Consider the following 144,179-nt stretch of genomic DNA (forward strand, 5'->3'; position numbering starts at 1 on the left):
TAGCAAAGGACATGACCATGGGACAAATTAAGGCTCTGAGGGAGCACACCTAGGAGTGCTTTGTAGCACTCCTGAGGTGAGGCTTCTTGTTATGTCTGAAAGAGTCCGTCAGTGGCCAGTTCAAGGCAATTCGTTTTGGAAAAAGCTGGAAGCTTCAGAGAAGAGTCCTAGAGAGAATTATAGGAGAGTGAAGACATCTTCACAAGATGTGCCCATTGAGGCACAAACAAGACTTTCACAAGAGAGTAGCAGAAATCTTGAAGCTTTGGGGATAGGAATTAGTCATCTCTATCTGTTTCTCTCGTATGCACCCCTCATGCGCCATTTTGTATTTACTTATTACTTTTCTTGATAACGTACCCTAACTTGATTGGGGAAAAGGTACTACCCAGTAATTACTCTGAGTAGTCCATTCCCATAAATCCCTTTGCTTTTTACTAATTGTGTCCTCTGGCTGACTATTGGAAAGCAGACCCAAGGGTGGGGTGCATAAACTTTAATTTTAGAACTGTGGACTCATAGAGCAACTTGAACCTGGAGTATCCATCACTTAGAAAATGCACTAACATATTGGGAAACAACCCAAAGTGTGCCTTTGCAGGAGATTTGAACTCAAGTCTTCCCAATTTCACATCTAATGCTCTATTCTCTTGGCTATATTATCTTCAAGAAGGAATGCTATATTTTCTGGGTATGGGGTGCACTAAATCTCTTATCATTGCCCTGACACATTCAATTTCCTTGGTTTAGATCACTGGAACTTAGCAGGCAAATGTTCTCTTTTTAAGCATTTTCCCCCTAATTTAGTTGCCCATTTTACATTCACAAATTATGATGAAGATACAGAACACCAGGAAATCCTCCCACTGACACCTCCAGACTTCCTCTGCTCTCTCTTCCTTTCTTGTTCTCCTCCCAGCGGGGACATTCCACCAAAAGCAGCAGCAGAGTCTCTTTCCCTATGAAACAATGGGACTTTCTTTCCCAGAAAGCCCTTTTGGGGAGACTCACAGGGCAGGGGCCACTGATACTTTTCTATTTGGGAATTCCAGAGTTTGTCATTTTTTTAAACTCAGAGACAAAGGAGGAAGCAAAATAATTGGATCTTTTAAAAATAAAATTTCAAAAATGTAAGAACTGACAGCTCTGAAAATGGAAACCTCTATCTAGAAAATGAACAGGAAAGTTAGCTCAATGAGCTTTAAAGTATAGAGGGAGGAATCCCTTACAGACAATCTCTGTAAGACAGGTCAGGGTATTAGTTTATTGATTATTTGAGGTGAGCAGCTGCCCCTTCTGCTATGGAACCTTGAGAAATGTATTTTAACTCTGGGCCTCAGTTTCCTCATCTGTAAAAAGGAACAAATGAGATTAGATAACATCTGAAATCTCCTTTAGTTTTCCATCCATGAGCATAGTATGGCAGCCAGGGCTGACCCCCAGGGACCAGTCATCAGAGAAGGCACAGGTATCTCTCCTTATTGCCAATCCAGCTGGAAGACTTGAGGAGTCTGCTTCTAGAAGGACACAGCAATGCAATATGGAGAGATCCTGCCATCATTTCAGAGCTTTAGTGGGTGTTCTGTAACTGTTTCAAGCCCACTTGCTGTGGTAGTCAGGGAAAGTGTTTCCTTGGCTGCTAAGCTGGAGAAGAACTCACCTACAAAAGGCTCCAGTGGAAAAATTTGAACTGTTTCCTGATGGTGATCAAGGGAAGAAATGCCAAGAGCCTCTGGGTGGAGTGGGGGGGGGCAGGTGTCAGGTCCCAGTCTCCAGGCCTCTACGTCCATGGCACCTCTATGTCCTGGCCTCTTTCTATAGTCTTTCCAGCTCTTGGGTGAATTGGTGTCAGAAGAAAACAAAGCAGAACATCTCCTTGTGAGCTTCAAAAGGTCAGAAAAGCCACTGAGGCCCAGTGACCCAGCCGAGGGTCAAGTCAACATCAAGACAACATGTCTTCTGTCCTTCCTGCTCATCACTCAGAACCGAACTGGGCGGGGGGGGGGGAGGAAGATCTTTGAATTAACCACTTTTGGTTGGGGCTCACACTCCATGTGTCCTGGTCCTGGGGGACATTTTGATTATGTGGTTCTTGTTAATTTTTTCACCAACTATCTCTTGGCAAAAGCTGATTGATGTTAATCATTACCAAGGAGAAATCAAATGATTAAATTGACAGTGGGATGATAATCACCATTATTGATGGCATGAGAGAATGCAAACCGCCATTGGAGAGCAACAGCTATTGGGGAGAAATGCCTACTGCAATGGGAAGTTGAGCTTATGGACTTAGAAGACCCTAACTGCCCAACAAGGGTAGCCTAAGCTTCCTTAGGGGAAGACGTGCCCACATGTGTTTGTACACATACGTGTGTATAAGCATGCAAACATGTATACCTACATACATTATCTAGATATAACTGCATACATATATAAATATAAATAAATGTTACATAGAATATACATGTCCATCAGTATAGACCTTCCTTTTCCTTTTCATCATCATCAGCTCTGTCTCCATGGAGTATTTCAGTGAACTCATTTTTTCAGTGACCAAATATTAACTGGACACCCCCTAAGAGCAAGATCTGCCAGTGAGCCAGATACTATAAGAAATATAAAGGTGATGAGGACTGATAATAATCATATCCCACATTTCTATAAGGGCTTTTGTTTTACAAAATCCTGGCTTTATAGTCAATGCTATATAGAAGGCACTCTATGGGTTGTTGTCTTCCTTTTATAGATTATAGAAATGAGAACTTCAAAAAGAGAATTCAGTGTCCATGTAGTAAAGCCAATTTTCACATAATAGTTCTACCAAATATCGAATAGGTGGTCATTAAGCAAGCAGTCATCAAATAAGCAGTTATCAAGTACCTCCTGTGTACCAGGTATCGGACCAATGTGGGAGAAAACAAAAACACACTAAAATTTGCTGCCCTCAGTAGCTCAGTCTATTGGGGGAGATAAAAGGAAAACAATTATGTAGGAGTGTGATATAGACTCCATAAATTGGGGAAAATCTCAGAGGGAAGGCATCCGCATCAAGGAGGACTTAGTGAAGACTTCTTGCAGAACGTGGGGATTTAGCTGAGATTTGAAGGAAGTCAGAGTACCTAGGAGGAGAAGATGAGGAAGGAGAGAATTCCAGGTATGGGGACAAGATCCATTTTTCTCCCCCTCTGAATCTCATAATATATGAGGGGGGGATCAATTAAAAGTAGATTAGAAAGATATTGGATCTTGTACGTAACACTGAGACCCTCCCGGGCTTTATGGGATTGGAGGTGGGCATGTGTGTGACAGGGTCAGATCTGTGCTTAAGGAAGATCAGTTTGAGAGCCAAATGTAGTATGGGCTCGAGTGGAGACACTCCAGTGGGGAGACTGATTAGTAGGTTATTACAGTAGTTCAGGTGTGAGGTGATGAGGCTCTGTATCGGCATGGTAGCAGTGTCAGAGAGCTGTTATCAAGTTGAAATGCTAGAACTTGACAACTAATCAGATTGTGATGATGAGAGTGAGGAATTGAAGATAACACTTAGGTTCTGAGCTTGGGTGACTGGAAGACTGAAAAATCCAAAGCCAAAATCTCATCATTAAGAAGCCATTATGGGGGGCAGCTGGGTAGCTCAGTGGATTGAGAGCTAGGCCTAGAGACAGGAGGTCCTAGGTTCAAATCTAGCCTCAGACACTTCCTAGCTGTGTGACCCTGGGCAAGTCACTTAACCCCCATTACCTAGCCCTTACCACTCTCCTGCCTTGGAGCCAATACACAGTATTGACTCCAAGACAGAAGGTAAGGGTTTAAAAAAAAAAGAAGTCATTATGGTGACAAATATTCTCAGGACCTACAGACACAAGAAGAGAATAGCTTCAAAGCATCAGAAAAGCAAGGTCTTAAACACAACAACACACAAGACAACAAAACAAACAAACAGCCCTCTCCCCCAAACATGCAGATTGGGGATTTTCTCATCTAGAATCCCTAGAAAAGATGAAGTAAGAGTTTAAAAAAATATTTTTCATTAATAAAATGAGATGATTCAGGAAAATAATTGGAAAAGAAATGAGCGAACTTTGGAAGAAAGACATATAAAGGCATAAACAGGTTGGCACAAAAATACAAACAACAAACGTTTTGAAAAATTGAATGAATCAGTTAGAAGCCAATGACTCCATGGGACAACAAGAACTATTAAAAATGGCTTTGGCATTAAAAGATCCCTCTACTGAAAATGTGAACAATATAGAAATGTTTTGAACAATAATGCATGTATAACCCAGTGGAATTGCTTTGTCAGTTCCAGGAAGGGGGAAGGAAGACGTGAGGAAAAGAACACAAATCTTGTAACCATGGAAAAATATTCTAAATAAATGAATTAAAAAAAAAAACTATTAAAATAGCTGAGGGGACAGCTAGGTGACGTAGTGGGTCAAAAGCCAGATCGAGAGATGAGAGGTTCTTGGTTAAAATTTTACCTCAATTTGTGACCTAAATGTGTGACCCTGGGCAAGTCACTTAACTCCTATTGCCTAGCCCTAATCACTTTAATGCCTTAGAATTGATACTAATTCTAGGATGGAAGATAAAGTAACACACACACACACACACACACACACACACACACAGTTGAAGGATTGAAAAACATAAAATAAAAATATAAGGTTTCTGATATAAAACAAACAAAAAAACAACTGATGTAGAAAAAAATAAAGATGAAAAAATTAACAATCTTTGGACTAAGGAACCCATCAAGCCTATCATATTGCCTAAAATGACAGAAAAAGAAAATGACAGATATTGAAGGGAATGTGGAAAAATAGGATCACTAATGCACTTTTGATGGAGTTGTAAACCGATCCAACCATTTCAGAGAATAATTTGGAACTATGCCCAAACAGCTATAAAACTACATACTCTTTGACCCAGCTAGGTCTATACCTCAGAGATAAAAAACAAAAAGTAAAAGGACCTTTATGCACAAAAAATTTTATAGCAGCTCTTTTTTTTTTTTAATTTCATGGCAAAGAATTAAAAATGGAGGTCATGTCCATTGACTGGGAAATGACTGAACAAGTTGTGGTATATGATTGTGATGAAATGCTATTGTATTATAAGAAATAAGGAATAGGATGCTTTTAGAAAAAAAAAAACCTAGGAAGACTTGGATGAACTGACACAATAAATAAAACAAGGAAAACATACACAGTAACAGCAACATTATATGATGATACACTCTGACTGGGTTAGCTATACAATATCAATTCTAAGGGACTGATGGAAAATGTTATCCTACTCCAGGGAAAGAACTGATGGAGTGTGTATACAATTCAAAATATATATATATATATATATATATATATATATATATATGTGTGTGTGTGTGTGTGTGTGTATATATATATATATATACAAATATATTTAAATGTGTTGTTCTTGTTTTGCTTTGGTCTTTTCTTTTGAAACATGGCTTATATAGGGAAAGAAAGAATTGCTAGAATACTTTAATACTATAAAAGAAAGAAACAAACAAAAAACCTTGATATCATATTTTAAGAAATCTTAAAGGGAAACTGTGCAGATCGCTTAATACTTGAGGTTAAAGTGCAAATACAATCCATGAGGGACTACCTTAAAGAAACTTAAAAAAGTCAAAATTCTCATAAATACTCTAGCTAAAATCCAAGGTTCCAAATCAAAGGGGAAAATAAAATGCTATAAGCAGCCAGAAAGCATTTGCGAACAGAGCTATCACAGACAGGATGGCACAGTACTTAGCAGCTATCAACTTGAAAGAGGGAAGAATTTGAAATAGAATATTACCAAAGGAAAAGGATATAAATTTATAACCAAGCATAAAATACTGCACTAAACTGAATATGATTCTATAGGGGCAGGGGAAATGGAACAGAGAGGATTTCCAAGCATTCCTGGTGAAAAGGCCAGAGCTGTATAGAAATTTTGAAGTTCAAACACAGTAGCTAAGAAATACATTAAAAGGTAAACACTAACTTTGATAAGGAACTAAACAAAGATAAATGGTTTACCTTCAAATATGGAGAAGCTTTTTTTACATATCATCAAACTTTGGTACTCAGAATTCATCAAATTTGGTATTTAATGCATTTTGATGAGGAAAAAAAAAAGTGTTTTGGTATTTATTTAATGTTTGCTTGGCATTCAATGAACTTGCTAGAACTTGTTAGTGTTGATATTTCAGAAAGGCTATTCCAAATCCAGTCAAAACAAAGGATCATGTCTTAGTTCAGGAGCATAAAGAAGAGATCAAGACTAAGGAGCTATAGAAACTTCAAAGGGAGTAGCAACAGCTAGTGATGGAAGGTTTTCTTCAGGTGAGAAGGAGGCAAAAGAATGTTCCCACTTCATTAACAAGGAAATGTTTGAGAAATGGGTGGAAGAACAAAACTTTGTTGAAAAAATGTCACCCTAATAAAACAGTGACAAGCAGAATTGTCAATTTGTTTGATGATCAAACCATTTCCCACTTTAGAGGAAGTTTAAAATGCAAACAAAAATAAACATGATTGGATAGTTTTCTTGTGAAGCTTACATTGGTGAATCATTGGTGATAAGGGGCAGAAAAGAAAAAGATAAAGAACTCCAGAAGTAGAATTGCCTTCAGATATTATGGAAGGGGACTCCCTTCCAGACAATGATATTACTCCTCCCTATCATCTCCTTAGACCATGAAATCCTCTTAATTCAAATAAGTTTAAATTATTCTATTTAATCTATTTTTTAAAAATTTATGTCTATATGTTAATAATGTTTACTTAGAAAAATGTAACTCCATTAATGCACATAATACATAATAATGCTTCCAAAATCTTCCTTTTCTGAGTGTCTGGAACAGATTATTTAAATTTATATTATTCCTTATGACAAAAATGCATTTGGTACTCATTTTTTTTGTTTTTGACTTTTTTTCTGAAATAAATGAATGGTGGAGACAAAGATACCACTATACGTATGTGTGTATATCTATATCTCTACATATATAAATATGCATATATTGATATATCTATGTTTATATATGGATAGTATAAAAATAAAACTGTAAAAATAATAAGTTAATAAGTTGATTATGGATATAAACGTATTAGATACTCTGCTTGCTGTACTTACAAAGTATCTTCAGTTTATACAAGTGAAGTGAAGCTCATAAGTGAACTTCTCTTGAGGGCCAGACACAAGGATGCTAAGGAGACTCTTGTTATACAAAAATAAACTATTTATTGAGAATATAAGGATAAAAAAGGATTTCTAATTCTACGGATTTCTAATTCCACCCAAATAAAACTCCCTGAATCTGCAAGGAACTACTTCTCCTGTTTCCATAGGCTACACTGGTCCTTCCTTATCTGACTAACTCAAATTTTCCCTATTCTACTATAAACTAACACTATTATCCTTATATAATTTTTAACTTTATCTCCAAGTTATCAAAATAACAAAGGCCAGCTGGTTGAGCCTCAGCAAGAACCAAGTTAGGATTTTGAGCCTTAGCAGGCTCAGAATCCAAACCAAAGACCAGGTCTTTCTTTGTTCTTCTCAGAGATAAAACAATCTATGGAATAGCAATAGACAGTCACTATTGTTTCCCAAGTTGGAAAAGGAAATCACTTAACTCCTTCAGGCTTTTCCCCTCTTTTCCTTCAAACTTCAGACAGTGAAGAGAGAGAGAAAGAAAAAAAGATGTCACCTACTCTCAGCACTCAGAGGGAGACCAACTGCCCCTCCCAGAGTAACTGCCACAGAAAAACCATTACACTTCCCCCACACACTGTCAACATTTGAAACTGACACTTGTTAGATTTAAAATGGTTGAAGGACTTAAACTGTAACAGTTAAAAGAGTGATGTTGTAAACTTTGGTGAGTTAAAATGGTGGAAGATATAAATTGTGATAGATATAAGAGAGGGTGAGTAAATTTGACCTTAGAAAATATGTTTCACTACAGTGTCTTGGTTTTTTAAATCAAATATAAGGTGGTTGACAGGGAAATATTCCCAATTATTCAAATACCCAAGTCAACTGAGTTTTATAGAGATTTTAATTAATACAAATGTGAAATTAAAGAAAAGAGAGAAAGAGAGAAAAAGGAAATAAGTATGAAGGGCCTTAAGCCAACATGGCCTAGACCTGAGTCTTAAGAGAGAGAGATCAGTCAGTCAGTCTTTTAACACTCACCACAAGGTCTGTCTAAGCAAGGATTCTAGTGACACCAGGCCAGCTCCATCTCAGCTAACTTCACCAGATAGAGTTCCAGCCAGAGTCCTCCTTAAAGAGCCTTCCAGCCAGAGACTGTTCCAAAGGGCCTCTCTCCAGAGCCTCCAGAGGGACAGAGTCCCCTCAGAGGAGCTCCAGCAAGACCTCCTTACAGATTGTCCTCCAAGAGCTTCCCTTCTCCAGAATCTCTCTCAAGAGATTCTTCCCAACTGATCCTCATCAGAGATCCTCCAAAAGGATTTTTTTTAAGAGATTCTGCTTTTTCTTATATAGGGGTTTTTCTCCTATGTCACCTCCCCTAAGTCCTTACATCTACCAATCATTGTAGATGTTTTCCAAAGGACTGCCCATCTGAATTCCTGCTAAATCGAATAATCTCCTCAGTAAGTCTGAACCAGTGAAAACACAGCTGAGTCAACTAATCTCATTAAGAGAAAACTTGCCCGACCCTTTTAGGTACCTAGCATCCCATTGTATCAATTCTAAAAAACAGGCATGGCTCAAAGAACTCCTTGCCTTATTATAAGCATGGGCCTAAGTACTTTCATTGTTTAGCAAGGAGTTTTCTCCCCTAAAGCAGTCTTAAGTATGGGTGGAGCAGAGGTCCTCCCATAGCAAGGATTTTTCTCCCCTAAAGCAGTCTTAAGTACCCGTGGAGCAGAGGTCCTCCCATAGCAAGGGGTTTTCTCCCCTAAAGCAGTCTTAAGTACCGGTGGAGTAGAGGTCCTCCCATTTCTGATCCTGGCAAGTTCTCACATCAAAATGGGGAATGTTTCCCAGTAGGGAATTTGTTCCAATGGAGGATTTCTCAATGTGGAAATTTTTAACATTCACAAGTCTGAGAAATTTCAAGATTTATACACTGTCTCAGATCTGTTTCAAATTCCAATTCTTTCTCAAGCTAGCTTCTCCATTTCTTACCTCTAAACTAATGTAACAAGACTTAATTTCTAATATCATCCTTATAATAGCATTCTTTTTCATAAATCCTTGAATTATGGTGGATCACTATATTGCTGATAGTAGCTAAATCTATCACATTTTGTCATTCCACAATATTGTTGTTGCCACATGCAATGTTCTCCTGGTTCTGCTTATTTCACTCTACATCAGTTCATGTAGGTCTTTCTTATTCTTTCTGAAATTATTTGTTCATCATTCCTTACAGCCTAATAGCATATTATCACCATCATATACCCCAATTTGATAAGTCATTTCCCAATTAAAGAGCATCCCTTTAGTTTCCAATTTTTTGCCACCACAAAAAAAAAGACCTGCTATAAATATTTTTTTTTGTACAAGCAGGCCCTTTCTCTCTCTTTTTAAAATTTCTTTAGAATACAGGCCTAGTGTTATTAATGGATCAAAGGGTGTACATTGGTTTAGTGTACCAATTTTGCCACATCCCCTCCAACATTCATCATTTTATTTTATTTACAAATTGACCAATCTGATAGGTGTGAGGTGGTACCTCAGAGCAAGACAAACAACTATTAAAATAACTCAGAAATCTATTCAGGATTATGGCCAACCATGATTCCAGAAGACTAAAGACAAATGGTGTTACTCACCTCCTGAGAGTACAGACTGAGACATATAGTTTTGGATATGCCCAATGTGGAGATTTGTTTTGTTTGATACATATGTCTTCTTTAAACCCTATTATCATCAGGAATTATAAAGAGAGCTTAATTAGAGAGAAGATCTGAGAATGGTTTTGTTGTGTTTATCTTATATATTTGTAATGAGGGATCTATTTTTCTTTCATTCTCAGTTAAGGAGAAAGTGTCAGGGTGGGTGGGAGGAAGATTAATATTTACTGAATGAAAAAAATATTTATCATTAAAAACACACATATATGTATATATGGGACATTCCCCAGTTTGTCCAATAGGCCCTTGGAAATTTGAGACTGGAATTCAAGAGAGGAATTAGAATTGGAAAAATCAGAGAATAATTTATATAGAAATGACTATTGAACCCTTTGGAACTGATGAGATCACTGAATGTGATAATCCAGAAGGAGAAGATAAGATTGCCCAGAAAAGAGTGTAGGAAAAGGTAAGAGAATGGCTGGAATAAAGATTCAGGAAAGGAAATTGAGAAGAATCAGGCAAACAAGTTGGGGGAGAATAAGGTGAGAGCAATCATAAAAATCTAGACTGAAGAGATAATTAAGGAGATGGTCAGTGTCAAAGGCTATAAATAAGTCAAGAAGGATGGGGATTGAGAAAAGGCCATTAAATCTGTTAATTGAGGGAGCATTAATAGCATTGGAGAAAACAGTTTCACCTTAATGATGAGATCAGGTGCCATTGTTTAGAGTTAAAAAGAGAGTGAAAAGAACAAAGTGGATTTTCCTGTAGTAATGGCCTTCTCAAAGAGTGTAGTCATTAAGTGCAGAAGAAATATGGGATTAGAGTGGGGATAGGTAGATGAAAAGAGGATTTTTTGAGGATGAGGGAAACAAAGACAAGTTTGTAGGCAGTAGATAAGGGGCTAATAAATAGGGAGACATTTGGGATACATGAGAATGGGTATGGCTGAGGGGCAAGCTGCTAGAAGCCTTAACTTTAAGATCTCCAGGGAGGGGATCTGAGCACTGCTTTTAAAGTTAACTCACCATACCTTGGGGCAGCTGCTTTCATTTTTAGGAAGTTTTTCCTGACATCTAGCCAAATTCTGCCTCTTTTTTGGTTTCTAATTCTCTTTGCTTGTTCTGTCTCTCAGGGCTAGACAGAACAAGTCTGATCTCTCCTTCATTTGACAGCCCTTGAGAGAGTTGAATATAGCTATCACCCCCACACACACCCCGAATATTTTCTTCTCCAAACTGAACAGATATATTTTCCTCAACTGTTCCTCCACTGGTCATGTGCTTGAGATCCTCCACCATTTTAGTTGCTGCTCTTCTACTGATCAATAATCTTCCCAAAATGCAACAAATTAGAGCTGAACAGAGATCTAGAAATGTAGTATCTGAGCTCTAGATGAAGATCCTGAAGCCTGGAAAGTGTCCCGCACCCCGTCAGGCATCTTGTCACTCAACTTGTAGAATGTGCTGGAGCCACACTTTGAAGCCTAAACTCTTGAATTTGTGTCTGCCCCATAATGAGCTCCATTCTCTAGCATCTAAGCATCGTTGTTTTTGCATGGCTCCTCAGCCTTACACTGATTTCCACAGAGAGGATGGAGCCACTTGGGGAGCTAGAAAGATGGGAAGTTATTAAGAAAGGGCAAAGTGATTTCATTGGCCTCATAAATCTTGGGCAAAGAGATGATGGTCAGGGCAGAAGTAACCTCCCTTCACTTCTCTATGTTTATCCTGTTTGCTGAGAGTCTCTGGGATCGACAGACCAGATCATTCATTTCCTGCCACCCTTTGGCCTCCCAAGGGCCACTTAATTACTCAGCTCATGTGCTGTATCTTGAATGTGCTTTTCCTCTGTTGACTGGGGCATTTATCATTCACTCTCTCCACAGACGTCACCCCACCATTGTTTTCTCTAATTGCTTTCTCCTTTTCTTATCAAGGGCAAGTCACATAAATCTTCCCCCTTCCCCTTCCCCCTTTCTAAAAATAAATTAAAAATTTAAAAACCCTCTCAGCTGTGATTCTTCTCACTGAATTAAAAAAAAATAAAGAGCATTTTACATTTGCCCCCATTCTCCCCTCCAATTTTTGATCCCCTTCCCTATCCCAGAGACACTCAGATACCTGGCCATCTGTTACTTGGGAAGATAATAATGATATTAATTTCCCTCTACAAAAGGTGAAAGAGCCATTAAGAAGTGGTGGTGAGGATATTTGATTCTGAATCTAATTGTTAGAGAGAGGAATTGGTTGGTAAATGGTAATGATGGTAACCACCGGAGGAAGTGACCATGATCTCCTCTCCTATTACTGGTGTGATCTTGGACCAGTCACTTGACTTTAGTTTCCTCATCTATGAAGTAAGAGAATTGGGCTCAATCACCTCTACAGTTGCTTCTATCTCCATAGCTATGTTCCTATGATTTGTTGTCATGGTGATCTTTAAGTTTGTGTAACTTGGTAGGAGGAGGCAATGTTTGAACTCTCCTGGAATAGTCTTTGACAGCCCAGGGGTAATCCCCATACCTTGACTGAAGTATTAGGCTGTGATGTCAGTAGAGATCCATCAATCCAACTTCTAGTAGAATATAAACTTTTTGCTTTTTATTTTTGTCTTCATCACTGTAGCACTTATTGTAACTGTGACTTACTGTATGCACAGCAGGTACTTTTTAGAAAAGCTTCAAAAAAAACAAAAAGCCCTTACCTTCTATCTTAGAATCAATACTGGATATTGTATCTAAGGCAGAATAGTGGTAAGAGCTAGGCAATGGGGGTTAAGAGACTTGCCCAGGGTCACACAGCTAGGAAGTATCTGAAACTAGATTTGAACCCAGGACCTCCCATCTCTAGACCCGATTCTCAATCCACTGAGCCACCCAGTTGCCCCCTTAGCTTGTGGTTTCTAATTGAATTGAGTTGAACCTCATAACAAACCTATGAGGAAATTCCTAAAGGTATTATTATTATTATTCACATTTTTTAGATATGAAGTTGAGATTAGAGACATTCTCAGTACTCTGTTGAATGAATAAAGATGTTTTCCAGAATGAATACATGAATGAATGAATGAATGAATGAATGGCCAGCTTAGAGGATGAAGTAATGTTTTTAGATGTTCTGGGATGGGTGTAACTCATGGCAGTTCCCTGAAGTTTGTGTGAAGTATTGGAACCAAAAGAGATATTATAGGTCTTTCTAATGCTGAAATGAGATTACCTTATTCATGGCATTCTGTATACATTAAAGATATCTTGAATTGATTCAGCTGAATGAACTTTCTTCAAGTGAATTGTCCATGATTTTCAATCAGCCAAGCATTCAAGAGTGCCTGGAGCTCTTCATAGTTGCTTAGTACTCAGGTGATTAGGAAGTGATACCAAGAGTCCAGGTCTTTAGTGAGTGAACCAGACTAGTTTCAAGGATGGTTTCAACACTTTTGAAAGAAGAACTACCCTAATGTACCTGTGCTTCTACACTCCACTCCTTGGTAGTAAGGTCCTTTAGGTCTTACATTAACCTTTCACCACCCAAATGACTTTAGAATGGTTATTGGTCAACCCTATTCTCTAGTACTCAAGAAGACTGATATAGGAAGCACCAAATGAGGAAGTTAAAACAAACAACAAATAAACAAACAAAAACAGAATCAGAGCAAAACCCAAACCAAACTGAGAACAGAATCAGATCCCAGAATGAGTGATTGAATATGGAAGACCAAATCCTAGAAATTGCAGCATCCCTACCTTCTAAATATTTATTGCCAGAAAGCAACAATGCCTCCATTTGGCCCTCCAACCCCTCCTGGAGAGGATTTGGCTAATGGTCATTGGGTGTTATCTTGACAGAATATGGAAGGGTCAATCATCTTTACAGGACAGTAGGGATAAAAGCTATTCCTCTCCACAATTAGTAGCCAGTAAAAAGTTCCTAACTTTCCTTTAAATATAGAATATTAATTAGCTTTTTCAAAGGTATACTTTCCCTATAGATAACTGTATTAAGAAAGGGAATTTTTTTTTATACTTTGGGTACTTGCCAGTGAAGAGTTGGTAAATATTAAAAGTTGTAGAGTAGATATCTCTAAATTATATGTATGTATATTATTAAGATGTTCTCTATTAATATCTCAGGACTAGACAATCAACGACACATCAAATCAAGTCCAAATATGTAGAGATGTAAAGGATCACATTGAGATTTAATAATGTGCTCTAGATTTCCTTCCAGGACACCCCCAGTGTATGCTTTCTTTTACACTACCTTGGTTTCCTGGGGAGAATGAGTTCTCTCAGCATGGCTTCTCTCATTTTGTTTCCAAGAGGTTCACTTTCCGTTGCACTACGTCTGTGAGAAGGGTCTTTGTCTCAGTAGTAGCTGACCTGGGTCCTGAAGGTCATTCCTGAAGTTTACTCTAAACATTGATGTTAAGTTGGCTGCAAGATGCTAGGAAGCCAGAAACTTGACCTGACCTTTCACATCTTGAAGAGACTCTGGTCTCTTTATCTGAAAGGGAAAAAGAATGAACACAAAGGCCAAGGGGGAAAGCCCAGTTTATAGGCCAGTAAAGTCTTCTGGCAGAGACCTGGGTTACATTGGCTATGCTGTAGAGAGAATTCATTTTCAGTTATACTATACAGCCTCATATCCTTCCTCCTCCCACTCCATGATGTGTTCTTCACTTGGGGAATGTTTGTTGTTGTTGTGTTCAAGTGAACTGGTGTTATACCTAGAGGAGAGCAAAACCAACACAGATGCTTTCTGCATTCAATTCTATTCAGTCACCAGGGTGGTGAGACCTGGGATGGGATTAAATTCATTGCTAAAAGGGAAGAGCAATGGGATGTGGGAGGAGGGGAAGGGAGACTAGAAGATTTCAGCCTTAACAGGAAGCCAAAATAAAATTAAGACTGGCATTCAAGACCCTCTCTGATCTGCCTCTATTTGCCTTTCTGATAACACCACCTTTTATTTCCTGAGGTGACCATCTCTTCTGGTAAGATGATTCAAGTCACCATCCCAGAACTGGAGATAGAGTCCTACCTCTAATTCCCCCCCTCTTTTTTGCCTGGTGAAGTCCTTGGAGTTTCTCTATTTCTGTCTCTCCATCTCTGTCTCTCTCTGTTTCCTGTGGTCTTTATTTTCTATAGAGAGGAACCATCCTTTTTATCCAAGTCCTTCTTAAAATGAAAGACCTCCGATGTAATTCTATGTTGGAAATGCTGGCTGATAGGAACATGAAGGAGAAGGCTTTAGATTTAGTAAAAATGGAGATAAAATATTTGAGGAACCCCCCAGGACCACTTAACATCTTCATTTTCTGAGCTATTTGATAGACTATCAGAACTGGAAGGAATCTTTGGGATCTTCTAGGCTTAGAGAAACAATTTGCTCAATGAGACACAAACAGAAAGCCAAGAAACCAGGATTTCAGCCTCCAGTATTTGGCCTCCCAGGCCAGGGCTTGTTCTATTACACAATAGAAATCCAGGAAGAAGCCTCTCAGATCCCTCTTCTGTTTAGTTTCCTTCCTGAGAAGTTTTTAATTTAAAACTTTTAAACTAATCTTTTCAAAGAACAGGTGATAACTTCCCACTGTGGAAATAAGTGACCTGCTAGCATCAAAGCAGAGAAGGGCTTTGTAGATCAGAGGCACTCGGAGGCACTCCTGCTGCCTCTAGTCCCCCTGGGGCAGGGGTCTTGAATGACTGCTGTTCCCAATTAAGTAGGAGGAGCCCAGCCCCACCCCAATTCCAGCTGAAGCCTCTGGGTGGGCTGAGCTGGCCTCCAGCCCCCAAATTCAAGCATTTGGCAGGGAAGCTCAGGGTAAAGATCCTAGAGAGGTGTAGATAGCTGTGATCTGGCCCTTTTCGAGAGGGGAAGGTCACATTTTCTCGTGTGTGTGTGTGTGTGTGTGTGTGTGTGTGTGTGTGTGTGTGTGTGTGTGTGAAGATTCCAAACCTAAATGAGAAATTATTTCTTTCACTCTCTGGTTTAGAAAGTGTTAGAGATGAGGGCAGACTTTAGCAATCAGAATCTTTAAGGAGAAATACTTGGATCCCCTAGGTGACTTTCCATATCCAGAGCACCTTGGTTGTGGCAGAATTGGTCTTTTGCAAGGACTCTAGTATTAGTAAATCAACCAATCAACAAATATTTAGTAAGTGCCAGGGACTGGGCATACAAGCATAAAGAATTCATTGATCCCTAGGGTTAGGTGGTATCTGGTGCTCAGGACCCTAGGAGGTGGCAATGAACAAAAAAGGTCCACTTTGGTTTCAATCTTTTTTTTTTCATTATTGACTTAAAAACTCTATGATCATTCTCTATTCCTCTGAGCAAATTCTTTTGAAGTAAGAGAAAGAAAGATTACAAAGTAAAAGACAGATGAAAAAATAAGAAAGAACGATATGGAATAAAAATGTAAGAAGGAATAAAAGAAAGGAAAAAAAGAAATATGGAAGGAAAGGGGAAGAAAAGAGTAATCAATCAATAAACATTCATTAGGCACCTACTATGTGCCAATCTTGGAGGTAGGTGATGGAGCTACAAAAGAAAAAAATAACAGAAAGGAAGGAAGAAAGAAGAAAGGGGATAACAGAGGAAAAAGGGAAGTTACTTCACCAAACTTTTATTAAGCACCTACTTTATGCAGAGCACTGAATTCTGGGGGAGCTGTTCTAGAGTCCATAACTTTGGAATTGAGTTTTTAAGGATATATAGGAATTCACTGGGCAAAGAAAAGAACGAAAGATCTTCCAGGAATTCACTGGGCAAAAAAAGGAACGAAAGATCTTCCAGGGATGGGAAGAAGATAGAAAATAGAATGGAAGTGGGGGTGTGAATGACAGGGGTTTTGTGGGCTCTCCAGGCCTATAGAGCATAGTCCAGATTTCTTTAAATTCCAAATCCCTTCTTTCATCATTAAAAGCTGGCATTCTCTGGTTGTATGAATATAAAGAAGTATATGAAACTTTTCCTCCCCAACCAGTGAAGAAATATTTTTTTCCAAAATGAGTCACAAGATTAAGGGGGTAAGTTTCCCTGGTTGAATGGAATAAGACTCCTTCTGTCCAGAGATGTAGTCCCTGAAGGGTCATGAGGCCCACAATGGGGGAGGCATCTTCCTCTGCATTTAAGGGATGGTTAGCCTCCTCTCCCACCAAAATGAATGTTCTCACTGCCAGAAGCTACATTAAGAGGCATTGTTGCCCTGAGGGAAAGCTGTGGTAGACAGCCTTGGGTCTTAACAAGATTGCTCTGACCTGGTAATATGTGTATTCATTTAAACTGATCTAGTGCTGGAGATTTTAGCCACATTATTAAGAGTATTTATGCTTTGCTTTTATTGGTCTCTTGAGCAGCTGACTGAAGTGCCAATCAGTCATGCTTCTTCCTCTGCCTAGAGATGGATGCATGGGATGCTGAGAGGTTCTCAATTCCTCTGGAGCAGATGTAGCTAGAAGGCCACTCTTTAGGGCTCCCCCATGAGCTTAAATCTCTGGACCACTTCAGTTCAATTGTGTAAATATTCATCTCTTACTATATACAAAACACACTGCTGGATGCTGCTGACATAAGATCAGAAGAGAAGCAGTATGTGTGCCCTCAGAGAGTTTCTTTTTACTGGACTAGTTTGTAATTTGAAGTCTTAGACCAAAATCCAGGATACTTTGGGGTTAAGAGACTTCCTCATTGTCATTGTTTTGTGGAAGACTTTACATGGAAATACTGGGTGAACAAAGGCAGGAGCGCTAACTGAGATCTGAATTCTCTGGCAAAATTGTCAACTGTTGCTCAATCAGGAAGTGTGACCAGAGGAAACTCCATGGCCAACACTCTTATGGAGACCTGCCTGCCTGCCTTTGTAGGATGAACATTCTGATTTCAAGGGATTGCCTTGACTGACTCATTGGAGCTTCCATTCAGATCATCAGCAGTGATGAGGAAAGATTACCCTGCAGATCTCCAGGCCATCAGCTGTTTTATAGGGTCTCTACAGGCTTTCCAGATGTTAGAAATGTGAGCTTATTCCCAATCCATTACAGTTTTCTTCCCTATGCTATTGTAATTCTCCTTGTTTTGGTGTATCAAAGGTGGGAACTCAGGCCCTTCCTTGGCTATAGTTACTTGGCTACTATATAGGGGAAGATGGACTTAAATGCCAGGATTTTTTTTTTTTAAAACCCTCACCTTCCATCTTGGAATCAATACTGTGTGTTGGTTCTTAGGCAGAAGAGTGGTAAGGACTGGGCAATGAGGGTTAAGTGACTTGCCCAGGGTCACACAGCTGGGAAGTGTCTGAGGTCACATTTGAACCCAGGACCTCCTGTCTCTAGACCTGGCTCTCAATCCACTGAGCTACCCAGCTGCCCCCCAGGACTTTTCAAACTCCTTCTATTTGCCCTGAGCCTTCTCTATTCGGGATTTTTAGCTATCAATTATAAAATAAGGCAGGATTACCATGAAGAGTTCAGAACTATGTGAACACATAAAGAATAGAATAAGTAAAAGCCAGAGGGCAAAACATACACAGTGACTCTAATAATGTAAATAAAAAGAACAATCGAATGAAATGGAAAGTTGGGTAACTATAATCACTAAACTTGGACCCCAAAGAAGAGATTAAAAAATATACCTTTATTTCCTTCTTTCCTGAGGTGGGGGGCTATGGCTATGGAACATTGTATACCATTTCAGATTGGGTTCTCTTGTTCCTTACTTTGGCTGGGATCCCTTCCATCATCCCCTTTCCCAAATGAACAGAAAACTTTAACAATGGCACAAACATATCTTTTATAAGGCAGGGATCTCTGGGCAGGGAATGGTAGAGAACATATTTGTAAGTGCATATGATGTGAAAGTAAAGGGGATCATATAACATTTTTTAGGTTTTATCTGACTAATAAATCGATTTTCTTTTTTATCAAAAATGTTTTGATAGATTCATATTTTCGTTCCCATTTCTGACATTTACTGATTTCTGATAGTAGGTTTACAAACAGTTTAGGAATTCTTCATGAAACAAATATGTTGAACTGAATGATCTCATAGGCTTAGTTTTGTGGGTATGTCCTGGCCAAGATTTAAACAAAAAACCCAGGTGTTCTGGTGTCCCAGTGGATTTAGGGGTCTGTGAAGACTGGTGGAAGTTGAAGGCTGCCCCATCGAAGACACTGCTCTATAAGGTGGCAGGGCAGAGTCCAATTGTGCTGATGCATGAAGGACATGAATGAAGGTAGCATGAAATTAAGTTGAAATTCAGTGGCTAGACTGGGTGGCAGGAGAATTCAGAGGACCAGAACACAATCTCATGAATTCAGAATTTATTACTAAAGAGAAATACCCAACCACTGATGTCCTCATCAGAGTTGTGACTCAAAGGAAACTTGTGCTGGGGAAGACTTCCTCTGAAGAGGACAAACTCTGCTAAATGTGCCCTGCCAGCTTAGAAAGCCTTTGAGTTGGGTCCATGGATGATTGACTTTGTACCTGTCATTGAAAAATAATATTAACTATGTGTAAAAAAGCTCAAGATCAGAGGGCCAGATACCAATTAGTGATTCTTTTGGGGGTCTTAACACCTGACAAATATTGTCCAACAAATGGGGCAGCAATCAGTACTGGTGGAGAGACTCTCCACACTGATGAAATGATGGATTGCTTAAGTATTGAAGTGGTTGATACAACTTTGGCCAGAACTTTGCATTCCTCAGAATTAAACCTTTTAGGACTAGAAGAGACCTCAAAATCTTTTAGAAGAGTTTCCTGCCTTATTGTCAGTAAAGAAAGTATTTTTTTAAATTCTTTTTCCTAGTATATCTCTCTCTTTTTAATGATTGGGATCATTTGATCATTTGGGATCAAGTGATCAGTTAAGGGAAGTTTGTGGAAACAGACTAGAATGAAAGGAATGATGCTCCCAGAGGGAGTCAGATTAGGTGTGAATCTCATTGATTCTGCTTTCTCCCTGTGTGACCTTGGGGAAGTTGCTTAGAGGACTTCTAGGTCCTGATCTGGGAAAAAAGGGTGCGAGGGGAAGATTTGGTGCCCTGATGAGATGGTCTTTTAGGCCCATTCAAGATCAAAATCTACCCTACTCTGAATCTTGGAGCATAGATGTGATTTTTGTTTTAAAAAGAAATTCAGTTTTCCTTCTAGGCACATTGCTCTGTCATGGAATAAAGTCGGACATTCTTAAGAGTCACAAGAGCATAACAAGCCCCTCCTTTGTAGACAGAGTCCTGAGCCTGATGTTATGCCAGCTCCATTTCCTTGGGCATTTTCTCCCTTCACTCCCTTCACTTCACTCCCTTTACACTCATGGGTTCATCTGGGCCTTCCATTCAGTAGCCATCTCATTTCATCTGACCTGCCTCGTGAAAGAGCTGGTCACTCCCTTTCAGCTTTGGGGCTCAGCCCTAGCAGGCATCTGAGGCTGGAAATTTGTGCTTCAGACACTGAATGAAGGGGAGTCTGGGCAATTGTGGCTGTGGGGATACAGATGAAATGAACAAAAGGCAGATTTCAAGATGAATCCTGTTACATTGGCACACACCGTGCACACTGATAAGCCAGTTGGTTCCATGCTTTGGACAGGCTACCTGCCCTTCTGCCTGCAATGCTTCCTCCTCATCTCTACTGCTGTAGCATCCTTAGATTCCCTGGAAGAATAGCTTAGATGCCACCTCTGATTCTCAGGGCCTGATGCTCTTTTTCCTGGAAATTAATTTCCTTTTGATCACCTAGGAACATCTAGGTCAGGGAGAGAGAAGTTTCTTCTTCTTTTAAATTTAATTTAGGTTTAAAAATGTTATTTAAAATTTTTTCAGTTGTTGAAAGATATAATTTTTGACAATTGGTTTCTAGCATTTTATGATTGGGGATTTCTCCCTCTCTTCTTCTTCCACCCCCAGGCAATAAATAGTCTAATATAGGGTATACCAGTGGAACGCATATTTCTGTATTGCTCATGTCCTGACAGCAGGCACACATCATGCATAACAATAAAAAAACTCTAAGGAAGTAAAGTGGAAGATGGCCTGCTTTCATCTGCAATCAAACTCCCACAGTTCCTTCTTTGGCTGAGGAGAGCATTTTTCATCTTGGGTCCCTTGTGGATTTCTTGGGAATGGTGCTTTGCTGAAGGAGTGCAAGTTTCTGGAGAGCCTAGAAGCCCTTTACACTTTGTCTTTGTCTTCTCAGTGTTTGTACAGTACTTTGGTAATAGGAATACAAACAAAGCACTGATTAAGTGTTTACTGTATGCCAAATACTGTGCAAAGTGCTAAGAGAAGAGAGTAGACAGCTCCTGCTGTCTAGGAGCTCCCATTAATTGATGGAGGAAACAGATAAAAGAGAGGTCAGCTGCAGCTTAGATGGCAATGACCAGAAGGTCTTAGGGTACAGCTGTGGAGAAGATGGCAAGGCTCATTAATTCATTTATTTAAAGACACTTCAATTTGTTATTTTTTTTTCATTCTTCAAGGCTCACTGGCTAAACACATGAGAAGTGCTGAATAAATGATTGTTGAACTAAACTAGTTTGACTTCCTTTGGGAATTATGTTCTGTTTTTATTGTATTTATCTCATAGTTGCTCATTCTTTTTTTTCCCCCTGTGTTTCCACTCCATTTAGACTGAGAGATCCTTGAGGATTGGGATTATATTTTCACCTTTTTTATATCCACAGAATTTGGCACATAGTAGGTGCTTATGACATACTCATTGAATGACATTTAATAGATAGTGCATTCATACGATTCAGAAAGCACAGGAGAAAACCATTGAGCAATAAAGCCTTAGCCTGCTCCCTCTAAGGCTCCTCCCCTCCCCTTCACCTCTAGCACCCTGTATAGAGCCTTCCTTGTTGTAGAAGCCATCACTGAATAAACATCAGCTGATTAGCTGAATGGCTCTTTTCAAGAGAAGACCACATAATCTGTTAGAAGTCTTAAAGAAATGTCTTATGTGTAAACATGGGCAGTCAGAAGGAACTGAAGGAAGAGAGGAAGGTTTGTCCCAGCCTGTCCTTATCCCATAAGACAACTTCCTTCCCTTTACCCAAAAGCAAATTATCTTCAGTCCAAAGACAGCTAAGATTTCTCTAGACTCTTTACTCCTGACCATCCTCACTGACCTACCTGGGTCCCATGAAGGACATAAAGGGCAGATTTTTCTACATTTATGACCTTGACCAAGCCCTGTTCTCATGATGGATGAGGTAGGCACTACAAAGATCTACCTACTTTCATATGAGGGTGTATCCTGGGCTGAGGGAAGGAAAACCATTTACTAGAAGGGCACACAGAGGCAAGACTTCCAGGTGGCAGGTCTTCTGACTTCAATTCCAGGACTTCTCTGTCTATGTATTGTTCTCTCTCTCTCTCTCTCTCTCTCTCTCTCTCTCTCTCTCTCTCTCTCTCTCTCTCTCTCTCTCTCTCTCTCTCTCTCTCTCTCTCTCTCTCTCTCTTGTCTCTTTGTTTCTATCTTTCTGTCAGCTTGTTTTCTCTCTATTTCTCTCTATCTTTATCTCTTTCTCTGTCTTTGTTTCTGTCTCCCTCTGTTTCTGTCTCTCTATTTGTCTCCACCTCACCTTCTTCCACTTCTCTTGGATCATCTTGAATGCTTGTAGATGGTGATAAAGTCTTCCTTCTTGGACATGAGTGCCTTTTAGCAGAGGCCTTTGATGCCTCCATAGAAACAAATAACTAATGTGGGAGACAGCACAGTTTTGGGGAAAAGTTCTGAATTCAAACCCAGACGCTGTTTGGGTTCAAATTCCACCATAAATCCTTATTTTCTATGTGACCTTAGCAAGTCAAATCTCTTGTCAGAGCCTTAGTTTGCCAAATGTCAAATGTGGTTAATCATAGTTATAGCACATCACCATTCTATGTTTCAAGGTCCCTCCCTTTCTACACTAACATTTTTTACTTAAGGAGTCTCTTAGCGCGGTTGTTTCATGCTCCAATATCACTTTTGGCTATAAAATTCTATGCTGTAAGGGACTTTTAACAATTAAGAATCTTTGTTATAAGTATCCCCCCTGCCCTGCCATTTTATGTTGTAATGGCCCTTTAAACACTAAGCCTGTATGTTTAATGTTCTAACATCTCTTCCAGATCTGATATATATGTGTATATGTATATATATTTGTTTAAGATCCCTTTGCACTCTAACTTGATAGACTTTTAAAGAGAAATTTCCCTGCTGGGAGTTCCCTATGCAAATAAAATTTCATCTCAAAGGGATATTGTAAGGTTCAAATGAGATTATGGTGTGAAAAGGTTTTATAAACCTCCTAGAACCATGTAAATGTGAGCTAGAATATGGAAAGTTCTTGCCATTGACCAGCTAAAGGGGGCAATGGTTGAGATGCACATAGATGGTAGCATACGTGGCAGCAGTTAGCTCTATGTTCATGCATACGACCAAACTCAAAAGTCTTTAAAATGAACCCAGGACGATGTGGCAAAATTGGGATACTAATGCATTGCTGGTGGAGTTGTGAACTGATCTAATCATTCTCAAGGGCAATTTATAACTATACCCAAAGGGATATAAAGAATGTGCCCCCTTTGATCCAATAATAGTACTACTATGTTTGTGTCCCAAAGAAGTTTTTTTTTTTGAGGGAAAGGACCTGTTTGTACAAAAATATTTATAATTACTTTTTATGTATGTATTTATGCAAAGAATTGGAAACTAAAAGGATGTCCCTCAGTTGGGGAATGACTGACCAAATTGTGGTACGTGTTGGTGTGCTTTAAGGAATGACGAATAGGATGATTTCAGAAAGACCTGGAAAGATCTATATGAACTGATGTGTAGTGAAATGAGCAGAACCAGGAGAACATTGTACATAGTAACAGCAATATTGAGGGATGATCAAATGTGATAGACTGCTACTAGCAGGAATAAAGAGATCCAGGACAGTTCTGAGGTGAGGACTTATGAAGAAGAATGCTCTCCACCTCTAGAGTGACAAATATTGGCGTAGAAATGCAGATGGAAGCATATGATTTGTTACTTGTTTATTTGGGTATATGTTTTAGGGTTTTGGTTTTATAAGATTGTTCACTTACAAAAATAAGTAATATGGTAATGAGGTTTGTGTGATAATTCATGCCTAACCCAGACTGAATTGCTCGTCAGCTCTGGGAGATGGGGGGAATAAGAGGGAGACAATATGGACCATATAACTTTTGAAAACTTATGTAGAAATTTGTAACTAAAATTAAAAATTAAAAAAAAATGAACCCAGGAAGAGAATGTATCCTTCCAAACTTTCAGGTACAGTTGGTTGCATCCAATCTGAAGTGTTTGCATTATGTCTTCTAGAGCTTTGCTCCTGTTGTTCTTTCCATCAAGTATGCTTTTTCTCTCACATCTATACCTCATAATCTTGCCTATCTTTGAAGACCAAGTTCTACTGTCACTTTCATCATGCTGGCTTCCTTGAGCCCCTCACTCTCCTCCCCTTTGCCAGAAGAGAAGTCTATTCAAACTGAACTCATCAAACATTTTGATTTTATTTTCCTTAAGAGTCTTGACCATGGGGGGCAGGTGGGTAGCTCAGTGGATTGAGAGCCAGGCCTAGAGTGGGAATCCTGGGTTCAAATCTGACCTCAGACAATTCCAGCTGTGTGACCTGGGCAAGTCACTTGAACCCCATTGCCTAGCCCGTACCACTCTTCTGCCTTGGACCAATACACAGTACTGATTCCAAGATGGAATGTGAGGGTTTAAAAAGAAAAAAAAAAACATCATGAAAATGGAATCAGAAGTCCCAGGTTCAAATATCAAGTCTTCTTTATACCAGTATGGTTATGGGTCAATCACTTTTTTCTTTGGGGGCCTCTGTATCCTTATTTACAAAAGGTTGGTAAGTTGGCCTTGATCACTAAGCTCTGAATCCTAATTATATATTGATTCATTTTCACAATCTATGCGCCTTCACTGAATTATGAGAAATTAGAATTGAGATCAAGAAGGGACCTTAAAGTCACTTGTGCACACCTTTATTTCTCTATTTGCTTGCTTGCTTGCTCATCTATCTATCTATCTATCTATCTATCTATCTATCTATCTATCTATCTATCTATCTATCTATCCATCCATCCATTCATCTATCCATCTATCTATCCATCCATCTAGCTAGCTAGCTATTAAATCCATCCATCTATCTATCCATCCATCCATTCATCTATCTATCTATCTATCTATCTATCTATCTATCTATCTATCTATCTATCTATCCATCCACCCATATTTCTTTCTATCACTCTTTGCCTACTAAACCATCTGCCTCTGTCTCTGTCTCTCCTTATGTTTCATCTCTTCATCTCTCTATTTTACATTGTTTTACTTGTCTGAAAACCCCTCAAGGCCAGGAAAAACAGAAATTTATAGTTATATCCATCCAACAGGTAGAACTGGGGCAGACCCATGGAAAGTGATCAACAAATTCACCATGAATTGATTAAATTCCTTGAAATGATGCTGCATTAAAACAACAACAATAGCAATAACAACAAAAACAAACCACTTGTTAATCCTTTTTTATTATGTTGTAGTATCCTTGACACAGTTTATCATGGAGTTTTTCAATAAACCCACGTTCTATGACGGATCTCTTTATTAGGATAATTATGTCATAGATTTATGGTTGGATAAAACTTTACTGCTTTTCCTACATTTCATTTTGTGATGAGGAGAAAGGTAAGGAAATGAATACTCATAAACCACCTACTATATGCTAGGCACTAGGCTAAACCCTTTACAAATATCTTATTTGAGAATGATGAGGAAACTGAGGTCCAGAAGAATTGACTGAACTCTAAATCCTCTGATCTCAATGCAAATTGCATTATATTTCAAAGGATAATATGCTCAGAAATTTTTGCCAGGGTCAAGTCAAGTAGATGGGAATTGGAGTCCTGTACAACATAAGAAACAATGAAAAGGGCAGTTTGGCTCCCACAGGAAGTAAATGACAAAAAATGGAATGTTCTAAAGGGGAAGGAATGAATCTGCCAGTTTCAGACTCCATAGACAGAGAGGAATTCACTTATTCTATGTCTAAAATTCTACATTCTACAGTTTTTCCTGGTCCACTGTTCTCTGTCCTAGGTTCTGATTCCTGATAATTTGACATTGTAAAGTACGCTGCCTTCAGAACACACTCAACTCTAAAGTTCCTATCAGTTCAGATGTTCTACATTCTAAGGTTCTTCTCAGTTTAACATTATCTATTATACACTGTAAAGTCCCTTGAAATATTAATGTTCCATTTCCTAAACTGTTTCCTTCTAGTGCTAACATTCTAGGCTCTCTGGTCTAAGGTAGCTTCTAATGAAAACATTTTCTGCTCTAATGTTCCTTTTAAATTAACATTAATTAATTCATCAATCAATAAATAAGTATCATTGAGTGCCTGCTCTGTACTAGGATCTAGCATAACAAAAATAACAATGCAAAATTTCTGGCCTTCAAGAAACATGGTGAAGCCATTTACCCAGGGCCACACCGCTAGGAAGCACCTGAAACCATATTTAAAATCAGGAAGATCCATTTTTCTGGCTCTAAGCCTGGTACTCCTCCCACTGTGCTACGTAACTATTTCTTATATATGACTCTATTCCAGCATCTCAGCAACATCTGAGATGGGAGTCCTGAAAGCTTTTTGTATACATTGATTTCTCTTATTCAGGGCAAAGCCTGGATACTGCCTTCTTGGTCTTAGCCCTGCAAGTCCCTGATTTGCATTTGACTCTAGGCAATACTACTGTAGGCAAGAGCTTGGTTGGAGCTCCAGTAGACTATGACTGAATTCAGCTCCCATCAGTCAGCATGAAAGTGCTAGAGCTTCATAACAACAAAATTTCCAACTAAACCTTTGTTCTAGGCTTCCTGCCCTGGTTATTCTCCTGCAGGGTTCTGTCGGGGATGGAGTCTGTATCCAAGATCCCCCTTGGTGCCTAGGTGAAGAGCCACATAGCTGTTGATTGCTTCAGTACTATCTGGAAGCTTACAGGCTAGCTGGGAAAATAACACACACAAGTATAGTGAGGCTGAAAGTATTAAGAACAAGGGGGAGAAGGTGAAATCTGTGGCCTCAAAGATCATATGCTTAGGAATGTAAGATAGTTTAGAGGTATTGAGGTCCAAATCCCTCATTGTATAAATTGTAAATCAGAGGGGCTGTAGAGTTTCTATGGGTACATGGTTCATGGTGGTATCTGAACCCAAATTTCCTAGCTTTCAGACCAGAACCCTATGTACTGTGCCAAGGCTTTACCATGCAACTCAGGGGAAGATTCCATTCTTTGGGCAGCTTTAGATGAGGTAGAGGTAGGATTTGAATTCCTATATTCAGCACTCTATACACTGTCCCACATTGCCTCATAGAAAGAGATGAGTAGAGATTAGGAGCTAATCTTACAAGTATATGCACTGAACATTTTTGGGGAGAAGAGAATCAGCTGTCCACTCTCACCTACCAACTACTTCCCTGAGCCACATTCATATGCCTGGGGCTATATATCCATCCAACTTTTAAGGCATGGCAATTACTTAAGACTGAACCCACTATTCTGCCATAAGGAATGACAAACAAAATGCTCATAAAAAACTAGGAAGGCTTATACAAAGTGATGCAAAGTGAAGTGAGCAGAACCAGATCACTGTACACAGTAACAATAATGTATGATTATCAGTTGTGAATGGCTTAAATATTATCAATGAGGCAAGGATTCAGGAAGACTCCAAGAGACTCCTGACAATAAAAGGATATCCACCATCACAGAAGGAAGAGATGGAATCTGAAGCAAATTGAAACATAGCATTCTTTACTTTATTTCCTCCATGACATTTTCTCTGGTTTAAGCAATATGTGTCTTCCTTCACAACATGATGAACATTGAAATATGTATTATATAATAAGATAGTATAACCTATATATTATTACCTCCCTTCTTAGATACGGGGTATTGGGAGGGAAAAAGAGAGAGAGCAGAGATGGCAAAATATCAGAAAATAAATATTACAAAATTGTATAGATATTTAATTTGGAAAAATTAAAAAAAAAGCCTGAGTCTGGTTACTACCATCCTAATGCCTCCTATTTATATATTGATATAAAGTAGTTTCTAGAAATATTATTATTCCTATATTATTGATGAGAAAGTTGAGATCTATCTGGGAGCCATCTAACTTAGATTCAGAAATGCTAAATGACTTGGCAAGGGCTAATCAGCTAGTAAATGTCAGGTGCATGATTCTAAGTCTGATCACTCTGGTTTGCAAATTTCCATTCCTCCTTCTTGCAAAATGCAGTCTTGTCCAATGAGAACTGAATATCAAATCCACCCACATTTTTGGCAACCACCTTAACCTGAAAAGGTATATTCAAACATGATTAGCTTACTCTGCTCACTAAGGCAGGAAGTGGATGAATACTTACCAGTAGTGGTTATTACCAGAAAAAAAAAATTCTGAGTCAATTAACCAGAACATCTCATATTTCCCAGACATTCTGCTTAAATGAGCCACATTCTAACCACTAGATAGGAAGAGGTGCCATTTTTTGATTATTTTAACATGTTACAGAACATTGCTTTAGCAATAATGACAGGTTTCCCAAGGTCAATTTTTGAGAAACAAGGGAAGTAGAGGGGGCCATCCTCATTTTTAGATCACTAACATGTGTGCTTGGTGGCAGAACAAAACTAAAGGTTCTTACTGAGATAAACCTGACATAAAGGTATGGACAGTCACTTAGTTTTGAAAGAGACTTCCTTGATCCATTCTTCTCCTTACCATTCTGATCTAATCAAGTCCTAATTCATCAATTCATCCTTTACAACATTTCTCTCATCCATCCCTTTATCTTTTTTTACACCCATTTCAGGCATTGGTACCTCTCATCTTCATCATTTTTTTTACATAGTAGTTAGACTCTCCCTTCTCCAATTCATTCTTTACCTGGTTGTCAAATGGTTTTCCTACTGGTCAAAAGTCTTTAATGATTCCTTATTTTCTCTGGGATAAAACTCAGATTCTTTCTCCTGGTGTCAAAGAACTGCCACAATTTTTCTTGAACATATATTTTTTAATCTTGTTTTGTTTTAGTCTTTGATCTAGTCAATCTGAATAGTTTTCCTTGATCTGGTTTTTACTTGATTCCCCATCTCCAAACATCTCTCTCTCTCTCTCTCTCTCTCTCTCTCTCTCTCTCTCTCTCTCTCTCTCTCTCTCTCTCTCTCTCTAACCCTTTCTCTCTCCCTCCCTCCCCCTCTTCCTTTCTTTGTTTTCCCTTTTGTTCAGACATGGAAAATATCTAGAATATGCTTCTTGAATAAGATACAAACCGACAGATTGTCTTAGAGAGATTAGGAAAATAATTATTATTCAATTGTCCAGAAAACACCAAGAAAGCAGTGGGGGGTCTGCCTGTAAGAGAGACTGATCAAGTCTTTCTGCTATTCATCACAAAGATGAGTGGGGTGTACATCTGGCCTCCAGCTGGGAAAGGAAGCAGAGCTTAGGACTCTGAATGTGTTTCCCTCACAAGCAACTAGAACCTGTCTCCATTTGGACCAGCGGAGTAATTGTGTTCTCCTAGAACCTTGTAATTCTCAAGTCTCAGGACTCAGAGGAATGCACCTGTCTGCTACCTCCTTTCACCCCAAGTGAGAAGTGACATGGAGATGGGGAAAGAACCCAAGGGAATCAAGGGAACTGCAGCACTGTCTCAGTCTTCCCACTAGATACTTTTGTGACCCTGGATGAATCTGAAAGCCCTTCTATAAGTTCTGACTTTTTTTTTTTACAATAGCCTCAAGATCCTTCCCAGATATTAAAGTCCCTACGAGCCTTGATGTTCCTTACCAGTCCATGTTCAATGAAGCTCCTATTTCCTTAACACCCTTTTATCCCTGAAATTCTATATGAATGTCTAAAAGTGATGCTTTGCCATTCTGTGTTCTACGTTTGAAGGTGCCTCCCAGATCTGACATATATATTATTTATAGTATAATAATATTCATTATACTGTATACTGAACTGTGCCATCCAATACTGAAATGCTATTTTCTATGCTATCAGGCCAGTCTAATTCTGACAGTCTTCTCATCCTCTCTCTCTCTCTCTCTCTCTTTCTCTCTCTCTCTCTCTCTCTCTCTCTCTCTCTCTCTCTCTCTCTCTCTCTCTCTCTCTCTTTCTTTCTCTCTCTCTCTCCCCCCCTCTCTTTCTTTATCTCTCTCTCTCCCCCCCCTCTCTTTCTCTCTCTCTTTCTCCAATTTTCTTTCTATTTTCTCCTCTCATTTCTCCCTTCTCTTTCTATCTCTGTGTCTCTATCTCTGGCTTACCCCTCCATCTGCCTGTCTGTCTCTTGTTCCAGATCCCTACATATAAGACTGCTGCTGGAACAGTAACAGGCTACATGTGTGACTTAGGTGCTTTCTCTGAAGGTTCCTCTTAGTCTCCTGACCCCTGAGGAAAGCTCCTTAATTATTCCTCTTGAAATCCCATGTGTGGACTTGTGCATTGAAAAAACAAAGAAACTGTTCCAAATTGGGTGTGAACGTCCCCAAAGTAAAATTAAAATAAAATAAAAACTACAAAGAAACAGCATGAGTCATCTGGGCCGGAGAACACTGAAGGCCTCGCCAAGCTCCCTTTGTGAGGAGATGGCTTTTCAGAGAACAAGGAGGGAGAGGGAGGCAGCCAGGAAGCTAACCAGCCAAGGCTGGAGCAGGCCACCCCAGACATGTTGGAAGAGTGTCCAAGGCAGGACCTTTCCAGCCTTGGCTTTGGAATCTGTTGAGCCTAGTTTACATTAGACTCCTTGTTGTTGTTTTTGCTTTATTCCCATCATGTGGAGCCCTCTTTTTGCTGGTGATTGCTTTGCTCCCCACCACCTGAAGCCCACCTAGTTTACCTTTCAGCCCTTCCAAAAGATTCTGTGGTACCCTAAGAGGAGCTGTGCTGTGTCTGTTCTCTTCCATTTATTTAGTACCCCATCCATTATATTTCCTCAGTTTTAGGAGTCCAAACACCCCAGTTCCATTTTGCAGCTTAGATTAGTTTTTATAATGAAATATTTCCCTGAGATATATCAATTTAAAAAATTCTTCCCCCCAACACAGTGGAACATGATTTCCCCTTAACCCTCTTGGCCTCTGGGGAAGGGAAAGAGAATGGGATCATCATTGAGCTGAATGGCTATATTGTTTTAGGTTTATCACATTGTAAGCCCAGAGTACCCTGGCGCTTGTTTTCCTGAACCTTACTCCTCAATTCTTCCCTAAGGAGCTGGTTGCAATATCTGATTGGGATTGTGGACTTGAAAGTCACCTTGGCTCAAGCTACTGGGTCTGGAAAGTAACCCCCGTGCCTAAAAAAGAAAAGGAGAAATGAAACAGATGCAAAGGGGGTGTTCATAGGCCTTTCCACAATTACTGAATGATGACACTTAGGGAATGAATGAGATCATTGGTGGATGCCACTGGGAGAAGAGAGTAAGTCTGCTTCCATTAAGGAGATTTAAAGATAAAGCCAGTACTGAGGAAGTGGTCAATTAAAGGAAACTGCTCCCACCTATGCACCAGGAGAACACAGAATGTTTCTGTCCAGGCTCAAATCGCCTGGCATCTCTCTGGTGCATCCTTCTATCTTAGGTGATCTAGGTATGCATCACAGCCTCTTTATACTGGGAACACTCCTCCCCCCCACTTCCTACTCAATTAACAAGGATTGTCCAAGTGCTTAACATATGCCAGGTATGGTACTAAATGCTGGAGATAAGGTCCTTGTAGAGGAGGTGACCCCAGGGTCTCCAAGGTTGTGCCAGTGAAGCTCAAGGTCTAGCTGGACTAGAAAAATTGGAAGGACTTCAAGCAGAGATCAAGTAAAGAACTATGCAGTTGCCCTGAATGGCTCAGCCTGTCAAGTGATGAGTAGCTAACCCCAGAGTGTCAACTGAAATATAATGAATGACCTTTTGTTTACAGCAACTTATGAAGACCATTGGTTAAGGAGGAAACATGACCTACATTCATAAAATAATGACCTATGTATGTCTTTTTATTTTTTTTGGCTGACTTTCTTTTCAAATTAAAACTTATTTGTTACATTAATATACCCAGGTAGTTTGTACCCCAAAGAGATAATAAGGAAAAAGACTTGTTCAAAAATATTCATAGCCATAATTTTTGTGATGGCAAAAAATTGAAAAATGAGGGTGTGTCCATTGATTGGGGAATGGCTGAACACATTGTGGTATCTGATGATGATGGAATATTATTGTGCTAAAAGGAATGATGAAGTGGAGGAATTTCATGTGAACTGGAAAGAACTCCAGGAATTGATGCAGAGCAAAATGAGCAGAACCCAGAGAACATTGTACACAGAGCCTGATACAGTGGCACAATCAATGAATCAAATGTAAATGACTTTGCTACCAGCAGCAATGCAATGACCCAGGACAATTCTGAGGAACTTATGAGAAAGAAGCTCTCCACATTCAGAGAAAGAACTGTGGGAGCAGAAACATAGAAGAAAGATATACCACTTGTTTATATGGGCATAGGATTGGGGTTTTGGTGTTACATGATCATTCTACTGCAAATATGAATAATAAAGAAATAGGTTTTAAATGATGGTACATGTTTAATCCAGTGGAATGCCTTGTCCATTCTGGGATGGAGGAGGGAAAAATCATGAATCATATAACCATGAAAAAATATTATAAATAAAAAAAATATCCAGGTAATTCCTTCCCTCCCCTCCCCATTCCCCATTAGAGAGGCATCATTTGACTATATATATATGGAGCTAAATCTTTTTATTTTCCTTTCTATTTATCAGTTTGTTCTCTGGAGGTAAATACACACAAACATTCTTCAAATAATATTTCTGTTGCTCTATATGATATTCTCTTGGTTCTGCTGTTTTTATTCATAACTTCAGGTATCTCTTTCCACCTTAAAAAATTAACTTGTTTATTATTCCTTAGTATTCCATCACAATCCCATGCCATAAATTCTTTAGTCATTCCCCAAGTAATGAGCATCCCATAAATTTCCAGGTCATTGCTTCATATAATATAATCAGAAGAGCCTTGAAATTGGAATCAATCAGTCAATCTATCAACAAGCAGTTCCTAAATATTTATTGAGTATCAGGTACTATGGTAAACATTGAGGATATATAGAATGTCCCAAATAGTCATGCTCAAGGAGCTTACATGCTAATGACCATGACAACTTTCAAACAACTAGATAAATATAAGATATAAATACAGTGACAAGTAATCTCAGAGGGAAATGACTTCCTTTCATCTTTCCTTTCTTCTTTCTTCCATTCCTTCCTTTCTCACTTCTTCCCCTCCCCATTTCTTCTTCCTCTGATATATAAGAGAAGGTTTGAGATCTTGCAAAGACTTGGAAGAGCTGCAGAATTCTACTGCAGTGGGAGATGGGCAAAAAAGGAACCCAGAACTTTGGAGAGAGAGGGGGAGAGAGCTGATGCAGTAATTGAAAAACGGTTTTCTTTCTGGAAACACACAGTAGAGAGGTTGGCTCTGGCTAATTCCCTGATCCAGTGATCTCTTTCCCTGTGATTCCTGATCCCAGATCCTCACAGGAAGACAAGCCAATTGGAAAGGGCTTTGAAACATAAGATGTCCACTAAGAAATATTTCCATCAACCTCCTTGAATTTGAACTTGGGGACACTCACTGGGCAGCCAAGAACCAGAGGATCTTTACTCTGACTTCAAGGAGTCAGGTGAACCAAACCCTGATCTGCCTGACTTTGGGAGGAAGTTAGATAGGGATCCTTTCTACCTCCTTCCTTTCTTGAACCTAAATTTCTTACCCTCCATCTGCCCTGTTCCTTTTCTGTTTTTCTCAAATACATTTCAGTTAATAAGACTCAGGAATTGACTCAAACTGTTACTAGAGGGAAACTTGAGATTGAGGGGGAGAGAAGTGACATTTCTCTCCCCAGGAAGAAAAGAGGCTTATCCCAATGAGTCTCTTCAAGGAGATCCTTCAGAGAACCAAGCAGTTAAGAGTTGAAGGCAACCATAGTGTGTGTGTGTGTGTGTGTGTGGGGTTGTCAAAGAGTACTGAGGGGGAAAAGACATACCCATTTCCCTTTCCCTCCGTTGGTTTATCAACATCACCTCATCACTCTGTTCAGGCCTTAGAGGGGAAAGACTGCATTCCCTTTATCACTTTTCTCTGCTTTTCATAAATCTCTCCCATTTTATCCCTCTATTACAGATACTAACCTTTTGTATATGATGTCAAGTTGCCTCACTCTTAGCATGAAATAATACTGCATTATATTCGAATGGCGCAATATAGTCTACTCTTCCCCAAACAATGGACATCCACTTTGCATCCAATTCTTTGCTACTACAGAAAGTTCGATTATATGCTTGTCTAGTATAAAATTACATGTATATATATTTTTATATATGTATATTTTTCCCTCTGTTTTGGACATTCTTGGGCTCTGTCGGGATGTAGGATGCACAGGAAAAGTGGACAGTTTAGCTTGGTTGATTGTTGGGGGCTCTTGAGTTCCCTGAAAAGGTGCCTAGGAAGTCTTGATGTCAGGGTTATCAGAGGGGATATAGAAGCTTTTGAATGTCTCCAAGCACTCCTGGAGGCTGGTGGCACCCAACTCTGGCCTTGCCTTGGGATTAGTCATGGGGAGAAGGGAGAAATAATATGACCTAGCAGTTTAGTAGCCAGGTGGACAGAATATTGAAAATAAAAATCTGAGTTTAAATCCTTTCTCAGATATTTACTATCCCTGGGACTCTAGGCAAGTCACTCAACTCCCCCATTTCAGTTTTCTCCTTTGTAAAATAGGAATAATAATAGATAAATAGATAATGAATAGATGAATATAATGATATAGGAAATAGATATAATAATAAATACATTAAAATCATGTCATTTTGTTGTTCAAAGATCAAATTATATAATATTTTGCAAACTTTTAAAATATTATATAAATGCTAGATAGTCTCATCAAGACCAAGAAAAGAACAGAAACATCCTAGTCAACAAAAAGATGGCAGGTAAAGATAACCTTTTCCAAAATTCGTCTGGGGAAAAATGTGTACATCAGTTCATAACTGGTCATTCCAATGGTGTCTATGTATAAAGAGCTGATGAGTTGGAAGAAAGAGATGCAGCTGAAAGGGTGCTGACTTGGGATTCTTGAGGATGTCATGATTATGTCACTATTTGTATGTGTAACCTTGACTAAGTCATTCTGTTCAATATCCCCATTTTCTGGATCAGAAAATCAAGGTCTAGGGTCTGACTTGCCAAAGATCTCACAGGCATAAAGTCTGTGGGCCTAGGACAGAGTTGGACCTAGGTCCTCAGAATATAAAACCAGGGTTATTTCCATTAACAACAACAAAAACATTAGATCAAGACAATTGAGAGTTCTACACGTAAGTTAATTGTATAGTTAGGAGGAAGAAGAGTGTTGGCAACCAAGCTGACCAGAAAAGGGTGAAATGATTTTCAGAGGAGGCAATTGACCTCTCTGGGATTTGGAAATCTTTCACATACAACTATTCATAGTTATTCTTTCTCATCCATGAAAAAGGACCAGAACTAACCTTTCTCAATAACACCCTTCTTAGCTATAGATGCTAATGGCTTCCTTTTGGGAGTGGCTAAAAGCCAGAAGTTATATAAGTTTATACACTGGAATATTCTTTAGAATTCTAAAGATTTTAAATTCTAAAAATTTTAAAATTCTAAAGAATATTCTTTAGAAGAATGGAACCCCTTTGAGGGCAGAAGAATGGAACCCCTTTGAGGGCAGTAATCGCATCATTTCTATTTTTACACCCCTAGAGCTCAGTGTAGTTCCTGACACATAGTAGGTTTTTGATAAATGCTTGCTGGATTAACTTGTTTGAAATTCTCCCCTTTAGAAAGAGAGGGTGGATTTTGGAAGTTTTAAGACTCCCAGCTGTGTCCAACATCAAACACAAAGCAGATGTTGAGGCTGATGTGTTTCCTGGGGATATTGATAGATCAAAAAACCACAGAATGCAAGACCTTCTTTTTTTTTACTCTTGAGTATTTACTGATTGAAACTGGCAGTAGTTACAACTTGGAGAAACTTGAATAAAGATTATACATGTTTGTCTGTCTGTTTATATATGTATATAAGTGCATATATCTTCATATATAGTTAATCAAATCCATATAATATATGTATTCATATTTACATATTTATATAAATATATTCACATAGTATTTATATGTACAATTATTTTCTATACAGTGTGGTCCAACTCTCTAGAATTTTAAGTTGTGATAATTATGTGTTTCATATTTCTTTTGATGAAGTATACTAAACCTGAATGGTTTTTATTAACCCTTTCTGTAGTCAATAGAGAGAGTTAAGAAAGCCAATGTGAATTAGTTTATGTGATTTCTTTTTTAAAGCTGAGGGTGACATCTGTTTTTATTCTGGGGCATGGCATATTGCTATACCGTGATGTAGTCTTTGCATTATTGATTTAAAAATCTATTACAGTTCACCAAAGGATCTTCTTTTTTTCTCATCTTTGAGGTTAGGAACAAGCCTTTATGTATTAAATGCTCAGGCCCTGCTTTCAAGGGAATAGACTTGCTAATTGACAGTATCAAAGGAATCATCCTTACCTTTTCCATCAGGATAGCATTGATGTGGAAATAGCATGAGAGTGAGTCACTTGAGGAAAATGTGTTATCAGTCTCCCATTCAAACTGAAGGTTCAGTAATACAATGAAAAGAATGTCAGTCCTGGAGTCAGGGAGATCCAAGTTCTAAGATCCAGCCATAGATACTAGTTGTGTGACTCTGGATAACTCACTTTACCTCAGTTCACTTTAGTTTCCTCAACTGTTCAAAGGGGGTAACAACAATAAGTTCTGAGTATGGTGGTTGTGAGGATCAAATGAGATAATATTTGTAAAAAGTGCTTAGCACACAGTGCCTTGCACAAAGTAGGTATCTTATAAAAGCATATTCCCTTCTCTTCCCTTCCATTCTATTCCCTTCTCTAATATACTGAGTGCCAGAATCAGGATCCTAAAAGATCTTTCCAAGCTAGAATTGAACTGAATTGAGTCTGATGAAATTTAATGGAGATAAATGCAAACATTTATGTTTGGGTCCAAAAATTCAACTTCACAAATCAAGATAAGGGCTGGCTAAATAATAATTTATCTCTAAAATGATTAGGAGTTTTACTAGACTCTAATCTCAATATGAGTCAATAGGGTGATATTGCTGCCAAATAAGCTATTGAAAATTTGCTTCTAGACTTAAAGATGTAAGAGTTCTGTTTTTCTCTGTCCTCATCGGACTGCATTTAGAGTGTTGGATTCCATTCTGATCACTTCAGTTTAAGAAAGATTAGGAGGAACAAGAATAAATCCAGAGAAAGATAAACAGGTTGATGAAAGACCTTAAATATTTACCATACGAGTAGAGGGTGAAGAAACTGGGAATATTTTTGAGCTCCAATCCCATATTAGAAAATGCCTACTAGAAACTTCAAATTAGTTATCCTATAGGCATCATGAATTCAAAATGCTGCAACAGAGGTCATTCTTTTTCTTGCTAAATTATCTTATCTGTTGAATTTTCCTATTTCTATTTAGGGCATTGCTATTCTTCTACAGTCCCAGATTTGTAATCTCAGGATTATCCTGGATTCTTCACTTTCCCTTTTCATATATTCAATTAGTTGCCAAATATTGCCAGTTCTATAGCCACATTTTTTTTGCATCTCTCTCCTCTCTACTTCAATAGTCACCACCTTAGTTTATGCCCTCATCAACTCTTGTCTAAAGTAGTGCATGTAATAAAATTATCTCCCTGTCTCAATTTTATCCATGACCTAATATAATCTTCATGTAGCTGTCAAAGTGACTCTCCTTAAGGACAAATATTGAATGTAACAAGTATATTCAATAATCTCTGTCCATTTCCTATTGCCTCTAGAATAAAACTTTCAAAGCCCTTCACAACCTTTTCCTAGTCTACATTTCCAGCTCATTAGTTCTTCTTTTGCTTTTCCAAATTTACACATACAACACTCCATCCCCATGTCTTTGCTCTGATGGTACACCATGGCTGAAATCTATTCCTTCCTGCACTTGATATCAATGTACGCTTCTCTTCTTTTCAGATTCAGCCCCAAATGATTTTCTTCCCAATGCCTTTTCTACCATACACCTTATCTTATACTGGTCTTTCCCCCACTAATAACTTTTATCTAACTGCCTTGCATTTACTTAACATATATGTATTCTATATTTTTATATAATTCAATTTAAATAAATACATCTATTATTTCTATATGTACACTATGCAACTTGAGGGTAGATGATTTCATTCCTTATGTTTATGCCTGTGTTTGGAACATGGCAAACACTTTATAAATTGTTGTTGAGTGACGTTGCATCTAAAGAAGGCTCTTGTGAGCCTTGATAGCTCTCTTTCAGAACCAGAGAGGCTACCATGTCAAGTTGCAACCTAAGAGTAATGCATAATTGCTTGCTATTCTGTGGAGAAGGAATTCTGGAGATTCTTTTTGGCCCCAGGGGGCAGCTGCAGAAAAAGAAGTGGGGGTGGAGGAGTTGGGAAGAGGCAGATGTGGGCTTCCTGTCAGGAGATGCTTCCAGTTCCAAAGTTGACTAGGCTGCCTCAGGGAGGAGTGGGATTCCCTTCACAGGAGATCTTCAAGGAGTGGCTAGATGACCACTTGTCAAGGATTTCATATGGGATATTCCTTGGGGGTTTAGTGAGACTATGAAATTCCTAGCTCTGCTAATTCTGTGATGTTTCTTATCTCAGGATGAGTCCATCAGGAATGACTCAATGCTTCTTATTAAGTTCCCTCAGGCAGATAAACATTCTTCCTTGCTTGCTGACTTCTAAAACCAAGGGAATTGATACTTGGTTCAATGTTAGTAATAAGTGGGATTGTAGGTTGCTTTGGTCTTCTTTCTTTTTCACTAAAGGAAGAAAATAAGCATTTATTAAGTATATACTATATAAGAGACATTGGGTGAAATGCTTTACAAATATTATCCCACTTGATTTTCACAAAGAGGCAGCTGGTGGTGAAGTTGAGAGAGCACTGGACCTGAAGTTAGGAAAAACTGAGTTCAAATCCAGATTCAGATATTCCTTAGCTTTGTGACCTTAGGTAAGTAATTTAATCTTAGTTCTCCTCAATTTCTTCAACTGTAAAATGGGGGGGGGGGGAGGGGAGAATCTACCTGCCTTGTTGTACTGGGGATTAAATGAAATTATAATTGTAAAAATGCTTAGCCACAAGCCAGGCATGTGATATATGCTACATAGGCATATTCTCTTCCCAACCACCCCCTCCACCTCACAACAATCCTAGGAGGTAGGTGTTATTATTATTCTAATTTTACAGTTGAGAAAATTGAGGCAGACACACACAGGTTAAATTGTTTGTTCAAAGTCACACAGCTAGTAAGTGGCTATGTCTGAATTTGAACTCAGGTCTTTCTGACACCAGATCCAGTGTACTACCTGCTGTATCATCTATGTGCTTCAGGTGATATTAACTCAAGGCTCTTTACCATCCTTATCCCTATCCTTTGGTGTATCTCTACTTTATCAAAATCTATCTTAAAATGGAATACATAGAACATCATTGGATACTCTAGATGTGGTCTGATCCAAAGCAAATGCAGTGAAAATATCATTTCACTTGTTATTTTCAGGATCCCTCTTGTAACTCAGTCTAAGATGGCATTGGCTTTCTTGAATGTCAGAGCATATATTTGACTAATAGACATGCAGCCCACTAGGATTTTTAGATCTTTTTCAACCCAGCAATGTTCTAGTAATGCCCTTATTTAGTAATTCATTTCCATTCACCTCATCATGCACATCTTGAGTATCAACTATATGCCTGGTCTGTTAGGGTCTGGGGATATAAAGGGAATGATGAAAGCATCTCTGCCCTCAAGGAATTTCCATTCTACTGAGGAGATACAACATAAATACATATAAGTAAAAACAAATTAATTCCAAGTGATTCCAAAAGGAAGATGGGACTAATCAATTTGAGGATTAGTGATGGCTCATGTAGGAGATGCCCCTTCTGCTGTGCTAAAAAGGAAATTAGGAATTCTCTGAAGAAGTAAGAATGGAAACCTTTTAGACATGAGACTGTCACTGCAAAGCCAAGGAGGCAAGATAGGAATCATCAAATTGATTTTTTTTAAATATATTTTATTTGATCATTTCCAAGCATTATTCGTTAAAGACATAGATCATTTTCTTTTCCTCCCCCCCCCCACCCCCCATAGCCGACGTGTAAGTCCACTGGGCATTAGATGTTTTCTTGATTTGAACCCATTGCTTTGTTGATAGTATTTGCACTAGAGTGTTCATTTAAAGTCTATCCTCTGTCATGTCCCCTCAACCTCTATATTCAGGCAGTTGCTTTTTCTCGGTGTTTCCACTCCCATAGTTTATCCTTTCCTTATGAATGGTGTTTTTTTTTCTCCTGGATCCCTGCAAGTTGTTCAGGGACATTACACCGCCACTAATGGAGAAGTCCATTACGTTCGATTATACCACAGTGTATCAGTCTCTGTGTACAATGTTCTCCTGGTTCTGCTCCTCTCGCTCTGCATCACTTCCTGGAGGTTGTTCCAGTCTCCATGGAACTTCTCCACTTTATTATTCCTTTTAGCACAATAGTATTCCATCACCAACATATACCACAGTTTGCTCAGCCATTCCCCAATTGATGGGCATCCCCTCGTTTTCCAGTTTTGGGCCACCACAAAGAGCGCAGCTATGAATATTTTTGTACAAGTCTTTGTGTCCATTATCTCTTTGGGGTACAGACCCAGCAGTGCTATGGCTGGGTCAAAGGGTAGATATTCTTTTATCGCCCTTTGGGCATAGTTCCAAATTGCCCTCCAGAATGGTTGGATCAATTCACAACTCCACCAGCAATGAATTAATGTCCCTACTTTGCCACATCCCCTCCAGCATTCATTACTTTCCTTTGCTGTTATGTTAGCCAATCTGCTAGGTGTGAGGTGATACCTCAGAGTTGTTTTGATTTGCATCTCTCTGATTATAAGAGATGTAGAGCACTTCTTCATGTGCTTGTTAATAGTTTTGATTTCTTTATCTGAGAACTGCCTATCCATTTCCCTTGCCCATTTATCAATTGGAGAATGGCTTGATTTTTTGTACACTTGATTTAGCTCATTATAAATATGAGTAATTAAACCTTTGTCAGAGGTTTCTATGAAGATTTTTTCCCAATTTGTTGTTTCCCTTCTGATTTTAGTTATATTGGTTTTGTTTGTACAAAAGCTTTTTAGTTTGATGTAGTCAAAATTATTTATTTTACATTTTGTGATTCTTTCTATATCTTGCTTGGTTTTAAAGCCTTTCCCCTCCCAAAGGTCTGACATGTATACTATTCTGTGTTTACCCAATTTACTTATGGTTTCCTTCTTTATGTTTAAGTCACTCACCCATTTTGAATTTATCTTGGTGTAGGGTGTGAGGTGTTGATCTATTCCTAGTCTCTCCCACACTGTCTTCCAATTTTCCCAGCAGTTTTTATCGAATAGTGGATTTTTGTCCCAAAAGCTGGGATCTTTGGGTTTATCGTATACTGTCTTGCTGAGGTCGCTTTCCCCCAGTCTATTCCACTGATCTTCCTTTCTGTTTCTTAGCCAGTACCAAATTGTTTTGATGACTGCTGCTTTGTAATATAGTTTAAGGTCAGGGACTGCAAGGCCCCCATCATATGTGGTTTTTTTCATTATTTCCCTGGATATCCTTGATCTTTTGTTCTTCCAAATGAACTTTGTTATGGTTTTTTCTAAATCAGTGAAGAAGTATTTTGGTAGTTCAATGGGTATGGCACTAAATAGATAAATAAGTTTGGGTAGGATGGTCATTTTTATTATATTGGCTCGTCCTATCCATGAGCAGTTAATGTTTTTCCATTTGTTCAAGTCTAGTTTTAGTTGTGTGGCGAGTGTTTTGTAGTTGTGTTCATATAGTTCCTGTGTTTGTCTTGGGAGATAGATTCCTAGGTATTTTATTTTGTCTAAGGTGATTTTGAATGGTATTTCTCTTTCTAGTTCTTGCTGCTGAGCTGTGTTGGAGATATATAGAAAAGCTGATGATTTATGTGGGTTTATTTTGTATCCTGCAACTTTGCTAAAGTTGTTGATTATTTCAATTAGCTTTTTGGTTGAATCTCTAGGATTCTTTAAGTAGACCATCATGTCATCCGCAAAGAGTGATAACTTGGTCTCCTCCTTGCCTATTTTGATGCCTTCAATTCCTTTATCTTCTCTAATTGCTACTGCTAGTGTTTCTAGCACAATGTCAAATAGTAGAGGTGATAATGGGCATCCTTGTTTCACTCCTGATCTTATTGGGAATGCATCTAGTTTATCCCCATTGCAGATGATATTAGCTGTTGGTTTTAGATATATACTGTTTATTATTTTTAGGAATGACCCTTCTATTCCTATGCTTTCTAGTGTTTTTAATAGGAATGGGTGTTGTATTTTATCAAAGGCTTTTTCTGCATCTATTGAGATAATCATGTGGTTCTTGCTAGTTTGCTTGTTGATGTGGTCAATTATGTGGATGGTTTTCCTAATGTTGAACCAGCCCTGCATCCCTGGTATGAATCCTACTTGATCATGGTGAATGATCCTTCTGATCACTTGCTGGAGTCTTTTTGCTAGTATCCTATTTAAGATTTTTTGCATCTATATTCATTATCAAATTGATTTTTTAAAAAAAATTAGAACAAAAAACATGTTCCCTCTTAGAGCTCAGAGAAGAATTCATGAAAAAACAAGAGATTGAGTGCATTGTGAAATACAAAATAGACAATTTTGAATACATTAAATTGAAAAGATTTCCTATCAATAAAACTAATGTTGTAAAATTAGAAGAAAACTCATAAGTTGGGAAAACAATTATACAGTTTCTTAGATAGAGGTCTTCTATTTAATATATTGTCAATTATATAAATGTGAGCCTTTCCTCAATTGCTAAATGGCCAACGGGATATGTACAGTTTTTGAATGAAAAAAGCAAAGCTAATTATAACTATATGAAAAATTCTCTAAATCATTAATGAGATGAATGCAAATCAAAAAAAATTCTGAGATGTCATCTCACACCTATCAGATTGGACATTTAAAAATGATAAAAGGACAAAATGTCAAATGGTAAAGGGAATGTGGAAAAATGGGAACACATACATTGTTGGTGGTACTGTGAAGTGATCACAACTATTTGGGAGAGTAGTCCATAGTTCTCCTCAATGAGTTATAACTGTGCAGATCTTTTGACTCAGTAATATTACTATTAGGCTTATTTTCTAAGGTGATCAAGGAAAAAGGAAAATAAACTCAATGTTCTAAAATATTTATAATGGATCTTTTTTTGGTGGCAAAGAACTGAAAACTGGAGGGATGTCTAGCAATTGAGAAATGACTGAAGAAGATGTTGTATATAACTGTAATGGAATGAGCCATAACAAACAACAAACAAGATGATCACACACACACACGCACACACACACACACATGCACACACACACAAACCTGGAAAGATTTATATGGAGTGTTGCAATGTGAATTGTGCAGAAGTAGGAGAATTTTGTATATAATAAAAAGAATAATATATAATGATCAACTGTGAATCACAACTATTATAAAAGAAGCAAGGATCCAGGACAACTCCAAAAGTCCCTGGACCAAAAAGATATTCACCATTACAGAAGGAGCAGATAGTCTGAATGCAGGTTGAAACATGCTATATTTCCTCCATGAGTTTTTATCTAGTGAAAGCAATGTGTCTTATTTCATAACATGATGAACACGAATATTTTATATGTAAAACTTGTATCATATTTTCTGCCATTTGGAGGAGGGGAAAAGTATGGAAAGGAGGCAGAAAACATGGATTGCAAAATGTTAGAAAACAAATATTAAAAATATTATATTCTCATGTACTCTGGAAAAATGAAAATTAAAAAAAATTGTTTTTGAAGGACCTTCTATACTTAGCACAGATTCTATGCTAAGCTCTGATGATAGAGGCAGAAATTAAAGACATCCCCTCCCCTCAAGGAACTTACTACTCTAATGGAGAAAGGCAACAGACACACACAAAGTTGGAAAATTGAGGAGAGGTAGAAAAGTCAAAGAAATCCCAAAGTAGTACAGCCAGGGGAAATTAGCTGCCTAATCTAAGAGTTCTCCTTAAATGGAGGTTTGGGAGTTCATAACTACACTCTCCAATCAGAAGAGCTACAGGTAGCGATGAGGTGGGAGGTCCAAGACTCATGGAATGTAGTGGAATGATTACTCAATAATGACTATCCTGGAGCTGGGGGAGAATTCAGAGAAGTCCCAAAGTAGTACAGCCAGCTGACAAATGAGGAGATGTTTCTGATGCCATAGAAAGAACAGCTGGCAAGCCACTTTGAAATGGAGAGGGTGTGAAAGAAACAACATGAAGTAAGACTAGGATGGACATAAAAGCAAGCTTGTAGAGGATATTGCCTGCAAAATAGAAGATTTTGCCTTTTATGCTCAGGACAATAGGGAACCTTTGAAAAATTTGTGCCCCCACTTTATAGACTTTTGTTTTATTTAAGGTTCATTTTCTTTTCTTTTGGCCGGTCACTCTAGATTATTAAAGTGTTTCTGGATCCAAACTCTAACATTCAGTGTTAGTTTTATGTTAATCAGGAAGTGATCAATATAACATGGTGGTGGGTAGGATTGAAAGTCTATTGTATGTGTGGATTTTCCCCCCAAGTTTAGATATTCTAGGTTTGTTTTTTATTCCCCCCAGTATTTTCTAAGAAGCTGGTATTGACCAGTATTGTGATATATTGCAACACAGAATGATATTTCCTATGATCCTATGTCACATTAAGAAGGCTAAAGTCTAGTGCTTTAGCCATTACAGAAAAATATATATATATATATGCAGACAAAAGTACCTTTAAAATGGTTTTTCCATGTTTTAATCTACCTTCAATCAGAATGTTAAAAAAAAAAAAATCTTTGAATATGGTTCCAGCCAAGAATGCTAGTGGCAATGGTGGAACGTTCACAAAAGGAAGATGGAACCAATTGTAATTCAAAGTAATCAAGCACTTTGGAAGTATGATTTAAATTTACATCCTAAACTTAGGAAATTCCCCTTGTAACAAGGACATCATTTCTGAAAAGCCATTCCTTTCAAACTCCAGATAACTTCTTTGAATGAAAGATTCATAACATTTGGAATGAACAATCAAGCAAAAAATGCATAATACCTTTTTTAAATGAAATACCGACGACCCCTGGGCTCTGACTTTAAAATAATATTACTTTAAGGAATATGAATTTTTGATTTGATTAAATTATTTATTAGGGCAAAATACAACTATTTATATCCCATTTCATCTTTGACACCATGTACATAAGACAGTTATTATCATGGCTAAGTTTAGGGGGAAGCCCAAAAGGTAACTATGCAACATCTTTTGCATCTGTTCCCTCCTCTTCAATCCTGCTTTGACCTTAATATAATAATAAAATTAGCAAATTAACTGGCATTTATAGATTATTTACTATGGACACTTTACAATTATTACTTCACTTGATCCTTATGATAACCCTGGGAAGTAGTTGCTATTATTATCGTCTCCATTTTACAGATGAGCAAATTGAAGTAAACAGAAGTTAAGAGATATACCTTGGATCATATGGCCAGGAAGTATCTGAGGGCAGATTTGAATGTAGGTCTTTCTGACTCTGGTGCAGTATCCACCATGCCACTTGACTCACTTCAGCCTAGACCTCTGGAAAGGTTTCCCAATATGTTTATGCTTCATGAATTAAACTCTCAGAGTATTAAGTTTGACCACATTATTCTTGCTCAGAAACCATCAGTGGTTCTTTATTGACAATGGACTAAGTCTAGTACACCTACATGATGGAGTTGATACATTCATTGACACAGACAGCTCAGTGATGGGAAGGCTCCAAAGGAAAGTACAGATGAAATATTAGGCAGCTTACAAAAGGGAAGTTCTACAGAGCCATTGTGCTGACATCCCACAATGAACAGTTTGCCATTGCCATGCCAGGAAATTGAATGGCTTCCATTTAAATTGTTTTAGGATGATTCTGAAGATCCACTGGAAGAGAAGTTACTGGACGTTGAGGTCCTTTCTCCAGCTGAACCACCAAATATTCAAACTCTACTGTGGAGAGTATAGCTCTATTGAGTTTATCTCATGTTCAAATGCTGAAAAGATTATTATACAGAGATTTACAAAGACATTTTACACAAGGCAAGCCCTCACACAGAGGTCAGTAGAAGTGATACAAGGATATTCTCAAGGTCTCTCCGTAGAATTCTAATATTGATCGTGAGTCATGAGAGATTGGCACAGAACCATCCAGTTTGGTGTGTCCACATCAAAGAAGGAGCTATGCTCAATGAGCAAAGCAGAATGCAGTAGCTCTAAAGAAACAGGAGATACAGAAATTTAGATAGATGATATGATAGTATTCTTAGGGATCCAAGAGAATCAACAACAAAAACAACAACAACAAAAAAACTTTAGCGAAGTTGTAGGATATAAAATAAACCTACATAAAGCCTCAGTATTTCTTGATACTACCAATAAAGTCCAAAATCAAGACAGAAAGACAAATTCCATTTAAAATAGCTGTAGACAAGTAACAGTTGGGATGGGAAGATGGAAGAGTAGGGTCTGAAGTTTTCTCATCCTCTTAACCAATTCTCCTTCAAGCAACCAAAAATAACTCCATAGAATAAATACTTAAAAGATGCAAAAAAAAATTAAGTTAAAAAAAATTTAGTGAAGCAGAACAGCTAAGTAGTTAAGGGAAATGAGGAGAAAGGTTTGTAACTTTCTAACCTTGGGGGCAGGAAGAGAACAAACAGAGAGAATCCACATAAGCAGCACTAGAGCACAGGATTATCAACCTTTCTCTGTTTGATGAACTGGGGAGCTTTCTTCCCTGAGGATATTCCTGGAATCTGAATTAGCTGATGAGAAGCCCTGTTTACAGCTGTCTCAGATCCCAAGACCCAGGAATGGCCCAAGGATGGGGACTGAAGGAGTAGACACTTCAGAATTCAAGCCTCATTCTTAAAAAAATGTGATACTTAGGAGGCCTGAAGAGACATAGTCTGGTCATCTGCTCTGTCTGGAACTGCAGGGGTAGGAGAAGAGTGAGAGGAAGTTTACACCCATAACTGTGTTTGCTGAGTGTTACTTGGGGCAGAGTGGATTCCCTGACTAGCCACAGAAGGAACTCAAAGGGCTGCTTGCAGTAGCAGCACTGCCTGTGGGCTCTGGTTGCAGCACCTGAGGTCAATCATGGACCTTGAGCAAGGGACTGGGTGTACTGGAGCATAAAAACCACAATAACATAATAAAATCCAACAGAAAACAAAACAAAACAACCTCCCCCTCCCCCCGTCCTGATTTCAACAAAATAGGGACCCTGGGACTTGGGCAGGGTGGAAGGGGGGGGGGGAGAAGGGGGAATGTGAATCTTGAAATTTCTCTGACTTGTGAATGTTAAAAGATTCTCAGACTCTACCTTAGAACATTTGGTTAAGACCATTCCCCATTTTAAACAATGAAGGTACTTAGATCTAAAATGTGAGAACTCTACTTGGATCAGAAATGGGAGGACCTCTACTCCACCCTACTTAGGATTGCTTTAGGGGAGAAAACTCCTTGCAGAACAATGAAAAGTACTTACACCCATTCTTAAGCCATGCCTATTTTTAGAATTAATACAAAGGGGTGCTAAGTACCTATAAAGGTCAGGCAACTTGTGAACTTAAAAGGAGCAAAGAGGAAAAAACTTACACAGAGATTCTAACCTACTCAGGTGTGGATTACTAAAAGTATTAATCTACTCAGGTGTGAATTCAGAATGGGCTGTCCTTTGGAAAACGTCTACTGTGATTGGTAGATGGAAGAACTTAGGGGAGGTAACATAGGAGAAAACCGCTATATAAGAAAAAGGACTGACTGTTGAGGGATCTCTTGAGATGGAGAACCGGCTCTGGAGAACAGGCTCTTGAGAACGTTCTCTTGAAGGAGAGTCTCTGGCTGGAACTCCCTCTGAGGAGACTCTGTCTCTCTCAGAACTCATTCTGAAACATTCAGATGGAGGATTGAGCTAGTGAAAGCAGCTGAGATGATGCTGGCCTGGTGTCACTAGAATCCTTGCTTGGACAGATCTTGTGGTGAGTGATTAAGATATAAGGACTGACTGATCTTTTCTTTTAGGGCTTAGGCCTGGGTTGGCCAGGACTGCCTGGGCTGGCCTATTCTTTTCTCATTTATTTCCTTTTTCTCTCTCTATTTCTTTGATTCCTCATTGTATTATTAATTAAATTCTCTATAAAACCCAGTTGATTTGGATATATTCATAATTGGGAATATTTCCCTGGCGACTACCTTATATTTGATTTAAAAACAAAAACACTGTAGTGAAAACATATTTTCTGTGGTCACAATTTACTCACCCACTCTTATATCTACTACAATTTATATCTTCCAATATTTTACTCACTACAGTTTACAACCTCAACCATTTTAACTCTTACAGTTCATGGCACCCACTATTTTAAATGTCACAGGAAGTCTATTGGTCTGGACACTGAAATTCAAACAAAAAAAATGAACAAATAATAAAACAAATAAATAAATAGATAAAAATGACAAAGCAAAGGATAAAGAGCCCAGCTATTGATAGCTACCAGTGGACAGAAAAGATCTTTGCTTAGAAAACCATGAAGTAAAAATACTTACTTCAAAAACAGCAATTATATTATATATGATTATAATTGATTATAAATGAAAAAAAATCAAAAAGAGCTTTTGGAAGACCTCAAAAATAATTTAAAAACCCAATGAGAGAAGTTGAAGAAAAATTAAGAGAAAAAATAGAGCAATGCAAGAAAATTTAAAAAAAAATATGAAAGAAAGATCACCCAAATGGAAAAAGAGCTCTAGAAACTTATGAAAGAAAAATAATGTACTAAGAAGTATAATTGGACAAAAGGAAACTAATGATTTAATAAGACAAAAATAATAAAGCCAAATAAAAAATTTGAAATAATATGAGAATATGAAACATCTTATCACAAAAACTGCTGACCTGGGAAATAGATTAAGGATAGACAATATAAAAATAGTTGAACAGAATGTTATAATTAAAAAAAAAAGTTAGGCACTATAATCCAAGAAAGCATCAAGGAAAACTACCATGAAATTCCAGAAAGAGAAGATAAAATAGGCATTGAAAGAATTCACTGATCATAGCTTCAAATAGACCCAAAGATGAACATGCACAAGAATATCATTGCTAAATTCTATAGCCTCAAGGCTAAGAGGAAAAATTACTGTAAAAAGGGAATAAAATAGTACTGTGGAGCTACAGTCAGAAAAACCAAGACTTAGGAGCTACAATATTAAGACCATATAGCATATAGAATATAGCTTTTCACAGAGCAAAGGAATTGGACTTGCAACCAAAAACAACACATCCAGAAAAGGTCAGTATAATTATAAAAGGGGGAAATGGACATTTAATGAACTAAAGCAATTTCCACTATTTCTCAATAAAAACACAGAACCTAGAAAATTATATGTACAAAAAACATTTAGACATAATGAAAGACTAATCGTAAGTGAGCAAAAGGTGAAATTTTTCATTCTAGTATGGGAAAATGTCACCTATGTCACTTGGAAATGGCATCATTGTCTGAGTATTTTGAATGGGTGGGTATGGATAGAAGACGAAGTTGAAAGAATATAAAGGAATAAGTCAAAATGGTAGAGGAATAGACCAGGAGGATGTAGTTTGGGATGGCTATCAAATATGGAGGATGAATGAGTAGAGGACCTGCCATGGACAAGGGGATTGAAGGCTGGGAGTACTAGAACCCAACTCTCATCAGACTTGGGATAAAGAGAGAACAACATATTCTATACAATTTGAATGATAAAGATTTTCTTAATGTACATAGAAACAAGAAGAAAGGGGGATGGGACAAAGAAGAGACTAGGCATCCCCTAGGCGAATTAAGAGAATAGGAGAAGGAAGGGTGAGTTAAGAGAAATAGGGCCAAGGGGATAAGAAAAGAGAATAAACAGAGGAATACTTTGAGGGCAGTATATATCAAGAAGAAGGGGGGAAGGTGAGGGGATAAGGGAATCCAGAAGTAGGAGGGCAAAGTTGGGGGATAAGAAAGGGATTTGGGGAAAGAATGGATATAATATGAATTAAAAGGGAAAGGGAAAGATAGGCCAATTTGGAACTAGAAGAGCAGGGGAAAGGAGAAGGGAGGATATTTGGAAAGAATATGAATAGGAAAGATATTAGTCAAAGGAAATTGGACATCTGAGGATAGATATGGCAGAAAGAGGAAAAGAGGGACAAACAATGAGGAAGAAGGGAGTAAATAGCAATGCATAACTAATAAATATGCTATCTAGTGTAATGGGATTTATTCACACATGTAAAAGAAATGGATAGTAAAAAGGATAAAAAACTATGACCTGACAATGTGGTGTTTACAAGAAACAAACTGAAAATGAGAGACAAACAAAGAGTTAAGGTGAAGGGCTGGGGCAGAATATACTGTACCCTAACTGATCCAGAGAAAGCAGGGCTAGCAGTTATCTCTCTGACAGAGTTGGGGACAAAATGGATATAATTGGAATGTATGAACAAAGTAACTATATTATGTTGGGAGGGTTAGGATAATGAAACAGTATCAGTATTGAACCCCTGTGCATCAAGTGTTATAGGACTCAGTTTTTTTTTTTAAACCTTTTACTCTTCATCTTAGAATCAATATTGTTTATTGGTTCCAAAGCAGAAGAGTGCTAAGCACTAGGCAATAGAGGTTAAGTGACTTGTCCAGGGTCACACAGCTGGGAAGTCTCTGAGGTTAGATTTGAACCTAGAACCTCATGTCTCTAGGCCTGACTCTCAATTCACTGAGCCACCCAACTGCCTCCATGGATCCAGATTTTTATTTATTTTTGAAAATTTTATTTAACTAGTCAATTTAGAATATTATTCCTTGATTACAAGAATCATATTCTTTCCCTCCCCTCCCCCTCCCCTTCCCATAGCGGACGCACAATTCCACTGGGTTTTACATGTTGGGCACCGATTTTAAAGGAAACATTAAATGAGATACAAATGAAAATAGATGATAAAATAATAATAATGGCAAGTTTTAATTTTCCCCTCAGAACTAGATAAATCTAACTAATAAAAGATAAATAAAAAAGATGGTAAGGAAATCAATAGAACCTTAGATAAGATAAATAAAATAGATCTGTAGAGAGCTGCCACACAGCTACATGAGGCTATTAACAGATCTAAGCCTGCCAACATAGTTTGTGGTGGGACAGCAATAGATTAGAGAGCACAAATATTCTGCAAAAGTCTTACCTTAACACTCATCATAACATGAAACGAACTCTGCATCCCTGAGAGGTTGTGGCACTGGAAAAAAAGTTCCACTGGGTATGACCAAGCTAGAAAGACCTGGTTTGGAAAGAGTATGGTTCTGGCAACACATTGTGTCCCTTCCTTAAGACCAGTTTAGCAAAATATTGTCTTGGTAATATATGTTAACTGAGAACTAGATGGGCTGAAGTGAACAAATTAAATGCTGATAGGAACATGGAGAAATGGGCCTAATTATTACACTGCTAGAGTAGCTAGTTTTTTTTTTTTAATAAAACAAGATGGAAATATGCATTAATAGCAATAAAGCTGTTCATGTTCATTGATATTGAAATCTCATTACTAGAATTGGACCCTAAGGGAATTATTTAGAGTGTGTATATATGAAAATATTCATGGAAACTTTGTTTGCTATGACAAAATAACTGGAAATAACACAAAAGAAATGAAAGAGAGAAATGGTTGGATATATCATGATACTGGAATGTAATGTATTATGTTATTGGAATGACAAGTATTATAAATATAAATAAAGTAAGGGAAATACAATGAGATGAAAAGAGAAATAACAACAATACATAGCATGATTACGTAAAAAGCCATAAAATTAAATGAAAAAAATGTATGCAAGTAAAATAAATCCAAAGGGAATTCAAAAGCAGAGGGTGGTTATATTAATATACATATATAATTTACATATTTTAAAACAAATTATAAACAGTGTGGAGTGCATGGTGTTGCACAAAATATTTTTATGAGTATGTTGAAGTTGAATCTTTGTTGTTTTGTTGTTGGTGGTGATGGTGGTGGTTATTAAATATATAATTAAAAAAAAAACCAGAAAAAAAACTATAGTCAATATAAAATACCTGGGAATCTAGCTGTCAAGACAAACCCATAAACTATATGAACACAATTAAAAAATGCTTTTCACTCAAGTGAAATCATATCTAAACAATCGGGGAAAAAAACATCAATTGTTTTTGGGTAGGCTTAGCCAATATGATAGAAATGACATCCCTCTCTAAATTAATTTACCTATTCAATAATATCACATGCCATATCAATAAAACAACAAAATTATTTCATAGAGCTAAAAAATAATAAAATTTACTTGTAAGAACAAAAGACCAAAAATCTTGAGGGATTTAGTGGAAAAAAATATGAAGAAAGATTTCTTAGCAGTAGAGGATCTCAAATTGTATTATAAAGCAACAAACATTAAAACAATCTGGTACTGGCTAAGAAATAGAGCAGTGAATCAATGAAATAGATCAGGTACCCAACATACAGTAGAAAATAATTATAATAGCCTTGTGACTGACAAACAAAAAGATTCAAACTTTTGGAAGAACTATTGGGCAAGAACTGCTGGAAAACAACAACAACAACAATAACACGTAGAAAAGAGCATGGCAAAAAATAGGAATATACCATTATCTCATGCAATGTGCCAAGGTAAAATCAAAATGGATACATGGTTTAGAAATAAAAGGTGATACCAACAACAAATTAGGACTATTGATAAGGAAATAGTTTGTGACCAAACAAGACATAAAGAATTTAGGTGTCAAACAGATGATTTTGATTACATTAAATTAAATTTTTGTATATACAATAACAATGCAACCAATATTAGAAGGAAAATAAACTAGGAAAAATAATTAGAGCAAGTGTCTATGACAAAGGTCTCATTTATCAAATATATACAGAACTGAGTAAAATTTATAAGAATACAATGAATTTCCCTATTAAAAAATGGTCAAAGGATATACTAAGGCAGTTCTCAGATTAAAAAAAAATAAAATTATGTTTAGTCATATAAAATATAACTGAAATCACTATTACTGAGAATGCCAATTAAAACAACTCTAAAGTGCAACCTCAGACCTTTTAGGATTGCAAGTAGGACAAAATAGGAAATTGATATATGTTGGAGGGGATTTGGGAAAATTGGGACACTAATAGACTGTTGGTGGAGCTGTGAAGTGATGCAACGATTTTGGAGGACAATTTGGCACATGCCCAAAGGACCATAAAACTGTAAATATATACTTTGACCCAGAAATCTCACTGCTATATGTGAGAGAACATGTATCATAAAATCATAAAATCATAAAAAAATCATAAAAGGTAGATGAAGCATAAAATTGGGTCTATATAATTTAAAAACTTTTTTTTAATTTAAAAAAGATGCAAATTTAGAGACATCTATCTCCATTCAAAAGGATTATATAGGCTATTTGTACCTGACCTATGGTAGAGCTTCTGAGCTTATACTATTCTGATCAGCCAAGTCAGATATGTTGTACATTGACTCAAACATAGTGATATCACTTTGGTCTTCTTCTAGAATGAAAGACAACAAACACTGACCAACACTGATAAAGATCAAAGTTTATCTTATTTATTTTGTCATTCAATGCCTTCCATAATCTAATTTTTTAGCTTGATTTCATTGTTCTTCCCTCTCCTCACTGGCTTGAACCATTTATTGATCCTGATGTGCAAAGGAAGTCTCTCTGCTTTGTGTCTTTCCGTATGTCATCCTCTGGAATTTCTTTTTTTTTCTTTTTTTTTTAATAAAACCCTTACCTTCCATCTTGGAGTCAATACTGTGTATTGGCTCCAAGGCAGAAGAGTGGTAAGGAAGGGCTAGGCAAAGGGGGTCAGGTGACTTGCCCAGGGTTACACAGCTAGGAAGTGGCTGAGGTCAGATTTGAACCTAGGACCTCCAGTCTCTATGCCTGGTTCTCAATCCACTGAGCTACCCAGCTGCCCCCTGGAATTTCTTTATCTATCCATTCCATCTTTTGAATTCATTTTGAATTCAAAATCATCAAAGATACAAGCTATTTTATTTTTTCTTCTTTGTATCTCCTCTGTCAAAATAATATCTTTATTGACATGTAGCTTCTTTAAGTTTGAAAATCATTTAATATCCATAATCTCACTGTGCAAAACAAAATTCTAAGTGAAACATAAAACATAGGGGAATAGATAGAGACATCAAGTCACAGAAAAAGATAACAAGAATTAAGACTCCAGAGAGCCTGAGAACTATGAACCAGAATACTTGATTTCTATTCTTCACAAAATTGTAGAATACATAATTAGAGGGATCATGTGTGAGCACTTAGAAAGTGAAAGTGATCATTAAAAGGCATTATACTATTTAAAACAGATCATGACATATTCAACTAATTTAAATTTTGCAGAATTAACATTTGGATCATCAAATCAGGGAAAAGATGTAGACACACATCAGCAGAGCATTGAATCAAATGTCTCATTGTAGAAGACAACAATGAATAATAGAGTCCTAGATAGAGTCTTTCAAATCTTACCTCAGACACTGACTACACATGTGGCCCTGGACAATTGGTTAGGGTCTCTAAATAAAATTACTTCATCTGTGAAATAGGGATTATAATATCAACTGCTCGACAGAGTTGTTGTAATCATTCAATGAAATAATGAGTATAAAGTATATTGGAAACTTAATTCACTATACATATGTTGTTAGCAAGTACAATAATGAAAACAAAAATGATTTTATGTTTGTGGATAAGATGGATTCATTGAGGGAGATAATGATAGAGATTTTAGGATTTTGAATTGACTGAATGATGGAACCCAAACAGTAGTCATTGATAGTTCTAGGATACTTTGGAAAGAGGTCTCTAGGGAAAGTCCAAGGATCTTGTGTTGGGTCACATTTTCATGAGTGATTAGAATGAAAGCATAGATGCATTCTTTTTGAAATTTGAAAATGACATGTTTTTAGGGAAATAGACAACTTATTGGATGACAAATTCCACATTTAGCAATGTGTGTGCTAAGCAAAGTGCTTTGCAAAATATCTGGCACATGATAGGGGCTTTATAAGTGCTTGTTAATATGCAGATGATAAAATAAAGATGCATATGTAAAAAATATAGTAGCAGCTCTTTTTGTTATAGAAAAGAACTAGAGACTGAATGGGTAACCATTAATTGGGGAATGACTGAACAAATTGTGGCATACAAATGGATGGGAGTAATATGATTTTGAAAGAAAAATAGCTTCAGGGAAGAAGCCTGGAAAGACATGAAGGTTGAAGCTGAGTCAAATGGGCAAAACCAGGAAAACATTTTTTCACTATGACAAGTTTGGAAAAATACACAACTTTGATAGACTGATAAACTCTGAGTTAATTGGGTATTTTAATCTAATAAATAATTCTTTTAAAAACTAAATAAATACTGATCAAACACATTGGCCAATCACAACTCTGGAAGACTGATAATGATGGTGTATATTCCTTCTCTCCTTAAAGAAAAGTGATGTATTCAAAACTGAGAATAAGATTTACCTTTGAGGACATGTGGGAGTTTGCTTTGATTTACTCTATTTATATGTAAGAATGATATTTTTTCTCATAAATTGGATGACTAGGAAAGATAGAAAATGTTATCCAGTCATTCATTAATGCTTAACTCTTCATGACAATGGACTGTCGCTATTCTTGGGGATGTAAAGTGAAATCAGAGTTAGGGAGAGAGTCACTGTAATAGGGGATTATTTAAATGAGAATCAATAACTCAGGATCAGATCTACCAATCTCCTGCTTTGCTCCCTATTTCCCTTCAACCCCTGGTTACCTCCCTCCTCCCTTCTTGTCCCTCTTTGTCCCTTCTCCCTCCCTCCCACCTATTTCCTGTTGATTCTTCTGTTGGTTTCTCTAAATCAATTCAGAGTGAGTATTATTGTGTATCAAATAAATCACTCTTTTCTCTTCCTAAGAGAGGTAAGGGGTATGGGGTTTATTGGGAGAAAGGGAAAGATAAGAAAATGGAGGGAAAGAGGGTTTTGGGTTTCCCTAAAACTAGAATAATTCCTAGTTTGGAGGATGGTGGAATATAATTCAGATTGGGAAAACTGGTTAACAGGTCAAGAAATTCAGTCACTATAACACAGCAGAGGAAATCAGAGAGAGCTGGATTTTGTCCTTCTTTTTGTCCCCAAGCCAAGAGACCCCTTCTCCTTTCTGTCTCCAAGGCAAAAGGACACCTTCTTCCTTTCTGTCTCAAAAGCTGAGAACAAGATTTCACTTTGTTCTGATCCTTCTCAACACTCTTTTCTCAACACCAATCTAATTAGAATGTTGTCCTTGAGTGACAGCTCAGCAGTCTCAGCTATTGTATCTCTGTTGCAGACTTTTCCATTTTCTCTTTTCCACAACATCACACCACATTGGCTAACATGACAAAAAAGGAAAATGACAAATGTTGGATTTTGTAAAAAAAAAAAATTATATATATATATATATATATATATACATATGCATTATTGGTGGAGTTTTAAATTGGTCCAAATGCTTCCCAATTTAGGGAACAACACACAAAAGGTTATAAAATGGCCTCTACCCTTTGACCTATCAATAACAGTACAAGATCTGTATCCCAAAAATATCAAAGAAAAGGGAGAAAGGTCCAAATGGCACAAATATATAATATATAATAACCTTTTTGTGGTGGTAAATATTTGGAAAGTGAGGGGCTATCTATCAATTGGGTGGCTGAAAAAGTTATGCTTTATCATTGTGGTGAAATACTGCTGTTTTTAAAAACTTATGAATAGGATAGATTCAGGGAGAAAAAAAAACCAGGAAAACTTATATGAACTGATGTAAAGTGAAGTGAGCAGAACCAGGAGAATATTATATACAACAACAGCAATATTGTATTGATGATCAGTTGTGAAAGATTTAGCTATTCTGAACAATACAATGTCTATGATCATTCTGAAAGATTCATGGTGAAAAATCCTGTCCATCTACAGTCAGAGAACTGATGCAAATCAATTTTTTAACTTCTTTTTTTTTTTGAGGATGACTAATGTGGAACTATGTTTTAAATGATTTCAAAAGCATAATGAACATCATATTGAGGTTGTGGGTAAAGGGAGGGAAATAATCTACATTTGAAAATTAAAAAAAAAATAAAACCAAAGAGTGAATTAGAAAGGCTTCTTGCTGAAGGCAGAATTTTACTGGAAACTTAAAGGAATTCAGGGGACCAAAAAATGGAAATGAGAAAAGAGAGGATTTCAGGCGTGGTGACAGCCAATGAAAATAGAGAGGTGAGGGTTTTATTAAAATAGTCTATTATGCCAATAGTTTTCCTAATGTTAACCTGACCTCAAATCTTGGCATGAATCCAAATATGCTATCCCATATCTTATTTCAATATCTTGGCTAATATTCTGTTTTTAAAAATTTACATCAATGTTTATTGAAGATATGCTTCTTTAAACCCTAGTTTAACTGTTAAGGCCATATTTGGCTTATTGAAGGATTTCGGTGGGACTTCCTTTGCAATTTTTCCTAGTTTATATATGTTATTGGAACTTTATTTGTTCTTTGAAGTTTTGATAAAACTTACTTGTGTGACCGCAATTTCACTGTCACCCTTGTACATCCAGCTGATTCTTTTGCCCCTCTCCCCCTTGTTTCTTCTTCACACCCCTCAACACAGATACATACATATATTGGGAGCTCATTTATGACTTGTTCAGTTTTTTTTTCTTATTGAGATTCTCTGCTAATTGTTCTGTTAATCTGCATGTTTTACACTTTTTGTAAACATCTATTCATTTTATTTAGGTTACCAATGCAACTGGCAAATCATTAGACAGAATATTTTCTGACTATTTTATCTCTCCATGTTTGTGAATTTTACCTTTTTCACTTTTGACACTGATATTTGTTTTTACCCTTTCTTAAAAATCAATTGCATTAGTGAATGATTTATCTATATTATCCCCTTTCCACCAAAAAAAGACTTTTACTTTATTCTTTTTTGTTTTTGCTTTCAAATTTGTTTTTAATCGCTTCTTTGACTCAACTGTTTTGAACATTAGTTTGTTTTTTTACATATAATTTACCCTTTTTCAGAGTTTAGGTGACCTTTTCTATAGCCATTATTGGCTTATCACTTGATCTGAACATCAGAAGAACTATGGTATTCATGATTACTCGTTCTGAAGGCAAAGGACCTGAGCCCAGCTTCTTCTGTCCAAATGACTTTTGCCAAGTCATTTATCCTCTCTGGAGAAGAAGAAGGAAAAGAAGTGGAGGAAGACACTATGGAAGAAATATGAGAGATCACTGACCAGCAGAGGTAGAAGGAATGAAATCCATCCCCTCTCCTTTATTTTCAAATGGATGGATGACCCTGAGGTCTTGAGTAGTTCACTCAGCAATGGACCTAGCTAGGTTCAGAGTTTGTTTCTTATTTCCAAGCAGAGCCTCAGGCAGAGAAAATATAATGGGAGAAGAGTAAGAAGCAGATCTGAGAAGGGCAGAGTTGGGAGAGAGGATTGTGTAAGGATGCATTCCAGCTCCCCAGGGGAAAAAAGAGCCTTGACCTAACATGGTTTTGATATTTTCAGTTCTCCATTTAGAATTTTCTCCTTTTGAGTCAGAAATTCATACTTCAGTGAACAGACCCCTGAAAGCAGCTAGTGAAGCTGCAAGAGTCTTCTTCCTCATGGGAAAGGCCCTCTGTTCTTGCTTCACTTGGGGTAGGAGAGCTGGATCCTTCCCCAGTCTGGCCCCCAAACTGCAGACTGCTCAGGGCATAGCTAGGGAGGCCATTGGGCTCCATCTCTGTGCCCCCAGCATTGCCTCTCTGCCTACTCCACCCCACGGGATGTCATCCTTTCTCTTCTGATTTTCATTATTGTCCCTTTAATAAATCTCAATCTAAGAGGCTCAACTGAACCAGTCTAGAATCACCTGGGGGCTGGCATTATGAAGTGGGAGCCAGGGACTCCACTTCAGCAGACTCTACAGCTCTCTTTGTTTCTGTCTCTGTCTCTGACTCTCTGAAAACAAAAATCACTTGAACATTGAACTTGATAGGTATAGTTATAAAGAATGGGGATCCTATTATGCTTTCCCCTGCTGATGACCTCCTTGCCTATGGACTATGGCTCAGTCCTCACCAAGTCACATCTCATGGCCTCGGAGCTGGTCACCCTTTCTCTCCTCTGGCCATGAGTTACCAGGCCATTTCCCTGAAACTTCATTTGACTGTATCACTCTCCCATCCAAGAACCTGCAATGGCTCCCAATGGCTTTCTCTTTTAGACTGCCTAATTTTCTAGGATCTCTGTAAGCTCCGTGCTCCCCATGTATCTGCTTTTCATCTTTCTGTTGTCCAGTAAGATGAGAGGAATGCCTGAGACTCTGTACACCTGGAGAGAAGAGAGCTATTTCAGACAGTCATGATTCTATCTCTGGGGACAGTTGTGAGTTGGACAACAAGGCAACCAGAGGGATTTTCTGCTGGACCCTAAGGAAGGTAATTGTGAGATAGAAGGTCCCAGGCATCTGACCATGGCCCTAGGGAGCACAACTTGGATGAAGGTAAGGTGATACATACATATGGAATGAAAAGATGAGATAAGCCTTGGAGGAGGAGCCAAGATCCTAAACAATATAATAAAGATCCAAAAAGGGTAGTGGGCAAAATTTCAGTAGGAGTTGGTGCTGATGAAGTAGAAGTAGCCTCCTTTGCTTCTTTGACAGGGAAATCAGATGACTGTGTGGGTCTGGAGCAGAACGCTTCAAATGCTCTCCTTGTGGATAAGGTAGAATGATGTGAGCTACAGGAAAGGGCAATTTCATGAATTTAGGAGCTGGCTAAAATCTGACTAATGGATTAGTGTTAGCCTGCAGGGAGCCATCTAGCAGACTGATGGAAGATGAGGGAGAATAAATGTGACTAGAGTTGTAAACAACCATGAAGGTGGACTCAAGGCATCTTCTGTTGCTATATCACAGGGGCCCACGTATATGAAGATGAAGTAAGGATGGGGAACAGTGGTTGAACACCTGTCAAGACTGAAAAATATATAGAGATAGACAGAGACAGAAAGACAGATATACACAGAATGACAGAGACAGAGGGAGAGACAGAGAAGGCAACAAAGAGAGTCAGAGAAAAAGAGACACATAGAGACAGATACAGAAAGATAGAAAGAGAGAGAGAAGAAGAAGAAAGAGAGGAAGAAAGAGAGAGATTGAGTCAGTAAGGAAAAAAGAGCCAAATATAAAGGAAAGATAGAGAGAGAAGAGAGAGAGACAAAGACTATAGGATGAGGTTGTGTGACTCTATGGCTCCCAGAAAAAGTATGAATCATTGTGGCAATTTGTGAGTGAGTCCTGGTGCAGATCCCTGGAGAGGGGTTCACTCCTTTGGTGAACCTTGGTTAAAGACTATAGGGGGAGTGGGGTAGGTGAGAATTTGGAGTAATTTTGTAAGTTGATTTGGTCACTGAAGCTAGTCAGCCAGAGGAATATATCCTGTTCCTGTGGCCCTCACTACAAAGGGGGAAGTGACAGAAGGATATTTTTATGTCTGCTTAGGTCTGTTCCTCTTAGAAGAACATAGTCCTGGCACCCCCAGAGGAACAAAGAGAGCCTAGGGCAGGGGAACTAATGAAGTTAGAAATAGAAGGTGAGGGAAATCACCTGGAGAGTGTGAGGGAATCTGTCAGAGATTCAGAATAAGTGCTTCTGACAGCTTTTTAAAAATTTGTGAATTTTTTAAAATTTAAAATCAGTGATTTAGTGTGAAACCTAGAAAGCAAAGACTTGAAATTTTAAGATGATGCAACCTTTCTTCAGTGAGTGTCCAGTACCTTATATATTGAAATATTGATTCAGAAAGATCTCATCACACTAGGAGGATGAGATATAGTTGATAAGATGAGATATCTTGGAGGAATATTTCAGTTTCTTCAACTATATTTAGATTTCAATCACAAAAGTAGAGGTTGGCAAAAAAGTTGTCTAGACAGGAGTTCTTGCTTAAAAGACCAAGGGGTTTGCAGTAAGTAGGTTGTTCAGTGGATAGAGTTGTGTATTCAAGTATGACCTGATACGTCCTAGCTGTATGACCCTGGGCAAGTCACTTAACTCAATTATAAATTCCTGCTTTTCTTCCTTGAAACCAATACTTAGTATTGATTCTAAGTCAAAAGGTAAGAGTTTAAAAAAGGATTTGAATCAGAATTTAAGAATCAGAAAGAACCTTAGTGGCCATCTAACCCAACCCATAGCCAAAATGAATCCTTGCTCTCATCCATCCAATAAGTGGTTATCCAATCTGTGCTTGAAGACCTCTAATAAGAGGAAGCCCACTCCATCTGAAGGCAACTCATCTCACTCATGGAGAGCTCTAAGTTTTAGGATTATTTTCTTCTTGCACCAATTACACATCTGCCTCTCATCCTTTCTGGGACAACACATTTATTCTTTCTCCCAGAACTGAACACAGATATCATGTCTCTCCATGAATCATCTCTTCTCCAAGCTGAGTGTCCCTAGTTTCTTCAATTGACATTTCTATAGCATGGACTTCCACCATCTTGGTTGTCTTGGAAAGTCCCCCAGTTTATCAGTGTCTCTAAACCATATAGCATAGAATTGTGTTTGATAATACAGATATGGTTCAGCAAGGGCACCATACAGTGCACCATCCTCCCTCCTCTCCTTCTTGGATGCTATTCTTCTAATGCACACTAATATAATAGGTCTTTGAGAACTAACTGACCTCCTGGGTTTTTAGTTCAAAGAGATAAACATTTCCTCTCCGCCTTGGCGATATATAGTGGTTTTATATTCATATCCATATTATGTGTATTTCTTTATTTTGGATGTCACATCACACATGTTGACTCATTGAATTAGAATTCTGTTAAAACACCCAAGGTCAGTTTTCAGGTCAACCACTATCTGACCATCCCTGAGTTATCCTTAGAAAGTTGATTTTTTGAACATAAGCATAAGACTTGCCCATTTTCCCTACTGAATTTCATCTTAGGCTCAACAAAATGTTCTGGCCTGTCAAGTTCTTTTGGGATCCTAATTCTGTCACCCAGGGCATTTGCTATTCCTCCCAGATCTTTGGCATCAGAAAACACACTGAATTCTCAATGAGTGCATGATGTGATGTGGAAACACAAAAGGCTAATTTAATCTTAGACACTCATCAAAGAGGCACAAGTTTAGAAAAAGGAAGCAGGGAGCTCTATTGTAGTTAGCTTTGACTTTACCATATATGACCTATTTTTTTCTCCAATTGCCACCTCTTAATAGGCTTATTGATGGACTGGGCAATGTTGAGGGGAAGGTGATCCAGACGATGAAATGACTGACAGTCCAGTCATTCAAGGACTGGCTGAAGAAACTGGGAATATTCATCTTTTAGAGGAAAGAACATGGGGGTGGTGGATGGACAAGGTGTGATGTGATGGTTGTTTTCAAGCAATACAAGTGTCTTTCATGTGAGAAAGAGGGATTCAATTTGTTTTATTGGTCCCAGAAACAAAAAATAATAGCAGTGGGGGGAAATTACAGAGACACATTTTGACTCAATGAAAGAAAAAAAAACTTTATCATAACAATAACACCCATTCAGACATGAAAAATGGTATAATTGGAAAATATAGGATTTTGGGAATATAGATTAATCCAGGAAGATACCTAAAGCTATTTCCTAGTCTGACCCCTTTATTCCTAGTTGTTGTTTTTAATCATTTACATTGAGATTCTTTACCTTTTTTCTCTAGATTTTTAAAATATTTTATTTTAAATTTTAAAATTTAAATTTTAAAATTATTTTATCTAAAGAACTAAAATAATATTTTGGTAGATTGAGTTACCATTGAACAAAAGCTATGAATGAATATGGATAGCATTTTGATTTTATGTAGATTTTGACATCACTAAACTATGATTTAAATTACTCCAATAATTTGTATTTTTTTAATAAACCCTTACCTTCTGTCTTGGAGTCAACACCGTGTATTGGTTCCAAGGAAGAAGAGTGGTAAGGGCTAGGCAATGGGGGTTAAGTTGACTTGCCCAGGGTCACATAGCTAGGAAGTGTCTGAGACCAGATTGTCTCTGGATCTGACTTTTAATCCACTGAGCTACCCAGCTGTCCCCAATAATTTGTATTCTTTAATTCTGTTAAAAAGCATTTTGCAGTCATATTTGAATAGGTTTCAAACATATCTTGATAGAAAGATTACCCTGACACTTTTTATACTTTGGAGCTTATTTCAACGAAATTTGATTGTTTAGATCTTCTTACTGAGTTTTATGAGAAATATGAACACAATGCTAGAAGTAGCCAAAAAATTCCCAATCATGAAAGCTTTCTTGAGTGTGCCAATGGGTAGGAATTTATTAAATACTTATGTTCTAAGAATTGTACATAAGAATGAATCCAAAAAGTGGATCCCATCTGCCCTATTACTGCCCACCATATAAATGAAGACAATTATCCTATTTTCTCCAAGTCTTTTATCCTCCAAGACTAAAAATCCTTAGGCATTAAGCAGGCATCAAAATCTGAAGGGTGATTCTGCCTACTTTTCTCCTTGACTTGATTCCAGGCCCTGTTCTTTGTCTACTCATACTGTTTATGGATTTCATTTATTTGCCCTAGCCATGTTCCGAAGCTTGATATGATCAGCACATAGTAATTCATAATAGGAAGGAAATACTCTAGAACCAGAAGACCAGGTTCAAATCCTACATTTGATACACCATAATCTTGGTCAGATTAATGAATTACTCTAGATTTTAATGTGATCATCTATTAGTGCTAAGCAAAAATCTCTAATTTGCAGATGACACAGAGCTACTAGAAAGGCCAATTCATTTCTTTGCTAGGCTTTGTTAACAACTGTGGCTACAGTGGAGACTTCTCCAAGGTCCTCTGGCTCTCCGGAACTCACATAGTCATCTAAGGACATCTTTTGAATTGCTCAATAGATAACTTGTTAAATGGAACTAAAGCTCAGGGGAGATAGTAGACCTGCATATACATGGATCTATGAGTCATCAGTGTAGAGATGATGATTAAATCGATGGCAGATGATGAAGACAGTTTCCATGATATGTAAAAATAGCCTCGAATTCAGGACTCCAATCCCCAGAATCCTTTGCTCCAATTCCCCAGAGTGCTTTGTAATCACACTGAATTATTGCCTGGGCAAGAACACAAATGATTATTTAAAGGAGTTCTCCGCCTACTGAGGTCTCTCTTTTGGACTTCCGTTTTGGAGCAGATGCGGCTCTTCCATGATGTGAGATTATCTTGCCTAGGCCTCTCTGGCCTAGGCACGTGTTTCTTATCCTGTATTTTCTTTAATTCTTAATCTTTAATAAACCTCATAAAATATAATACTCCTTGCAGAGAGAAACTAATTTCTACCTGCCTCAGTCTCCCCTAAATTTTAATCTTTACAGATATCATGAAAAAGGGCAGCGAGAATATTCAAATAACAATTATTTAAATTTAAATTTATTTTTTTATTTGTTTGATACATTAAAATACCCAATTAAGTCCCTCATTCACTCCCCTCTCCTCTAGAAAAAGCATCATTTGATAAAAAGTTATATATACATATATATGCATATATGTATATATAATTATGTCTTATTTATTTATATTTATCAGTTCTTTCTCTGGTATTTCTAATACAATAGCAATTATTTATATAATTTAGAAGAAGATATTCTCCCAAATCTCATTTATGAATCAACTATATTTCTTATACATAAAACAGTAAGAGATAAATCAGAGTAGAAACTATGGGCCAATATTCCCAACTCCCACTGACCAACTCCCAACCCCTAAAAAAGGTTCAATAGCCCCTCTCAGGCCTCACACTAGCCTTTTATATCCCCTTTTTACCTCATTTCCTGAGTCTCTGGTTTCCACTTCCTTTCATTGTGGGCTGATCTTTATACATCTCTATGGTAAAAGGACCTCCACTTCACCAGTCAAATTAGAAGAAAGAGATTAAGAATTCCCTTTTATATAAGGAAATGATAAGTTTAATAAATTGCATTAATATCAAAACTATAAAAATTGCTTGGTTATATCAATAGATGCAGAACAAATAATACATCTCTTCATGTTAAATACATTTGACATTATAGGAATAAAAGAAACTTTATTAACATGGTGAACTAACTATTGACTGAAAATCAGGAACTAGTTTTATTTGTGATGGAGGAATACTGGACCCCTTTCTAATGAAGTTGGCAAGGTTATCCATTGTCACCAGAAAGAAAACAAATCATAAATCTTCCACTGGGAGACCTCAAAAACCTATTAGCCCACCTCCTTCATTGTACCACATCACCTCCCTCCTGATCTTATCTTTGAGTATGTCTATATATCAAATATGTGTGTGTGCATGTGTCTACCTATATTATACATATACATGTATGCATACATATATACACATATACATGTCCTTATTATATATTCCATGAATATCTTTTTCTTGTCTTCTTGCTATAAACAGCATGTCTAAGACTTTATGGCTAGGTCTTCATATATAAAGGCTTCAGACATGTCCTGGATGGCCAACCCAAGTTGAACATGTGTTAAAGTAGGGGGCTGTTGAGCACCACTACAAAGCCCAAATTCTTTATGGTTCATGTTTAATGAGGGATTGGCTATTTTGAAAGCCAATCCTTGAAGATGGAGCAGATATTATCTATCTGATTTAAATCATTCATTAGAAAATGAACAGCTATTTTCTACCTACTTCCAATTAAACATGTATGGAACACAGAAATACAAGAAACAGAGAACTGAACAAGGCCAGTTGACTTCTTGTGTATTCACACTCAGTTCCAGCTCAGCACTCAGGAATCATCTTTCCTTTGAGTTCTGATAACCAGAAGGCCCTTCTTTAACACAGAGTAGAAGCCCTCAGACACTATAAGGATGATATAAGCAATTAAGTCATGTTATGTTACTTTAGAGGAAAGAAGTGGAGGAGCTGGCTTGAGAAAGAATTGGAGTTTGAAACAGATCTGAGACAGTGTCAGTTTCAAATGTTGACAGTGTGTGGAGGAGGTATATTGTTTTTTTCTGTGGCAGTTGTTCTCTTTCTGAATGCTGGGAGCAGGTGACATCTTTTCTCTCTCTCCTCACTGTTTCAAGGTAGAAGGAAAAGGGTGGGAAAAGCATGAAGGAGCTATGTCCTTTTCCAAACTGGGAAGCAATAGTGACTGTCTATTGCAGTTTCTTAGACTGTTTTATATCTGAGAAGACCAAAGAAAGACCTGGTCTTTGGTTTGGACTCTGAATCTGCTAAGGCTCAGAGTCCTAACTTGGTTCTTGCTAAGACTCAGCCAGCTGGCCTTTGTTATTTTGGTAACTTATAGACAAAGTTAAGAATTATATACTTCTTACAGGAGGTTCTAGGTTCAAATCTGGCCTCAGACACTTCCCAGCTCTGTGACCCTGGGCAAGTCACTTGATCCCCATTGCCTAGCCCTTATCACTCTTCTGCCTTGGAGCCAATACACAGTATTGACTCCACAACAGAAGGTAAGGGTTTAAAAAAAAAGAATTATATACTTCTTATAAGGATAATAGTATTAGTTTATTGTAGAATAGGGAAAATTTGGGTTAGTCAGATCAGGAAGAGTCAGTGTAGCCTGTTGAAACAAGCAAAGCAGTTCCTTGTGGAACCAGGGAGTTTTATTTGGGAGGAGTTAGAATCCCTTAGCACAAGGAATCCTTTTATCCTTATATTCTCAATAAATAGTTTATTTTTGTATGACAAGAATCTCTTTAGCATCCCTGTGGCCATCCCTAAAGAGTTCACTTATGAGCTTTACTTCACTTCTATAAACTGAAGATACTTTGTAAGCACAGCAAGTAGAGTATCTAATCAGTTTATATCCATTATCAATTCATTTGTTAATATTTTTACAACACTCAAGGTCATGTAAACCTTAAAATTTCTTAGACTTATGAATGTTGGAAATTTCCCCATTGGGAAATTTCATACTTGAAAAATTTCCTACTGATAGTAAGAACTCTATTGGAATATGAAACTCCTTGGCATGGAAGGATCCTTCTCCTCCCTACTTAAGACTACTTTAGGACAGAAACCTTTTGCTAAACAATGAAAAGGGATTTGACCTATGCTTAAGCATAGAACAGGAAGTTCTTTGAGTCATGATTGATTTAGAATTGATACAATAGAGATACTTGGAATGACAGAACCAGGTCTTGGAAACTACAATCTCCACCCTACTCAGAGTGACAGGATTTAGGAAGGGCTGCAGCAAAGATCAAGATTTAATTATTTGAGAATATGACCTTCAACAGACATGTGCAAAGGGGCCAGACCTCTGGGCGGTCCTGGGTTAAACTAGAGCCACCATTGGCAGAGGGGAGAGATCGACAGTGTCTGGTAGATGGGAGAACTGAGGGGAGGGAACTTAGATTTTTTAGCTTAAAGATAGCGGGGTCTGAGGACTGAGGGAGTTTTTTTGCTCTGGAGGAGGGCTGAGAGGAGAGAGGTCCTGGAGGGAGAGTTCCTGGAGAGGTCTTGAAGGAGGCTGTGGAAGGAGAACTCAGGAGGAGTCAGGAGGAGAATTCTCTGAAAACATTTCTTGAAAGGAGGCTCTCTTGAAGGTGGAGCCTGAGGTTGGCATGAGAAGCCTTACCTAGAGAGATCTTGGGTGAGTGATAAAACCAACTGACTGATTTATCTCTTAGGACTGAGGTCTAGGCCTTATTGGCTTGAGGCCCTTCATTCTTATTCCTTTCTTACTTTCTCTCTTTTTCTATTGATTAATCAGTGTATTATAAATTAAATTTCTCTATAAAACCCAATTGGCTTGCGCATATTCATAAATTGGGAATATATTCCCTGGTGACCATCTTATATTTATATGAACCCAAGACACAGTAGAAAACATATTTCAGTGGTCATAATTGTTATATATTTCCCTTGCTCAAAACTATTTTAAATATAACAGTCAGAAGAAGTCTCACTAAGCCTTCTCATTAACAATCTGTAGACAGATTGGTTTGCCTTGCAGCAACAGGATCTACTGAAAATAACAGGGTTTACCAAAGATCTCCCTCTACAAATCTAAAGAGCACCCTCTAACCTCTACTCACTGTGTCTATGGGGAGAGTGAGCACCAATTTAAAAGACAATGGTGGTGAGACATGAACTGTCTTCCAGGCCCTTCAATTTTTCCTCCTTTCTTGGTTGTGAGTAAAGAAGAATGGTCATGAGTGCCTAATGGAGAAATGTTGGAAAATGGGATTCTCTACCTGGCAGCCATGTGGTCATTGAGGTATAATTCCTGTGTTTTGCTTCTGTTGATTTCCTAAATATACATCCTGAGAGGATCATATCCAGGCAACTGAGAGATTGAAAAGGAGTTATCACTGGTTTCACCAGGAACCAGAGACTGTAGAAAAGCCCAAGAAATTGGTAGCAGGGCTTGTTTACAAATGAAACACTTGTAAATATATGTGGAAAGACAGTCCCCTGCATGTGATGGACTCTTCAGGGAAAGGAACCTTTGAAGAGATAAAAGCCATTCATGGATTCTGGAAAGGAACCAATTCTCTGAGCTCAACATTATTCTAGACATAAATGGAACAGACTTCTAGGGTTATGAGTCAGGATACTTTGCCAGATGTCTTCTCTATACATGTGCTTCACCAATATCATATTGAAATTTGAACCAATTCTCCCCAAGGACCTTGTATGTAAAAGTGTAGTGAAAAATACACTTCCATTTAGTGGAATTGTTTCATAACTATTTTCCATATTATATCTTCACAGTATCTCCTTTTTCTAAAAGCTAATAGTGTTTTACTGGTTTATTGATGATGAGGAGCACATTGAATGGGGGCTAAGAAAGCAGTGTTAGAAACCCCAACCTACAGGCTTACCACTAAAATCCTGAGGGGGGTAGCAATAAAATATCACATGGGGATCCTCTTTTTGAGTGAAAGTGGGTGTTAGGAGAAGGAGCCCAAAGGAGATACTATTCATTATAGCTAAAAGAATTTAGAGAGCAATTAGTCCAGCTTCTTCATTTTACAGGTATGGAAAAGTGAAGTTTCAAGAAGGGAAGTGATTGGCCCCAAATCTCTCCAAGATGGTAGTCGATCAGAGATTAGAACTCTTGTTCTCCTAACCCACTATGAACACTCTTGTTCATCTAGCCCACTTCTTTCATCCCTAGTTTATGCTCTTCAAGTTCTAATAATACACTCATGTCCTTAATAAAGAACGGAATTTGGAGTTTTCAAGGTGAGAAGTGATGGCCCAATTTAGAATCTCACCGTCCTTGAGATGGCCGTTAAAAAAATTATGCATGAGTCATGCTCAGGCTATTCCCCTTTTGTCACTGAAAGGAATTTTCAGTTCTTCCTGGCAGGACCAACCTCTGTTCTCTGCAAAGGGGAAGGGGAAGGCTGGGTGGTGACTTACCTTTATAGAATGCCATCTAACTAGGTCAGACATTCTATCAGAGGGACTCACTTGATCAGGAACTCTCCAAGAAGGGTAAAAGTAGGCTGCTGGGCATTAGATTGTTTTGTGGAAGGAAAGGGTCTGCCCCATTAGAAGAAGAAGAATAACATGTAATGCAGCAATTTTTACCAGTCACTAGGCTTTACAATTAATGTCTCATTTGATCCTCATCACAGTCCTTGGTGCTTTCATTATCCCTATTTTACACATGAGGAAACTGAAGAAAACAGCAGTTAAGTGCCTTCCAAAGGGTCACTCAGTACCAGCTATCTGAGGATGAATTTAATATCAGGTCTTCCTGTGCCCAGGACTCGTGTTTTAGCCACTGTTCCATCCCATGCAATTACATTGAATAAAGGAGGGAATAAAGGAGCTCTTCTTAGCTTGGGCAGCTGGGTAGTGAGTAGACCACTGATCCTGGTATTTAAGACCCTCTAGAACATGGTTCCCTCTTACACCTTGTCCTTATGTCACACAAGTCTTCTTGACACAGGGGAAGCTCAAAGTTTATTAAGCATTGAATGTCTGAAAGAATAAAAGGGGGAGTGGACAGAACTCTAGAATATGAATCAGAAAGACCTCAGCTGGAGTAATGAGCCTCTCAAAGCATCAGATTCTTCCTTTGGAAAATGAGGATAATGAGAGTACATACCTATTTCCCAGATGAAAGTGATCTGTGCTCTAGGACGTTTTTTAAAGAGCTTCATCTCAATGTCTTTTCTCCATTTATCTTGCACTTCCTCTCATCAGCAGCATTTGAGTCCATTTCCTTCCTTCAATTGTGTGGGTGATAATGATTCTAGAAAGGAAAGCTGAAATCTTGTTGCTGTTTGAATCCCCAGTGCTGAGCAGGGCCTTAGGTCTCCTTCAGAAAAGTGATGGTTGAGTTTGTTGGATGCCATATAAGGTGGCTTTTAATGAAGTGACTGTTTCTGGGAATTTTGGAAAAAAGAACTGAGGCTTTAGGCTCTATCACCATTGATGTTTCCTCCCATATCTATTGTCCTTCCTACATGCCCTGATTAGTAATTATTAGATCAATGGCCTCAAGGAAGTCAAAGACAATCTCAAGTCTTGGATCATCAGACAACAGGAGAAATAAGACACTTGAATAGTTTTCACAAGAAGAGTTGGCAAAGTCATAGTCTCAAGCCTAAGGTCATTTTCTGACATTTCTTTCTCAGTTTCATCACTGTCACCAATGTTTATACACCGCATTAAGGTTTGAAAAAACACTTGACCTAAATTACCTCATTTGATCTTCTAATGGGAAGCAGGCATTATTGTTGTCCCCATTTTATAGATGAGAAAATAGAGACTGAGAAAAATTGTGATATCAAGGTAAGACAACTAATTTCTAACAAAGTATTTGAACCTATGACTTTATTCCTTTTCAGTGACCCTTCTATATGTCCTTAGTTCTCTCCATTCACAGATACCATCCAAGACTGGATCTTCTTTTATCTACTCATCTGGAGAATTTTCTGTATTTCCAACTATCCATTCTTCTAGCCATCCCTCATACAGCATAAGGAAAAGTCTTCACATCAGTCAAGCTGAGAAACATTGAATGTCTCACCATTTATCAAGAGGCTAAAATTTTTTTAATTTCTACATGTGACATTTAGGAACTTCTAAAATCTGGGCTTATCCTCCCTTTTCAGCCACATCTCCCTCTGATGGCTTATATATTTCTGATGTTGAAACCAAATGGAACTACCTATTATCCTTCATTTGGGATGCTATTATTTTTCTTTTTTTTTTCTTCTGCAAATTACTCCTGACTTAAATGCATCTCTTACTTTCCTACCTCTGAAATATTTGTCCTTATTATTCTCTAATCCCACAAATGACCTCCCCTACCTGTACTTGGTGAAATTCTTCATTTATCATGACCATGATTTTATAACTGGAAGAGACCTTAGAAGGGATCTGTTTGGACAATAAGAAGTGGAGTCCCTGGGGTTTAAGTGACTTACCCAAGGTCACACATGTAAAAGGCAGAATCAAACTCTAAATTTCAGTCCTATAGCCCCATATTCACCTTGGAAAAGTAACTTTTTATTTTTATTTATTTATTTTATTTTACTTTCAGGGCTTTAGCTTTCCCACTTGTTGAAGTAAGGAGATGGATTAGAATTATTCAAAAATTGAAGTGATCGCCATGGGAATGATAATGAATCCTCCATCTCTTGAGGTGTTTTAAGTAGTCAGGATGATTCATTGTTAGGTATTATACAGAGCATTTTTACTTTATCTCATTTTTGAAAAGTTCCCTCTGAGGTTTCATCCCTCTAAGACATGCATGATGACTATCATGAAATGATTCATTAAAGTGAAAGCCCAATGGATCAATTTCCTAGATAATAAATTAAAGGCATAAGAACTGGAGAGGAACTTGGGAATCATCTTCTCCCTTTTACAGATGAGGAGACTCAGGCACTGAGAAGGGAGATAACTTGGCCAGTGTCATCAGCTAGAATTTGAACTCAAGACTGCTTATGGTGAGACTTCTCCAAAGTCTTCTTCTTTATATATATATGTGTGTGTGTGTGTGTGTGTGTGTGTGTGTGTACACACACATATCCAGTTATGGTATTCATGAATACCAAGTTATTATTAAGGTGAGTTTAACTAGAATTATTTAAAATTATATTCATCTGCTTTTGCGAGGAGGAATCAATCTTCCATTTTTTAGTTAATGTAAATTTCCATTTCTACGTCTTCTCTCATGATAGATTTTTCTCCTAATATTAACATGAAGCTTCAACATTTTAGACTTCTAAATTAAATTAATTTTCATTTCCTCAGGCTTTACAATTTGTGTTTTCTGTATTTAATGAATGCTTTCTGGATTAGGTATTTCTTTCCAATCATTTGATGAACATACTATCGATGTCATTTTCAAATATCCATATATGTTCACATATACATTGATGTAGTATATGTGTACATATAATGTCCATGAACACATGTGAACATACATTCTCACAAACAAAGCTGTAGTTCAGAAGCATAGGGAAAAGCTAATTCTTTAATTCCTCTAATCCAATATGATACAATGAATGACTATTCTTTGATTCTAGGTACCCAACCAAATTTGAAGCCACCTCATTGTACCATAAACATACATATCTCACTGTCTTAAAAAAAATCAAGAATAGCGATAAATACCTTTAATTAAATGAATCACTAAAATCTAAATAACTAAAAACTAAAATAGCTAAATAACAAATTATTATTCTAATTGTGTCATTTTTCTTTCCCTTTAAACCCTAGTTAATCAATATTTATTTATCCAGGAGAAGTCTTTGTCATTAGAATGGGCAGCCTGAGGAAGTAGGTTCTTCTTCAGAGGAAAGACTAAATAACCCTTTGTAGGGTGTGATAGAGAGTGTGTGTGTGTATATATATATATATATATACACACACACATATATATATGCACATGTATATGTAGATATACACATAACATATATGTATATAAATATGTGAATAGATTCATATATACACATATGAAAACCATCAGGCTGCCAAGGAATCTTCTTGATAAATAAGAGTTGATTGATTAGGATTACAAAACTGTAATATTAAGATATTATTTTGTTGTTTACTTGAATTTTAGCATTGTTTTTATATATGTGTGCATATATATTTGTATATATATATATATATATATATATATATATATTTATTTATTTTTCCTTCCCCTGATTCAGACAAGACAAAATGGCCCCAGAAGCTCCTTGCAAAATTCCAGTACTGTACAATATACCGTTTTCTGGATGCCTGCTACCTTTTCCAGATACTGATTTTTCTGGTTTACTTAGTAATCCTCATTTTTGTTTTTAGTTGTTTTTCAGTCACATTCAATCGTCCTCTCCCTAATTAGGGTTTTCTTGGCAAAGATACTATTATTTCTTTCTCCAGCTCATTTTACAGCTGAGGAAACAAGCAAAATGACTTGCCCAAGGTCACATAGCTAATAAGCGTCTGAGGTCAGATTTGAACTCATAAAGAAGAGGCTTCCAGACTCCAGGCCCAGCATGCTACCCATTCCTCCACCTCTCTGCCCATATTATTAATATTGAGGACTATTGATCAATCTTAGGGATGGCATTGTGTGAAGGAGTTTTGAAGATGCCAATTTTCAGGATGGTTAGCTCTGAGGACAAAAGGGATGGTGTCTAAGTACATGACAGAAGATCAAATGTGAATTGGATTGGATGTAACAGAACACAAGATGCCCTTAAAATGTTTTTTCCATCACCCAGAGCTGGCCCAATTGGAATCTCAGAAAATGTTTGCTCTGCCTTGTCTTGCCTAAGGCCTAAAGCCTGTGACTGTGTCTAGCAGGCCTTTGATCCCAGGCCTATTTTGGGAACATTCAGTGATGTCATGTTTTATCCATTTGGGAAAGATTCCTCCAACTAACTGGGCCATTGACAGTGATCTATGGAAGGGCATCGAGGCTCTTCAGGGGCCAGACAGAAGAGTAAATACACTCAATCTGCTGCTCTGTTCCCAAGAAGGGTGGGTAGGTCCACAAGACAGAATCCCCCAAGATAAAGCAATGAATGACCTTAGGAAGGACATGAACCAACCATCTCCACTTTAATCTCCAGTGGAAATAACTACTGAAGAAGCAAAGGGTTTCAGGCTTCCCAAGGCACATATTTCAACTCTGAGTCCTTTTCCAGGGCACTGATTTAGGGTCCTTTTCTTTGGGGAGAGGGTTAAATTGCAGCAACATCTATGGGACTATATTGAAGGGAGAAGACAAAATTCGGAAATGGAAGTCAGGAGACCTGGGCTTAATGTCCTCTCTGACACTGATGCGCTGCATGACCTTGGATGAATGATCTCTTCTCTCTTTAGCTTGTCCTTTGTAAAATGCCATCGTTGGACTGGTTGATATCTAGGGTCCCTTCCATTTTTGATATTCCATGTTCTTTTCTTGAAGGTCTCTCCCCATTTGGAAATTGAAGTACTAAGGTATGTTTTAGCTGGGACATATCATGTTCCCTATTTGGGGGCCCATCTCAGCTCTTAAATTCTCCAAAAAAAATTGTAACGTCTCAATAGATCCTCAATCATAGATTCAGAGATGGAAGGACTTAGAAATACATCAAGTGCGATTCCATGTTTTAGATGAGGAGACTGAGACCGATCAGTTAAGTGATTTGCCCAGTTACATAGCCAGGAAGTGTCTTAGGCAGGATTCACACTCAATTCTTCTTGACCCTAAGCCCAGTGCTTTCTTCTCTATGCCACCTAATATCTCCTCAGTCTGACTAAGATTCCATGTTCTGTAGACAAATTCAATTTTCTCTAAGTGCTCAACTATGCTGAGATCCAACTTCAACAATTTATACCAAACAGGCTCAAGAATAAGGAAGTCACACTGGATGCTAGCCTCCACTTTCTTGTCTCCACTCCCTAAAATAAGCTTTCTTCTTCTGTTGATCTAATCCCTCTATTGTCCCTTGGCTCCTGATAGGCACAGCCCAGCTTCTCCTCCTAGTCCTGAACTCTTTTTCCTAAATAATGTCACCCTTTCTTCTGATACCCACATCCCTGCTTTCCTAAATGGCCCTGTTCCTTCCCATTCTACCTCAAGTTCAAACCTCCTTCCAGGAAACCTTCCCAAACATTGATGTGTACAGTGATCCCTCCCTTCTCTAAATTTGCATTTAGGCCACTTAAACAAATACTTATAATTACCAGCCATGGCAACTCGTGGGTCTTTTGTACTTCAATATTTACAATGAATTTCCTTTTCAGCAGCCATGTGTGGTATAAGTAATAAATAGTTATCAGTCTATATAATCTATTTGGAAAATAGGGGAGGGAGGAGTCCTTCCAAATTCCTTTTATGGGACAAATGTGGTAACCATAACTAATCCAGGAAGGAAAAAAAAACAGAGAAAGAAAACTATAGACAAATTTTCCTAATGAACATTGGTTCAAAACTTTAAAATAAAACACTAGCAAGAAGATGATAGCATCATATTATGAGGATCGTGCTTCATTGTGGGTTTTATATCAGGAAGTCAGGAAGGTTCAGCATTAGGAAAGCTATTATTATAATTGACCATACAATAATAAAACCAATAAAAATAACATGATTATCTCAATAGATGCAGAAAAAGCTTTGGACAAAATAAAAGACCCATTCCTTATAATAGTTATCACCATTTTACAGAATTGGAAATTGAGACTCTGGAACAGTAAGTGATTTTCCTAAGGTTACACAGTTTGCCAACTCATTTCAAGTCCACTGCTTTATCCACTACTTCATACTGGCTTTTGTGTTTTATGCTATCTTTTGTCATTAAGATGTTAGCTCCTAGAGGGCAGGGACTGTGTGGTGTGTTTCTTTGCATCTCACTGCTTAGCAAGTTCCTAGAATATAGAAAGGTGAAATAAATGTCCTCTCTCTCTCTCTCTCTCTCTCTCTCTCTCTCTCTCTCTCTCTCTCTCTCTCTCTCTCTCTCTCTCTGTGTCTCTGTCTCTGTCTCTCTCTCTCTCCTTCCCTCCCTCTCTCTGTCTCTGTCTCTCTCTGTCTCTCTCTCTCTGTCTCTCTCTCTCTCCTTCCCTCCCTCTCTCTGTCTCTGTCTCTGTCTCTGTCTCTGTCTCTCTCTCTCTCTCTCTCTCTCCTTCCCTCCCTCTCTCTGTCTCTCTCTGTCTCTGTCTCTCTCTCTCCTTCCCTCCCTCTCTCTGTCTCTCTCTGTCTCTGTCTCTGTCTTTCTCTCTCTCCTTCCCTCCCTCTGTCTCTCTGTCTCTCTCTCTGTCTCTGTCTTTCTCTCTCTCCTTCCCTCCCTCTCTCTGTCTCTTTCTGTCTCTCTCTCTGTCTCTCTCTCTCTCTTTCCATTTCTCTCTCATCTATCTCTCATCTATCTGTCTGTCTGTCTATCTAAACTATCTTCCATAGTTTCACTTAACAAAATAAGCAATTCAATCAAAACATGTGACTCCTTTGAATAGATTCAGTGCCCAAAAAGCATCTTTAATTTGGATGACCCTGGCAGTATTACAGATTGTCATTACAGAGTCACTGAGGAATCAATAATTTAACAAGGATGTATTAAGCATCCCCAACTGCCAATTACTATCTATCACATGCTCAGGAGACACAAAGACAAAAATAAAAGAGTTCCTGCAAGAAGGAGCTTACATTTTATTGAGATGGGGAACAGGAATATGGACCCAGAAAAATAAATACAAAATATTTTAAAAGGAGATACAAAATAATTTGCAATAATTTCCCATGTCTTAAGTAATGGAGTTGAGATTTAAAATTGAGACTCCTGTGTCCAGCTCCAGTGTTCTATCCCTGACATGTATTGCCTCTTGGTGCCTGTTTTTTGTCAAGATGTGTGCTATTCTCGTCTTCCTCTGATGACTCACTGTGGCTCAGAGGTTCTCAAAGGCTAAGCAGGAAAAGCAAAAAAAAAACAACAACAACAACAACAAAACCCTCTGCTCCTTGAACCCACAATACCAACAATTTCTTATCCTTCGTCTCTCTCCTGAGGCAGACCTGTGTTGATAAGTCTCCTGAACATTTCTAGCTAAATATCCCATAGACATCATCAATCACAAAGTCCAAAATGGAATCTCCTGTCTTCTTTCTTCCCCCCCCCCCAAATTCCTCTCTTATGAACTTAAGAATGTCTTTGGAGGTTACCAGCATCTTCCACTGACTAAGATTCTTGCTCTCAATGTCATTCTTGACTCTTCACTCTCACCCCATTTAATCATTAAATCTAGTCATTCATTTCTTTATAACATTTTTTTTCTATATGTCCCCTTCTTTCCACTCACACAGTCAAAGTTCCCAATTGAATCTCTTCTTGATTAGATTGTTTTAATATTTTCCTAATTGGTGTGCCTGCTTCAAGTCTTTCCCCATTCTAATTCACTTTCATCTGTCAAAGTGCTTTTCTTGAAACACAGGTCTGACTACTCATTAACACCACTGGTTCACAATAGACTCTAGAATAAAATAGAAAATTCTTTAGAATAAAATTGAAGGATTCCAAGCTAGAACCCACTGAAGCAAGTCGTTCTCCAATTTTTGCTTGTTCTGAACTCCCCAGAAAGTGATGCCTTTCTCCAGAAAAGCTGATCATCTGAAATATCACGATGTGGCTAATTCAACCTTGACCACCCAACATCTTCCCACCTCTCTCAGCTTCCTCTCCTCTGATTAGAGGGCAGGAGGGCAGAACACTAACCATCCTCCAAAACCTCTGCTTTAATAGAGAGGTAGATTTTGAAGCTTGTGTGGATTCTACAGCTTGCTCTCCACTTTTCCATCTGTTACTTTGCTTGGATTGAACTCTGGATCATGATGTTCCTGTGCCAGGTACCCCCTGGCATTTGTCTCCTTATCCCCTGCTTTACAATTTCCTTTGGTGTAGTATCTTCCCCATATTAGATTATAAGCTCCTGGAGGCCAGGAACTATCTTTTTCTTCCCTGTATCCTCGGTACTTGGCACAATGCCTGGCATATAATAGGTGCTTAATAAATGAATAATTGACTGGTTTGTGTATGTCAGGTGTAATTTTCATTCAGAAGAATGTAAAAAGTAAAATTTGTGGAATCATAGAATAAGAATCAACATTATAGTAGCTAGATTGTTTGAATAGAGAACCAGCCTTAGATAGGATGGGAAGATCTGAGTTCAAGTCCCACCTGGAATATTTTCATTGCATGGCTCTTGGCAAGTCAGTCAAACTCCAAGTGCCTCAGGCAGCTTTCTATGATTATGAGTCCTTATTATAAGCTGCTGAACCAGATTGGGTTGGGTGGGTTTCCTTAATGAGCATTCTCTACAGTGATGAAATCACAGATCTTGCCCAAGTAGATGGCATAAATTTTTTCCAGCTGCTAATATCAACCATCAGGAGTCTGGCAGAACTGATTTTGGCTAATCCTTGGGACTTTTTCTTTTGCCTGTCTAAACCTTCCATGACAGTATGTGTCAGAATACTATTTGGCCAATACGACTTAATAAAAACATCATATTTGGAGCTAGAGGATCTGAGTTTGAATTCTACCTCAGCCATTTGCTACTATGGCACATTGTCTTTGAAAATCACTTGCAGCTCTTTAATTATCAATCCTATGATCCCTTCTCCAAGCCTTGATTTCTTTACGGAAAAAAAAAATGAGAGCATTGGTCTAGATCATTCGCTAAGACTGCAAGCTTTGAATCACATGTCTTTTGCAAAAGCACCATTCGGCTGACAGAGTGAGAATGCCCAGGTTCAGAGAAATGGCCCCCTGCTGAAAACACAAACAAATCTAATCTCCTGAACAGGAGAGATGAATCCCAGGAATGTGGGGGTCTCTCATGTCAGATATACAATTATTGGCCGGACGTCAGATTGCCTAATGCAATGAGGATGGTGTTTCCTGTTTCATCTGAAATGTGGCCAGAGATGCCAGAAAGCATTTATCTTCTCAAGTGACACAGGCTGACATTCGGAAGAGATGAAGTAACTGTTATGGGAGGGAGGAGGGAGACTGACGTGCAGGGGGAGGAAAGAGGCAGCTCTAATTCCTAGAGTCAAGTTCTGTCCCTCTCCCTTCCTCACCCTCCCCTCCCTTCCTCTCTCTCCCTCTCTGTTTCTTCCTTTTCTCTCTGACTCTTTTCCCCTCATCTTTTTCTCTCCCTCCTTTACTCTTACTCTCTGTTTCTCCCTTCTCCTTTTCTCTCTCTCTATTCCTTTTCTGTCTCATTCTCTAGATTTCTTCCTGGCTCTCTATCTTTTTATCTCTTTGACTATTTCTCCATCCATGCTTGTCCTTTCCTGGCTCCATAGCTCCATCTCTCCCTCTGGCACTTTTTCTCTTTCTTTGCTTGGAAACAGGCACTGAGCTAGATGCACAAAACAAGATAGACCTGGTTCTTAAGAGGAGGAAGAGGCACTCTTTGTCTTAGTGGCCAGGGAGAAGTGTACCACTTAGCTAAGTCACAGAAGGGTAAATCAAACCCTGAAGGCAATTGTCCATCAAGCTCTTTTCAGGGAAGGTTAGTGCTGATTGAATGACTTCCCAGAATCAGAGGTAAAAAGTGTGTGTGTGTGTGTGTGTGTGTGTGTGTGTGTGTGTGTGTGTGTGTGTGTGTGTGTGTGTCTGTAGGCTATCAGATGGAATCCATCTCTTTGAGCTAAATTAAGCTGGTCCTTGGATGGCAGATACAGTTGTAATGAAAACAAATCTCGCTCTGTAAGACTCGTTGCCATAGCTTGTGCTATTCTGGTAGAGACCTGGACAACATGCATCCATGTCCCATAATCCACCATTAAGGAAGGACCAGACTCGTCCAGCCCAAAGCTTTTCCGGACAATAGTAGAATTCCACACATTCAGGAAGCAGGTGCAATCGATACTTTTAGGCAGGAGGTCACTGTGGCCCCTCCTCAAACCGTACCCCACCAAAACAGAAACTACATCAAAGGGGCACAAGGCTCTCTGAGACTAATTTGGAGCCTGGATCCTAAACTCCCCCATACTATCAAGTCTGCTTTCCCAAATATGTTGGTGACTAGTACCCATCACATCATCTAAGGTTTGTTCAGAGAGACAGACAGACAGAGAGGCAGACAGAAAGAAACAGGGAGATACAGATAGAGACAGAGAAAGGAAGAGACCCAAAGATAGACATTCAGAGATGCAGAAAGAGGCACAGAGACATAGAGGAAGAGAGGAGAGATACAGACTGAGAGAAAGAGACAGAAACAGAAAAAAGAGAGAGAGCAGAAGGAACAGAGAGAGAAAGTGAGAGAGACAGAGAGACAGAAAGAGACAGAGACAGAGACAGAGAAAGGAAGAGACCCAAAGATAGACATTCAGAGATGCAGAAAGAGGCACAGAGACATAGAGGAAGAGAGGAGAGATACAGACAGAGAGAAAGAGACAGAAACAGAAAAAAGAGAGAGAGAGCAGAAGGAACAGAGAGAGAAAGTGAGAGAGACAGAGAGACAGAAAGAGACAGAGACAGAGACAGAGAAAGGAAGAGACCCAAAGATAGACATTCAGAGATGCAGAAAGAGGCACAGAGACATAGAGGAAGAGAGGAGAGATACAGACTGAGAGAAAGAGACAGAAACAGAAAAAAAAGAGAGAGAAAGCAGTAGGAACAGAGAGAGAAAGGGAGAGAGACAGAGAGACAGGAAGAGACAGAGACAGAGAAAGGAAGAGACCCAAAGATAGACATTCAGAGATGCAGAAAGAGGCACAGAGACATAGAGGAAGAGAGGAGAGATACAGACAGACAGAAAGAGACAGAAACAGAAAAAAAAGAGAGAGAAAGCAGTAGGAACAGAGAGAGAAAGGGAGAGAGACAGAGAGACAGAAAGAGACAGAGACAGAGAGAGAGAAAGATCCCATCAAGCACATAAACACTAGGAAAACTTCTTACCTCAGTGACCAACACACAAAAACTCTGTATAACTTGAGAGCTATAAAGTCCAAGGGCTGTCAGAGGAAATTCCTGGCTTAGTACAAACATACAAATCTACCATTTCTGTCTATTAGGTAATGAAATAGGATACTGAACCCTAATCCTAAACATATTTGCCATACCATTATTTCTAAGAGGAATATCTTGATGCATTAATTCTGCTGGACCCAGTCAGACTGACCTTGACATGAGGCCACTCTGAGTACTCCCAGCTTCTAACAGAGAGAGAAGAGACAGAAAAGGGAGAAAAAAGGCTGTGAAGCTCTCCTCTGTCTGGTGGAGCAACACTAGCAATAGTAGAAATAGTAGTAGTAATAGGGATCTCAGTAACTCCCCCTGGGAGAGTGTAGGGGCATAATAATGCACTGAGAGCTGGACCTGGAGTCGGGAAGACCCGAATTCATTCAGTTCACAACTCAGACCTTTATTAGATGTGTGACTCTAGGCAAGTCCTTGAACCCTTTTGTCTTAGTTTTCTTATCTGTAAAATGGGCTGGAGAAGGAAATGGCAAACCACTCTAATATCTTTGCCAAGAAAACCCATGAATGATATCCACAAGGGTCACATAGAGTTGGACAAGACTGAGCAGCAAGAGTGTGGTCTGATCTCATTCACTCCATGGTGGTTCATCCAGGCTCCATTTCCTACCCAATGCCCTAGCTCCTCTCTGGGGCTCTGTGCTCTTGACTGGTGAGATGTGACAATACCTAGTCCAAGTCAGCTCACTCATAGTCTCCTTCAGCCATATCCTTCCCATGCTGATGATCCATACTTTGGCCCTCTACCCTTTACTCTTCCAGCTTTGCGAATGATAATCAAGTCATTTAACATTAGCATGTCTACAAAGGATGCCTAAGATCAGACCAGTATTCCAGTGACTAAGCAGACTAGGACATCCCAAGCTGGCTACCATTACCCTAAATGATTTGGCTTCTCTGATGGGAATCGGATTTTCTTGGGGGCAGAAACCTCCTTGTTTTTGATGGAGGCCATCACTCGTGTTTCATCCTAAGTTCTGACAACTCTGAGGACTTTCTGAGTGGTAGCCAAGGAGGTTTTCCAAGGAGGAAATCAGTCTTTAAATCAAGGAGAACCTGCCCCACTGACAAATTGAAATGTGCTTCCCTGATCTGGGTCATATGATTCACTGTGGATCACATTTTAAAAATGAACAGAAACTCTCTCCCTTATTTGGCCTCATTTGGGACTACTCTCTCCAAGAACAACTTGGAAAACAAAGCTTTTCAGGGTGCTTTTTCAGACAAAGTTCTTCTCTTTGGACTAATGACATGCAATTAACATGGCATTTTACATGGTAAGTCATTTTGTATGATCAAAAAGCCTGTTTATATCCAGTGACCATAATTTGGGCCATCTTAACAGTTCTAGAAAGAGATGATAAATAAAAAAAAGAAGCATCCAAGTGTTGTGAATACATGGGGACAACTGAGATCCTAAAGCACATGCATCAAAACCCTGTGCAGTTTCCCATCGACCATCACTGGACTGCCCAATTCACAATTCCAACAAGATTGTTTATCTAGTTTCTGAGGTCCTAGCTCAGAGATGGGAACCAGGAGGGAAAAGGAATAAAAGATGAAATAACCCCAATAGCAAAGAGTATTGACAGAAAGGGAGAAGGCAAAGACTCTGGAAAGCACAGGATTTCATGACCATCAGATATCAGGGCAAAGAGAGCAGTCTGGAGAGACGGGCATCTTCACTATCTGCTCCACACAGGGGTAACCTCTCAGCTAGACAGTTATAGCCCTAGGAGGCCTGTTGAATTTCCTATCCAGAAACACCAGCTCACATTTACATAGCACTTTAAGGTTTGCAAAGTACTTGCTAAATCTTATCTCATTTTATTTTCATGGCAATTTTGGGAGGTAAGTGCTAGCATTACACTCATTTTACAGATCATGAAACTGAGACCAGTCTAAAGTAATGGGTTCCCATGGATAGTAAGTGCCTGAGTCTAGATCTGAACACACTTCTTAATTCCAGGTCAAGTGCTCAATCTACTTTGCCTCCTCCATGCTTGTAGAGCCCAATCCCACTAGTACCTCCTCCATGAAATCCCCCTTTATTACCTTTGTGCAGTCATTTCTTTTGCCCTTGGACCTTTTAAGCTATTATGTTTTGTAGCATTCGAGTGTACCCTTCTTGAATTTCACCCTGGGAAAGAAGATGGGATCTTACTCCTGGCTCTCTGAGATACTTTCTAGCTCTCAAATGTAGACTTTTGTTACTGTGTATTGTAACTATACACTGCCTTCTCTCCTCAGGACATAGAAAGCCCAAAAGGGAAAGGGCTGTTGTATAGACAGAGTGTTGTATGGACAGTGAACAATAATGGATTGAATGGATGAATGAATAAATGAAAAATGAATGAAGCCTCTCTTCTAATCGTGAAATGTTTCATTATGGAGGAGAGACTATTGGTGTTCTTGGTAGATTTACTTCCCAGCCCATGGAGAAGTAGAGCCTCACAATCTGAGAGCTGAGAAGCACTTCTTAGACTACCTGGTCCAACCCAAGTCAGGTAGAACAATCCCCACTACCTCATCCCCTAGATGATCCCCCCTTCAACCTTGACTTGAAGACCTCCCAGAATGAGGATCTTCCAAAGGAGGTCAGGCCACATTTCTACATTTGTAAGTGTTTGTAACTTATTATTGACATCAACCTTAGATCTACTTATCTGTAGCATTGTCCCATTGCTCATTCATCCTTCCAGGGATACTAAATCTGTCTTCAAACAATTACTGAACACTTCATCTGGGTCAATGAGCTTTGTGATGGATAGAAAACTGCGTTGAGAACCAATGGAACCTTAGGTAAATTCTTGCCTATGATGCCTCCTGACTGTGTAAACCTAGGCAAGAGACAACTTTTCAATGCTCTAGGAAACTCACTACTTCATGATCATTTTAGAGAAGACGCCCACCTTCATTTGCAGAGGGGATTCTTTTATATGACATTTCCCTATGGAATGAAATCAGGTCCAGTTTTGTCCCTAACCTTCTATAGGAATTATGTTGAGTCCTAGAGATGCAAGGAAAAACAATACAAAACAATCTTTGAGCTCAAGGAACTTTATATTCCAATAGGGGAAACAACACATGTATAAATGATATGTATATGATGTTTCTGGAGTAGATATTGTTACTACTGTTTCTTGTCCTTCATTTTCAGAGAACTAAAGACCTTATGGAGTGATATATTGGGCATACATTGGATTTGGGTGAGGCAGAGCTGCACAAAGCTGTCAACTTCATTCATCCAAAGTTATTGAAGTCCAATGGAAAGAAAAAAGGATGATTGCTGGTGGTCTGGGATGTGGTGTATGATCAGGGTGTCTTTGATGTCTGACCAACTCTAATACTTACTCTAAGTCTGGTTTAGCCCACCTGCCATGATGGTTACTAAGGTGTGGCCACTGTGCATGCCACAACTTCTTGGAGCACCACAACCAGAGGTGGATGAGTTGCCCTGAAAAGGGCTCAGCAAGTCCAAAGGTGCTAGTCCTCCTTGAACAGCCATATACCCTGAAGTAAATGTGCAAGAATCCTAAAGGAGAAAAAGGGTTGGGGCAATAGGGCATGGTGGAAGGAAAGTGTTTCTTGAGCTGAGTCTTGGAGGAAGTCAAGAATTCCTAAAGGCAGAGGTAAGGAAGGGAAAAAAAAATTCCAGAGAAGTCAATGCAAAAATAAGGAGATGGGAGATGGAGTATCATATGTATGGAATGACAAATTTCTGGCTAGCATTAATGGATCATCAAATATATGCCTCAGAAGCTTGGAAAGGCAAGAAGAGTCCTGGTCTGGTGCCTCTTTCACATAACAATCTTTATGATATTTGAAGATAATTATAATAGTTCTCTCCCATCTGTTCTTCTTCAGCCTAAATATTCTGGAATCCTCCATCTAATCCTTGCATAGCATGATTTCTAGTCCTTTCCTTCTCCATTAAAAATCCCTTGTGAATATATTAAACCATTTTTTTTTTTTTACAATTTAGTGATAGCTCATTGCCTTTCTTTGCATCTCCCAAACTTGGCAGAGTGCTTGATATTTAGTGAACACTGAATGAAAACTGTTTGATTATTTGCCTGATAAAATCAGAGACAAGAGTAGATTCAATCAATCCATATATATTTTTTCTTTTTTTCTTTTTTTTATATTTTATTTGATAATTTCCAAGCATTATTCATTAAAGACATAGATCATTTTCTTTTCTTCCCCCCCACCCCCCATAGCCGACGTGTAAATCCACTGGGCATTACATGTTTTCTTGATTTGAACCCATTGCTATGTTGATAATATTTGCATTAGAGTGTTCTTTTAGAGTCTCTCCTCTGTCATGTCCCCTCAACCGCTGTATTCAGGCAGTTGCTTTTCCTCGGTGTTTCCACTCCCACAGTTTATCCTCTGCTTATGAATGGTGTTTTTTTTTTTCTCCTAGATCCCTGCAAATTGTTCAGGGACATTACACTGCCACTAATGGAGAAGTCCATTACATTCGATTGTACCACAGTGTATCAGTCTCTGTGTACAATGTTCTCCTGGTTCTGCTCCTTTCGCTCTGCATCACTTCCTGGAGGTTGTTCCAGTCTCCATGGAATTCCTCCACTTTATTATTCCTTTTAGCACAATAGTATTCCATCACCAACATATACCACAATTTGTTCAGCCATTCCCCAATTGAAGGGCATCCCCTCATTTTCCAATTTTGGGCCACCACAAAGAGCGCAGCTATGAATATTCTTGTACAAGTCTTTTTCCTTATTATCTCTTTGGGGTACAAACCCAGCAGTGCTATGGCTGGATCAAAGGGCAGAGAGTCTTTTATCGCCCTTTGGGCATAGTTCCAAATTGCCCTCCAGAATGGTTGGATCAGTTCACAACTCCACCAGCAATGAATTAATGTCCCCACTTTGCCACATCCCCTCCAGCATTCATTACTTTCCATAGCTGTCATGTTAGCCAGTCTGCTAGGTGTGAGGTGATACCTCAGAGTTGTTTTTATTTGCATCTCTTCAATCCATATATTTTTAATGCCTACTGTGTCCCAGGTACTACATGAAGTGCTCTTTTGTGTTGTTTAGTCATGCCTCTTTGTGATCCCATTTGGGATTTTCTTGGCAAAGACACTGCAGCAGTTTGTCATATCCTTCTCCAGCTCATTTTGCGGTCACACAGTTAGGAAGTATCTTAGGCTAGATTTGAACTCGGGAAGATGACTGTTCTGACTCCAACCCAGGTGTTTTATTCATTGGGCTGCCCTCAAGTGGGGATACAAGTAGTAGGGATACAAGAAGAGGCAAAATATAGTCCCCATCCTCCAGAAGAAGGTTACAATCTAATGAAGGAGATAATATGCAAATAAATACAAATGAAGTGAGCTATGTACAAGACAAAAAGGAAATAAATAAGAGAGGGAAGGCACACGGAATTAAGAGGGCAGCGAAGGCTTCCTGGACAAGATGAGAGCTTTCTTGGAATTTAAAAGAAGCCAGGGAGGTCACTAAGTAGAGTGAAGGAGGAAAAGAGTTTCAGGCATTGAGGAGAGCCAGAGAACTGCAAGCTAGACGGTCTTGTTTACTGACCAGCCAGAGGTCATTGTCACTGGATCAAAGAATATATGTCGTGGGTGTAAGATATGAGATGATTGGAAAGGTAGGAGGGGGCAGGTTAGGAAAGACTTTGAATACCAAAAGCAGTACTTTGTATATATATATATATATATATATATGATCTTAGAGGTCATAGGGAGCTCCTGGAGTTCATTTAGTAGGAAACCCATTTGGTTGGACTTGAATTTTTGGAAAACCTCTTTGGTCATGGCATGGAGGTTGAATTGAAGTGGAGAGAGCATCGAGGCAGGGAGACCTACCAGTAGTTATTGCCATAGTCAATCCCTTACACTGACTAATAGTAACTGTGGCCAATGATCAAAGAATGAGAATTCTAGTTTCCATCATTCAACGTAACGCGTTGCTTGTTTGAAGAGCAGGTCACTTTGGATTCCTAGTCTTCTTTTTCAATCAAGAGTTTCTCATCTTACATTCATTTTTAAGAATTTTCTAGTTGGAAGGGCCCTGACTTGAATGATTGAGTCCTGGCCAAACCACTGTGGGATTTTAATTATTGTAGCAAAGGACAGTGATGCTTTCCAGTGGAATTCATACTGGATTTGTGGCCATATTCTTCTAGTCAGCCAGCTTTTATGAAGCATTTCTCATGCTCTCTATGGTAGAAACTAGGCTAGCCAAAGGAGAGTGACTACCTCCTTTTGGTGTTTGTATGCACTATTATTGACCCAGAGTAGGCACTAAATAAATGCTTATTAATGGATTGGCTCTCGACGTTTGGTCCCTGAAGACAAACTCAAATCATTTTCCTTCTCCAGGTCTTTGTTTCTTTCTCTGCTAAATTAGGGCTTTGGGTTCCATGATCCTAACCCTCTTTCTAGCTCTACAGCCTACAGTCACCGTCACCTCTTCCAGCTGTTCTCTGTCTAGCGTGCTACTCTCTTTCCTAAAAAGGGGTAGACACCCAAAATTAGACACATCGTAAATCTATGTATGTCTCTGAGAGAAAACTTGTGAAGGAGACTTCACTGGGCCTTGGCACAACTCATCTCCACCTTGGGTTTACCAAGGGCCAGGACTCCTTTGTTCCTAGCCCCAGGATTCTAGGGTTTGGGCTGGGCCAACTCCTTGGGGACCACGGCCAATGAGGAGGAGCTCTGCCTCCCTGGGAGCTCCCTGCTCCTCTCCCTCAGTGGGGGACTAGAGAGGATGTGGAGGAGGGCTCAGAGCTGCTCATATCCCCAGGGGTCTGGGGCATGTGCTCAGAGATCTCCCAGGTGCCAAGCAGTGGGGTGGGGGAGAGCAGCTGGGAAGGATGCAGCCCCCTCCCACAGACCAGAACATTTGCAAGATGCTGTACATTCATCTGGGTCATTGTTATATAATTGTTTTCTGCACATTACATAAAAGTCTCTCCTCTGCCAACTGTGAGAAGAGGATCCCTCCTACCTCCCTGGGATGTGTGTGTGTGTGTGTGTGTGTGTGTGTGTGTGTGTGTGTGTGTGTAAAATTCCATTCTAATAAACTTCTGACAGAGTCTGCTGAACACAGCTATTTGGGGAAGACGTCTGAATAGCTCTATAAATGTGAGCTCTTGTTGGGAGACAGCTGGTGTAGTGGAATGAAGACAGGACCTGCAGGGTCTGGGCCTCCATTCAAATTCTGCTTCTACTATATCAGGGCTGGGGGACCCTGGGCCAGTGGGGCTGCTCCTATGTTCTCTATTTCCTCCTTGGCCAAATGGTAGGAGAGGATGGAGAGGATCCATCAAGCACCTACCCTGTGTCAGGCGCGATTGGGGAAACCTGGAAATGGAAGCCATGTCTCTTTCATCAAGTAAGCCAATTGCCTTTATGGAGTGGTCAGTGCTGGGGAAGGATGGGAACTTGCCAGCTGCCTTCTCCTCCTCTCATCCGTGGGCTGCCTTGTTCTCCCTTTTTTCTGTCATATCAGAATTTGGCCATTTAATGAGCCACATCTTGTTAGGATGGCCAGATTATACTTTGCTTGGGGCAGCCCAAGGATGCTCCCACACAGGTGATTTCTTTCTCTGCTGTTGTACAGAGTAGATATCCAATGAAAAATGATTAGTAGAAATGCTATAGCTCAGAGCCCCCAGTTGGCAAAATGCCTAACAGCCAGACAGAGGTGTTGCTCTCTGCCCTAATTTAAAATTTTAAGTATTCCTGGCTCACCCCAGGTTTCTCTCTATTGGGTAAAAAATAAAAATTCAGGAAATGTTTAAGAAAAAGACATGAGCAGGACCTAATAGAATACCCATTATTAGACAAGAAAAAGAAAGGAAAATGGGAAACAAGAATTTTTTTTGATCTTTCTTCAAGTCTTTGAAGTAATGAGTACAATTTGTTAGGTAAGCACAGTGGAGATGTCTAGTAACGTATGACTCTTTGTGGCCCCATTTAGATTTTTTTCTTTCTTTCTTTCTTTCTTTTTTTTTGCTAGAGATACTGCAGTGTTTGCCATTTCCTTCTCTAGTTCATTTTATCGATGAGGAAATTGAAGCAAACAGGATTAAGTGACTTGGCCAGGGTCACACAACTGGTCAGTAACTGAGATTAGATTTGAAGTGAAGGTGAGTCTTCCTGACTCCAGGCCTGGTCGGGCACTTTCTCTGTGCCACTTGCCTGGCACAGAGTCAAGATTTCATCCCCATTGGGTGACTTGTGGGCTTGTAGCTTCCGCCTGAAGGCTGCAGGACTCCCGTGGCCTACGCTGAACTTTCCCCACTTTGTCAGTTCCTTTCCCATGGGGCTCTGGCATCATGGATCCCTCTAGCACCGGTGCCAAAGTCCTGGCAAGGCTGGGCAGGGCTGGCGTGGCTCCCCGTGCATGGAGGCTTGGTTCTTGTCTCTTCTGTGCTTTCTTTCTCTAAGCTTACTCTTTCTTTTTTAGACTCCCAGACATAACTGAAAGATTTCCATCGTGCACGTGGCTCTTTGGTCTGCAAGGGAATGTGGTGGCCTCTGAATTACAAGTCCTAGAATGCCAGCCCCGTCTCAGGTTCTGGAAGCAGTCACAGAATCTGGGTCTTAACAATGTGTTCTGCTTTGCAATCTATTCCGTTCACTCAGAGGAGGCGAGCCTGGAGAAGGAGCTGCTCTGCGCCGGACACTGTGCTCAGCATCTGATGGAGAGGCTCGTCTTGACCTTGCCATGCCCCCGGCAAGGCTGGGCTCTCATTGTCCTCGTGGTCGAACTGAGCAGACAGAGACAAGGTAAATGGCCCCAGATTGTGTGTCCAATAGGGGTCAGAGGCTGGATTTGAGCCTGCTCAGCTCTGCCTCGCACCAGGCCGGCACTCCATCCATTGAACCAAAGAGCATGAGACATGGTGACGTGTCGACACTATGAGGTTCCTCGGCACTCTGCCTACGTTAGGTGCCATACGTTGGGCGTACTGAGCCCTGGAGAAGCACCACTGAAATAGCGCCTGATCTGAAAGGCTTTCGGTGCTGCTGGGTGAGGGTGATTGCATCAGTAACCTGTCTCCTCTCCCCCACCCTAACCTCTATTTTCATAGCTGTAGAGCGCTCTGCTTGGGGATGCTGGCTCTCAATTTAGTCTTAGGGAGTTGCCCGGGGGGCACAGTTTGCTTGGGATTGCCCTCCAGATGTGTGGAACTCAGCTAATTAAGCTAATAGGAATAGGGAGGAGGAGGAAGTCTTCCAGGACTGGGACGCAGCACTGCCTGTTCAAAGGGGCAGAGGTGGGAAATGAGTTTGACCACATTAGGGCTCTTCCATTTACATGCATGTTCTCTGCCTCAACTTTTCAAGGGCAATGTCATCCTCTTCTTTTTAAATAATTCATGCATTTTTTTACACTTTATTTTTACAGTTACTCTTGTTTTCATGTGAAATTTGAAATGGCATGGCAATAAAAATTGGCTCTAAATTATGGCAGCTAGGTGAGATAGGGGGCTTGGGTCAGGAAAATCTGAATGCAAATCAGGTCTCGGATACATACTAACTGGGTGAATCTGGGCAAGAGGCTCAGTTTTTCCATCTAGAAAATGGGGATAACAATAGTATCTACCTCAGAAACACCGAGGAAAAGCAACTGCCTGACTACAGTGGTTGAGGGGACATGACAGAGGAGAGACTCTAAACGAACACTCTAATGCAAATATTAACAACATGGCAATGGGTTCGAATCAAGAACACATGTGTTACCCAGTGGAATCATGTGTCGGCTACGGGGGGTTGGAGGGAGGAAAAGAAAATGATCTTTGTCTTTAATGAATAATGCTTGGAAATGATCAAATAAAATACTATTTAAAAAAAAAGAAAAAAAAAACAATAGTATCTACCTCTTAGAGTTGGTGTGAGGATCCAGCGGCCAATACATAGTAGGGGCTTAATCCACGTGGATTCCCTTCCCTCCCCTTTTTATACCACGCCTCATCCTGAAGCCAATCTTTGATCCATTGCAAATTGCTAAAGACTCTGGGAAGGAATGGGATAGAAAAGAGCCTGGCTAGGTTCAGATCTCAGCTCTGACACTGCAAAAGAGACTGAGACTCAGTTTCTTCATTTCAACAATAGCAAGACAGTGCCTGGATAGCCCCAAGACCAAGGACTGATAAGGTGAGAAAGACTTTCTCAGAGGAGGAAATGCCCATTGAGTGTTTTACATAGCTTCAAAGAGCTGAAGAAATGCCAACTAGTCCCAGTTAGCAGTAAGAATGTGGAGCCTTGGGGGCAGCTGGGTGGCTCAGTGGATTGAGAGCCAAGCCTAGAGACGGGAGGTCCTAGGTTCAAATCTAGCCTCAGCCACTTCCCAGCTGTGTGACCCTGGGCAAATCACTTGACCCCCATTGCCTAGCCCTTACCACTCTTCTGCCTTGGAGCCAATGCACAGTATTGATTCCAAGACAGAAGGTAAGGGCTTTTTAAAAAAAAAAAGAATGTGGAGCCTTATTCAGTGGACTGAAGCCGTGTGCTGCCACATGCTGCCCACTGGACCTCATCAAGGTAATTCTTCCTCTCTTCAGCCCAGGATCCCCATCTGTCAAGAAAGGCTCCCATACAACTATCTGGAAGGGCTCATCCTACTCCAATTGTTATGAACTTGGCACAAATCTAATTTCTTTCATTCACTAGCTTCAATAAGTTATGCCCTTCTCAGTGCCTTGGGAATCCCATCTGTAAAATGGGCTTCATGATACTTGTTCCATGCCACTCTCACTGCTGTAAAAATATCAGAGCAGAAAGGGTACTTGTCCTGGGTTCAAATGCCAACTTCTGACACATTGTGTCTTTGTGACTTTGACTAAGTCATTTAACTTCGTTGGGACTCAGTTTCCTCCCCTAGGAGACATTTCCTTTGACATTCTTTACCCGCTGGCAGCTAGCAGCCCCAGGACCAAAGGGGACATCTCTGTAGCTCTCCATGGTTTACAAAGCACCTTTGTCACTCTTTTAACAGGAGAGACAGCTGAGGCTTGGAGGCAGATGACTGCCCTGATTTCACTCCATTGTTTAGACACAGACAGAGCCCGGAATACAACTCTTCTCATCTAGATTCCAAGGCCAGTGTTCTTTCCCCATTTTGATATGAAACTTCTTATGGTGGGAAGAGCCATACCCATGTCAAATGTTCTTGTTCTCCTTTGGTTTTGGTCTAGAGCTTTGAGTTCATTGATGGATGGAGGGAACTCCTTGTTTGGCAACTAGTGCCCTCCATGGCTCAAGATCACCAACTCCAACACAAGGTAGGGTGCCAGAAAGGGCTCCAGAGGAGCAGAGAAATGTGACAAGTGAGAAAGAATTCCCCCATTCTCATCACAAAGGCAGAACGTGTCCGAGATGATGCTTCATGACTCCAAAGCCCACCCTGTGGCTGCCACAGCTCATTGCTTCTCATTCTTATTAGTCACCATCTCATTTTCATCGAGAGGGTTCTGATGGACACTATAGTGATGAGCCACTAGTTGCTAATATTCTTTGGTTCATGCTCTGTGAGCAGAGATCACACATTTAGAGATCAAAGGGACCCATAAGGGCATCATGAATAACCTTCCCATTTTATAGATGAGGTAACTGAGGCCCAGACGGGTGAAACAATGTGTCCATGGGGCACAGAGCTAATGAGTGGCCAAACTGAGATTCAAATGAACATCTTCCTGACTCCAAGTCTAGGAAGATACATTGCTGCTTAATGGATGACTTTTCATAATTGAGTCAACATATTTTGATGGAAGCTCATCTTCTAAGCAGCATAGTTATTATTTATTAACGATCGTCATTGTTGATGCTACACTGGAATCTTTCTTGGCATTCAGAGTGCCAGGGACCCTGTGAAAAGGAGAGGTTACTTATTCATGTGTTTATTTTTGCATTTATCACTTGGAACATCTCATATGGAAAGGACAACTTTCTTGTATTCCCTGAGATTATGCAACATTGGACACACTCTCTGATTCATGGCCGTGAATTCAGAGAATCCCAAAGCACACGGCTGGCTCCCTGCCTGTCTTTCTTGAATTCATCATCCAGTGACCCTGAAGGTATTTTGTGTCTCTGTGTTTCCCTGTCTCCTCTAAGAGTCTTCCTCTGCTACTAGCCAGATGTCCTACAACAAGCCTCTGGTCACTGCCCAAGGCTGCCCCAAAGCCTTCCTTTTTACTCCACTGAAGTCCATCCCCAACCACTGTTACTTCAGTTTCGTCTATTAGCTTCTTCACAGAGAAGAACATCTTAGTTAAAAATAGCCTGCTTGGAGGTGTCCCAATGGCTTGTCTTCAAAGGAGAGGCAGTATGGTGCAGTGGTGAGAGGACTGGGCTTTAAGCCCATCTCCGATGCTGACTACTTGAGTCACCTTGGACAAGTGATTTAACCTGATTAGATCTCAGTTTCACTCAAAAGCCTCTGTGGCTCTCCTTCACTCTGGATATGAATCTATGGACTTCTTTGGGTTTGGGTCTTCACTGGTTCATCTTCAAAGTGAAAAGGTGGGTTCCTTCCAGCTTCAGTACTTCCCAGCTCTGTTGCTTTTTACCCATGGGGTATTTGACTGGTCCTCATCTGGGCTTTCTTTCTGCTATAAAATGGGCAGATGGAGGAGAATGTAGGGGGATTAAAGGATCTCAAAGTCACCTCCCAATTCTAGATCCTCTGATCCTGGAGGGTTAGAAAGGGTATTTATCAGAGAAATAGATACTTTGCTAAAGGATATACATGTTTTACAAAAATGTAGCTTCTTCTTCTCCACCAAGAAAGGTTTTTTTTTTTTTTTTTTTAGCATTTGAAGGTTGTACCAGGAAAACAAAACTAAACAAAATAAAAACTCTGCATGGAATGTTTAATAGTGGAGGAGGACAGACCATTAAAGAAACAACAGCCACCTGTTTGATGGACTCTTTTTTTTTCTCTTCCAAGGAAACAAAGTCCCTTAAGATATGAAATCCACATATTGGAAGAAATGCATTGCTCTCCTCCAGTACTCCATTTTCTGCCAATTCCTTTGCCTGCTGAGAAGGCTTTGAGAAAGAAGTCATGGAAATCAATAGTTGCCATTGGGTTCAAAATGGGGCATGTATACAAAGAGATAAAGTATAACCTAAGGGAAACTAGGTGGCTCAGTAGGTTGAGAGCCAGACTGAGAACCAGGAGGCCCTGGGTTCAAATCTAGCCTCAGATACTTCTTAGATGTGTGACCCTGGGCAAGTCACTTAATCCCAATTACTTAGCCCTTATTCTTCTGCTTTGGAATTATTACTTAATATTGGTAAGGATTTTCTCTCTCTCTCTTTTTTAATCTAGGTAGCAGGTCTGCCCCTGATGAGAGTGGCCTTGGTCTGTGTTCATTTTTAATTTACACCTTTACCAGGACAGTGTGCAGTATTTATTGCTAGATTTTCTCTGTCTCTCTCTCTATCCCTTTGGTTCTCTCTTTCTCTCTTGCTCATAAGTGTTTCCCTCTGTTGATCACTCCCAATGTTCCCCAGAACTTCCTTTGACCTGTCATCTTCCTCATTTGATCAAGACCTTGAAGGCAGGGACTGTCTTTTGACTTTCCTTGCATCTTCAGCACCTGGCACATTGCCTGGCACATTTGTTAGTCAGTCACTGCTAGTTGTACCTGACTCTTTGTGACTTTGTCATGGCTTTTGTTGGCACATCCTGGATTACCTTGCTATTTCCTTCTCTAGCTCACTTTAGAGATGGGGAAACTGAGGCAAACAGAGGCAAAGGACTTGCCCAGGGTCACATAGCTAGTAAGTGTATGAGGCTGAATTTGAACTCTGGAAGATGTCCTGACTCTAGGCCTAGTGTTCTGTCTACTATACCATCTAGTTGCCTTTACCCAGCATATAGTAGTTACTTCATAAATGCCTGGTACCAGACTAAATATCTGTCTTTCTATCTCTCTCCATGAGGCCATCTGCCTGGATATATTTCTGTCTCTTTCCTTTCCTTTTCCACTACTCGTCCACCCTCCTCCCTCTCGCATTTTCCAGTCATGCATGTCCTTGACTTTTGCCCCACGTCTGCCCACATCATCAGTGAGAATATGCTGAAGGAAGCCTGCTTCCACCCACCAGCCAACATGCTCTGCCTTCCTTCTGAGTCACCTGCGAGCGGGCTCCTTTTGTTATGATGCAAGGCCATGGTTTCAGCCACGAATCGTGACCAGGTGAAGAGATCATGGCATCACAGATTGGGAGCCAGCGGGGACCCCAATGGGACCCTCTCACTTAACAGATGATTCTCGGGCAGGTGACAAAAGCTGGCCAAGGTCACTGAACCAATTAAGTGACAGAGATGGGAAATGGACCTCAGGCTCCTCAGTCTAATTCGGTCATTCTTCTATGGACTTACAGACTTCTGTCCGAAATGTAGCTCTGTCGTCTTCCTGGAATTCTGGGAAAGGAAAGGAAAGAGAGACCATGTCACCAGGAATATTGTCACCAGGGATAGGTGCCATTGAGCTATGGATTGGCTGGTCATGATGGAGAGGACAGAGTCCTAGTGTAAGACCAGGGAGGAAGGACTTTAGATCCTTCTGCCCTGGTGGGAGGATGCAGGACTTCAAGCGAGACACTGTGACAAATGGGACTCTGGGAGGGATGGCTGCCTGGGAGCAGAGATGCTCAGCACTAGGGGTCTGACTCTCTCTTAGGGAGGTCCTAGTCATGACTCTTGGCTGCCCAGTGGAGCAGAGGTTTGGGGACAACATTGTCACAGGGAGGAAGTTCCCCTGAACCCTCTCTGAGGCCCCAGGGCCAAACCTCATTTGTCCCTTTCTGGTGATGACTCCAACTAGCACCAAAGCATGGGTTTAAAAGATGGAGGGTGACTTCTTCCCTGCTGCCCCTTCTCATAGGCATGATCAGTCAGAGACTGTGCTAAGCATTTTAAATGATTATCTGATTGGATCCTCACAACAACCCTGGAAGGTAGGTGCTATTATTATCCTCATTTTACAGATGAGGAAACTGAGGCAGAAAGAGGTTAAGTGACTCATTCAAGATCACACAGCTACCTAGTATTTGAGGCTGGATTTAAACTTAGGTCTTCCTGATTGCGGGCCCAGGCTCTCTCCACTGTGCCATGTAGGTGCAGTTATTCCTTGGGGTTGTACAGGATGCTTAGGGAGCCACTTTTCTGGGATGGGTCTCAGGGATTCCACAGCTCCACTACAACCTTCCCTGGCCCTGATTTTCTCAGGCTATACTTCCTGTAGTCTTAGGAAAGCCTCTTTGCACCTTTCTCATCCTCTCCCTGGAGCAGGAAGCCTGATCCACCCTATGGAGGCCTCTGATTGGGCACCCAACATTCTGAACTGGCTGCCCATGTTTGGAGGAGGCATTTCCTGCAAGTGTGGGGAAGGGAAAAGCCAGCCGCCTCTCCGCCATCCCTCATCTGCCAAATTGGCTTTCCTGTGAGGGGGAACAAAGTCTGCAGTGTGATTCATTGGCAATTTCATTCTTTTCCCTCCTTCCTTAGACAGGCCATGTGTGATGGGGATCCTGAGAACATTCAACTCCAGCTTCTAGCCTGTCAAGAGTTCCCAGGCTTGGAGGGGGCCCTTCACTTGATTCTGAGCTCCAGGGATACACAAAGCTCACCATATGTCATGGAGACACCTTCATAATAGAATGAGGGAACTTGACTGAATCACTGGCAATTACATGGAGCTGGAACACTTAGAAAGCTTTTCAGACATTCCCTCATTTGTTCTCTATGGATGGCAAGCCTGTCACATAACAGAGAGGGCCCTGGATTTGGAGTCATAAAGAGAAAGACCTGCCTGTGAAGTCCCAGGCAGGTCACCTCTCCTCAGTTGAGTTTCTCTCTCTGAAAATGAGAGTGTTGATTCAGTGGCCTCTAACATCCCTGAAATCTAAACCCATGCTCCTGAGATACAAATCTGGTGGAATTTGTGCTATTAGAAAGATCAGGCCCATTTGCGATTTCCTGGGAAAGTTGCTTAAATCTCTCTATGCCTCTGTTTCCTCATCTGTAAAATGATGGGTTGGACACTAATGACTACTGGGATCCCATCTAATTCCAAAGTCATGATGTTGTTTTCCAGTCACTTCAGTTATGTCCAACTCTTCGTGGCCCCATTTGGATTTTCTTGATCGAGATACTGGAGTGCCATTTTCTTCTCCAGCTCATTTTGACAGATGAGAAAACTGAGGCAACAAGGTCACATAGCTACAAAATTTAGGAAACCAGATTTGAATTCAGGTCTTCCTGATTCTAGGTGTGGTGTTCTAAGTCACCTAGCTACATTTGAAAGCTATAATACAGAAGAAGAAACTGAGGCTTAATAAAAATAACTGATTGGCCCCAGTCACCTAGATGGCATCTCTTAGATGCAAGATTCAAGGCCAAGTCTTGGCCAGGTGACCTCTCATAGCATTTAAAAGTGCTGGGGTCAAACTGCTCATTGATTTATGTTCAGACAAATCCTGATTCCCTTTTCCTTTGACCCTCTCTATCAGAAATGGAGGCAGGAGATGGAAATAAAACCTCTGAGTTGGGGATTTGGCCCCTCAGGGTCATCTCATCTAATTCTAACTCAGATCAGGATCCCCAAGGGATGAGCCCAACCTCATTTGAGGATCCCCTTTATGGGGGAAACCAAGCATGGTAAAAAGGATGCTGGTTAGAATCAGAACAACTAGGGTTGAATCTCTACTCTTCCCCTTAGTAGTTGCTGAACCTCAGGGAACCTCTGCACTTCTCTGATCCTCATCTGTGAATCGACTGGGTTAGATGGAATATTCTTTAAGGTACCTTCCAGTACTAAATTTATGATGTTATTTTAACAGAGATAACAGTATAAGGCAGCCAAATTGGCCTCTGTTGGAGGGGCATTCAGTTTGCTTTGGGATGAGAAGACAAGGTTGGTTTCTGGCTCAGGAGTCCACCCTTTCCTTTGGTCTATGTGATTGGGGGTGGTGTAGAAGATAATTGGCAACTGAGCCAGAAAGAGCTGCCCGCTTGGCAAGCTCTAAGTAGGCAAAAAAGACAGTTCCCACTCTCTTGTCAAGCAACCTTGTTGTTGGAACACTGCCAATGCCAATGCCAACTTTCCTTTCAACTTCTCTTGGGAGGAGGAGATTTCTTTCCTCTTTGCTCCCTAGTCACAATGACAGTCCATGACAAACTCATGGAAATGGTGCTTAATGTGTCTCAGGTAAGCCCGAGGCAAGATCTCAAAGCCTCCACTGCTTTTCTGCTTTGTATTATCTTCTCTGATCCCTGGTTATATCAATCCCAAGAAATGGGTGTGGTAGGTACTGACAATGTCATGTGAGTTGTAGATTTCCTGCGCCCAATCTAGCTGCCCATTGGAAGCCAATTCCTGCAGAGTCTCTTGTATTAGAAGAGAAAAGGGCAACCATCAGCATGACTATTCTCTTCATTATACAGATGAGAATAAGGCATGTGCATAACATCACCTAGCTATTAGCTGAAAGGACCTAGAAAGCTCAAGCTGGGCACTGGTTCTCCATTAGCCATATTGGTGTTCTCCTTCCCACTCCAATTACAGAGATGGTGAGAGTCACATTGAAAGTTTGGTCTGAGATGAAAGTGAGGTCCGTAGAGATGTCTGACTTTTGGAGAGAGTATAAAGGAGATGATGGGCTATTTTTTCTTGTTTGAGATATCTATCCATGCATGACGATTAGTTTTCTGTCTTTCAGTCCCTTCTTTTGGGTCAGAAGAAATAGATATCAGGACTTTCCATAATGAGAGGCAACTTGATGTAGTGTAATGGTGAAGGTTTGTGGGTGTTAAGAGAAACAGGATCTAGGAGAGACAGTGATGCTTAAGGTTGGTTCAGAGAGGAGAGAGGGTCTGAAGAATTTCCCCCTTCAGCCTTCCCTCCCCTCCTCAGCTATGGCTGCTCTCACAGATGGGCTCTTGTCCCCCTCCACTACTAAAGCCTAAAATGTTTCTTCTTAGGACAATGTTCTCTTTTCCTTAAGCTGTTTCACTCACACTCAATTCAAATTTGGGAAAGGATAACCACTTTAATGTAAATTAATTAAGTTAGGGTAATACACAGAAATGCCTGGCAGGGAAAAAATGGGAAATGAAAATGGGGAAAACGAGGTCCCTTTCTCTGACTAACCCTTTTCCCTTCCTCCTCAAGTTTGTGGGGAGCTCAGGCTATGGCAGGCTGAGCCCCCTGAGAGATAGTCAGGTTGACTAACCCAGGGTTTGTCCACTTGACCACAGTTCAGACCCAGGACACCAGGAGCTTTGAGGTACAGTTTTGACAAAGGCTTCAATGCCTTTCTTCAGATCTTCCTTCAGTTTGGGAATGGGGGGGATGTCCAGTCACCAGGAGATGGAAAAGATGGGTATATCCCAGGAGAAAGGCTTGGTCAGACTTCTCCTCGATTTCTCAAGGTTGAGAGAGCTATCCAACAGAAATCCCAGTCAGAATCTTCTGTCTCCTCAACATTCCAGACCTCCTGGAATCCCTCCCCCATCGAGGTGAGCAGATCCACAAGCTTTTCAGCCTGGCACTTTTTCTTATGTGTAAACCTCCTGTCACAGTAGGGAAAGAAGAACCAGACTCCAAGCCAGTAGGTTATGGGTTCAAGTCTTTGCCAAGTACTGACCAAGTAAACTTGAGGAAATCATTGAAATACAGAAAACAGAAATATCAGAAATTACTGATTATGTTGGCAGCGGACTTTTGTTGACTTGGGCATGTCTCCTACTGGCAAAATCATAAACTCAGCTGCTACACTATAACTGATATCCACATTGGACAGGCAATCTTCTTTGGGAAGGGTTGGTTTGGGAGAGAAGTCCCCAGAAATGAGCCACTGTTAACTTTATCTAAGAAACATTCTTCAGAAGTCCAGGGTGATGACAAGACCAAAAAGAAAATGAGAAAAGCCTACACTTTTCCCAATAAGTTCAGGATTCCCCAAATGGAATCTAGGCCCCATCTGAGCCTAGAAACAGAGTCCCTTGGTATCAAGAGAAAGTACCTTTCTCCATTTCTTGGAGGTAGGTGACACTATGTCTCTCTCTCTCTTTTAACTGTTACTTTCCATCTTAGAATCAATACTATGTCTTGGTTATAAGGCAGAAAAGAAAGAAGGGCTGGGCAATGGGGGTTAAGTGACTTGTCTGAGGTCACAGAGCTAGGAAGTATCTGAGGCCATATTTGAATCCAGGAGTCCTGTCACTAATTGTGACTCTCAATTCACTGAGTCATCTAGTTGCCCCAACAATATATCCTTCTGATGAGCCCATTTCATTTCTTGACTGTTCTAATCAAGATATGCCAACATGAATATATTATACATTGACATGTTAATTATAAACTATATTAATATATATCAAAGTAATTGTAATATTTTATTATGCATTATAATAATATATTACTTTGTGAGAAATACTGTGATAAGTGTTGTGGACAAAAAGATAAGGCAAAACAAACAAAAATAATACATTCCTTCCCTCAAGAAGCTCATATTCTATTCATAGCTGCCCTCTTTGTGGTGTCAAAACATTGGAAAATGAGGGGATGCCCTTCAATTGGAGAATGGCTGAACACACTGTGGTAGCTATTGGTGATGGAATACTATTGTGCTAAAAGGAATAATAAAGTGGAGGGATTCCATGTGAACTGGGACGACCTCCAGGAACTGATGCAGAATGAAAGGAGCAGAACCAAGAGAACATTGTACACAGAGACTGATACACTGTGATACAATCGAAAATAATGGACTTCTCCATTAGTGGCAATGCAGTGATCCTGAACAACCCAGAGGGATCTATGCAAAAGAACACTATCCACATTCAGAGGAAGAACTGTGGGAGTAGAAAAACAGAAGAAAAACAACTGCTTGAATACATGGGTCAAGGGGATATGGCTGGGGAGGTAGACTCTAAATGAACATTCTAATGGAATGGAACATGGAACATGGAACATGGAAATAGGTTCTGGTCAAGAACACATGTAAAACCCAGGGGAATTGCATGTTGGCTATGGGAAATGTTGGGGGAAGGGGAGAGAGGGAAAGAATATATTCTTGTAACCAAGGAATAATGTTCTAAATTGACTTAAACTTTAAAAAAAAAAAAGAAGAAGAAGTTCATATTCTAAGGGAATAGAGCAGGGGTTGCCAAGCTTTTTACACAGGGGGCCAGTTCACTGTCCCTCAGACCATTGGAAGGCTGGACTATAAAACCCTAACCCTAACCCTAACCGGGCAGCAGTATTCAGAGTGCGGAATCCCCTCCCCCAGATCACCACTCACCATGCTGCTGTCTTCCATTGTGCAGCCACATAAACATTGTGCAGCACCTCGTTCTCATTCAGTTACTCTCAGAACAAGGCACCACAAAAAGGATTATATCACTGGAAGTAGTTCTGTATGTGAGCGACCGCCGAGCTTTGAGGCTCTGCCACATATAGTTCTCCAGGAGCACAGGATGCTCCTCTCACTGACCACCAATGAAAGAGGTGCCCCTTCAGGAAGTGTAGTGGGGGCCAGATGAATGACCTCAGGGGGCTGCATGTGGCCTGAGGGCCATAGTTTGGGGACCCCTGGAATAGAGGATACAACATGCAAACAACTAGGTAGGTAAAAGATACATGCATGTACACATATTCTTCTATATCGCTATTCTCCATCTTTCTGTCTCTCTTTCTCTCCTCATCCATCTATCTTATCTATCTATTTATCTAATTCTGAATCTGCCCATCTATTTGTAATAGAATTGTTAGAAAAACTCCTTCATATAAAACTGAAATCACATGTCACTTTCCTCCACTGCTTTCTGTGTGTCCGTTTCAGGCCAATCAGAACAAGTTTAATCCCTTTTTAAAGCATCCCCAAATCACAGAATCGAATTGTGGAAAAGGATCTTAGTCTACCTAGTATAAACCATGATTGTCAAAGAAATCTTCCTGTCTGCAACATCCCTAGCTTCTTTATGAAGAATTTCCAATGAGGGGAAGCCCAGTCCCTCCCAAGGCAGTATGATGCCTATAATCAACTCTAACTAGAGAATATTTACTTATATTCAGTTTATTTATTTCCTTCTGAAGCTTCTAGCCATTTCCCCTGGTTCTGTCTTTTGGGATGAACCTCCCTTCTACTTACTTGAAGTCAGGTCTCATGTTCTCCTATGCCAAAGCATGGAGGCTTCTTTTTTCCAGGGTAAACATTGCCATTTGCTTCAGCTGATATCCAGATGGTCTGGTTTCATCTCCCTGGCCAACCTCTTCTGGACCCACTCTAGTAAACGGATTTCCTTCTTAGCTGTGTCATCCATCCTCCAGATGTGACTTTTCAGGGTATAGGACAGTCCAAGTATTTGAGAACTGGGCATTTTAATGTAGCCTAGGAAAGCCTAATGCCATTTTCCTCTTTGACATGTCATACTGTGGACTCATATTGACTTTGTCCATGAAAACGCCCAGATTTTTTTGATTCATAGAAATTGTCTAGCCATGACTATCCTTGAGAAGTTGAGTTTTTGACTCCAAGTTAGTTTTTACATTCATCCTCATTACATTTCTCCTATCAGATATATATTTTTTAAACCCTTACCTTCCCTCTTAGAGTCAATACTGTGTATTGGCTCCAAGGCAGAAGAGTGGTAAGGGCTAGGCAATGGGGGTCAAGTGACTTGCCCAGGGTCACACAGCTGGGAAGTATCTGAGGCAAGATTTGAACCTAGGACCTCTCGTCTCTAGGACTGGCTCTCAATTCACTGAGCTACCCAGCTGCCCCCTCCTATCAGATATTTTATAGCATTTTACATATCAGTTATTCCCCTCTCCGCCCTGTTGCTGAATTGTGGACTTCAAAACCATGCTCCTGCTAGTGTCTTATCTTACAACATCCCTCAGCAACTTGGGTCCTCATTGCTGTTTGACAACCAAGACTGCATCTCTGTTATGAGACTTTTCTCTGACTGTCCCCCATTCCTGGAATGCTCTTCTTTCTCACCTCCAATTGCTAGTTTTCTTGACTTTCTTCAGGTCTAAACTAGAATCTCACTTTTTTTTTCAAATCTCCAGAAATTTGACTGCTTTCTCTCTGTTAAGCTCCTACTTACCTGTATATGACTTCTATGCAGATATTTATTGATTTGCTGTTGCACTCAAAAGATTGTGAGTTCATGGAGGGCAAGGACCCTCTTACTTTCTTTGTTTCTTCAAGTACTTAACACAGTGCCTGGAACACAGTAGGCACTTAATCAGTGATTTCTGACTATTGATAAACTCATCTCTTTGTGGATGCTCACTAATGATCTTTTACATACCATCTTCTAGGATGTTTCTAGGAAAAGAATCCCAGTTCAATGTATTTCTAAAAAGGTTTCCTTTTCCTTTAGTTTCCCCCAGTCTCAATCCAATGCAATTTGGCTGGATCTGGTCATTTAAACTCACCAAAGACAGCTAGCATCTCTCTCACTACCTCCCACATCATCTTGGTCATCAACTTTGTAATAGCCCCACTGGTTCTTTCCTTCTCATTCCACAAGTTATTTTCCTTGTCAGAGAACATTGAAGAAAATTCAAAGATGAGTAATTCTACCTTCTCTCCCTTGGTCGTTATCATCACTGCATCCACTCAGAGTAGTGGAATTGGATCTATTCTTTAATAGAACTTTCTCTTGCTTTCAATATTCCTTGTTAAAAATACCTTTTTTTTTTGTTCTTGTCATCCTTAGCAAGCATCAGGTTATTCAGGACTGTTTTTTAGGCCTCAGATTCTCTGTATTCAATAACTAGCACAGAGTCTTGTAAGCTAAACAAATGGCCAGTGAATTAAAATTAATCTAGACAACTAGGTAGATTGGTAGAATGCTAGACTTAGAGTTAGGAAGATTTATGTTCAGGTCCTACCTCACATATTTACTAGCTGTTAGACTGTGGGCAATTTAACCTTCAGCCTCCTGATTTTACTATGATGCCTCAGTTGCCTTCTTCCTTTGAGCTTGCAACACTTTTTTCATGGATGAGTTCTTCTTATGGCTTCCATTTTGTGGAAGGACTGTACCAGCAATCTCATTTTTTGTACTTTGTACAAAAAAAACCAAACCAAACTCTCTTTGTCACCATGGCACCTCCTCTGGGACCTTTGATGATACCTTTTCAAATTCCTTTTATATGCTATCTGGCCAATGACTCCAAAAGGGCCAGGCTCTGTCTTTATACTTGATTTTTGTCCCCAGAGGAGCTCTGCAAATCTTAAAGCACTAAAGAAGTGCTAACTATTGCTATGTTGAATTTAGTTGTCTTCATCTCTCAATATTCCCTCTACTGAAATACTCTATCTATATCTATGTGATCTATAAGTTGGCTCATGATTTTCTTGGGTAGCTACATCATTCATCTCTGTCTCTTTCTCTTTGTCCCTCCTCTGCTTGTCTCCTTCTATCCATTTTTCTTTGAAAAAGAAAAACATAATTAAAACAAATGTTCCCAACAAAAATCCAAACTCTCTTACAGAGTAAGTGCTTTCTCACCCAATAGTTAATAGTTTATTACCTATATCAAGATGAATTCAAAATGGATAATTAAATATAGGGGATGAAATAATGAATAAATTAGGTGAACATAGAATAGTATACCTGTCAGATCTGTGGGAAAGGAAGGAATTTAAGATGAAGCCAAAGACAGAGAACATTGCAAAATGTAAAATGAGTAATTTTGATTACATTAAATTAAAAAGGTTTTGTTCAAACAATATCAGAAGGAAACAACAAACTTGGAAAAAATCTTTATAACAAAATTCTGAAAAAGGTTAATTTCCCAAATATATAAGGAACAAAGTCAAATTTACAAAAACAAACAAACAAAAACATGCCACTCCCCAAAGGAAAAATGGTCAAGGGATATGAATAGGCAGTTCTCAGATGAAGAAATCAAAACTATCAATAATCACATGAAAAAGTATTCTAAATCTCTCCTCATTAGAGAAACACAAATAAAAACAAATCTGAAGTACCATCTTATACCCAGTAGACTGGCCAATATGGCAGGAAAGGAAAGTGATAAATGTGGCAAAATTAGTACATAATACACTGCTTGTGAATTAATCTAAACATTTTGGAGGGCAATTTAAAATTATTCACAAATGGCTTTAAAAGACTACCTGCCCTTTTATCCAGCCATACCACTGCTGGGTTTGTACCCCAAAGACATAATAAGGAAAAAGACTTGTACAAAAATATTTATAGCCATGCTCTTTGTGGTGGCAAAAAATTGGAAAATGAGGGGATGCCCTTCAATTGGGGAATGGCTGAACACATTGTGGTATCTGATGGTGATGGAATATTATTGTGACCAAAGGAATAGTGAACTGGAGGGATTCCAAGTAAACTCAAAAGAGTTCTGGGAATTGATGCAAAGTGAAAGGAGCAGAACCAGGAAAATGGTGTACACAGAGACAGATACACTGTGGTACAATAGAATGTAATGGACTTCTCTACTAGCAGCAATACAATGATCCAGGACAATCCAGAGGGACTTTCTAAGAAAGAATACTATCCACTTCTCAAGAAAGAACTGTGGGAGTAGAAACACAGAAGAAAAATAAAGGATCTGTGAAGACTGGATTTAGCTATCTGCTGATTGTAATAATGAAGATATTTAGCTCTTCCTTTATCGTAAAGATTAAATTGTAATCCCTTGATTATAACAATGAAGGTACTTAGCTCTTCCTTTATTGGGAAGATTAAATTGCAATCTACAATCTATTTTTAGATTTTAATCTACAAAAAGTTGATAACTTAGTATTTTAAGTAGATCTACCCATTTTTATTACAAAAAGGTGTTAAGTAACTACAAAAGGTAAATTAGCCAAAAAATATATTAAGTAACCCAAAAAGGTATAATCTAACCAAAGAAGGTATGAGCTAAAGAGTGGGCAGTCCTGGAGAAAAGCATCTGCTGTGATTGGTAGATGTGAAATTAAGGGGAGGTGACACAAAAGAAAAAGATCTTTAAAAAGAGGATCAGAGGCCAGAAGAAGAGATATATTCCACTGGAGATTCAAGTTGGATGGAGGATTCTCTGGACTGGAGGAACTGGACCCCTGGAGGAACTCCTGCAGGAGATCTCAGACTACTTCCCCTTTTATATGGTCACTGTTGATAAGTGAAAGATTGACTTAGTGACCCTGCCTTTTAGTCTTGAGACTTTTTTCCCTTGGCTGGGGCTTAAAAATTCTAACTGATATGAGAAGAAGCGAGATTTCCCTCTCTCTCTCTCTCTCTCTCTCTCTCTCTCTCTCTCTCTCTCTCTCTCTCTCTCTCTCTCTCTCTCTTTTTCTCTCTCTCTCCCTTTTCACTCTTCCTTAATATCTTCCCTCTATTGTAAATAAACTATCATAAATTCCATTTATTTTGGAATTCATTTTGAGATTTAGAAATTAAATCCTGGCAACCACCTATATAAATATTCAGAGTCCAATTACAATTAAATTTTAACAGATAGATCATGTGGTTTGATGGCGATATAATTGGGGTTTTGGTATTAAAAGATCACTCTGTTACAAATATGAATAATATGCAAATGGATTTTGAACAATGATACATGTACAGCCCTGTGGAATTGCTTGTCAGCTCAGGGAGTAGGTAGGGAATAAGGGTGGGAAAAATCATGAATCGTGTAACCATGGAAAAATATTCTAAATAAATATATTATAAAAACTAGTTAATGGTTCATTGATGGTGAACAAAAAGGAGGAATAATGTGTCCTTTCATTTTGACAGGGTAAACTAGCATTGATTATTGAAATTAACTACTGTTTCATCATTTCTCCCAGGCTGATTTTATTTATGCTGTTATATTTACTTCATAGAATGTATTTCCTTTATTCTGTCTTGCTTCATGTAAATCCTTTGATGTTTCATTGCAATTATTCATATGTATTATTGTTTATTCTGCAGGAACATTCTATTTTGCAATAATTTGTTAAGCTATGTCCAAATTTGGGGTGTGTGTGTATTTTATTTCTAGATTTCTTTTGTTTTACAAAGAGATTCCTGTTATGACCCCTTTGCCAATAAGTCTTTGCGTACTGACAATAGCCTTCTTCTGATACATTCCCAGTTGTGGATTCTTTTGGTCAGAGGGTACACATAATTAAGTAATATTTTTGCAAAATGCTGGAATATTTTCTATAATGGTTAAGTGAATTCTCAGTTCTAGTAGCCTTGAATTATTGTGCCTATCATACAAAAATAAAATCTCCCATAATTTGCTTCTGTTTTCCCTGCCAAGTAAATTGAGCTTCAGACTAACAAGATGGGGGGGTCGGATACAGAAGGCCATTAAGAAACTGATTCTTCAAATAATTAACAGATTTAAGGAGTCAATCACAGAGATCAAGTTGATGATAGATAAAAATTTCTGACAATGTGGTCTACACCAAAATGGAAGGGAGAGCCTCACTAGTAAGAGTTTGTAAGCAAAGACTGTAGGACTATAGTCTGCATATATTATGGAATCCATTCCCGTCCACATCCAGCTAAACTATATGTTCTTTGATGTCCTCTTCAACTGGGAGATTCTAATATTATGAGAATAGGAGATGAGCAAGCTGAAGCTTCTAGGACACTGCTTGAGAGCTTAGTAACTTGTGCCTTCTCATTCATTCATTATGTTGATTCTGTTTCTTATTTCCTACTTCCCATGCCCTCAGAATAATCCCATTTGAAAGAGGTAGTCTTTTGTGCCTAATCCAACTCCTTTTCTTGTGACTAATTTCATCCCTTCATTTCTGCACTGGGAGTTTATTTTTCATTGGGACTAGATGAGAGGGGATCTTTCCCTTTGCTCTCTATCTAGATATTTAGTTTGCTCTAGTTCAAAGCAGAGTGACCCTACCTACCTCTATGGAAAGGTGAATCCCTTCAAAACAAAACACAATAAACAAACAAAAAAGTTCAATATGTTTGTTAACACTACCACCCACCCTTGGGTCCCAGAGAAAATGCTAATCATAGTAAATTAGCTTGAGGACTTTCAACTGTACAACTGGTAGGGGAGAAATAGCAATGGTATTCAACAGTAGAATTTGGGTTTGAGACAGTTAATTTATTACTACTAAAAAATATTAAGCATTAAGGAATCCTAAGGCATACTAGTAGACCAATTAGGATATAATTCAGTAAATTCATTTATAACTACTGGCTCAGTTATCTGGGAAGCTAATATTGAAGCCTCATCAGGGTAGAGTGGCTCTGTTGTAGTAACCAAGCATTTTACATTTCACCTTGGCTCAGCACTATCAGATCAGATGCTAAGCTTGGCTCAATCTTCCTTCTGGTGGCTTCATGCTCCAATACAGGAACTTCCTTGGCTCCCAGCCTGATCCTGTTTCTGCTAAAACTGATCCTCTCATCAGTCCCAAGACTTTGGACCTTTCATATTCAAAAAGTTATACCCTGGATGTGTACAACTCAAGGCTGATTCTCAGTCACTTGTTCAACAAAGGAAACACAGGGGAAGTAGTATTTATCCCCAGGTTCATGCTACCCTAGGCAGGACACATATTCATGACCACTTGGAAGTTGGATAGGTTCAATTGCACTATATGTCCCCACCCAATTATAGGATTACAGATGGAGAACATCTACATATTTCCTAGTTGGAGAGGAGGAGAGGTGAAGAAAGAAGAAGAAAGTCAGTTCCCTCTGTACATCCTTTGAATTTGCAGTTGATCTGATAAAACAGCCCATTAGGGGATGCTGGCATCTCTCATTATAAGCCTACTTGCTTCAGGTGATGATTCAAATATGGATGGAAGGGGGCAGCTGGGTAGCTCAGTGGATTGAGAGCCAGTCCTAGAGACGGGAGGTCCTAGGTTCAAATCTGGCCTCAGCCACTTCCTAGCTGTGTGACCCTGGGCAAGTCACTTGACCCCCATTGCCTAGCCCTTACCACTCTTCTGCCTTGGAGTCAATACACTGGCCTCAGCCACTTCCTAGCTGTATGACCCTGGGCAAGTCACTTGACCCCCATTGCCTAGCCCTTACCACTCTTCTGCCTTGGAGTCAATACATAGTATTGACTCCAAGACAGAAGGTAAGGGTTTAAAAAAAATATGGATGGAAAAGACACTACCACCACCACCCCCATTTGTTTATAGAAATCTGACTTAGCGTATTCCATGTTGTTTGGGGAAGTCAGTTAATCTCAATCAGTAAATGATTGCTCAGTGTCTACTATGTGCCAGGAATCAGGCTAAGCACTGGGACTATAAAATCTATTCATAATAAAGTGACTTATCTCCTGCATATTCTTATCCACAGTCTTCTTCCCTGCTTTACTACAGGCAGGTTCAGCTTTCCACCATCCTTAAAAATGACCTTATTTTGACTGTGTTATCTCCAGTTTATCATCCTTTGGGGAGAAGGGAGGGGAAGGAGCAAGACAAACTACTCTCTACCACATTTGTTGACTTGCATTCCCTTCTCATCTAACTCAGCTCTAGCTCCTGGCTTTATCATTTAGCTGAAAATTCTCTCACCAAAGAAATCAATAATCTCTTAATTGAAAACCTAGGTGGCCTTTTCTCACTCTGCCTTCTTTTATAATAACCTCTTAATCAGTCTGCCACCTTCTAGTCTATCCCCTCTCCAATTCATTCTCCACCCAACTGATGACATTTCTAAACACAGCTCTGTCATTCCCAGGAACTTTCAGTGGCTTCCTACTGTCTCGAGGACAAAATATAAAGTGCTGTATTAACATTAAAAAATTATTCTCAATAGAGTTTCAACCCCCCTTTCCAGAAGGTTTTCATATGATTCTCCTTTATATAACACATGCCAGAGGGGGCTGGTTCCTTCCCCATCTCCACCACACCCAAGGGCATTTTTAACATCACCCACCCCTCTGCCCAGCAACCCAATTGGAGCAACTTCCTCCCTCCCCTCTCTGGGGTAAGGGAGCACCTCACATGTGGAGTGAGGGGACAGTTTGGGCACTTGGTCTCTAAGAGGTTTAATATCAAAGGTCTAGGGCAATAGAGCTAGTAAGTGTCTGAGCCTGAATTTGAACTCATGAATATGAACTATTCTAAGTCCAAAGCTTTCTCTACTACCATTCCTCCTTCCTTTCAAAACTCAGGTCACGTGATAGATCCTACATGAAGACTTCCTTGATTCCCCCATGGAGCTTTAAATTATAGTCAAACAAATCTGCTCTTTCTCACAATTCATAGTTCATCTCCATTTCCAACCTTCAGCTTCTGATGCCTTTTGCGTACTCCCTCCCTACATTTGTCTATTGGATTTCGAGCCCACCTTTAAAGCCCAAATTCACTGGTGCCATTCCCTCCAGGGAGTCCAGGGTACTTCTACTCAAGTCAGAAGCAACTTTTTCTTCTCTCTGACTTCATATAATCCCTGAATTTTGACCTTCTCTGGAGTACCTATGATACTTTTGGATTCCAATAAAGGGAGAGGATATGAAACCTAAGTGTAGTCCCAAACACACATAATATAATAAGAGCACCAATGAGGTGGGAAATGGGGAAACAAAAGATTCCCCATCTAAGTACATTGATCTGCACCAGAACATATTTGCTAATATTGCATGAGTTGAATTAAATTTGGGAATCATCCAGTCGGGCAATGGAGACAGAGGCAGCTAAATGCTGAAAACATGTGTGAATCCAGGCTCAGTGTGGGGGGTAAAGGGGAGTTGAGGAAGGCTAGAAGCCCCAGGGGACTTACTTAGCTCAAAAGGGTGGAGTTCAGTTTAATAAGTCCAAGGCATCAAAGAAGGATTAGGCATCTCTTATATGTGTGACTTGCTATGCTTTCTCTCTCTGACTTTGTCTGTCTCTGTCTTTGTGTTTGTCTTTCTGTCTCTCTGTCTCTCTGTCTCTGTCTCTGTCCTGTGTGTTTGTGTGGTGGTGGTGGTCAAAGATAAAGGAAACTGATTTCCAAGCAAAGGCCTCCCTGGATAGCAGTGGGAATCTAAGCATCAATAATATGGAGCTTTCATAATTACTGACTGACCCTAACTATGAGGCCATGAGACTCTGGAGCTTGAAGACATAGCTTCAGACGTGGCCATGGCCAAAGTACACCTTCCTGGCCTTATCTGTGACCTTCTTGGATCCCCTTCCCATATACTGGGTGCTGCCTCTCACTTTTCAATATTAGTTGTTTTTTACTGAAACTGTGTGACCTTGGAAACTTAGTTTAACCTCTTGAAGTCATTTCCTCATATGTAAAATGGAAGGTTGGAGTCGATGGCTTCCAAGGATACTTGGGTCTTTCTATCACTGGTCTATGTAAGAACTTACCTTCATAGACTACTGAGATACCCAGGCCCAGAAGGTAAGAGTTGGAAGGTATCTCAGTGTTCAACCAAAAAGTGAAACTCATACCCACTCTAATATACTTGCCAAGTGTCGGTCCAACCTCTGCTTGAGGACATCTAATGACTGAAGTCCTACCGATTTCTCCAGGAAGCCATTTCTTCACTGGGATAGCTTTCATTATCAGGAAATTATCCAGGATCTCCTGCAATTCTCTCCTCCATCCTCTCCCTGCCCCCACAGCTCCTGGTTTAGTTCACTGGACCAAGCCAAACAGGCTCTTCTATATGGCTGTCCTTTAAAGCCTTGAAGATAGCTAGCCTGTCTACTTTAGTCTTTTCTCTGGGCTAAATATCCCTGCTTTTTCAACTAAGTCTAATATGGCATAAACTCAAGGTCCTTGACCATTCTAGTTGCCTTCCTGTGATCACCCTACAGCACATGAATGTCCTTCTTAAATCATAGTGCCCAGAACTGACCGTGGTACTAAAGATGGTATCTGACACATGTGGCATAGCTGATAGAGCACTAGAGCTGGGGTCATGAAGATGAGAGTTCAAATCTTTCTCATACACTTAATTTTGTAACTCTGAGCAAGTCATTTAATTCCTTCTTTCCTCAGTTTTCTCTTCTGTAAAATGAAGAGGATAGCACCTACCTCTCAGGTGTTGAGTATCAAATAAGATATCATTTAAAAAGTGCTTTGAAGACTATAAAATGCTATACAAATCCTAGTTATATTATTATCTCTTGATTCCTGAAAACTGCATTACTTTTGTACAGCCCTAGATCTCCTTAGTCTTTTTAACTGTTAACCATGTTCATACTGTTGACCATGTTGAGTTTATGGTCCACTCAGATGCCAAGATCTTTTTTTTTTTTTGGAATAGCTGATGTCTAACTAGATTTCACTTATCTTTTACTTTTGATGCTGATGTTTTTAATCCAACTACAAAATTTGACATTTGTCCCTAATGAATACATTATATTTATTTCTCATTTTGTGTTTATTTTTCTTTCTTAAAATAGTATTCTTTGCAAGGCTGTGACAGTTTCATTTTCCCCTTGGGTCTCCAGTTGCTAGAACATAGGAGGTACTTAGTAAATGCTTATCAAATTATTGGTTAGATCTAGCATTTCAAGAAGGATGTTGGCAGATTGTGGCAAGACAAAAGTTGAGTGACCAGTGATGAAGGAAGGGACCAGAATATTAATTATAGGAAATGGGCATGAGTTTGCTGGAAATGTGAAGATTGGAGGAGTCTTTTTTGGTATTGGAAGGTTTGCCTTATTGTAGATGGATTAGCCCTACCCTGTTTGCCTCAATAGAGAAGATCATAAAGTGTGAAGGGAAAATTGTCCAGAGGCTAAGTTCAGTACCACATCAGGAAGGAACACAGAGATGCCTGAAAGGAGAAAGAAAGGGCTTGTTTCTTTTAGAATGTGTTCAGAACCCACTGAGAAGAGATTTTAATCCAGAGGCTAGGTGACTACCTAGCTGAGACATGGCTTAGTCTAGATGGATGCGTTGGTGTCCCGTCCCCCCCATGAGATTCATGCCCTTCTGCCTGGCATTGCAGTGCCCAGAGATCAGTTGCTCTCCCCATCTTTGAGCACTAATGCTGATGAAACATAATTCTGTACACAAAAACCCTAGATCAGGAGGTAGGTATTCTTTCCAGTCTTCTCATTTGTAGGCAACATACTCCTTTCCACTTCCATGGCCACTGCCCCCACTCCAATCCCTTCCACTCTAAAAGCCTTCAAAGCAGTTTCCCTTACTCCATTTACTCTCTTCTCCCATGTACTCTTCACATATTTGAAATCACTAGCTTTCTCCTGGGCTCAGCTCAGGTATCTCATGAAACTCCATCTTGATGCCACCTTCTTCTGGCCATATACATATGCATTTACTAGCTATGTTTCTATCTCATTGCCTGTCTCTGTATCTTTCCATCTTTTGTCTCTCTCTGCCTCTATTTCCCCTACTGTTTCTCTATTTTGCTCTGTTCCCAATTCTCTCTAGCTTTTTTTGTCTTTGTCTATCTCTATCTCTGTCTGTCTTGAAATTACTTCATAGAAATGAAACTTATTAAAGGGCCTCATTCCCTAAATCATCTTGTCTTTGGTTCAAATGTGTGTCTCTCTGGATCATAGCTTAAGCACTCACCCAGGGGAAAATGCAACTCACCAACTGAACCTTAAGAAGAGCAGGGATATTTGGAGAAGGTTTTGTGTATATCTGTGGGTGGCAAGAGAGAACCAAAGGAGGAGATGCATAGCAGTCAGTTTCTAATGATCCTCCATTATAAATTAGCCATTCCCCATTCTGGCTAGCTAGGGCAATGTCAAGTGACATGGTTCTGAGCCCCCACACGTCTCTCGCAGTGAACAAGAAGTACCAGAGAAATAACATACACCCACAGAAAACGGATGCTTTATGTGACACTGATGCAGTGGGGATTTCATTGTTCCTACCCAGCTGAGGGCTCCAAATCTCATTAGGCACTCCTCTTCTGAGAAAGTGAATGGAAAACATCCTCTAGACTTAGGTATATGGACTAGGCAGGCCCCCTTTCTCTAGCAACCATTCACATAAGTGCTCGAAACAAAAATAGCTTGTTCTTATGAATGGAGTGGGCTTGTTCTCAATGCTGGATGATTCACCAGGTTCTGGAGAGTCAAGTTTCTGCAGCATGTAATTGTGGAGATTTTCAGGGCTTCTGTTTATATAGCATCTTCCTTCTTCCCTCTCCCTCTTCCCTTTTTTCTTTTCCTCCTTTTTTCCCTTTCCTCCCTCCTTGCCTTTCTCTATTCCTGTATTTCCTCCCTCCCTCTTCCCCTCTCTGTCCTTGTCTCTCCCTAGTTCTTCTTCCATTTTTCTGCTCCCTCTTTCTCTTTCTCCCTTTCTTAGCCTGTTTCATTCTCTTTCTGCATTTCTTCACTCTACTTTCAAAAAATACCCATACATATATTATGCATTCCATGCATTTAAGTGCCTCTGTGTGGCTGTATGCCTGTATATGTATATATGTTTTGTGTGTATGTATATCTTCATCTCTATCACTGTACATATACAACATGTATACCTATACATATACATGCATGTATATAGTCTTCCCCATGGGGAAATCTCTCCATCTTTTCTTTGGCTTTTCATAATCATCTCTGCAGGAGACTCTATTTTCTCTGCCTCACATGCACAATAGAGAATAGAGAAAGAGAAGGGCTGGGCCCCTTTCCTGCAGAATTTCCTCCCACAAACATTCCCCATTTGTGAGTTAGTTGCTCCTATACCTGTGGGTGGTAAATCAGCTCTTGGTTTAGGGTGGAAATAAACAGATGCAAACAGGGAGTCTTTTTCCCCAGCAGTAGGTCTTGAGAGCCTGCATTTGTAATAAATTCCTATTTTATTAAAATCCAATTGGTGGTTCCTTAGAAAGAATGCCCCAGTTGTCAGAATCCATGAAAAGGCTTTTCTAAGCTGGAACTTTAAAAGAGAAGGCAAGTGAAAAAGCCATTACAATAAAAAATGAAGAAATAGCAGTAGTCTTTAATAGCTCTCTCTTTGCAGGCTCCCTTCTTACTATGAAAAACCCTGACGGTACCATGTCATATCTTTCCTTCCTTTCATTGCTCAATTCTTATAGTCTTCATTGCCTTGCCCACCTACCCACTCACTCTTCAAGCCTGTGGGATTTTGCTTCTATTTTCTTTCTACTGACACTGCCCAGACCATGGTCACCCAATCCAACCAGTTCTTCTCCATCCTTCTTCTCCTTAAACTCATTGCAGCATTTAAAACAGGTGACAACCTCTTCCTTCTAGATGCCCTCTCTTCCTTTGACAGCTATGACAACAAATCCCAGAAAATCAGAGTTGAAATTCAAGAGCCATCTGATTAATCCCCAACACCCACAACTATCCTGCCTTTATTCTGCTACTACTCTCAGAAGCATGTGAGCTTCCCAAAGTTCCATCTTTGATTGACTTCCATTCTCACCTCAGGTACTTCCTCATAGAATGGCACATTCTTAGCCTCTTTAGACTCCGGTTTCTCTTTTACAAAACAAAGGCTTAGGCTCAAAACCCTAAAAGACCTTGTTTAGGTCTAAATCTATGGTCTCATGATTTTCCTGGGTCTTTGGCCCCTTATCTGTTGGATGAGGATTTGGTCCCTCTCCAAGTCTAAATCTATGAGTCAAAATCCCACAATAGATGTTTACTAGATATATGACCCTTAATAAGTGTCTGAAAAAGCTCCCAGCCTCAGTTTCTTCTGTCTCACCTACTTGCAGAGATCAAATAATGTAATATATATAAAGTTTTTTAAGCCATACTATGCAAATGTTAGCCATTTTGACCTGAATTGGTCCTGGAAGAATACATTTTTTTTTCTGATTGGCTGATTAAGAAAGGATTTTAGAGAGCCACCATTGGAGTTTTGAATGGTAAAAAAGATTGAGGTAAACGAATTGACTGATAAAAGCTTCTGAGAAAAGAGAGAGTGTAAGCTGGGCCTTGAAGGATGGGCATGACTTCATCAGGCAGAGTTCTGTGGGAGGGGAGGTATTTATAACATCTTTGACAATAGACAGGAAGAAACTCATCCAGGACCATGAAAGCTTGCCTGTAATGATACCTGAATTAGGAATGTCAGAAACGATCATTTCATCTGAAGCACATGGTATTGTTTCTTTCCCCATTTTTTTATAGCTAGGAGTTTATAGACTTTCTGCTCAAGGGGTTACTAAGCCATCTTAATGGGGAGACTCACCCCCTCTTAAGGCTATCAATAGCAGCCCATACCAGCAGCTTTTGCCATTACCTTGGCTTCTCTGTCTCACTTGATTATCAATGAACTATTTACAGATGTAACAGAAGGAGACAAAATGAAAACCAATGGAAATGCTGTGTACCCGCCCAAATCCTGTATTTATAGGTATTAGAAATAGGGATGAGTCACTCAGTACTCTAGTTAATGCCTGAGAAATGGGGGTCTCAGTCACTGAGAAAGACATCAAATTACCTTTGACTTAGGGGATCACTTTTCTTCTTTGCTTAGTGACAGTACCAGTGGAAGTAGTTGAAGGGGGCTGGACTTGGAGGCAGAGTTCTCACCTTCTCCTTGGTACAAAGATGGCAGAAATCTGATCTAGAGGAAACCAAATGGTTCTTTTGTGAAATCACTGGATTTTATAGAGGCTAAGAGAGTGGAAGGACCTGCTCAAGCAGCAAAAGCATAAGGAGATTTCGTTTGAGAGAACTTATTTTTGGATGCCAAGGATTTGCTTTCTCAATGAGAAGGTAAGTAATTTGATATAGGTGATACATGTGCAATTATGCAAAATATATTTCCATATGAGACATAGGAAAAAAACAAAACAAAAACATAAACCCAAGGATGGATAGGAAAGTATGCTTATATTTGCATTCAGGCTCTATTGGTCCTTCCTGAAGGTGGAGATCATTTTTCAATTTGGGATTTTCTTGGATTATCTTATTCCTCAGAGTAGCTAAGTCATTCACAGTTGAAAAGTGCACAACATTGCTGTTACTATGTACAAAGTTCTGCTGCTTACTGCACTTTGTCTCAGTTCATGTAAGTCTTTCCAGGTTTCTCTGAAAGCACCCTCCTCCTTGTTTCTACTCCATCACAATCATATACCACAACTTGTTCAGTGGTTCCCCAATTAATAGGCATTCCTTAGATTTCCAATTTATTCATACCACAAAAAAGAGATACTATAAATGTTTGCCCTTTCCCTTTTTTATTTTTATTTTTCCTCTTCTTGGGATATGGAACGAGTAGTCATATTGCTTGGGTCAATGGACATCCATGATTTTTTAGCATTTTGAACAGAATTCCAAATTGTTCTCCATAATGGTTGGATCTGTTCACAAAATTCTACCAACTGTGCAATATCTGTTCCCTCATACAGTTGTTGTGAGGCTCAAAAAACAGTGCATATGAAAAGTACTTTTTGTATTACTCTATATGATGTGCAAATATTGTTGCTGATTTAGTTGTTTTTCAGTTGTATCTGAATCTTTGGAGTCACAGCCAAGGATTCTTTGGCAAAGATACTGGAGTAGTTTGTCATTTCCTTCTCCCTCATTTTTACAGATGAAGAAACTAAGACAAATAGGTTAAGTGACTTGCTCAGGGCCATACATCCAATGAGTATTTGAGGCTGGATTTGAACTCAGGAAGATGAGTCTTCCTGACTTTAGTCCCATTGCTCTATCTATTGTACCACGTATTATTCATTTCCTATTAATTATCTCCTATTTATCCTGTCTATTGCTTGCTTTATATATATATATATATATATATATATATATATACATATATACATATATATATATATATATTCTTTGTTGTCTCCCCATTAGATTATGAGCTTCTTGAGGGCAGGAATTGTGCTTCCCTTTTTTGCATTCCCAGACCTTAGCACAGTGCCTGTTATATAGTAGGTACTTAATACACATTGATTTATTAATTAGAAGACTTGCATTTTGAACCTGAAGTTTCCAGATCTTTGGTCAGGGAAATTTCTACTGTTTCCAACATCTCTTTTTGTGCCTCTCAGTGTGACTGGAGATGGGGAATGGACTTATGACTCTATTGGAACAGGGATCTTCCAGGTGAGGGGACTCCCTCTACCAGTGCAGTTTGGTCCCTTCTTTGTAAATAAAAGTCATTAAGAGCTATGTGGAGCATTGCTTAGGGTCAGCTAGCTATCACGAGTTGGGAGTTCTTTGTGACTCCTAAGCTAACTTCCTTGCAATCAGTTCTGGAGAGAGAACCCAACACTTGAAGATGACCACATCCAATTGGAAAATAAAATTAATGGTCATTCATTTTTTTCTTTATTTCTTATCTAAATTTGTCTACTGAGAGCTTCCGCCTATTGCTGTTAGTTTATTGATTTATTTAGTATTCCATGGGACCAATGACAACATGCTGAATCTCTTCTACTTGTGACAGCCCTTCAGATAATTGAAGTGGTCATCATGTTCCCCAAGTTTGTTCTTCTCAAGGAAGGAACAATCCAGATCCTTTCAGCTGATCCTCCTATGCTTTGAACTTGCCACACTTCACCATCATCCTAACGTTACTCTGGATACTTCCCAGGGAATTGATTCCTTTCTTAAGTTTTGTCACTCAGAATTAACCTCAGTCCCCCAGATGGAGTCAGACAAGGGCAGAGTATAGGCAGCCAACCTACCTACTTCTGCCTGAATGCTTTGTCTCTCTTTACATATCCCAAGATGGCTTGAGCTTTTTTTGGCTGACACATCACACCGCTGACTCATACAGAGCGTGAACTTGAGGCCCCTTCCTTGCGTTTTATAAAATAATCGACATTTATTAAGTAGCTCCTTTGTGCAGAGAAGAAACAGAAACTCAGAAAGGTTAAGTGATCCTCTAGCTAGTAATGTCAAGGCCAGATTCAAACCTGAGTGTCAGACCTGAGCTTCTCTACCAGGCTGCCTCCATTCACATCTTGCTGTCTCACGCTATAGGAGGACAAACAGTTCTGCTCTTTGTGAGACTGTGTTTTGACAGTGATATTTCCACTGGGCTTGTCAGTGCTGCCTAAGGGACTGTTGTCTCAGTGCAAGGCCAGAAAAACACAACCTTCAATTTCTCTCTTGACAGTTCAGGCCATTGAAGAAACCAGTGAATGGAAGCATGGCGGGTCCCATTTCCTTCCTTTCTGGATTATGGAGAATGAGTCAACTGTGTCCTCTTCAGCATTATCTACTGTGAGTCAACTGTGACCTGCCTCCCCTTGGCTTTGTGTGAATGGACTGGACAGCAACCTATAGTCCAAAGAACTGACTGTGAAGTCTGAGCGACTGTGGATGATGTGACTGAAGAGCATACTTATATCGGAAGTCTTGAGTGAAGATGGAATCCTTTGTCTCAATTCTTGCGTTTGCTGGTTGTAAATAACCAGGTCACAATGAGTGACTTCTGGCATTCCTTCCAACTCTAAATCTCTTGAGTTTATGATCTTATGAACTACCTGAGATCTGACAGACATTCAGCCTTTCCACTCTCAAGATGATTTACATCAGTACCTGTGCATGGGCCAGAGTAGAAGACTTAATGGAAGCAGGCCCATGGGATTATTGGTGGATGGAATGTGGCAAAGAGTTTTGAAGAGGAAAAGGAAAGGGACTAAATGGTAACTGACCCATTAATGTTCTCTCTGGCCCTGGGGAGATCTGATTTATGACTGCTGGATTCTGCCTTCAGGGTTTCTGCCATCTTTATATGAACTGGTGCGACTTCATGTGCTATAGATCAGTGAGCAAGAAACAACCAGCAAAAACAGCAACAAATCTTATCTCAACTTCCAGTGTTCCAGCTAAGCAGAGATAAGGATTCAGCTTTCAGGTTAGCTCTCATTCTGGGACTCAGAGGGTGAGAGAGATAAGGAAGGGAATTAGTCCAGAAAATGATCCCACATTCAGGAGGTGTGGGATCAAATGGAATCTATAATAGAAGTGTTTGTCTTGTGATGACTAATGTATCTATTTGTGTTGTCTAGGGGTAGAGATAGGGATTGGAACTGTGTTGTCACTGCTACTGGGAACTCCTAGGTGAGGGAGCACCCTCTACCAGCCAGTCAGTCAGTCAGTCAGTCAAAAAAAGCATTTATTAAGCACCAACTCTATATCAAGAGCTGTGTTAAATGCTGAGGATATAAATGTAAGCAAAAAGGAAAATCTCTCTTTCTAATGGGAGAAGACAACACAAAAAATGAGAATTGAAAAGAGCCCAGAAAGGAGATATTCATGTAGAGTATAGAGGCCAAGTTTAGAGACAGATGGATGGTCTAGAACCTTCCCCAAAATGGAAGATCTAGGAAGAACTGACCAGTTCCTTCTCTACAGTCTAGTCTTAGAGAAGGGGTTCTTTACATTGTGTGTGTGTGTGTGTATGTGTGTGTGTGTGTGTGTGTGTGTGTGTGTGTGTGTGTGTGTGTGTGTATGTGATGAATCCCATTAGAAATCTGGTGAATGAAGGCTTTGGATTCTTTCTCTTAAACAATGTTTTTAACTGCATGAGTAAAATACATCAATAAAAAGGAAATGGATTATACTCAAATGAAGGTTATTTTTTTTTAAATCCTGAAGTTTTGAGTTAAAAAATTCTTATCTAGGTGCCAAAGGCACTGAGGCATTAAAAAAATTGCCAGAGTTACCTAGTCATAGACAAGACTTGAACTCAGGTCTTCCTGGAGCAGAGGCAAGCTCTCTATTATTTTTCCTTGTTATTCAGTCATTTCAGTTGTATCTGTCGCTTTGTGACTCCATTTGGGATTTTCTTGGTAAAGATACTAGAATGGTTCTCTATTTCCTTCTACAGATTATTTTACAAATGAGGAAACTGAGGCAAATAGGGTCACACAGCTAGCAATTACTTGATGAAAGATTTAAACTCCGGTCTTCATGATTTGAAACCTGGTGCTCTATCTATCCAATGTAACAATTAGCTGCTCTCTCTATTCAAAAACACTTTCTTTTCTTTTCTTCTTTTAAACCCTTACCTTCTGTCTTGGTGTCAATACTGTGTATTGGCTCTAAGGCAGAAGAGTGGTAAGGGCTAGGCAAGGGGGGGGGTGTTAAGTGACTTGCCCAGGGTCACAAAGCTGGGAAGTATCTGAGTCCAGATTTGAACCTAGGACCTCCCATCCCTGGGCCTGACTCTCAATCCACTGAGCCACCCAGCTGCCCCCAAAAACATTTTCTTTAAATTAATTTAATACCTTTAACCAATACATCCTTGGGTTAAAGACAAAACATTGAAGCCTACAGCCAGTACTGTTGGGAAAAGAAGGAATTATTCTACAGTGACATGAGGACTGGCCCATGATCTACATGGGGAAACCACATCAGTGTGAAATTATGTAAAAATCAGTGACTCCATCCACATGGGACTAGAACCAACAAGAGAGACACATTAAAAAGCCTGAGGAAGGTGCAAGAGCCTGAATTGACATCATGACATGGGACCTTCAGGATTAGATGTCTCCTATAAGTCATGGTGTACTTCTGGGAAATGAGCTCAACCCTCATTAGAAAACACAAGGATGTCAAATACTCATCCCAAATGGCCCATGGAAGAGACAGCACTATAGAAATGGAGCTGCATGGGAAGGACAATGATCCCCTAACATTTCAGGATTCAAATGTGTGTTACAGATATATACTTTTTTTCCTCCTTATTTACAAAGTTCCTGAATGTGGTAAATGTCCTTTCTGTATAAGAACTCCCACCATCTGGAGATCTCTGTGTATAAATGAGATAGTGAACACCTGCAAGGACATGTTAGTACAGGCCCCATACATGTGTAATGTTGATATATAACTCACCAGGCAAACCCTTATGTGTCAGCAATAGCTCTTTAAAATTTAAGGTGCTCTAAAATTAAGTAGTAATATTAAATTTCCTTCCCTTCTCCTTCCTTTCTTCATTTCTTCCTTCCTTTCTTTTTTCTTCCTTCCATTCTTTGTTTCATTTTGTTTATGTTTCTATTTCTTTGTTTTTCTGTTTGTTTGTTTCTTTTTTCTTTGTTCCTTTTCTCCCCTCTTTCTCTTTCATTCTTTTTTCCCTTTCCCCTCTTTCTTTTATTCTTTCTTTCTCAGGCTCCATGATTCTAGAATTATGGCTTTGGGTAAAATAGATAATAAAAAAATCCATTGATCATGTCCTAAAAGAGATCCCTAGTAGAATCTCCTAACCAAATTCCAGAGTCCCCAGATCAAGCAGAAAATACTTGAAGCAATCAGAAATACATAATTAAAATATCATGGTGCCATAGTGTAGAAGAGAGAAATACAAGGATTGGATTTGCAGTGTTATCTCATGCAAAAAGGAGGGATAGAACTCTGGCTGCCAATGGGGGAAGGGAATGGAACTTCCAGCTAAGAAAGGGAGAGGAGCAGTTGGAAGAACTGTACTAGTGGGAGATCAGGAACCAAAATTTGACAGGTAACTAAGAGGGAGGGAACAGATAAAGAGGAACACCACTTCTGTTCTAGGCAGAGCTGTCTAAGAGAAAAATGGAGTTGGATCTGGCCAGAGCTGAAGGGTAAGAGAAAATCCCCTTAAATCTCTGTTACTATTTTCTTCTTTAGTTGATGTATATATGAACCCCCTTAGTTCATTGAAGATATATGGATTCTCAATTAGTTAAATATAAATATAAATATATATATATAAGGGGTTTGGTATAATAGATTAGGAAACGAAATCCCTGAACTATTTTCCTCCTATACTTTCTTCAGGGGTTTGAAGCTCAAGTCGAGGCACTAAGTCCCAGACCATCTTAGTATCTTTGTATATTTTAGATGATGTATTTCTTGGCACAGAGATATATCTTTGAAGGAAATCATCTGAAGGATAGGCTATTACCTTGCCAGAAGGGAAAAAAAGTCTCTATCCAACCACTATGAAGACAGATGATTAATCTGGATCTTTTCTGTTAGATGAGGGATTTGTAGCTAGATAGGCTCAGTGGAAATTACTTTTTTCCTCTTCAGTTCAAAAAGAAAAAAGCTGTATCTCCAACTGCTCCCCTCCTTTTCTTAGTTGGAGGTTACGTTCCCATCTCCTGTTGGCAGCCAGAGTTCTATCTCCCTTTTTCATGAGATAGAAACCTTCCCAATAAGATCAGAGGTTAAGCAAGGTTGTGTATTGGTGGGATTGAGAGATGGGTCCTTTCCCAGTACTAGGAAACAGGAAACCAGCTGTTGTAGGGGCTGGTTATAGTTTAACACTTTCTCTTTCTCCACCAGAGCCTAATGGAGTCTGGACCTAATCCAGAGTGAGTCAAACCCCTCCTAAATCTTATTCTTGATGACTTTGAATCTTCCCTCCTTATTTTAAACTTCAGATACAAATATTGATATACTAAATGACCAATTTAATTTTATGACAATGAGGGAAAAGAGGGAAAAGGGTAGGACAGAAGGAGAGGGTAGACCCTGTGGAAAGGGAGCAAGAACAAGTTCCGTTACAAGTTACCTAGCTGGCTTGCCAAAAACTGTAATATTTATTGAGAGAGATGGGCAGGATACGAAGAACAGGGGATAATGAAGGTTTGTAGCAGGGAATGGAGGAACTGAAGGGAGAGAGGGAATATGGCTGCTAGTGAGGCAAAGGTGAGAGATTCCCCCTGCTGAGAAGCTATTTTTGACTAAAATGGGGTGTCCTAGAAATGTGACACTTATGATAGCTTGCAGGGATGTCTTCTCTCTGGATTGCTGCTGAAGTTGCCCCAGAGCAGGCTAAACATGGACCCTCCTGAGGGACAAGCCTTTCCCCTTACTTTGGTCACCTAGCAGGGGTTGTAAACACCAAAACTGTAAGGATAATTTTAATGTTTTGACTTAAAATCTAAAATAAGTGGTTGCCATGGGAAATTCCCAAATATGAAAATACCCAAGTCATCTGGGATTTATGGAGATTTTAATTAATAAAGAAAGAAGGAATTAAGGGAAGGAGAGAGAGAGAGAGAGAGAGAGAGAGAGAGAGAGAGAGAGAGAGAGAGAGAGAGAGAGAGAGAGAGAGAGAATTAATTTAAACTGCTCTGGCTTAGGCTGAGCCAAGCAGTAGAAAAAGGCCTAGGCCAAAAGGTCCTAGGCCTGAGCCTAAGGGAGAGCGAGTCAGTCTTTATCATTCACCACAATACCGTCTCTAAGCTGGGTTCTTCCACTCCGAACTGAAATTACTCTCCAAACTGAATTCATTTTGTGAACTCAATTCAATTGTCCCTGAACTGTTCCTTTGCCTCCCTTTAAAGAGATTTTTCTCTTATGTCACCTCCCCTACATTTTCATGTCTACCAATCACAGTAGATACTTGCCTATTCTTAGTTTTCACCTTCTTTGTTTTTTACCTTATTTGGTTAGATTAAATCTTCTGAGTACTTCAGACCTCTTTCTTAAGCTTGCCTTTTGTAAGTTACTTCACCTTTTTAGGTACTAATTTAACCTTTACAGGTACTTAACACCTTTTTGTATTAGATCTAAAAATAGACCTAGCTTAAGGTTCTAGCATTACTATAAGGTATGAGTTAGGGACTTTCATTGTTCAATCAGGAGTTTATAATTATATCTTCCCCTAAGGCACTGTCTGAGTAGGGTGGAGTAATTTCCAAGTTCACAGGGTCCAATAAGGACCATTTGTAATTGGATGACTGAACTGAGGTTTAGCTCCCTCTATGCCCCAGAAAAGATAGTCCACTTATCTGACTGCAATGTTCTAATAAGAGAAATATTAATAACCAGTTTGGATTGGAAAGGTATCAGGGAAAAAGGGAAGAGGGAGGTCCCTAAATAAGGTTGGAGTCTTTCTCAGCTTTGGAGCTGAGGCCAGGCCTTACGGGCTGCTCTAGGGTTTCTCCCACTCCTGTATACACTATATATGTGCTAGCTTTCTCAATTCTAAAATCTTTGCAGTAGACAGCAAGCAAATAGAACAGTTCTGACTTTCAGAGCTGATTGGGCCAGTATCTTTTGGCTGAACAATATATCAGCACCACTCTTCAGAGACTGTGAAGAACAAGCCAAGCTCCTTCCCCCTCCAAAACCAGGGAGGAAGAACTCTAGTTACAAGACCAGCTGCCACTCCCTGTTGCTCCTCCCCCCACCAACTGTCAGTCTTGTCAATTTCTACTCTCTCTAATATTCTCACTGTTGCTTGTTCCAACACAGTGGCAGAAAGTCTAGAACTTGTTCTTGTTTCCTTTCCACAACCCTAACCCTATATTTTCTATAACTATATTTGATGAGAGATCAAATGTCTTGTCAAGAAAGAAATGATGGTATAAGATGATCTTTAGACAAAGCAGTAACACTTCTTCAGCACAAACCAGGTAGGAAAAAGTAATGGCAACCCAACTCTGCTCCCTAACTCAGGACTGACACAATGGTGAGAGAGAGTCAGAAGAGAAGTGAAGAGAGATGTCAAAGAGTGCCCAGGCCTCTCCTGGCCAACCGTTTTTCTTTTTTAATCCTCTTTAGAATTCCATGGAATTCTTCGCCTGATGGCTCCTGATGGTTCCATTTGCTTCTCTTGGGTCCTTTTTTATTACCTTTCATATCTTGTTTTCTTTTTGTCATTCTTCCTTGATTCAGTTGCCTATTATCACTACTCTTGTTAAATGCTGTACTGAAATTCTAGCTAAAGCAGTAAGACAAGAAACATGAAATTAAAAGAACTAGAATAAGCAATATAGAAACAAAATTATCATTCTTTGCAATAATACTATGGTATACTTAGACAATTCTAGAGAATCAATTAAAAAGCTAGTTGAGAGAGACTAGGAATAGATCAACACCTCACACCCTACACCAAGATAAATTCAAAATGGGTGTGTGACTTAAACATAAAGAAGGAAACCATAAGTAAATTGGGTAAACACAGAATAGTATACATGTCAGACCTTTGGGAGGGGAAAGGCTTTAAAACCAAGCAAGATATAGAAAGAATCACAAAATGTAAAATAAATAATTTTGACTACATCAAACTAAAAAGCTTTTGTACAAACAAAACCAATATAACTAAAATCAGAAGGGAAACAACAAATTGGGAAAAAATCTTCATAGAAACCTCTGACAAAGGTTTAATTACTCATATTTATAATGAGCTAAATCAATTGTACAAAAAATCAAGCCATTCTCCAATTGATAAATGGGCAAGGGAAATGGATAGGCAGTTCTCAGATAAAGAAATCAAAACTATTAACAAGCACATGAAGAAGTGTTCTAAATCTCTTATAATCAGAGAGATGCAAATCAAAACAACTCTGAGGTATCACCTCACACCTAGCAGATTGGCTAACATAACAGCAAAGGAAAGTAATGAATGCTGGAGGGGATGTGGCAAAGTAGGGACATTAATTCATTGCTGGTGGAGCTGTGAACTGATCCAACCATTCTGGAGGGCAATTTGGAACTATGCCCAAAGGGCGACAAAAGAATATCTACCCTTTGACCCAGCCATAGCACTGCTGGGTCTGTACCCCAAAGAGATAATGGACACAAAGACTTGTACAAAAATATTCATAGCTGCGCTCTTTGTGGTGGCCCAAAACTGGAAAACGAGGGGATGCCCATCAATTGGGGAATGGCTGAACAAACTGTGGTATATGTTGGTGATGGAGTACTATTGTGCTAAAAGGAATAATAAAGTGGAGGAGTTCCATGGAGACTGGAACAACCTCCAGGAAGTGATGCAGAGCGAGAGGAGCAGAACCAGGAGAACATTGTACACAGAGACTAATAAACTGTGGTATAATCGAACGTAATGGACTTCTCCATTAGTGGTGGTGTAATGTCCCTGAACAACTTGCAGGGATCCAGGAGAAAAAAACACCATTCATAAGGAAAGGATAAACTATGGGAGTGGAAACACCGAGAAAAAGCAACTGCCTGAATACAGAGGTTGAGGGGGCATGACAGAGGATAGACTCTAAATGAACACTCTAATGCAAATACTATCAACAAAGCAATGGGTTCAAATCAAGAAAACATGTAATGCCCAGTGGACTTACGTGTCGGCTATGGGGGGTGGGGGGGAGGAAAAGAAAATGATCTATGTCTTTAACGAATAATGCTTGGAAATGATCAAATAAAATATATTTAAGAAAAAAAACTAGTTGAATCAATTAAAAACATTACCAAAGTTGTTAGATATAAAACAAATTCATGTAGACAATCAACATTTCATTATATTATCAATAAAAAGTTTGGCAAGAAGAGAGAGGAAAATTCCACTTAAAATAACTGATGATAACATAATATACTTAGGAGCCTATCCACCAAGACAAACTCAGAAACTACAGGAAAACAATTACAAAACACTTTTAACACAAATAAATTTATATCTGAAGAATTCGATAAATGCTAATTACTCATAGGTAGTAGTAGTAGTAGCCTCTCGGTAACTGAGGATGATGATTGTCTTTGTGCGCTTTCATCTGTGATGTAGATGAGTGTGCACAAAAACACTTGTGCGTGAAGGAGATTTAAGTGGAAAAGTCGATGCACAGAGACAGTCCCACTCTCTCGGCATTGGAAGCCTGGGTCCATTGGCATGAAAAATCCTTACACCTGGAGACTTCCTCAGCTGCATTGGATGGCTGTGTTGTCTTTTGTGGTCCAACACGCTCTAAGCACTCCACAGTGCTTTGCTGCATCGCCCTCTCAGCCGTTGAACCTTCTTATTGGTTTCTTTCATCTGTTTGGCTGAAGCAGTCTTCACATGTTAGGTGAGCAAAGCCCTGGTTCACCAAGGGTCTACAACCCAATGGCTACCCTCACAAGGTTTAGCTGGCCTGTTGAAGCCGTTGCCCGGGGTGTGGCCACTGCCGCATGCTAGCAGCTACTGGGAGCCACAAATGAGAGCTTGGTGTCAGGTGAGGGTCAGAGGTTGGAGAGCTGCCCTAGGAGGGCACGACAAGCCCTCCATACCAGAGATACTACTCCTTCCTGAGCACCCCATACACCCCTACTCATAGGTAGGTTGAGATAAATATGAGAAAAATTACAATTATATCTAAATTATTTTTTCAGTTACGTAATAAGAAAACTCTCAAAATTATTTGATAGGTCTAGAAAAATTAAAACAGAAATCATCTAGAAGAACAAAAGGTTTAAAAAAAATCAAGGTTATCAGTGCAAAAAATAAAAATAAAAATAAAGGAGGGACATCTATCAGTACCAGATCTCTAACTATATCATAAAGAGATAATCATGAAAACAATCTGGTTCTAGCTAAGAAACAAAGTGGTGGATCAGTGGAATGGATTAGGTACATAGCAGAAAGTAGTAAATGACCATAGTAATTTAGTTGTTGATGAACACTATTTGTCTTCTGGATAGGTAGGTGGCATAATGGAGAGAGTGCTGGGCTTGGAGTCCAGAAGACTCATCTTCCTGGGTTCCAATCTGACTTCTGACATCTTCTAATTTTATGCTCACAACAATTCAATGAGGGATATGCTAGTATGATCTCCATTTTGTAGATTTACATATATATGTATATAAAACATATATGTGTATGTATATATATACACACACACACACATATACTTGCCTGCCAGAAATTGTTACTAGTGTGTTACGTGTATGCATATATGTTTAGGCAACAGGTACATTAGCCTATATCTAACTTATGTATAGATATATATGTACATGATTATATTTTCAGTATATATGCATAAGTAGGTGTTTTAGTAGATACCACTATTAGGGTAATTATGGTAATAGGCAAATGTCAGCGCAGGAACACCAGGAAGCAAGCTAGGGGGAAGACTGGGTCTTGGGTACTACTTCCTGTTCCTTTTCAACTGTCTTGAAATGTTCTCAGAAATGTTAAACTTGAAGACTTCCCCTAATAACTAAATCCCACAATCAAATCTTCTAACTCAGAGGTCTCTCATTCTTTTGGGTAGAGGAGGTAAGAAGAGAGAGGGGTAAGGAAAATAGGTCTTCCTAAATTTTCCAAGTTATCCCTGTTGCTTGAAGATTTTGATGTATTAAAATTCAGGAAACAAAGTTATCTTTCCCCAAGGGGAGATGTTGACAGCAAATGCTGACAGATTTCTTCTGGGATAACCCAAGAGTCTTCCCAGTTCTCAGTCTTCTGGTTAAGCAAAAACCATAGAGAGAGTTTGTGTTCCACCTTCTCCTCCAACAGCCAGAGAAAGAAGTGAAGTTCAAGCAGCTGGACTTTCCTAAATGCTCCCTTCAAGAGTCCATTGGAACAGTCTTTCCTCCTCCGCCCCTCCTCCAATGATTGGTGATCCAAGAGTTTTGAGCCTCTTGCTTTTTCTGCAGATCCATTTTGTATTGCCATATTGTCAATTACAGTGCATACATATATAACCTGTATATAAGGAATAAATATTAAATATGTTCATTTATTTACAACAAGCAGTTATGTTTCCAGGTTACAAGCATATGGATATCTCTAGATAAAATAAATATATACACTTAAATACATATGTAGCAACTATAAACGTGATGAGTCTATATTAACAAGTATGCACATGTGTGTATACATGCATTAGACATGTTACATGTGTATATAAGTATATATATGTACTTATAACCAAAAAAATTGTAACAAAAAAACAGTTTAGATGTAAGAAGTAAATACGTGTAAGGCTATATTTGTATCACATACATATATCAAACATATTGGACAAGTATCACATACACATCTGCATATGACCTGTTTGGACTTCCTTGAGTCACTTCTCTTTTCCAGGTCTATTTCCTCATCTGCTAATGAAGGGCTTGGCCAAGTCTCCAAGGTTCCCTCTACCCGGGACCTCTGCTTAGGACCATCGGACTGGGAAAATTAAGTCACTACAGCTAATGAAGCCTGGGATGCAGAGTGAGAAGAGCAGACATTCGGATCAACACACTCCTTTACCAGCTGGGAACGTAGTATGAGCTGCTTCCTTTTCAGATGGCTTCAGTCTACCATTTTTTTTTAATCACTTACTTTCTATCTTAGACTATACTGTGTTTTAGTTACAAGTCAGAAGAGCAGTAAGGGTTATATAATATAACCCTTGTACATAATATAATATAATATAAAATAATATAAAATAAAATAAAATAAAATAAAATAAAATAAAATAAAATAATATAATATAATATAAAATAAAATAAAATAAAATAAAATAAAATAATATAATATAATATAATATAATATAATATAATATAATATAATATAATATAATATAATATAATATAATATAATATAATATAATATAATATAAAAGGGGGATAAGTGACTTGCCCAGGGTCACATAGCTAGAAAGTGTATGATGTAAGATTTGAATCTGGGATCTCCCATTTCTTGGCCTGGTTCTCCACCCACTGAGTTACCAATCTGTCCCCTTTGGTCTACTTTTGTAAAATTGTAAAGATTAAAATTTAGGGGGAAAACTGATAGAGGTAGAAATTAGTTTCTCTCTGCAAGGAATATTATATTTTTAGAGGTTTATTAAAGATTAAAATATAAAGAAAATACAAGTAAGAGAGGCATGTGTCTAGGACCAAAGAGCCTATTCACGACCACTCACATTTTGCCTGCTAGGTGGAGAGCTGCGTCTGCTCGCAAGTGGAAGTAGGAAAGAGGAGCAGAGCCTTTTTACAACCAGCTTAAATACCCCATCTCTCTCTCGGCTCAGGTGAGGTTACAAGGCATTCTGGGGAAGTGGAACAAGGACTTCTGGGGATTGAAGTCCTGGATTCAAGTCTCCATTTTTACAAAATGGAAGTGGCCATTACGAAGTAAGATGGTAGAGGGGAAAGTTTGCCAGACCTGGACTTAGGAAGATCTGGGCTTGCATATTTTATGAGGTGTGAGATTCTCAGAATATTCGTCTTTCTAAAGTGAGAAATCTGGATTCTCTGGTCTCTAGGATCACTTCCCACTCTTAATCTATGACACTCTGTTCACTATTCCTGCTTGAAGTTCTAAGGCTACTTCCATCTCTATTCTAAGTTCTTCTATCTCTCTTTCCTTTGATAGCCTATACTTTAAGCAACATGGCTCTTTCTTGTCCTGATATTTTATTTTCTCTGATCTAAGTACTCTATTAGGGGATTATTTATCATTATTTGTTATTCCCCAGTCTTCATTCCAAATCGAATGTCCATCTTGATTGACAGTTTTGCAGTCCCTGCTTCTCTAGCATTTACTGCAGACCTTTCTCCATCTCTTCTCCACAACATTATAGTACCCTTCCTTTGTCAATCTTTCTGTGACCAAATGTGCAGTGAGTTTGCAGATGTAGGAAGAGTTTTAACTAAATCCCCAAGCTCAGCCAAGGCAAGATGGGACAAAGGAGTTATCTCACAGATTATTGGTATTTTTTTGCTCTTGAAGGCATTGGAAATCACTTGGAAATAATTTGTGTAATTTCTTGTTGATGACATTCCTTTTTCCAGCCAAGTACTCTTAACAATTATAACATTAGTGGGAAGGGCTTGCCATGAGACATCTGTAAAACTGATGGCAGTTTCTGTTTGAGAAGAGACACATTCCTTGGTATTAACATCTCCAGGCTTTCTAAGATCTCTCTAGACAGACCTCCACCAACTTGTAGTCATTTAGAGAAAGCTTTTGACTTGAAATTGTGACATTCTATTGTCTAAGTCCTAAGTTTCCCTTCAACTATAATAATCTGTGGTCCAAGTTCTAAGGAACTTCCTTTGATGTCCTATGTTCTTGGGTTCAAGGTCTCCCCAAAGTGTACCAGTCTATGTTCTATGGTCCCCACAGTGACATTTTATGTTCTGTGATCTAGAGTTCTTTCTAACCCTGGCATTTTTTTTTATTCTCTATTCTAAGAACTCTCTTATCTGTGATACATTTATGTTCACTCTCAGGCTCATTATAGGTTTAGAACTATTCTCTTTCCCTTTGGGGCCTTAGTTTAATCCTTTGTAAAGTGAGATTCTATGACTTCTCAATTAGCTTTAGTCCATCTCTTATAGTTTATGACCTGGCTCTCATTCATCCATGGGCAATATTGAATAGAGAGGGTCAACTGTAGAGGCCATTCTCCCATATTGCCAAAACCTTTCTCTTTTTCAACCCTTTCTGTCTTCTGATCTTCAGAGAAAGGACATGTGTCATGTTGTCATAGCACATGATCATGTTTAAGAATTCTTCTGGAAGCAGCTCTCCCCCACCCTCACTAAGGGGAGAAGGAAGATTAGGTGGGGAGGAGGAGCAGAATTAAGAATCAAGAAAGAGCTTGATGCTTTATGCTATCCATAGCCAGAGGCAAATCCTACTGGCTTTCCTATTCACTTGGTAACAATGGTAATATTTTCCCAAATAAGGAAAGACCTTAAATTATTCAATTGCACCTTTGTTCCTCAGAGGAACTTTGGATATCAGACCTTTAGAACAAAGAACACAGGATGTCATAGCTGGGGTTGTGTGAATATAGGATTAACTCTCCCCTTGACTATTTTTTAGCTTCTCAAATCAAGAATTTAAAGTACCCCTACTTAACATTTAAGTATGAGAGTTCACAAGTCACTTACTAGAGTAAGTGACACCTCCAAAGCCCACTTCCCCCTCCCCCAACCTGGGCAGTGCTAGGCAAATTAAAAGAGAAGGACAGACAAGAAATGCAAAGGAAAAAGGGGTATAAAGAGGCCAACATGGTCTGGGACATCATTCCTTTCCTGGCATTTGGAGTAAGTGGCTGATATTCCTGCTTTGGCTTTTGTAAGGGGGAAATGGGGTTAATTATTAAAGGGTTGGACTTGATTATTTAAGAGTGTGGTCACCAGGAATTTAATTATTTCCAAAGAGATTTTCTTTTACAATTTATTTACAAAATGTAGAAAGATTGAAGCCAGAAATCAGAGAGAGGGTAAGGTAAGATATCTAGGCTTAGCACTAAACAATTTACTCCCAGCCCCTCCAGGCAGGGAGAATTAGTTTCAGTGGGGCTCAGCAAATCTGAGGACCTGGGAAGGTCTCTCAAGAGTAGGTCTCTCCAGAGGATAGTTTTTTTTTTTCAGAAAAATCTAGCAGTTAAAAGTTAGCTTTTCACTCACCATGTGCCAGTTCAAAGGAACAGGGTCTCACATCCAGTCAGCAGACCAAAGAATGAAGAATTCCTCCAGTCTCCACTTCCAAAAAATGAAGAACTATGTCTCACAGGATGTGACAACCCCTTTTAAAGATGCTTCCTTTGTGTCACTTCCTGTGTCTCCCCCTAATTCTATATCTACCAATCATAGTTTACGCTCTGCTCTAGGACTGCACAGAAGGAAGTCAGATGATTCTGATTCATCACCCACTATCGTACATGTGGGTCACAGACTTTCCCTACTCAATGTGTGAAATGGGGTGTTTGCACCTTTGGTGATTAAATCTAAAAATGGCTAGATTTCCATACTTAACTTTTAAGTACTGTGTTCTACAATAGACAGGGGTTACACTTTAATCTTCACAATCAGGGGAGAGTTAAGTATTTTCATTGTTATAATCAGGGGAGTGTTAAATTTAATCTTCACACTTTGGAGGAGACTTTTCCTCTGGAACCTGCATTGGCTTGCTGGGTTAGTGGCTGAGATTCCTACCTTGGCTTTGGAGGAGACTGCCTTGTGTTGGTGGAACTCTGGCTGAGGACACCACTGGGACTTCTGGCTGAGGATTACTGGGAAATCCACATGGACATAGGGACTTGAGGAAGCCCCTGTGGGGCTGAGTTGGACTTCACCAGAGAAGGGCTAGTAGGCTTGTTAGGAATCTGTCTTCTTATCAACAATTTATACTTTCAGCCTTTCCAACTCCTTGTAAATAAAAGCTGTTAAAAGACATTTTGATTTAAGCTATAATATTTTAAAATCAGTCACCAAATTATTAATTAATTTATATAATAATATATAATAATAATAAAAAATAATATAAATCTCATATTTAGTATAAAACCTAAATTTAAACCTTACAGTTGGGGACAAGGGGAAATTAGCACATAGAGAGTAGAAGGTAAGGATTGAAAGAGAGCTTAATACATAGAATTCACAATGTCCTATTTGGGAGGGATCTTCAAATTTTGAAAGTCAGAGCTGAAAGAGACCTTAGAATCCACAACACTAGAAAGTCAGAACTGAGTGCAACATTAAAACATAGATGCTGAGTGGGGACCTAGAACACAACTTCAGGATGGCAGTCTGAGAAGATCCTAGAACACAGAACTTAGAATGTCAGAAGTGAGAGGAAATTTAGAACAAACAGCAGGAAATATGAGGAGAGGAAATGGCTTTTGAATGGAGAACACATGATGCCCAAGCTTGAAGAGATGTTTGAATAGAAAAAAAAAAAACAGATCTTGGCAAGATCTTTCAACACAGAACATAGAATGGTGAAAGGGATTGAGCTCTGTGTACACCAAATATAGAACACCTGAGCTAGAGACAGAAAACATCTTAGAACATTGGGGTAGAAAGCATCAGTAGAGGATGTTAGAATGGGGAAATCTCCTGGAATATGCACCAAAGAGTGTCAGAGTTAAAAGGAACCTTAAATTATCATGCAGTTGAATTGCCTCATTTGTCAGAGGAGAAGCCAAGACCCAGAGAAGGGAAGGGACTTGACCTAAGAGAACCAAAAATGAATTAATCAGAGTCAGGGCTAGGGATGCCGTGATGCTCAAATGAGATAATGGATAGAAAAAGCATTTTGCAAACATTGTAATAGTACACAAATGTCACTTCTTCTTCTTCTTCTTCTTCTTCTTCTTCTTCTTCTTCTTCTTCTTCTTCTTCTTCTTCTTCTTCTTCTTCTTCTTCTTCTTCTTCTTCTTCTTCTTCTTCCTAGCCTAGAGTCACCAGGCCTCTAATTTGATGGTGACTTCATTCCTGGACTATCCAACTATTCTTCTGCGAAGCTTAAGCGATGATGAGAGAGCAACCCAGTTCTTCTGGCTCACAGAGTCTGTCAGTGACCCTTGTATTATTCTGGGAGGAAATTTGTGAGAGGAAATTTAAATGGTCAAATCAAGAAGTCAACAGGCACTTATTAAGCTACAACTTAATGGTATAGGTGTCATAGTGGCTGAGCACTGGGCTTAGGATCAGGAAGACTCATTTTCATGAGTTTAAATCTGGCCTTAAACCCTTCACTAGCTGTGTGAACCCTGGGCAAGTTGCTTAGCTGTGTTTACCCCAATTCCTCATTTGTAAAATGAGCTGGAGAAGGAAATGGCAAATCACTCTAGTATCTTTGCCCAGGAACCCCAAATGGGGTCACAAAGGATTGGGCATGACTGAAACGACTCAACAACAACAATCTAGCATTATAGTATCACTCCTTTTGAAAGAGAACAGGGAAAGCTGACTCTCCAAGTCTCTCAGGCCCTGAAGCCCTTGGACCCATTCTCTACTCTCTGGAGCTTCCAGTTTCCTAACTGAGGGGAATTTCACCCAGCCCTGGAGCCCTAGATCTACACCCCAGGAATCAGTTGAGAGGTTCTGGGACTGGGACACGAGATGGGAACAGTATAGTAGAAAGAGATCTCAACTTAGAGCCAGAAAATATCAAGTTATAAGAACTTTGGATGCTTTATCTGTAAAATGGGGGAAATCATAACCAATTAGTTATGTGAGAATCAAATAATAAATGTAAAGTCCTTTGCTATAATTTTCAAGGACCTCATTATTATTGTTATCCAAAAGGACATTCTTGCATCACTCTTGGCCTTTATACAAGAGGGGTAGAAAGATAGTCTTTTGCATGCACAAGATCATTTAAGGCCATAGCAGAATAGAAAAGAGCAAGGTGGGTTAGGAATGAGATGCCTTCAGTTCCAGTCAAGGCTCTGCTAGTTACCTCAGGAATTTAAGCCACTCACATTCTCCCTAAGTCTCTGTTGACTTATTGCAAACTGCAGGAGTATCCAGATAACTAACCATCCAATAAAAGACATATTAATTTGTTTATTTAAAGGGTTGATAAGTGGACTCATGACCTCCAGGTATTGATGCAGAGTGAAAGGAGCAGAACCAGGAGAACATTGTACACAGAGACTGATACACTGTGGCACAATTGAATGTAACTGACTCCACTACTAGCAACAGTGCAATGATCCCTGGCAATCCTGAGGGACTTATGAGAAAGAATGTATCCACATCCAAAGAAAGAACTATGGGAGTAGAAACACAGAAGACAAACAACTGCTTGATCACATGGGTCAATGGAGAGATGATTGGTGATGTAGACTCTAAACGATCACCCTAGTGCAATTATCAATAATAAAGAAATAGGTCTTGATCAATGACACATGTAAAACCCAGTGAAATTGCACAGCAGTTGTGGGTGGGTGGGGGGGGAGGAAAAGAACATGAATCATGTGACCATGGAAAAATATTCTAAATTAATTAAATAATTTTTTTCAGTTGAAAAAAATAAAGGGCGGATATCTGGGGAATAGATTTCAATTTATTCATCAGATAATGGACTTGAACTTTTGAAGGGATCTTAGCCTCATTTAACCCAAACCATTCATGAAAGGAATCCCCACAGTAATTCAACTGAAAAGTAAGTGTCTTTTTTTTTTCCTGTCTAGTCCCTGAAGGCATGTGGTCAATGGATGTTAGTTATAAAGAAGTGACCTCAAGCTGATTAGAGCTATATGAAAGTGGAAAGGATTGTAGAGGGATGTAGAGAATTCTCCGTCAAAGGAAGTCTCCAAGAAGAGTCTAGTTGACCACTTGTTGGGCACATTTTCATGGGGATTCCTTTCAGAGCTCTGTGTTAGGCTAGATGAACTGAGATCTTTCTGATGCTGAGATTTTGTTCTCTTGTTATTCTCTGGCACTTTCGGAACCTACTTGAAAAGGCTATTGGGAGGTTTCCATGGGATAATGCATGGGAAAGTCCTTTTTAAAATGCAAGGTGTAATATAAATGTCTGTTACTATTTGTTGTTACCTCATCATCTTTTTTGTTGATGGAGTACAGAGAGAAAAGATCCTGGGCAAGCCAATGCCCTGCTATGACGACTTCATATTTCATGTTCTGACTGTTGAGACGTGGCTAAAATAACTGCTTTTTGTAGCTGAATAAATACTCTTATTCTTCATTGTTCTCCTGGTTCACAGGATCATTTCTCAGTCCAATTTCTCAAAGGAAAAGGCCGCGCATTTCATCTGCTTGAATGTTGTCCTATTTCCTACACAAATCATCTCATTCTCATTCCTGTCTAGGACTAAGTTAAAACCAAGCCTCTTCCTCACAGTGGCAATTAAGGATTCACCATGAGATCGCTGTTTGCCCGACCAGCTTCTCTGTGTACGAATCTGGAACATACCCTGGGTGGTTTCCCTGACAGCAGCCCAGAAGCACCATTTGATTGGTGCGGTTGGCAAGAGAATTTGCTAATGGAGAAACAGTGCCAAAAGCTGGCTTGGCTCAGAAGCCTGGTTTGGCCTGGGACAACTGTTGAAAATGTCCCTTTAACTGTGGCCGGAGACAGGGTGACTTCTTCTGGAACTGGAAGAAGAATCAGAGAGCATGCAGTTGCTAGGGGCCTCATAACCCCTTTCTGCTTGGCTGTTCTCTGAAAGGATTTGATAATGTGGGCTAAAAAGGGGAGAGGGACACCTGAACTAGAATGCCAGAATGAGAAAGGACCTTAGAACTGAGAATGTCAGCACAGGGAAGGAACTTACAGTCAGAGCCAGAAGGGGACTCGGAAAACAGAATCCGGAGGCTGGAAGGGATCTTACAATTTGGCCCTGTTTAATTGCTTCTGTTTTGTCTGGTTATTTATGACCCCATTTGAGGTCATCTGCAGCAGATGAGGAACTGAGGCAAACAGGGTTAAGTAATTTGGGTAGGGTCACATCTCTGAGGTCAGATTTGAACTCAGGTCTTCCTGACCCAAAACTCAGTGCTTAATTTGTTTATTTAAAGGGTTGATAAGTGGACTCATGACCTCCAGGAATTGATGCAGAGTGAAAGGAGCAGAACCAAGAGAACATTATACACAGAGACTGACACACTGTGGCACAATTGAATGTAACTGACTCCACTACTAGCAACAGTGCAATGATCCAGGACAATCCTGGAGCCCTTTACTACCTACTGGTCGAGAATACTGAACCTAGAACCTAGAACCTAGACCTAAGCCATCTTTAGTACACAGACTGTAGAAAGTCATATCCTAGAAGGACCTTAGGACACAAAGTCAGGGCTGCTTAGGAACATGGAATGTTACAAGTGGCAGGTGTGTTAGAACATAGAATTCTGTAATGGGAGCATCTATAAAACATAGACTATCAACCATGGGTAATGAAAAAGATGGACAAACATGAAATTCTAGCACAGAACAAAGAATTATAGAAATAACGAAGGAGTTAAGATGATAAAGAAAACAACAAAAATAAGGCCAGGAATTGGACCTCTATCTCTTGACTCCTCACTCCCTGCTCTTTCCATTGCAGTTTTTCAGACTCCTGTTAGATAATCTCCCCTCCATATTTTGCCTCATACATTGGCTTTCTCTTATGGGTTTATCTTTAAGCGGTGGGCTAAGCTCCTCATCAACCTCAATTCTCCTTAACGGTCCACCTTCCATCCAACTTGTTATTCCTCAGTTGGTTCATTTCCCTTTCCCCTTAACTTCACTGATCTCTTTCTAGCCACCAAAGCAGGCTGTGGCATTGTCTTTGGGTTGAGAAGACTGCCATGCTATCACAAGTTTGAGGTTGGGATGGGGCAGTGTCTAGTTGATCTCTGGGAATGGGATGGCTGTAGCTCTTGGGAATATCCCTCCTGTGGGCATCAGCTTCTTTCTCCTGTCTGGAAGCTATGGCTTGGCAGAAGGTAGCATATAACTCTTTTAGATTGTAGTTATTAGTCTATTAAATGGAGATGGCGGAGCTAGGCATTTTGGAAGAAGACAAATCAAGAAAATTAGGCATAATCTCTTTTAGTTAAAGCCATGGGGATCTCATAGACTGGAGGACTTGCCATTGATGTCTATTTTGGGCTCTCTCTGTTTTGAGTGTGTGTCTCTGGGAAAGGTTCTGAGCACCATACTGGACTGTTATCTGCCTGAGTATTTTGGTACAAAGTCAATTGCCTGCTGAAGTGATGTAGTCAAGTGATCAGCCACTTTTCTCATTTTCATTCAAAAAGAAGCTTTTATTTTTTGCCTTTCCCTCTCTTCACAGGGATGCGTGCTCCTTTTCTAGAAGTTATGTCATTTTATCTGAGCTCGATTGTCTTGGAAATCTCTCCTCTCTGACGTCAATAACTCAGCCATCTCTACTATTGATTCTCATTGGTTGTCTTGCCCATTGTGAGACTTGATATATCTGGGCAATAACATTTACTCGCTATGAGATCATTGGCAAGGCATTTTTTCTACGAGTATTATTTTCCTCTTGTTAACAAAAAAAGAAAAGAAAAACAAACAATGAAATTATTTACATACCTTACCTCACCTCTTCCCCAGCATATTGAGAACAGAACCAGAAGTCACAAAGACCTGAGTTCTAGTCCTGCCTCTGATCTGTTGTCTGTGTGACCCTGTTATCTTTATGTGGCGTCCAGACAACTTTCTAAGACAATTAGTTGCAGAACAAGGATTGATCTCTATGACATTAGAAGGAGTCTCCTCAGTGAACAGTTGTTATACCAAAGAAATCACAGGACCTTACAGAGAAGAGCTGATTTGGGAAGGAGGAATAGACTTCAGGGAGCCGCTAGTTTAATCTGTACCATATCCATTCACTGATCATCCAAGCTTCTGTTTGAAGACTTTCAAGATGGTGGAATACAGCATTTCCCAAATTAGCCCATTCCACTTTAGGACAAATCTCATGGTGAGAAAGTTGCTCTTTAATCAAGCTTTTCCCCATTGCTTCTTGTTTTCCCTTATAAGGCCCAAAAGGCCATGTTTATCCTTCTTCCACATGATAATCCCTCCAGTACTCGTAGGCAGCTTTTAGGACCCTTTTCATCCAACCTCCAAAAAGCAAAACTGAGCAAAATACATCCTGGAGCCCTTAGCAGCTAGGTGGGGCGGTCTATAGAGAAGTGGACCTGGAGTCAGGAAGACATGAATTCAGACCCAGCTTCAGGCTCTTACTGGCTGTGTGAACCTGGGCAATTCACTTAACTCTATTTGCATTGCTTTCTTAACTGTAAAATGGGAGCAATAAAGGTACCTCCATAGAGAGCTATCGTGAGAATTATATGAGATCATTTGTAAAATGTTTATCACAGTGCCTGGCACACAGTAGTCACTCTATGTGTGTGAACCATCCCCCCTCCCCACTTCCATTAGAAGAACATTGTTTAATACATTTCAAAGTGTTAGTTAGAGAAGGAAGCCTAGGAGGGCTCTTAATGACTCATTTTCCTGGCATTTTCTCATGTTTCCTCAGTCTTAGTTATTTACTTTCTAACATACCAACCAACATTCAGGAGCATCCAGAGATGGCTAACCAGCATGGGAAGTACCTTGAGTTCATGCCATGTGGGGACCTAAGGAAAGGCATGGGGATGCTTAGCATGGAGAAGAGAAAGGGCTGGACTGGGCAGCTATTGGTGTAGAGGAAGGATTTTTACATGGAAGATTTGGTAAAATTTCTCTTTGGCCCTGGGGTAAAGGAGGAGCACTGAGAGTACCTGCCTTTAGGTTGTGGGAGGAGGAATTTGCAAGGACCCGAATTCAGATTCAACCCTTCTCAGCCATGGCAATGGTAGAGAAATAGAAGATGCTTTAGCTGAGGGGTGGGTAGTGGGTCTATCATCACTTCATGAAGCAGCTAGATGGTCAGCTTGGACATATGAACTGGAGGCACGTAGAGGGATTGATTGTTCAGTTACAGACAACCTTGACAAGATGGCCTTCGAGGTCTCCTCCTGCTTGGAAAGTAACTGACTCCTAAGCCAAAGAGAGGTCCCATTTCTCCTGATATTTTGAAGAACTCGGCAGCTCCTAGGCCAATTAATCTGTGGGTTTAGGGAAACCAGATCCCCAGTTCTTTACTCAAATTCTCCTCTCAGGGCCATTCTTGACAGGAAATGAAACAAAACCAAACTAAATAACAACATTGCCTGTGAGCCAACAGGAAATACAAAAATAAGTCCAGGCTGCCGGCAGCAGCAGTGTTTGGGGTCTTTGCAGCTGCCCTTCAAGGCTGACTCCTCTGCAGTTCCTTTCTATTCCGTTGTTAACATGACCTTCGGTATTCCGTCATTGGATTCTTGTTTTTCTGGACTTTCTATTTCTGGTGATTCCAATGTGCACAGTATCTCAAAGACAAATGAGAAAGCAACAGAGCAGTGCTTCCCAAACCCTTGGAGGATAAGGTCTGCTCTTTAATGTCAAAAAAAGTTCCCAGCTTTCTCATTTCTACTTCTTTGATGGAATTAATAGGAAAAAGGGGTTTGGGACCATTTGTGATAGTCTCAAACCCCCGAAAAATCCAACAACCACAAAACCACAGAGTTTAAGGGTCTCAAAGGTCTGGAAGGAGCCTCGGGGACCATCTAGTCCATCAACAAACATCTTGACTCTCACTCTCACCAAGTCATCCTTTAGATTTTACTTGGATATCAGAATTGAAGGATGGTAGTAACATGGGTTTAGACTCAAAGTCACCTCAGAGTTGACACTTTGTACCCTGGATAGGAAGCAATGTTTTATTTTCAGCCCAAATTGTCCTCTTTCCATATTCTACGTGCTCTTGTTGGCTCTATCTTCTTGGACTATTCAGAAAAGTCTAATCTCTCTTCTACTGAAAAACTTTTCAGTTAAATATGTGTATACAGAATTCATGCCTCTCCTTCCCACAAGCCTTCTCTTGGCTAGGCTAATTGCTCTCCTTTCCTTCAAGTTATCTTCCTATTGAATGAAGTCAAGACATTGTCCCACCTTATTTGCCCTACATAGCCTTGAGGTTATCCTTCCTAAAATGTGGCATTTGGCAGTGAATACAAGGCTTCGACCTGGTCTGACCAGGAGAGAGTACAGGGATATACCATCATCTCCATACCACTTAGGTTTCTATTATTATATTCTTGATTTGCATGTATTTCCTTGGCCATAGTATCTGGGTTTTGATGTATATTGATTGAGCTAGCAGTCCTTTCAAAGGCCCAGATCATCTTGAAATGAATAGTTAACCCACTGTCTGCCTCCATCTCATCATTGCAAAGGTATTGTGCTTTTCTTTTTTAACACACTCTAAAACTTTATATCTATCCCTATGTAAGTGTAGATGTCATTCTTCTTAAAGAAGTTTGCACTGAAAAGGTCCAAACCCAGATATTTCCATTGAATCAATCTGTCAAAAGCATTTCAACTGGGTACAATATGGACGTATTTCAGGAATGGATGAAGAAAATCAGCCATGCTCTTTGGATCTTCAATCAAATTCATTGATTATTGTGGTGTCTGGAGTGCTGGGTCTAGATTCAGGAAGATATCATTTTTAGTTCAAAACTGGCCTCAGGGATTATGAGAAAGAACACGGAAGAACTGTGGGATTAGAAATACAGAAGAAAAACAACTGCTCTATCACATGGGTCGGTGGGAATATGATTGGTGGCATGGACTCTAAACAATCCCCCTGGTGCAAATATCAATAACATGGAAATAGGTCTTGATCAATGATACATGTAAAACCCAGTGGAATGGCAAGTTGGCTATGAAGGTGGGGGGAGGAGGGGAGGGAAAGAACATGAATCATGTAACCATGGAAAAATCTTCTAAATTAATTAATTAAATAAAAAATTTCAATTAAAAAACCTGGCCTCAATTATTTGCTGTGACCTGGGCAAGTCACTAAACTCTATTTGCCTCAGTTTCTTCATCTGTAAAATAGACTGGAGAAGGAAATAACCAAACACTCCAGCAATTTTTTTCCCAGGAAAAACCCAAATGAGATCATGAGGAATTAGGCATGACTGAAACAACTGAATAACAACAGTAGCTTAGAGTAGGGAAGTTCCCGCCAAGCATCTCCCCTGAGAGGTTTTTCCTTCAAAGGTGAAAGTTTGGATCCTCTATCCCTTCCTCATCACCTTGATCAAAGGACAACATTGTGAACTGGATAGAGTAGGGGAATTTGGCTTTCTTATTGATGTCCTAGAAGCATTTCAAGAACAGCAATGACTAGAGATAGTGTTTACTTTGCAAGAAAACGACACACTGAGGAAAGAGCTTTAGGATTCTATAAGGAGTTCAGTGAAAGCTATGTGATTATTATTTTTTTAAAAACCTTACCTTCTATCCTAGAATTGATGTGAAATATCTATTCCAAGGCAATAAAGGCAAGGCAATTGAGGTTTAATGACTTGAACAAGGTCTCACAACAATGAAGTGCCTGAGGCCAAATTTGAACCCAGGTCCTCCTCACTCTAGAATTCTTGGCATACTATCCATTGAGCTTCCTAGCTGCCCCAAGGGTATACCATTTATAAGGGGAAAGTTCAGATGATTCCATGTTGGGGAGACAAGATCTTTGAGCAACCAAGAACTGTTTCTTTGTCCTATATAATTTATAAACATCAAACCTCGTTACCATGGACTCAGCATGTACTAATGGGCAAATAGATCAAAGATTTTGGTGTTGCACAAACTATTCTTTCAATAATACCTTCATAAATACTCCTTGATAAAAGATATATGTTTGGCTATCTGATATCTGAAAAGGAAAGAATTCAGTGAGAGCCCATGGGTCATAGTCCTAGAAAACACCTCCTATTCATTAGAGTGTACCCCTAGAATCATGAAAGAAGAAATAGTAGCCATTGTCTGGGGACCTGACTTGTTGGTGTGCCACAGAGTTGGGATAGTAGCTTCAGAACCTGGACTACACCAATTAAAATGATTATTATTCATTT

This window comes from Monodelphis domestica, chromosome 1, assembly GCF_027887165.1.
Source record: "Monodelphis domestica isolate mMonDom1 chromosome 1, mMonDom1.pri, whole genome shotgun sequence".
NCBI classification, from domain to species: domain Eukaryota; kingdom Metazoa; phylum Chordata; class Mammalia; order Didelphimorphia; family Didelphidae; genus Monodelphis; species Monodelphis domestica.